The 118,721-nt window shown below is 38.0% G+C and overlaps 2 protein-coding genes across 2 annotated transcripts; both read left to right on the top strand.

Annotated features, from left to right (window-relative positions):
* The first annotated feature begins 8,307 nt into the window (after positions 1–8,307).
* On the top strand, positions 8,308–70,497 carry LOC114648223 (uncharacterized). Its single transcript, XM_028797121.2, has 19 exons — positions 8,308–8,437; positions 11,700–11,850; positions 21,785–21,902; positions 22,292–22,410; positions 29,197–29,396; positions 32,443–32,559; positions 36,299–36,443; positions 37,520–37,618; positions 39,229–39,356; positions 41,726–41,856; positions 59,304–59,421; positions 61,026–61,179; positions 61,275–61,396; positions 61,783–61,918; positions 62,992–63,191; positions 66,643–66,759; positions 67,349–67,493; positions 67,859–67,957; positions 69,999–70,497. The coding sequence occupies exons 1-19, from the start codon at positions 8,382–8,384 to the stop codon at positions 70,131–70,133; spliced, it is 2,490 nt and encodes an 829-aa protein (XP_028652954.2). The 5' UTR covers positions 8,308–8,381; the 3' UTR covers positions 70,134–70,497.
* A 15,103-nt stretch (positions 70,498–85,600) lies between these two features.
* LOC114648224 (pepsin A-like) lies at positions 85,601–96,380 on the top strand. Its single transcript, XM_028797122.2, has 9 exons — positions 85,601–85,755; positions 88,953–89,106; positions 89,201–89,318; positions 92,070–92,188; positions 92,597–92,796; positions 94,155–94,271; positions 94,848–94,992; positions 95,299–95,397; positions 95,815–96,380. Exons 1-9 carry the CDS (start codon positions 85,700–85,702, stop codon positions 95,947–95,949), a joined length of 1,143 nt encoding a protein of 380 aa, XP_028652955.1. The 5' UTR covers positions 85,601–85,699; the 3' UTR covers positions 95,950–96,380.
* The last annotated feature ends 22,341 nt before the right edge of the window (positions 96,381–118,721 follow it).

Consider the following 118,721-nt stretch of genomic DNA (forward strand, 5'->3'; position numbering starts at 1 on the left):
CAGGTTCATACTACCCTCATGATTAAGATTCCGCTTACAAAACTCATTTGCCACACGGCGGGCTACAGAGTAGGAGTATTCATCCATTTCATAAAATGACTGCATTACAGTATCATGAATAGAGCTGGTATTATCAAACTCACCCACAGTCTTTTCAACCACAGCGTGTATTTTGTGTATCGGCAGTAGAATATTAAAATAACCTAGAATTTTCACCGCCAGTCCTTTCAGCCAAGACTTGCGAAAAATCTTCAGAATCCTCTGAAAGCGTCCTTGACGGTAGGTGGTTTCAGGTTCAAAGACTCAGGTATGTCTTCTCTGGCTGGGATGGTCTATCTCGCAGCCTTGACATTCTTTTTTCTGGCCGTAGTAGACAATAATATCCAGCAGACACATCTTCAGCCCTTTAACAATTTGCTGAGCCTTTTTCCAGGTTTCAGGCAGCACTCCATCCGGGCAATCCATATCTGTCTCAGACGGTTCGATCGACATCGATTCCTGCGGACCTTGTCTGATCACCCACGGCTGTCCTGGAGCTAGGTAAGAGATGCCCGTCTGAGTAGCTTCATCTGAGACAGTGCTATCCGTCTGAGCACCATCAGCGGAGACGGGTGAACCCCACCCCGACCCTGGGGAATGAAATCCGCTGTCCGGCTCAAGGTCTCTTGACCAGAGACTGTAATCGGGTCATATACTAAAATACCGGAGGTCAGATTATTGGGGATCTTGAAGACCGTCCGTCCGGACCGAGTTATAGAACTGGTAAGATTCAGGCTTTGGAGCTTCAGCGGGATCCCCGAGGGTGTTATGCCGATCCCCGCCATTTCAGAGTCTGTAGCGATCGACGTGCTGCGGAGCTTTAAATGGTCATCTGACTAACAAGCCGAGTATTTATGATGAAAGGGTTGGGGCGTGGTGTAAGATAAGGGAGGGTTTTCCATGGCGTCATCACTCGAATCGAGTTACGTTTCAATTTGCAGAATTCAGTCCTTCAATACTAAAACCAGCGGACAGTTTTCCTTGTTGTCCTCCGAGGCCTCCCCTGTTTCGCACAACTTAGACCGAGCTTCAGCTTCAAGAAACTCAGGCACCAAACATTTTTTAACCCTTCTCAAACGATCCTTCAAATAGATTCTGCAGAACGGACGCTTCACCAGTTTATCGGGCATAGATTCCATTTTTCTTCACAGACTCTTTACATCCGAAGATGTGGCGCGTTTTATACAACACTTTCATGGGGAAAGGAGGGGTGCAAACAGATGGTGGGTGGCAAACAGATGGTTGGGCGGAGGTTCAAGGAAGGGTCACGCATCCATCACTCGGTTCTTGACAGTTTCCGGAGAAAACAGATGGTTGGGGGCGATGGCAAACAGGTGATTGTTTGCCTTGGAGTAGGGGGAAACAGATGGTTGGGCGGAGGTTCAAGGAAGGGTCACGCATCCATCACTTGGTTCTTGACAGTTTCCGGAGAAAACAGATGGTTGAGGGCGATGGCAAACAGGTGATTGTTTTCCTGGGAGGAGGGGGCAAACAGATGGTTGGGCGGAGGTTCAAGGAGGGGGCACCCATCCATCACTGGTTCTTGACAGTTTCCGGAGAAAACAGATAGTTGGGCGGAGTTTTGGAAGTGCTTTATGATAGCAAATGTTTGACAATCATTTTAACCGGATACGCTTAATGTCCATTGCCCCGTGTCTTTGGAATGTCTCATCTGTTTTACAACAGACATTCCGCAAGGTAAGGTCAATTTTCACTTCGGACGCAATCTGTTGCCTAGGAGCTGTGCATTGCTCCCCCCAACGCCTGGGTTGGAGGAGGTGTGGTTTAGGCACAGCTGTTTACGCACAGGGGCTGTCAGTTTGGATCTAACAGGTGTGCTCAGTCAGTCTCTGTACAGACAAAGAGCCGGCAACTCCTATTTCGAGCTTGCTGGCGTGTACGCTTGGAGCTTCGACCTCACACAGAAGCAAGCAAGACTCAGACTCGTGCCTGCTAACAGCGTGGATGGTTTCTCTATGCTTGACTTAGATCAAATAAAAAACGGTTTACATGTATTAAAGCAAAGGATAGATTACTTTAAATCATAGATACAGGAGATCTTACCCAAAACAATAGAGACCGGCGGCTCTGCCCCTTGAAACGCTCGTGTGTGTGTCTTCGAGAGCAGTGAGCCACCAACAGGTCTGTAATAGGCTCAGGGTCTGGGAGAAGGGGGGGCTGCTCTTGACAGTTTCCGGGGGCATACAGGTGGATGGGGTGGGTTCAAGGAGGGGGGACATCCGTCAAATCCACCAATCAGGTGGTTAAGGGGGGGGGGTTCAAGGAGGGGGTAAACAGGTGGTTGGGGGTGTGGTGCAAACAGGTGTAGGGGCGGGACACATCCTTCAAATCCTCCAATCAGAGTAAAGGGGCGCATCCTTCAAATCCACCAATAAGAGGAAAAGGGCGGGACTTCCGGTCTAACTGTCCAAAGGGGCAGGGCTTAAAGGTCATAAATCATTTTGACAGATGCCGCATGCATATAACTACTCTCATCAATTTATTTATTTTTACTAGCTTTAAGTTTTACTCCGTTGGCTATGCTCTCTTTTTCAGGGGTGGGGGTTGATTTGTTTTCAATCCCATTTTTGTAAAAATCAATCTATTTGTATGGAATGATTACAATAAATTCAATAAAATTTAAAAAAATTTAAAAAAGCTCTCTTAACTTAATTCTGAGGTCATCTGTCAAATTCAGTTGTTTGATTTTAGTCCTCCACTGATGTACATGCTGACCTCCACTTCACTTACCCTGTGAAAGTAATTCAGTTCCTAAATTTAGGGCTTTACAGAATAAACATCAATTAATGTGTGAAACAGCAAAAAAAAGTACTCTCTTAAAAATAATTGATCTTTAATGGCACGATATGGTTCTTTACTGGGTTATTTAGTTCCTCATAGAGCCATTGCTTGAGCAAGCACCATTTTATTCTTGAAAGGGTTCATTGCATATAAAGTTGGTTAAAGTTGTTTTTTTGTGCGTTGTGCCTAATATGTAAAAAAAAGCAAAAAAAAAAAAAAAAAACAGAAATCTTTAATGTAGGACACTAACAGATTAATCTTGGATTCAGCCTGTGTTACTATACATATGCAACAAGAGTCCTTTCAAAATCTGGAACCCATTGGTATTTCACAAATCTGTTACCATCTATTTGTGGTTTTTCACTGTTCAGAGCCTGTTATGTATCTAAATAAATTAAAGTTCTTTCCAGAACCTTCATGTGGATGGATCTTTTGGGATTAAACAAAAAACCTTTATATCAAACTAGTTGCAATTGTATAAAGACACAAACTACAGAAAAGCCACGAAATCTATCAAAAATCTTTAGCAAAAATGTTTTTGTTCACATTACGTACTGCAGGCTCACAAATCTCCACTTTAAACAATGCTTTCTTTCTTCCTCTTCTTCTTTTGGCTGCTCCCGTTAGGGGTCGCCATAGTGGATCATCTTTTTCCATATCTTTTTGTCCTCTGAATCTTGCTCTGTTACACCCATCACCTGCATGTCTTCTCTCACCACATCCACAAACCTACTATTAGGCCTTCCTCTTTTTCTCTTGCCTGGCAGCTCTATCCTTAGCATCTTTCTCCCAAAATACTCAGCATCTCTCCTTTGCACATGTCCAAACCAACACAATCTCGTCTCTCTGGCTTTGTCTTCCAACCGTCCAACCTGAGCCGACCCTCTAATATGTTTTCTTTACTTAAGTACAAAAGCTTTCAACATTATTACTTGAGCACAAAGACTTTCGACATGCTAGACACTTTTCAAAAAATATAGTCAGGGTAGGGAAACAACCCTTAATTACATAAAGTAGTGTAAGTCCATAGTGTCAATATAGTCATAGCATCCAGGATTTCATCTTCTGTCAATGAACATTCACACCGCGTTTCGGGACTCTACCCCTTCATCAGGATCAAATAAACTGGAAATTAAAAATAAATACATTTCACATTAAGACATTACATAAGCCACATGAATACTTATTACAAAAGTGGTATTCACAATAAATTCTTACCCCTAGTCCCCTGTTTTATTGCTCTGAAGAGCCAATCTGGAACCTTTATTTTTACAAGTGTAGCGCGGTGTTAGTGTGCACTTTGAGGATTACAGTTTTAGGATTATATTTGGTCACTGAGACTATGCTTACTGTATATGATAGGAAACTGTTTAATGTGCTAAAACGGTACATCTCAGTCCTTGAAGCTATACCAGGGGTGGGCAAAGTCAAAGTCAGGAGGGCCGCAGTGGCCGCGGGTTTTTGTTCCAACCCAGTTGCTTAATTAGAAAACAATCCTTGCCAATAATTACAATTTATGGCTTGTTAGTGCTTTAACTCTGCTATGTCAAGTCATTCTCATATCCTAGATTTTTTTTCCATTCTAAGGATATCTTCCAAATACTTTGAAGTGTAAAACGGATGGCTAATTCTCAATCCTTCACTTTTTTCTCTTCTCTTTCCTCCCAAGTATTTAATTAAACCAAATAGTGCACGATAAATATACACAGGTGTAAAGGGTAACAAGCAAAATGGATAACTGCTGGTTTCTTTTGTCATTTGCATCTTATTATTAATAAGGAGCAATTAAAAACCGAGAATGCAGCTGTTTAAGACTTAAATAAGCAATAAGGGTTCAAAATCTTAATGAGGGCGATAACTAAAATGAAGCAGAAGTGTTTCTACAGCAATACATGCTTCTTATTAAGCAACTGGGTTGGAACAAAAACCTACAGCCACTGCGGCCCTCCAGGAATGACTATGCCCACCCCTGAGCTATACAGAAAAATATAGCTAAGTGTATCGCTGGACGTAGGAAATATTTCACTTTTACAGGCAATGGAAACTGAACCTCTTTACTTTGGGGCCTAAAATTCAAAATTCTTATGAAACATTTTCTCTAACAGCACAGTAAATATTTAAATCTTGGGGAAGGTCGATTCAATCTAACAGATAGACATTATAAGCAAGTTACTTTGGGCCAAACAACATACTCTTGGATAGTTTACTTCAATTTAAAAATGTGCAGATATGCCACATTTTGTGATAAGGTGTTTGTCTTTGCTTTTGTTATGAATGAATATTTGTCTTCTATGTTACTCGCACACAGAAGCCCAAGGACATCTAATCTCTAGTTTTCCAAGTACAAATACAGTATTACTGAGGAATGAACAGAAATGCTGTTAGTCCTAGTCTTGAATACATACTGTGAAATCATGAGCCACATTGAAATAAACAGAATAATTTTCATAGGTCACATTGTTGTCACAGTGTCAGCCCATTACCCAGACTTGAAAAGAGGACGTAAAAATATAAACATCTGCCCACTAAAAGGCAAGATGCTCAATTTCAAGTGAGTATGTAGGAGATTAATGGGTTGGAGAATGGATGGCACTAAGAAGTAGGGAGGAGGCCTTCAAAACACTAATGTGGATAATGAAGAGCAGACAGTCTTTAAAGATTATTTAAAGATCATGGACTGCATATTCTTCCCTTTAAATACAGGCATCATGCTCTACAAAAAGATGCCACCACAATCTGGGGAATTTATAGTAGTAGTCTTAACGCCTAATTAATTGAAAGCTGTATATTTCCAAAAGAGTTAATTTCAAAAGGGATGCTAGAAACAGCAAATTGTAAGAAAGAGGCCAGAGAAGCAGAACACATTTTTTGCTCATTATGGAAGCTAACAAGTTATCTATATAGACATATTCTGCATTTTACATTCTAGGCCTCTCAGCTAGTATGATTCATCTATGACATTGCATGATTGCTAATTACCTTCTTTTTCACACAGCTAGAGCTGTTTTAACGTTTGTTCCACTGTGACTTACTAAGTAATATGTTACAAATTATATACTCATGTGAATAAATAAGTACAACCCATTTCTTTATTACCATACTTGAACATATCAAGATTTTATATTTCTTTAAACAGTATCTACAGATAAAGATGCTATAATAAAACAAACATCATACCACATTTAGTCCATTGTATAATTTACATAAACATAAATGCAATTTTCACATGTGGAAAAAGTAAGGACACCCCTTCATTTATCATATACGTCACTGTCCTGCTCCACTGACAGACTGAGGAGATTGTTCCTCCCCCAAACTATGCGACTCTTCAATTCCACCCATTGGGGGGTAAACGTTAACATTATTCAAAGTTATTGTCTGTTTTTACTTGCATTTTTATTACTCTTTAATGTAATATTGTTTTTGTATCAGTATGCTGCTGCTGGAGTTGTGAATTTCCCCTTGGGATTAATAAAGTATCTATCTATCTATCTATCTATCTATCTATCTATCTATCTATCTATCTATCTATCTATCTATCTATCTATCTATCTATCTATCTATCTATCTATCTATCTATCTATCTATCTATCTATCAACTCTGATACTTAAAATTAGAATTAAGTGCACCAGATCAGGTGGAAATGTTTAAAAAGCATCACTGTAGAGAATGTCTAGAGATTTGTCTTATTTAAACATTAGACATTTAGTATGGTTTGCTATCACCATGCCTAGAAACAAAGAGTTCCCTGAAGAAAGAAGTTTATAGATGCTTATGTGTCTGTAGGAAAACATTTAAAAAGATCTCCAAACAATTGGAAATCAACCATTCCACAGTCTGGAAGATCACGTACAAGTGGAGAAAATTTCAAACATCTGCCAACTTGTCCAAGCTCAAGCAAATTTACCCAAGGGCAGAATGCTGGAAGCTGAAAGAAGTCTCTAGGAACCCCAGATTTCCATTATGGCACCTAAAAGTTGTTCTTGTCACTGTTGATGTCAAAGTGCACAAATCTACAATTAGAAGTGCACAAATTAGATCTACATGGGAGGTGTGCCAGGAGAAACTTTTTGCTGTCCAGAAGGAACATCACGTCAAGGCTAATGTTTTCCCATGAACACACAGGCAAAGACCAGGATTTCTGTAACATTGTTCTCTTTACAGACAAAGCAAAGAGCCACAGTATCAGAAGAAATGTTTGGCAAAAACCAAACATAGCATTTGACCAAAAGAACATGGTACCAACTATAAAGCATGGAGGTGCAAATGTTATGTTTGGGGCATTTTGCTGCATTGGGGCCTGAGCAGTTTACCAACATACAATCCACTATAAATTCTTCATTGTACCAGAGAGTGCTTGAGGATAATGTGAGACCATCTGTCAGAAGATTGAACTTTAAGGGATTGTGACAATGACCCTAAACATGCAGGTAAAAGCACCAAGCAATGGATGAAAAGGAAGAAATGGAGGCTTCTGAAATGGGCAAGCCAAAGCCCAGGTCTGAATCCCACTGAGACACTGTGAGGGGATTTGAAATGGGCTACGCATGAAAGACATCTCACCCACAGCTAAAACAATTCTAAAACGGCTAAACAAGGAGTGGGAAAAACCTTCTCCTAGTTGATGTCAAACAGTTATAGGAAACATCTACTTATAGTAGCTTCTGTCAAATGTGGCAAAACTGGTTATCAGAGCCAAGGGTGTTCTTACTTTTACCACAGATGGAAATGCCATTTCTTTTAATTTTTTATTGCATACATTTTTGCAAATTCAAACTTTCTTGTTTTAATTAAATCACGTTTAAGGTATCTATTGATAGTGTTTAAAGAAAAATCAAATTTTAATATGTCCACATATGTTAAAAAAAGGAAAAAAAAAATCATTTCATGGGGTTTACTTCTTTTTCCATGACTGTAAATCTGATGTAATTAAATTTAAAGCTGAAATATGTATTTGCTTGTACTCTGTAAGTACAATATGTGCCCATATTGTGACAATCAATTAACCATCATTTTTTTTAAGTTAAAATTTCTAGCTGTTTTTGGATCATTCTATTTAGTGCTAGCCTCTTTTGAAGTACAGCAAAGTCCATGCCTGACCTTCTCTTTGTCTTACTTTCAAGGTTGATCATTCAAGGATTCCAGTTTACAAAGCAAACTTGTGGAGTCCTTCAGTGACTTGTGTGCTCAGCACAGCAGATCAAACATACAGGTAAGTGTTGCTATGCCTGGGTGAAACCTTCCACTGTGGTTGTACTGCTAATGAAACTCAATCTGATACAAAATCCGAGGAGAATACTGACATCAACCAGGGAGGCAATTCACCTGCCTGCCTAAAACGTGCTTCATGCTGTGTACATTTTACTAAATGCTGGCCTAAAGCCACAGAGTTTTATTCACTGACATATCCGAGGTTGAAATTGGAATTAATTTTTATGTAATCTTATCAGTTAGAGAGAGAGAGACAAAGAGTTAGACTAAAGTGGGTTATAAAAGGCACAAGCTACACTTGTACAGCCTATTGTGTAAAGCAAACAAAATGAAGTGGCTCATTGCTCTCTGTCTACTAATCGCCCTTGCAGAGTGCCTTCACAAGTAAGTACTTTGTCTATTAATCTTTAAGACGTAGTATTCAATGGTATTGATTTTAGTTCCTCCTCCTTCTCTTGCATAGTAGGGGATAGCTATTCTGCCAAATGTTTACAGCAAGTTCATAAAATAAATCAGAAAATTTGAGTGTGAACAGCTTTACTTTATTTTTACCTGGTTTAGAGTTCCCTTTGCCCAGATTAGCCTTCTACCCACAATTGGTTTAACTGTTACTTCAAATATTAATGTTAATCTACTCTCAGAATACTTCAAAATTATACATTATATAGCTCATGGGTGTTCAAGTCCAATCCTGGAGAGCCATAGTGGCTTCAGGTTTTTCTTCCTGCCACTTCTTACATCAGCGACTAGTTTTTGCTGTTAATAAATTTATTTTTCCTTCATTTTAATTGATTTCTTTCTTAAGATTCAGTCCTCTCAGTTGCTTCTTTTTTTTCCTTAAATGGCAGTCAAACAAAAATGAGATGTGAAGTAAATGAACAAATGATCAGCTTAGTCGAGGTCTCAAACGCCAACCAATTTCACTGCATCCCCAACTTCTTAATGAGAAGCCGATTCTTGCAGTTAATTAAACCCATTATATAATTCCGAGCCTTGTTGGTGCAGCAGACATTTACAAAACAGCTGAATTTCTTTTTTCTAAGAACCCTGTCAAAATGTATTTTAGACCTAAGCAGATCAACATTACTGAGACCTTCATCTTTCTCTGTTTTCAGATATTATACGATGGACAACGATTAGCTGGTCATGTGTTGGCTATCTTATTATTGTTTATTTGCTAATCAAGGAAGAAAAAACAATTAAGAGGTCTGAATTATCTAGTCAATTATAATTAAGGCAAAAAATGTAAATTAATTAGCAGCAAAAAATAGTCACTAATTAAGAGGAGTTAAAACAAAAACCTGAAACCACTGAGTCCATCAAAGGACAGAGCTGGACATCCCCAATATAGTTATATACTATATGTTTTGAATTTATATATAATATGTAGAGTTAAACCCACAGAGGGCAAGGAAAGAGCAATGGTATGCCAGTATGGGAAGGCAAAGCCATCTAAAAGGTTATTGGTCCTGTTAGGTACAGTGCCATCAACTGGCAATAGACAGGGGTACAAGTTCATGCGATAGAGAGAGATAGAAAGATAGAAAGCGATAAACCAGAGTAAAAACATACAATGCATTCTACAACATTAGGGGACAGCAAAGCTCGAAGATGCCAATGATACCTCACCCTTTTTTGAGACAAACAGCCTGGACGAGACGTGGCAGCATATTGTCAATGGTTGTCGGATCTGGGAACAGTTTGTTCATTCAATGACAACATCAAACAGGACTGTTGGGGTGCCAGTAACTAATACAGTGCAGCACAGGTTTCTTTTCACAGCTCCCTATAGGAGCTTTGGATATTTGTGCATTCCTGAGCCTTCATTAGCTCTTATGTCCTTTAGAAACAATATGTGCACAATGAAAATGCAGACCTCATCTCCACCCATCACTACTAATATATTAATTACCTCAAGAAACTGTGACATACAGAAATGTCGATGTTTTCGGTATCAGGGACCCCTAAAACGTTGAGATCTGTCAAAAACCGGAGATTGAAATTTTTGATAAATCTAAAGCTTTTGCTCCTCCCACACAGATGATAGGTTATGGTGGGGGAGAATACAAAGAAAAAAGAAAGAAATATAATAGTGTAAAGTGTGTATGGCCTAAATTAAATAAATTAATACATTTCTTATTTAATCTTAAGGACTGAGTGTAATTTGTAGTTGTGTATATTTTTATATATATATTTTTGAAATAACCAGCCCGGACACAAACCAAACGGACACCGGCAGATCTAAAACACACACGTTTATTGTAATCAAGGTCCCAAAACCCAAGTCCCGCACACACACAGTGCTTCCAGCACCACAACACCCTCCTACGGGCCTTCAATGTCCATGGGCCGCCTCTCTTCCTCCTGTTTCTGGAGCTTCGTGCAGATCCAGCTCCCAACTCTGGCTCCTCGACTGTAGGAAGGTGGCCCCCTTTATAGTCACCCGGACGTGCTCCACGTGCTCGCTGACGTTCTTCTGGCGGCATTTCCTTGTGTGTTGAAGTGCCGCATGAGCACTCGGAAGAACTCCCGGCATCCCTGGAAGGTCCTCCATCAAACCTCCCAGGTGTGGCGGAAGTGCAGATATCCCAGGCTCGATGAGGCTCGGGGCGCCCCCAGCGGTGGCCACGGGTCCCAATGTGCTTGAGCCTCCATGCTCCGTCCCCAAGGTCCCCACACTATCCAGAGTGGTTGCCCCCTCGTGGCCTGGGGGACATATAGTCTGCCTCTGAATCCTTCCAGGCGTCCTGGCTGGGAGAGAGAGAGAGAGAGAGAGAGAGAGAATTTTATCCATCCATCCATCCATTATCCAACCCATTATATCCTAATTACAGGGACACGGGGCCAATCCCAGCCAACACAGGGCGCAAGGCAGGAAACAAACCCCAAGCAGGGCGCCAGCCCACCACAGGGCGGGGAGAATTTTATATAATGTATAATTTTTTCGTACTTTTAAATGAAATCAGTGGTTGAGAAATTAACAAAATGATTAGTATAAAGTATGTCTTTTAAAATGTCTTACAAGTTGCATCCAATCCCTTTAAAAATGTAATTATCTGTCATTGTCAGGGTCCATATTGTAACAAAAGAGTATGTCTTTTAATAAAAATATTTAACACTGGTTTTGTTTTCTGAAGTGACAGGCATTATAATTATAATTGCTATAATAATAAATAGAAGCAAAAAGACAATGATTGGACATACTTCCAATAAGGGACAAAACAAGAGTCAAATTTTGAGATGTAATTGATGGGAAATAGAAACAAATATGTTTATTTTTAATTTTTTTGTAAGGCTGAATCATTTCCTTTATTTAAACATAAAGTTAACAATGGTTTAACAAAGTTGATAACCCTTTGTAATGTAAGAACAAACTACCCCCCAATGTTGGTGCACGCACAGTGGTATAGCCGCTACAGAGAAAAGTGTGAATCTGGCATCATCATCAAAAAATGCAAGAAGATAATTTAAACAACAAAAAATTATTACTAAAACTTTCAAACATAAAAAAACATAGGCAGAACCTGACAAATATAATGAGACATACACAAAGAAACCTCGGAAAATGAGAACAAGAGCAGGTTCTTTTTTTGATTTTCCACTGATGAGGAGTGGCCTTATAAATGCACTGGAATTCATTTCACAGGGTGCCTCTGATTAAAGACAAATCAATCCGCGATGTCCTAGAAGAACGAGGGCTACTAGAAGATTATGTAAGCAAATATCCGGTCAGCCCAAGTGACGAAGATGCTGAGCTGGCGACCACATCTAACGAGCCCCTGAAGAACTACTTTGATGTAAGTTTCTCAAGCCTGACTTCTTTAAAATATGAAATGGTTGAGAGGTGTGATGAAGAAACAGCAAAGAAAAAAGAGTACAGTTCAGTTGCGTTTCTTATGCCAAAATACAGATAGGAACGTGGTTAATTTTGATACATTCTAAGTGAAGGGATAAAAAGAAAGGAAAGCAGAGGTCATATCCACTGATGACAACATTTTCTGCTGAAATGTCGATATATGCAAATTGGAAAATGTATGCTGGGCATAACATTCAGTTGCGTTCAGGGACTTAATTACAGTAATTCATTTTCAAGTTGGAACACTTGAATTTTTTCAGTTACTTCATCAATGAGTTAGTTATTGCATTTTTGTTTTTTAAAAGCTTTTGTAGAAGTGAGCTATATTCAAAAAGAACAGTGATAAAAGAAAGAAATTACATTTGTTTATAGACTACATTAAATCCATGCTTTTAACAGTACTTTAAAATATCATAGTTAGAAATATAACCCGAATAGGTTTGCTGTGGCTCAATAGCTTTCAGGCACAGTTGCTGCTAATTCAGGTGATGTCAAAATGTCATCTACTGATGTCCTGCTTTTAGTTGTTGGATGTGGTGGTTCCATGACTAATTGTAGTTCAAATTACTTAAATATAACATTTTTGAAAGATCTCTGCTTCAGACCACAATGGAAAGCAGCTCTAGTGTCAGATAAATAATGTGCAGGTAAAGCAGTTGTGAGGTTGTTTTAAATGTAAAGGAAATACTGAGTACATATTTATTTGTTCACTAGTGATGAGTGAACTTTGCAGTGCTGGAGAAATCATGGAAGTGTTCGCTAGTATCGACTAACTCAGCGAAATGTATTGAAGTTAATAGAGACATTCTAACTGAACTAGAGTTGACTGGATTGGCTAGGGAAACGTCTACCAACTGTTCTGGACCAATTAATGTGGCCAAAAAGGCAAACAGTGCCAACCACTGTACCACCATGCCTCCGTGAGATCAAAGAAGAACACAGTCAAAGACAAGCAAACGTACATTTCATCAAAACAAAACGGAAATGTTGAAATCGTAGTCAATAGTCAGAAAAAATATGTATGTCGTTTTGTGTTGATTTATGTGAGAAACTATTGCTTTGTGTGCTTTTCAGAAAACAGCCCTTCAGCACCTTACCGCCCCCGCCTGCCAGGACTGCGGCTGCCATGGTTACACACAGGGCAAGGCCTTCAGCAACAGGCATTTTATGTTGATTTATATGAGAAACTATTCAGTGGCGTAGCTAGCTTGCTGTGCAGCACCCTGAGGTGGGCCCATCCTGTCTAGCATAACTGTTAGTAATTTATTCGCAACTAGATCCTAGGGGCCGGCTGGGAAGCAGCATCTGCAACCGCATCACTACCAGATCATACGCTGGTGACAAACAAACCGGCTCTCTAAATGGAATTTGTAATAACTTTTTAAATTGCTTTATTACAGCAATTGTAATTTAGAAAAAATAAAATACATTGTGGGAATGGAATGTAGGTGGTGTGGGTAGTAGTAGTAGTAAGTAACTAAATGTAAGATGTGGACCCGCTTACTTTTCCAAGACAACTTTGCGAAGGAAGATGATTAAAATGTGATGTAAGATAGAAAGTAGAAACTGTTCTGTGCTATAAAATGAAGCAATTTCAATTTGCAAGAAATCAAAATGACAACACTGGCTGACAGGATACCACTACACAATCGACCTGTTTTACACAAGTTCTGAGAATATGGACATCAGGTGTCAATGGTTCCAAGAAATTTGCCATGTCAGTAGGAAATTTCTTTGTCATTTATATTGCTTGTTTATCTTTAGCAGTTTCTCCATTTTTAACGGTTTCAGCAGATAGCACCTGATCTGAAGCCGTTGTATCACTACTTCTAGACTCAGTAGTTGTAACCATTTCACTCACTGCACTGTCTGGATAAACTGCTTGTGGCCATTGCGCCGATTCACCAGCATCAGCATTCTTAGTTACTACAGCTGGCCCTTGTTCAGTTTTGAGTAAGGTAGAAATCATGATAAGTTTAGCGTTTTTCAATTCCTGTTGCAGGCGTGCCTTACGTTTAGCAGTATCACTTTTATAACGTTTTGCCGAATCCGCTGCTAATGGCCAACATGGCGTTGAAAGACTATAAAAAGCGTCATATTGTTCAAATATTTGCCATTTGTCGACTAACAAGGACCATAACTTAACAGCAAAATCATTATGATTTACCGTTTACAAGTTCAAACTTCGAAAACGGTTGACATCGAATCAAAGTACAAAAGTAACAATTATGATAGTAATGTATATTTACGTTATTCATGTAACGTCCTTCAAAACTTCTTCTTTTCACGTCCGCTATGGCATGCTGAAGGTCTCTAAATTTGGGAATGTGCTACTTCTTTGTAAGGCGGACTAGGACGTGTTGTGCCTCCGATTAGGTTCCAAACCTCCGAACTCCCTAAGTCTAATTTCATGTAAACTGTAGGCCTGCCAAATACGTAATATCATTATGGATTGGATTTGACTTGCCTGGTGATGGTGCAAACATGCCACTGAAACTGTGAATTATTAACACAATGAACTGTACAAGTGATTTAAGTTATTAAAATTTTTTTTTAAATCTATACGGCCCCGAGTGGGCCCCTCAAGCTCATAGGCTCTTGTGTTTTGTGCAATTTGTACTATCCATTGCTACATTTTTTGGAAAAGTATTCTGACCTGGAAGAAAAGGAAAAAAAAATCAGCACTAAAAGAGTTAAAGGCAGAAAATTCAAAGTGGCCTGTCATGATCGAAGCTGCTGGCTTGTTCTATTTTTTGAAGTCAGGCTGAAGGCTCTCCAAACTGTCTGTGTTGATGCTTTGCACTTTTTCTTCTAACAAAAAGATAGAAACGTTTTGTACATAGTAATAAATCGTTTGTTATTATTATTTTATATTGTTTGGGGGGGTGTCAGTCTCCTTCAAGGTTTGTTTTTTTATCTCCACATGGCTAATTATGCATGCATAGGGCGATGCCCTCCTTCTCTTATACTGACATGGAACTCGAAGATTGACGTGCACATTTGGCAACAAGCAGAGATAATTCTTTATTTATGCTGTATATGTTTCATAAAAAATAAAATTTGAGAACCTGCATTATTTACTTATCTCTTCAGCTTCTTATGTTGTGTTCACCTATTATACATAGCATTAATGTGCCTTTATGGCTTTACATTTTATAGCATTTGTTTTTATGGAAAATGTAAAAAACTGGTATGAATACTGATGCTGTAGTAGTTCACCAGATGCCTTAGCATCTTTGGTTTCCATGAAGTCTGCATATTCTGCTTATATCTGCCTGTTTTCACTGCTAACCCAGAGTTTCTCCCAGTGTTCAAATCTGCAGTGTGTTAGTCAGTAGACTAGTGATACTAACTAGGAGCGTGATCGTGTGCTCTGAAGTCAAAGAAGAAAGAACATAGTGAGAGATGAGCAAATTCCATAACCAGTCTGTAATGCAAATAATCAGCATGTGTTTTGTTGTCAGGATCAGCTGTTGCATAAATAAAATAGGAAATATACAAAATAAACAAGAAGAAGTGACATCTCTCAAGGTATATCTGAAACAGTAAATTAATCCAAGTTCACACACAGAATGTTTCCCTTTGTTAAGGCAGACTATTGCTTGAATATCAATATTCAAGTGAAACTGAAATGAATACTCTGTCCAATGCACAAATTCAAATTATTTAAAAACAGTATAAAAATATTCAAAAATATTTTTATTAATTTAAAATAATTAGTGGGCTCCAAATGTACAGTGCTGGGCCTACAATTTGGCCCAAAGTACAAGTCCATGGCTTCTCCACTGGCTTACTCCAAATTCCTCAATATTCTTCCATACCTTCTGACAGTGTGTGTCTCCCACAGATCTGTGTGGCCCCACCAGAATTTTCATTCCAAAGCACAACTGCACATTTTAAAGCTGGCTTCTTTAAACACCTGAACTGTTATCTTTTCTTGAGGAAGAAGTAGTACTAGGGTGTTGTACCGTGTTAGCCATTATGAATGTAGAGAAAAGCCAAGCAAAATGACACCTTTTATTGGCTAACTAGAAAGATTACAATATGCAAGCAAGAAGGGGCCTGAGTTGCCTCGAAAGCTTGCATATTGTAATCTTTCTAGTTAGCCAATAAAAGGTGTCATTTTGCTTGGCTTTTCTCTACATTGAGGAAGAAGGATAGTTTAGTTATTTAGCTATAAACTCTACACATAAATTCTGGGTATGCTTTAATTACAACAACAACAACAACATTTATTTATATAGCACATTTTCATACAAAAAGTAGCTCAAAGTGCTTTACATAATGAAGAAAAGAAGAATAAAAGACAAAAAAGAAATTAAAATAAGACAACCTTAGTTAACATAATAAGGAGTAAGGTCCGATGGCCAGGGTGGACAGAAAAAACAAAAAAAAAACTCCAGAAAGCTGGAGAAAAAAATAAAATCTGTAGGGGTTCCAGGCCACGAGACCGCCCAGCCCCCTTTGGGCATTCTACCTAACATAAATGAAATAGTCCTCTTTGTAGTTAGGGTTCTCACGGAGTCACTTGATGCTGATGGTTATACAGACTTCTGGCTTTTAATCCATCCATCATTGTTGGAACATCATGGTGCTTTGGGTAGATACCACCAATAGGACACCGGAAAAGGAAACAGAAGAGAGAGTAGGGGTTAGTACAAATTTTGAATGAATAGTTATTATAATGAATTGGATATACAGAGTGTCAGGATTAAATTACAGTGAAGTTATGAGAAGGCCATGTTAAAGTAATGTGTTTTCAGTAGTTTTTTAAAGTGCTCCACTGTATTAGCCTGGCGAATTCCTACTGGCAGGCTATTCCAGATTTTAGGTGCATAACAGCAGAAGGCCGCCTCACCACTTCTTTTAAGTTTTGCTCTTGGAATTCTAAGGAGACACTCAGTTGAGGATCTGAGGTTGCGATTTGGAATATAAGGTGTCAGACATTCCGATATATAAGACGGAGCGAGATTATTTAAAGCTTTATAAACCATAAGCAGAATTTTAAAGTCAATTCTGAATGACACAGGTAACCAGTGTAGTGACATCAAAACTGGAGAAATGTGTTCGGATTTTCTTTTCCTGGTAAGGATTCTAGCAGCTGCATTCTGCACTAACTGCAAACGATTGATGTCTTTTTTGGGGAGTCCTGAGAGGAGTGCATTACAGTAATCTAGCCGACTAAAGACAAACGCATGAACTAATTTCTCTGCATCTTTCGATGATATAAGAGGTCTAACTTTTGCTATGTTCCTTAGGTGAAAAAATGCTGTCCTAGTGATTTTATTAATATGCGATTTAAAATTCAGATTACAATCAACGGTTACCCCTAAGCTTTTTACCTCCGATTTGACTTTTAATCCTAATGCATCCAGTTTATTTCTAATAGCCTCATTGTATCCATTATTGCCAATCACTAAGATTTCGGTTTTTTCTTTATTTAATTTGAGAAAGTTACTATTCATCCATTCTGAGATACAGGTTAGACATTGTGTTAGCGAATCAAGAGATTTGGGGTCATCAGGTGCTATTGATAAATACAGCTGTGTGTCATCAGCATAGCTGTGGTAGCTCACGTTATGTCCCGAGATAATCTGACCTAATGGAAGCATGTAGATTGAGAAGAGCAGCGGACCCAGGATAGAGCCTTGTGGAACACCATATAGAATATCATGTGTCTTTGAGTTATAATTACCACAACTAACAAAGAATTTTCTCCCTGCCAGGTAGGATTCAAACCAGTTTAAGACACTGCCAGAGAGGCCCACCCATTGACTAAGGCGATTCTTAAGAATATTATGATCAATAGTGTCAAATGCGGCACTCAAATCTAAGAGGATGAGAACAGATAAATGGCCTCTGTCTGCATTTACCCGCAAGTTATTTACTACTTTAACGAGTGCAGTTTCTGTGCTGTGATTTGTTCTAAAACCTGACTGAAATTTATCAAGAATAGCATGTTTATTGAGGTGCTCATTTAACTGCATAATGACTGCCTTCTCTAGAATTTTACTTAAGAAAGGCAGGTTAGAGATGGGTCTATAATTTTCAAGAGCAGAGGGGTCGAGATTATTTTTCTTAAGTAGGGGTTTAACTACCGCAGTCTTAAGACAGTCTGGGAAGACCCCCGTATCTAATGACGAATTTACTATGTCAAGAACATTATCAATAAGCACACCCGATACTTCTTTGAAAAAATTTGTTGGTATTGGGTCAAGGGCACAGGTGGATGGTTTCATTTGAGAAATTATTTTATGTAAATCAGGTAAATCTATCCTAGTGAAAGACTCTAATTTATTTATTATGGAGTACTGGGGTTTTGGGGGATCCTTAGTGTTGGGGAGATATACTATGTTATTTCTAATATCATTAATTTTTTGATTGAAAAATACAGCGATAGCCTCACAGGTTTTACTGGAAGTACTTAGGAGGCATTCCTTTGAGTTACCTGGGTTTAACAGATGATCAATTGTCGAAAATAAGACTCTGGGATTACTAGCATTGTTATTTATAATCTTAGAGAAATAGCAGCGCCTCTCAAGACGGACTGTGTTATTGTATTCTGTTATTTTAACTTTTAATATCTCATAGTCAATAGTTAGTTTAGTCTTCCTCCATTTACGCTCAGCTCTACGGCATGTTCTCTTTAAATCAGACACTCTTTGGGTCTTCCAAGGTATAACAATGCTAGAAGATTTTTTAACTGTCTTTTCAGGTGCAACTATGTCAACAGCAGCCCTCACTTTAGTATTAAATCTTTCCACCTTACTATTTACATTCTCCTCGCTATTATAGTTGGCACTATAAACGGACTGATTGGTTAGAATGTTTGTAAGTTTTAAAGTTGCTGATGAGTCAAAGAAGCGTTTTTTAACAATATGCTTCTCATGAGTGTTTTCTATCATTATTTCTATATTAAAAAGTAGAAGAAAATGGTCTGAAAGACCCGTATCAATGACCTGCTTTATATCAACTTTTAGTCCTTTAGTAATTACTAAGTCTAACGTATGACCTGCTTTATGTGTAGGCTGATTAACGAGCTGTCTCAAATCAAAAGAGTCCAGGAGGTTCATAAATTCTTTTACTTTTTGGTCACATTGATTATCTACATGAAAATTAAAGTCGCCGACTATTAAAAGTGCGTCATAGTTCGTAATTAAGATTGACATCAAGTCAGAGAATTCCTCAAAAAAAGACGCGTTGAATTTTGGAGGTCTATACACGGATAATACTAGAACGTGAGAATCTCCCTGAATAATAATGGCGAGATACTCAAAAGACTTGAATTTACCAAAACTGATATTTTTACATTTTAACCTGCTAGAGTAAATGTTTGCTAGCCCTCCACCTCTCTTTCCTTGGCGATCAGCACGAGTAAAACTGTAATCCGGAGGCGCAGATTCGATTAAAACAGCTGCGCCGTCTGAGCTAAGCCACGTTTCACTTAGTGCAATAAAATCTATTTTTTTTTCACTAATAATGTCGTTGATAAAAAACGTCTTGTTAGTTAAAGCTCTAATATTTAATAGTGCCATATTCAATGTTTCGGAGGAGCAGAGATGAATACTATGTGCGTTATTGATATAGGGAACAGGAATTAAGTTATTTTTATTAGCGCCGCTCTGTGTGTATTTTTTGTTTAATCTATGATCTGTTTTTACAGTATTAATACATTGTTCATCTAAAGTAGTAACTTTAATTAAATTATTGGCGTTTATGCCGTATTGCCTAGATTTTCTATGTGCATTAAGATTGGTTATTACAGTATTTATGTTGCGCACTTTTATGGAAGATTTTTTTAAACAATTATCATGACCAAACACAGGAGTGGCATTTCGGAAGGGGTTAAAAGCAGAGATAGATAGTCAAGATAAACGAATTACCTTGGATATGTTTTCGGAGAGGACCCGGGCGCCGAAGCTGTTCGGATGCAGGCCATCTCGCTTGAAAAAACGCGGTCTTTCCCAAAAGAGGTCCCAGTTGTTAATGAACCCGATGTCTTGATTCTTGCAGAAGCCCTGCAGCCAGTTGTTTAAATCAAGCAGACGACTGTAATACTCGTTTGATCGTCTGACGAGAGGGAGTGGACCCGAGATGAATATCTTTGCCGATGGGGTCCTCTCCTTTGTGTCTTTAATTAATGCAGTGAAGTCTGCCTTGAGGATCTCCGACTGTCGGTGCCTTATGTCGTTTACGCCAGCATGTATAACAATGGCTCCAACTGCCCTGTTCTTGTAGATCGCCGGTGCACGTCTCGTCACATCTCGGACACGAGCACCGGGAAAACAAGAAACAAAAGATTTTCTATTAGGGCAAGTGATATTGAGGTTCCTAACAATAGAATCACCTACCACAATTACATCACCAGGAGCTGAAGGCGAACTGGGGACGCTTAGAGGGTCAAACCGGTTCTGGGTTACGATGCTTGCCTGTGCCGATGGAGGTGTTCTGGCCTTGAACCCCCGCCTGCATAGCTGAAATACACCGAGGTCATCATCGGTGTCACTCCTACGAGGCGCGGGGGTGAAGGTGACTTGCGCGGCACAACGCGGGGTTGATGTTACGCCGATAACAGATGGCAAGGACGGTTTATCCAACAGCCGAGCCTTCAGATCTCTGAGGTATCTTCGTCTGGACAGAAGATTCTGAATCTGTTCATCGAGTGCCTGGAGTTCCTCGACTACAGTTGCAATGCGATTCACCTCACTGTCGGCCATTGTCCGCTTCTGCTTTGCTTCCGCTTCGTGCCCTAGGAAAAATGAGAGAGAGAGAGAAGGTGAGACCCCCTTTAAAAACATAACTCTGGTAATATCAGCCAAAATTAACACAAATATTTTCTGGCCACCAAATTGTATTATGTTATTTTAGTGATACACACTAGGTTAAGTATCCTGATGATTATCAAACTAACAGTAAAATTTCCAAAGTGGAGTCAAACAGAAGAAAAATGTGAAAATAGAAAGGGTACCAGTTTGTGGACTAGGGATACACCAAGGTCACAACCAAAGAAAAAACATTTAAATTTCTGCAAGCATTAGAGTAATGTTCTCCATTGGTCAGTTGCACAGTGATTGTTCATTTGCTCAACTTAATCCACAAGAGTCTTCTCAATCAAAAGCAAAATCTGCTACCTTCCTATATGCAAAATGGCACATTGTGATGTTACAAAGTGACATGTATGGTTCTGAAGTACCCAGCATATCAAAAGATGGTGTCATTAGCATATACTGTATCCCCAAAAACACTGAAACATGAAACAAAACCAAGAAAAGGGAAATCAAATATACCAAAAATATCATAAATACTTATGTACAAGTAAATAATTATGCACACGTGACTATGATCTTTAAGAAAGGGTGTCTCACTTTTAAAGAGTACATTGTCCTCTGATGCCTAGACTATTTAGTACTTCTCTCACACAAATAGAGAGGGGGATGTCTATTATATGTTACAGGTCTTACAAAATTGAATATTACTTTGGTGATGTTTTTGGTTATGCCTCAGCCATCTGTTAGCAACTGTACTACCAGCCCTGCTGCATCCAAAAAGGGCAGTATTTGTCTAATGGTCTTGTGAATAGTGTAATTGATCCTGCAACCATAAACTAAGGAATAACTCTGAGGGTCTGTTTTATATTGAGTCTCCAAAGCTCCTTAACAATTTCTCAGAAGCTTTTCTGCACCCATAAGAGAGATGACATGTACCAAGTCATCGTTCACCGTGTCTCATATTTCTATAGGTAAGTTTCCTATTTTTTTTATCCCATTTCATCTCACAGTTTCTGGAAGGGACACATATTTGGAAACTACTGGTCATGATAACTACATCAATTTTTTGACGAAGAAAGCAGCCATTTTCTTTCTTTTGTCCCACAGATATCCTACTTTGGAGTCATATCAATTGGAACTCCACCACAGTCTTTCAAAGTTGTCTTTGACACTGGATCTGCAAATCTCTGGGTGCCTTCTACATACTGTAACACTAATGCCTGCAGTAAGTAATCTAAAACTCATTTCATGAAAGTGCAGCTAATGTTGGCAAATTATAAGCAATTGTACTGTATATAGAATGGCCTAGACCAATGGAAATTCTTCTATTTATTATATGAGGAGGCAGGTTTATTGTCATTATATTGTCTTTTTGTGTCCTCCCCCAGACAGTGTAAATTAGTTTCATATGTCACATCTGTACACGAGGCCTTGCTTACAAAAGACACACACTAGCCTGTTTTAGAGTGCATTTGAACAGCTCCACTGCCTTTACTTCTAGGACATTAAAAATGGCCCAAAGTAGACACTGAAAAAACAGCAACTGTATTGTCTTTCGACAAGACAATGGCAAGGAAGAGGCTAACACTCTTTAAAATGTTTGTTTTTAAACAGCCAACCACAAAAGGTTTAACCCAAACCTGTCATCAACCTTCCGGGCCAGCTCTACTGGCATTTCTATCTTATATGGAACTGGCAGTATGACAGGACTTCTCGGATATGATACAGTATCTGTAAGTATGTCTTGGGAAGGGGAAAATATTTGGGGCATTACATACAATCATATTTACAACATCCATCCATCCATTATCCAACCCGCTGAATCCGAACACAGGGTCACGGGGGTCTGCTGGAGCCAATCCCAGCCAACACAGGGCACAAGGCAGGGAATCAATCCCGGGCAGGGTGGCAACCCACCGCAGTATTTACAACATGAAGAACCAAAAAAATGTGAAAAAAAAAATGAAAACACTAGATTTTTTTTATATAGGGCAATGAATAGAAGAAGGAAAAAACATGTTGAAAATATACAAAAGCACAATCTAAATTCTGTCCAAAGCTCTATGTCCTGCAAAGTAGCTGATACAATAGGTCTACTAGTCCACTTTTCACCTCCATCGACTTCATAATTTCTCTTCACTAATCATATTTTCTAGTGGGATCCAAGGGAAACATCAAAGTCACTTTCTAAGTCAGAGACAATCTCATAAATTCCTCTATACCCGCTGGTGGGGCCTGGTTTATTTTCATCCTTGGCTTTTATCTAACGTTTACATAATTAGGAACTTGGACCCTCATATATAAAACATGCTTATAGTCAAAAATAAATACCCGGAACCCCATCGCTATCCTGAGATTAAGGCTACTGAAAATAATATATTTGCACTACCTACACCATAACTAAATTAATAAAGTAAAGTAACAAAACATTCATGCATTCATGTTGAATTATTTTACTACACCGTATGTATATATTTGTATAAGCCAAGGTTACAAAGTGCATACTGACCAATTCAGGCATTACACAGAACTCCAACATTGGAGGTTTTTGTTTTGCTCCTTATCTGATGTAGTTAAATATTATCAGGTTTCATAATGGGCACAATAACAGTTCTCCTAAAACCGCAAGTAATGGCAGTGCACTGGCTTGTAAAATAAAGGAAGCAACTGGAAAGAAAAAACATGTATGAATCCAAAATCTGTATCATCTCAATTTTGAATTAAGAATTGAAAATAAGATAAAAACCAAACTTGCTGAAAGGGAAACAGTGCAGAAATGAAAGTAAGACTACATACCCAGACAATAATAAACTAAATCCAGTGCAAAATCATGAAGAAGTGAGAGACACAATTTATTACTGTCATGATATTTCTAAATGTAAAAACAGGTAAGAAAGGGAAGACAGTCAGTCAGTCAGTGTCCAACCCGTTATATCCTAACACAGGGGTCTGCTGGTGCCAATCCCAGCCAGCACAGGGCGCAAGGCAGGAACAAATCCCAGGCAGGGCACCAGCCCACTGCAGGACACACACACACACACACCAACACACACTAGGGACAATTTAGGATCGCCAATGCACCTAACCTGCATGTCTTTGGACTGTGGGAGGAAACCCACGCAGACATGGGGAAAACATGCAAATTCCACACAGGGAGGATCTGGGAAGCGAACCCGGGTCTCCTTACTGCAAGGCAGCAGCGCTACCACTGCACCACCATGCTGCTCATTTAGCATTAACTAAACAGAATTAAAAAAAAAAATTCATTTTAAGATTCTATACCACACTAAACTTCTATCTATCTATCTATCTATCTATCTATCTATCTATCTATCTATCTATCTATCTATCTATCTATCTATCTATCTATCTATCTATCTATCCATCCATCCATCCATCCATCCATCCATCCATCCATCCATCCATCCATCCATCCATCTATCTATCTATCTATCTATCTATCTATCTATCTATCTATCTATCTATCTATCTATCTATCTAGGCAACACAAAAAAGCATTTGTTAAGGTCTTGTTAAATAGCAGTACTGACTAGCAGAGGCACTAAACAAGCTCTCTTCTATAAATAACAGTTAGCCATTCACTCTGACATTTTTAGGTGATGGTGAAGTGGTTCCTGTTTACAAGGTACTACCTCCGAATTCCTGACAATCTAACTCAATTCCCAGAAACTGAAATTTTAACATTGTTTACTGTCAAAAACACACAACAAGATTAGCTACTCTAAACTGGCCAAGAATGAGCAAGTGTGAGTGTATGTTGTGCTGTGGATGCTTTCCTTCTTAGCAGACTTTTATTGGAATAATAATGGGTGCAAGGAATGGGAGGACAACTTAAGATAATCTCATGTAAAAGCAAATAAAAGTAAAGGTACATAATATCGAGGTCTAGTGGTCTAAAAACAATTATCCACATGCAAAGTAAAATTAGCATCTTTAAAAAGGTATTAAAAACAAATTAGTAAACATTAAGGACCCACCTATTCTAGGCCTTTTAGTAACAATTGAAAATTTACTTCCAATTCAAGTCATTTTGTGCCATCTAGTGGTAAATCTTCAAGCCAAATTCACACTTTGCCAATCTATTTACTTAACTTTTATAGCACATTTGTATGTGTAATATAGGAGGAAGAATTGTAATAGGATAATATTTTCTGAAATCCTGTATGTCTTTGTATTATTTGACTCTGCGATGTAATAACTTATGAACAGATCAAATAATCACAAACTGATTTGTCAACCCTACATATTCTTGAAGCACCAGAACATAGTTTATTTTAAACAAAAATTAGTAATGGAAACTTCTGTAATACAGAACATAGTTTAATTTTTTAAAGGAAATGACCCTACAAATTCTCTTTAAAGTTATTTCAAATTAGAGTTGTGAAAAATTGAAAAGTCAGCAAATATTGTCGGGATTATTTAAGTGAGCTGGCTTCCCCGTGCCTTTACTTTACATTTGCCACAAAGGAAGGCATTCAAGCTTTATTTTTCACAAAAAATGTATCAATTGAATGCAGATGAAAATTAAAATGTTAAACCATTTATTTGATTTTTTTTTTGTAATTCTGAAAAATTTTTCAGCAATGCAAGAAATCATCAGATCACCTGTGAGAAGACCTGACCTGTCCATTCGGCAACAGCACACTCACTTAAACTTAAAGGACATTCATATCATGCCAGCTTCTGTCACATGGGCACTACCTTTATATCATGTTTGTTCTGTCTTGTTGGATGCTTACATTCATAAACACAGACCACGAAATGTAGATGATAATAATCAGTGCATGAAGAAACATGTATGACTGCTTTTCCACATACCGTATATACTCACGTTTAAGTTTTTCCGTGGAGAAGTTGGGGCTTGGTTTTACCGTATAATTTCTGGTATTTTATAATGTCGGTCGTATAAGTTGAATGCGGAAAACTCACTCTATTGGTCCAAGAGATTATGATATGCTAACGCTCACCTGAGAGAGTAACCACGGAGCACACTGCCTTTTTTTTCTATGTATTGTGCCTACATGACCACACGTTAATACCCAAACTATTCCGAAGTGACGTTTGCACTGTTTTGTGTTTTTTGTATCTCACACCCTCATACACCTTTATCGTAAGTGCATCCTTTATCTATGATGGAGCGTTCGATCAGAACAAAATATGAAGCTGGTTTTAAATTAAAAGTCATTGAAGTGGCGAAAGAAATTGGTAACTGTGCTGCTGCAACAAAATTCGATGTGTCTGAGAAACTGGTGCGAGATTGGAGGAAACAAGATGTTAAAAAAAATGTAAATGTCAAAAAAAATAATTTTTGAACGGACGTTATCAGTCGGGGTCTGATTTTATGATCGATTTTTTGGGTTTTAAGACTCCGAGTATATACGGTATTTACAGGTCAGGTCGTCTTACTCACGGTGATATTGGATCCAAGAATCCCTGCAGATGTGCAAAAGCTCAGGACTTATATAAAAACATAAAAACAGTTACAAGCATGAAGCAAACACAAGGGTTGATACAGTGGGACTGAGGGTTGGCTGGGCTTGGGTACGCTGTGACTAAGCAGCATCACCCTGTGCATGTTATTTTTTGTATGTATTTAGCTGGCAATGCTACATGTGAGAATTTCAAATGTTTTTTTTTAGAATATTTTGGATTTTTTTTTAAATATTTTCGAACTGTAGTATATGAATTTTTTACAAATGGTGCACATCAACCCACTTATCTATTTCATTATGGAAACGTTTATAAAGTTGACATCTCTATATATAATCTTCATTTGGATCTTGATCTTTGTTTGTCCGCGAATGAATTAGAAGAAGAAGCACTAGATGGCAGTAGAGAGACAGCTAAAACATAGGCATTGCATTAAGAATCTCCTCCAGGCTTATACTACTGAAGAATGTAGTACTCCAGTCACACCTCAAAACACAGACATTCAAACTAAACAAATTGTTGTGCTTTAAATTAACTAATCTTTATATATAATCTTCATTTGGATCTTGATCTTTGTTTGTCCGCGAATTCCATGCATGCATAGACCACCTTCCAGTTTAGTACGTTGTTGTTACTCACGGATGTCAACAATGTGCCGGAATAATGAAAGGGGTGATGGACAGTGTTACGCTGGTTAGCTCCTGAGGCCTGGTTAGAGAATGAGATTGCCGAAGATAAAAGGTACGTGCCTACGTAACATATGAATGAAAGAAAGACAGTGGGTAAAATGAATGACAACGTAACAGCACGTTCCGGAAATTATTATTGCTGTACTGTGGCTTGCTCACATATCAGTGAAGTAATCCCTAATTATGCTTTAAAGAGCCTGGATACCTATGTGTCCCCCTTTTATAACCATTGTTCCGTGTATATTGCCTTACTCTTTGGATTGCCACAAAGCAACCTGCGAGATTGGAGAAAGGTTGAGAAGAGATCATGAGAGGAAACGACAGTGTCGTGAAAACGAGACAGACTGTGAACGGTGAGAAGCAGAAATGCTCCTACACCACCACATAATTACCATTCAGACAGTGATTCCGAATAGGCCGTTCCTATCGAATCAATGTCCAAGGGTTTTGTTTTGTAATTTTGTTTCCCTTATAAAAAATCATAATGCTGTGTGACGAAGGGCCCAGTTCACGACTGTCAGCCGTGTTTAAACAGGGAGCCCTTCACAGACAACTTTAACACACTCAACGTAGTTGGGCGCACATGGCTAGTCTATATATAATTCACTAAGTCCATAGCAAGCAAGACCGAGCCCCACCAACCAACAATTCACTAAGCAGCTGACCATGGCACACTCACTACAGAGCCAACAATTCGTGTGAGAGCGAAAGCATTTGCCAAGAATGTTTTCATTAATCAAGAACGAAAGTTGGAGGTTCGAAGAAGATCACATACCGTCGTAGTTCTGACCATAAACGATGCCGACTGGCGATCCGGCGGCGTTATTCCCATGACCCGCCGGGCAGTCATTACTCCCACTGGCATGCCTCCACATAAAGTCATACTTAAAATTGGTTCAGTCGTCATGCTTCTCAGAAACCTCATGCCAGCAAGAAGTCTCTGTAAAGGCACTAGACTGACTGTTCTCAGCATTCACCACAATGTACTAGAGTGTAAAACAATCGCAGCTGCTACCTCACAAATTGTCCTTATTCCCCAGATTTGCCTGACCCCATCAGATTCAAATTTGCCTTTTACTTTTACACACAGACAATTTCCTGTTAGATTGGCCTTTGCAATGACAATACGGTGCAGGGACAAACTTTCAAAAAGATATGCCTGTATCTGCCAAAACCAGTTTTCAGTCACGGACAATTGTATGTTGCTCTCTCCAGAGTTCCATCTTTTCATTCACTTACAGCACACAGGCGCGCGCGCGAGAGAGAGACAGAGAGACACACACACAGGCGCGCGCGAGAGAGAGAGACAGAGAGAGACACACACATAGGCACGCGCGAGAGAGACACACACACACAGGCGTGCGTGAGAGAGAGACACACACAGAGGCGCACGCGAGAGACAGAGACAGAGAGACACACACACAGGCGCGCGCGAGAGAGAGAGACAGAGAGAGACACACACACAGGCACGCGCGAGAGAGACACACACACACACACACAGGCGTGCGCAAGAGAGAGACACACACAAACACACAGGCATGCGCGAGAGAGAAACACACACACACACAGGCACAAGAGAGAGAATCCCTGACCCCATCAGATTCAAATTTGCCTTTTACTTTTACACGCAGACAATTTCCTGTTAGATTGGCTTTTGCAATGACAATTAATAAGGCACAGGGACACACTTTCAAAACGATATGCCTGTATCTGCCAAATCCTTTTTTCAGTCACGGACAATTGTATGTTGCTGTCTCCAAAGTTCCATCTTTTCATTCACTTACAGTCGTATCCTCAAACCTACCCCATTTGGGCAATTGTGTCTTTCAGGAAGTGTTCACCCATCAATACATAATTATGCAGCGTATGCTACGCCACGGGTTGGCTAGTAGATATTTAAAATTGTATAATTTAATTGGTACTTCCTTAGTGAAGGGCATTGGAAAGCACTTAACACATACACTTGTACATGTTAACATGTAATTTACATAGGTATCTGGATATTCTGAGAATAAGGATAGCAATCATCCATCTCCCTGCATATCCGGCTCCAGCTCACCAGCTGCTTGGCCACAATGCTTAAAAACAGCCATAATAATAATTCCTTACATTTATATAGCGCTTTTCTCACTATTCAAGGTGTTCTCCGTGCAGGAAGGACCCGGGAAGCAAACCCACAACCACCTTACTGCATCCTTACTGCCCATTAAAATTCTACACCCTGTAATTATTAAGCCAAAGGCCAGAAATGAAAAGAGAATTTATTTATTTTTTTGTGCAGTTATTGGGTATGACAGTTGGGGCAAAACACTACTTATATTGAAGCTTATACAGCATATGCTTTCAGTCTGAATGTGACAAATGGTTATCTATTGTCAGGTTGCTGAAATTGAAGTTACCAACCAGATGTTTGCCATGAGTGAGACTGAACCTGGTATCTTCCTCTACTATGCATCCTTTGATGGAATCCTTGGCCTATCGTATCCTTCTCTGGCGATTGGTGGAGCAACTCCGGTGTTTGACAACATGATGTCGGAGAATTTGGTGACAGAGGATGTCTTCTCTTTCTACCTCAGCTCGTATGTTTTCAAAAGTCTTATAAGAAAATTTTCTGTTATTTAAGGTAAAACAAAACTAAGGACAAGGTAGCACAATTAAGCAAAACTTTTATGAAGTAAAATAAGGACAAGGTAGGCTGTAGAATGTCAGAAGATGATTAGATGAAAGGATGAATGAATGAACAGATGATCAGCACCACTGACAATGAACAGATATAAAAGCAAATAACAATGTGGCAATAGACATACTGGTGGCCGAAGGCGGGGACCTTGGCGGTCCAATCCTCGGCCACAGAAGCTGGCTCTTGGGACGTGGAATGTCACCTCTCTGATACCCTAGGCCTCAGTTTGATGATCGACTTTGTGGTCGTGTCGTCGGACCTGCGGCCACATGTCTTGGACACTCGGGTGAAGAGAGGGGCGAAGCTGTCAACTGATCACCACCTGGTGGTGAGTTGGCTTCGATGGTGGGGGAGGATGCCGGTCAGGCCTGGTAGGCCCAAACGTGTTGTGAGGGTCTGCTAGGAACGTCTGGCAGAGCCCCCTGTCAGAAGTAGCTTCAACTCCCACCTCCGGCAGAACTTCAACCACGTTCCGAGGGAGGTGGGAGGCATTGAGTCCGAATGGGCCATGTTCCGTACCTCTATTGTTGAAGCGGCTGACCAGAGCTGTGGCCGTAAGGTGGTCGGTGCCTGTCGTGGCGGCAATCCCCGAACCCGTTGGTGGACACCGGCGGTGAGGGATGCTGTCAAGCTGAAGAAGGAGTCCTACCGGTCCCTTTTGTCCTGTGGGACACTGGAGGCAGCTAATAGGTACCGGCAGGCCAAGCGGAATGCGGCTTTGGTGGTTGCTGAGGCAAAAACTCGGGCATGGGAGGAGTTTGGGGAGGCCATGGAGAACGACTTTCGGACGGCTTCGAGGAGATTCTGGTCCACCGTCCAGCATCTCAGGAGGGGGAAGCAGTGCAGTGTCAACACTGTATATGGTGGGGATGGTGCACTGCTGACCTCGACTCGGGACGTTGTGGGTCGGTGGGGGGAGTACTTCGAAGACCTCCTCAATCCCACTAACATGCCTTCCAACGAGGAAGCAGAGCCTGGGGACTCGGAGGTGGGCTCCCCCATCTCTGGGACTGAAGTCACCGAGGTGGTCAAAAAACTCCTTGGTGGCAGTGCCCCGGGGGTGGATGAGATACGCCTGGAGTTCCTCAAGGCTCTGGATGTTGTAGGGCTGTCTTGGTTGACACGTCTCTGCAACATTGCATGGACATCAGGGACAGTGCCTCTGAATTGGCATACCGGGGTGGTGGTCCCCCTCTTTAAGAAGGGGGACCGGAGGGTGTGTTCCAACTACAGAGGGATCACACTCCTCAGCCACCCTGGAAAAGTCTATTCGGGAGTTCTGGAGAGGAGGGTCCGTCGGATAGTCGAACCTTGGATTCAGGAGGAACAGTGTGGTCTTCGTCCTGGTCGCGGAACAGTGGACCAACTCTACAACCTTAGCAGAGTCCTGGAGGGTGCATGGGAGTTCGCCCAACCAGTCTACATGTGTTTTGTGGACTTGGAAAAGGCATTTGACCGTGTCCCTCAGGGAATCCTGTGGGGGGTGTTCCGGGAGTATGGGGTACCGGCCCCCCTGATAAGGGCTGTTCGGTCCCTGTACAACCAGTGTCAGAGCTTGGTCCACATTGCCGGCAGTAAGCCAAACCCGTTTTCAGTGAGAGTTGGACTCCGCCAGGGCTGCCCTTTGTCACCGATTCTGTTCATAACTTTTATGGACAGAATTTCTAGGCGCAGCCAGGGTGTTGAGGGAGTCTGGTTTGGTTGACTCAGGATTGGGTCACTGCTTTTTGCAGATGATGTTGTCCTGTTTGCTTCATCAGGCCATGATCTTCAGCTCTCTATGGATCGGATCACAGCTGAGTGTGAAGCGGCTGGGATGGGAATCAGCACCTCCAAATCCGAGACCATGGTCCTCAGCCGGAAAAGGGTGGAGTGCCCTCTCAGGGTTGGGAGCGAGATCCTGCCTCAAGTGGAGGAGTTCAAGTATCTCGCGGGTCTTGTTCACGAGTGAGGGAAGAATGGAGCGTGAGATCAACAGGCGCATCGGTGTGGCGTCCGCAGTGATGCGGGCTCTGCATCGGTCTGTCTTGGTGAAAAAGGAGCTGAGCCGTAAGGCAAAGCTCTCAATTTACCAGTCGATTTATGTTCCTACCCTCACCTATGGTCATGAGCTATGGGTAGTGACCGAAAGAACGAGATCGCGAATACAAGCGGCTGAAATGAGTTTCCTCCGCAGGGTGTCTGGACTCTCCCTTAAAGATAGGGTGAGAAGCTCAGTCATCCGGGAGGGGCTCAGAGTAGAGCTGCTGCTCCTCCACATCGAGAGGAGTCAGATGAGGTGGCTCGGGCATGTGATCAGGATGCCTCCTGGACGCCTCCCTGGTGAGGTGTTTCGGGCACGTCCAACCGGGAGGTGGCCCCGGGGAAGACCCAGGACACGCTGGAGGGACTATGTCTCCCGGCTGGCCTGGGAACGCCTCGGGAATCTCCCGGAAGAGCTAGAAGAAGTGGCCGGGGAGAGGGAAGTCTGGGCATCTCTGCTCAAGCTGCTGCCCCTGCGACCCGACCTCGGATAAGCGGAAGAGGATGGATGGATGGATGGATGGATGGATGGATGGATGGATGGATGGATGGATGGATGGATGGATGGCAATAGACATACTGCTTGAGCAGCATGCAACACAGTTAATGTATGCATAACTGCAGTAAAAGGGGACACTTTCAAAAATATATAGTTAGCACAAACAATGAAATGTTTAAACAATAAAGCCTTTCAAAACAACTACCGTGTTCTGTCTGCTCTATTTTCTGAACAGTAAAATGTTATTTTGTCTATAGAAGTGAAATTATGCATTTAAACTAGTTTAATAAATTAGTTGAAGTGGTAAGATGCAGAACTTGCTAGACTTTTAAAAATGATAATTTAGTAGAACGGCCATGTTTCAAATTGAGTACCTTTAATCATCTGTCCTTTATTTCTCAGTTCTTGTAATTCCTTTTTCCAGTAACGGTCAGACTGGCAGCGTTGTAACTTTTGGAGGAACTGATCCATCTTACTACACTGGCCAAATCAACTGGGTTCCTGTAACATCTCAGACATACTGGGAAATCACCATGACAAAGTAAGGACATACTTATTATCTGCTTTAAATGTACACTAAAGTCAATTATCCAATTTTTTTCAATGAGAACATGTCTTGCATTATCTTAGATTTGTATTGCTACTTTTAAAAAAGGTAGTATTTCAACCATCTCAAGTGGATCATAAACTCCAGACTTAAATCATCCTTGAATTAAAACAACCTGTACACACACACACACATATATTTGCTTATTTTTCTAAACAATTTACATGATATAAGAAGTCTATCTCTTTTATACAAACACAAGATGTGTGCATCTGCTACAAAGTTTTCTGTGGTTAGGATTGCTGATGTCCATAGCCCAGCAATTCTTAGGATCTGTTCCTGAAGACTGTGTACCTTGAAAAAACTTTGAAAAAAAATACTGATTATTTAATGATACTTTATGGTTCTTTACGGTGTTGTGTGGTTCCTCGTAGAACTGTTGTTTGACAAGGCATCATTTCATTCTAGGAAGGGTTCTTTGCATATGAAGTTGGTTCTTTGTACTTTAAAAAAACCTCCTTATATGCAGAAAAAAAGTGAACACTTTAATGTATGATAGGCTGCCTACAGAGTAAGAAAACCTGGACTTAGCCTGTGTTATTGTATGCAGCAAGCGTTTATCTACAATCCTGACCTATTGGTATTTCACAAATCTGTTACGACCTATTCATTGTTATTTACTGTAAGAAGCCTGTTACAGATCTAAATAAATAAAGGTTCTTTCTTGAATCATCATGTGGGTACGTCTTTTCAGAACCAAGAGTGGTTACCCTATTGTATTGCCCTGAAGAACCAATCTGAAATGTTTATTTTTAAGAATGTAGCAGACACTGAAATGCTAACAAAGAGGTACAGTGCTAAACATTAGAACTGGTAACTAATTAGATAAAAGAAAAAATATTTAAGTAAAAGCTAAGGTTAATTTTCTGAATTATATGTTTGGTGGAAGAGAGTGGAAGGTCCATGCAACAAACATATTTTATGAATGGCAGAAATTGCAAACGTCTCTCATTTGAGAGTCAGGGATGTTAGCAGAATTGGTATACAGAATTCATTATATACATTTTTTTTACACTTCTTAAGACCAAACCAGAATCAAAGTCACAATACTAGTCAAAATAAAACTCAGAAATTAAATACTAATGTGTTCCTGATCATGTTATTGCAGCAACAAAGGAAATAATAACAAAACAATAAATGAACATCACATAGAAGTATATAGCTTAAAATGAATCAACCATGCATCCCTGACATGGTGTTAGGATCTCAGAATTGAAGTCCCCAATGTGACTTCTGTAATACTGTGAGCTGATTGTTACTTACGACAAAACCATTTATTTCTAAAACACATTTTCATACGCAGACTGTAGCTCAAAGTGATTTACAAGATGTCAAAGGAATAGTTGCACGAAAAGAAAAAAACAAATTAAATTAGATAAGTAGTAATAAATAAGTAATTAATGAGTAATAAAAAATACATCAATATGGGTTTACCTAACATAGATATATAATTAGTAGAAAAGTATCATTTTTACATACAGTATTGTATTCTAAGTCTCTAAAGATGAGACTTAGAACAACAACCAAAAAAAAAAACAACATACAGTTAAGTCTGAAGGAAAAAACTAAATCTGCAGGGGATCAGAAAATAAAAGGCCTCTCAGCCCCCACTGGGCATTCTACCTAATCTGCAAATAAGTATAATACAATCAAGTATTAGTTCAGTAACACTTTAGTTTAGGTACTGCAAAAATGCATTTATTATTCATTTTCTCTTATGTAACAAGACTTTAACACACACTTCTTTGGGTCTTCATAACACTTACAAAGCATCAGTGAAGTGTTCATATTTATCTTTGCAATGTGACCTATATAAAGAAGAAACAAAACAACGTCAAAAGGTTTGGGACACCAGCCTGCTGACACTGTATAATTGCAAAAGCTGTAAGCACAACAATACACACAAATTACGGATGCGTCTTTTCAGACGCGCCTATGGGTCCCAGGCAGGAAGGGGCGGGTCAAGGAGAGCAGATAATGGAAGTTATGTCAGTGCTGGAACAGCTGTCAATCTCACATTCAGCAGAGGAATGAAGAAAGAAAGCATTAGAATACAACACCAACCCCTAGTTCTGTGGGTAATTACTATCACCATAGCCCTTAAGCTGCCTCCAATGCATACGTGCATGATATCTAACAAAACTTCACTTTGGAGTGGTCTGAGGTGGCTTAACTAATACGCTTTTCTCTTGATATTACATATTTAGTATAAAACCCATGAAATCTTCATATTAACAAGGAATTTTACCATCATGTCTATATGCCACACTGACCAGAGTTGAATGACCCATCTACTGATGTTTTGTAAGCCTTTTGAAGACCAAAAGAAGCCTTTAAAGTCTTGTTACATAAAAGTAAATGTGTAATAAATAAATTTTTGCTGTGTCTAAACTAAAGTGTTACTATTAGTTCCATTATCCTATTTTCATATTTTCATATTGCCATGTCTTGAGTTCTGTTAGGTTTAAAAAGAAAATTATGCTATTACAGTATCTGCTTTCACAACTGATAAAGATAAGCAGAACAAAGCAAAGCAAAGCAAGAGACTAAGCATAACCCCAAAGCAGACAGTGCAAAGTGGGGGCTGTCATAGAAAAGAATGCCAGCTGTTCACAGGTACGTACAGTTACTTGAAATAAGCAACCTTCAGATAGCATTTCATCTGCTCAAATTTCAAACTCACACAAAGCAATAGTCCATTAAATGCATTTTGTCTTGAAAGACACACACTAGTCTTAGTCTCTATGCATAGCTCTTAACATGCTGGTAGTCTATAAAGTACTAACGTACATTAAATTTTGTACTGAAAAACAAAACATATTATATTAAAACATCCTATATACACATCTTAGTTTTGCAAACAGGTCTCGCAAATATAATTGCAGGTAATAAAGTAACAGTTAATTATATATGGTAATTATACTGTTTATGCTTTGTGCAGAGACATACATTTCATGTTCTGTGTATGTTTATCACCCTTTAGGAGCTGCTCCAGTAACTTTCAAAGTTGACACTCCTGCTGTTACACTTATTGGTACCTCTAAACTGCTTTCAGTGTGTTTCTCTCTACCATAAGACAATGAATCTGTTCGATAAGAATATTAGAAGATAGTCATCTTTGTATATGTTACGTAATTTATGTTTGGATATACTAGGGATTGGAGTGTTTTCTTCTGACCTAATTCATATATTTGACTATATATTACAAAGCCTTAATCTGGTTATGTCTAGAGGCCATTGAGAAAACTATTTTCCAGAACACACACAGATTTAGAAATGGAGGTATCCAGTCCAAGTAATTCATTCCTATGTCTATCAATAAAAGTCAAAAATAAATAAATAAATAAATTTATTTTAAAAAAAGAATATAAAACATTTTGACTTGAAGGATGAACATTGGGTCAAGACTGACAAGGCCTCCCAGGGTCAGGTGGTTTACACAGTGAGGCAGAGGCGGGGCTACTGTTATCCCAGGTGGAAGTGACATCATTGGTCCTCTAGATAGTTCTCCTGTATTCAAAAGCTTATGGAAAATGTGTTAGTGTTGGTGTTACAGTAAATTCTTCTCTTTAATTTTCCCCATGCCCCATACCTGCGAGATACGCCCTGAACTTGCCCTAAGCTACATATACAGTATAATTGTTGTGTCCATCTGTGTGTTTTTGCATTACAGCATTAAAATTAATGGCTCTCCAGTTGCTTGCACCTCTGGATGCAAGGCTATTGTGGATACAGGCACGTCTAATATTGTGGGACCCAACACAGACATCAACAGCATTAACGCAGCAATCGGAACCAGTCCAGGCAACTTTGGGCAGGTATGTCAGCTAGTTAAACTTCTATGCAAACATTTTGTTTTAGTTTCAATTATAATTCTCATATAAAGTTCATCAATAAGCTCAATTGCATGTTTTTCAATAAAGAAAAAGCCATACAGACAAAATACTGGACCAAATAACAGTTTCAGATCCTATTTATAAGTAGTATGTTTGCATGGTCAATAGTAGCGTTCAGTTACAGTATACTCCAATTACCTGGAACCTTGTGGAAAAAACCTTGAGAAAAATGTACCTTGAAGGAGAGCATATGACTGATTTTTAAAAACATTTTATTGGGATGCCAGTCTTAGTTCAAGTGTGCAGTATAAGTCTAATAATGTATTACTCAATTCAGCACTAGCTACTTAGTTATTTAATATTAACCTGTTTTCTTATTTTCATATGTCTCCATCTGTCAATCCATTTTCTGAAACTAGCTATTCCATTTATTGTTCCGAAGGGGGTAAGCTTAACCAACCAGCAATAAGAACTTTCCTGGAAAAGTTGCCAGTTCTTCACAGGCACATAAAGTTACATGGAAAGATCAACTTGGAGATATAATCTGAGCTGACCACATGTCTTCAGTATGGTTGGAAAACCATACAAAATCAGGAATTACAAACAAACTTCCTAAAATAGGGAAACCAATTAAGGATATAATGTGGGGTCATGTACTGAGATGCGGGGTTTACTTGCTGCATCTCTGTGTTTTCCTGATGTTTGCTTTATTCTTTAATAGCTTAAGACAGATTACAAATGGCATTTATGCACATTACCAAGCAAAACCTGTGCTTGAAATTGTTAACTCTAGATTTTAAATCAATACATGCTCTATCAGGTGGTCTTACCTGTTATAACTATTATAGAACAGCTTTTAAAGATAATTCAACAATTAGGTTAATGTATTTTAAACCCCTAGGAGGACCACAAAATAATATGTGGTTATTTCTTCTTAGTTTCTGGATAGACTTAGGTTCCATGAAAGTCTGAATTGTATTATGAAAGTGTGGGACTGGATGAGTAGCTATGCATTTCAACTTCACCACTCTAAAAGCTTTTTCTATTTAATTTTACAGGCTATGGTGAATTGCAACAATATACAAAGCCTGCCCAATGTTGTCATCACCCTCAATGGATATGAGTTTTCTCTGCCACCATCTGCCTACATTTCCCAGGTAACCTAACAGCAGTCATTTTAAAAGCATTTGGTTAAAACATGATATCCACAAAAATACATGACTCCACCTAATGAAGTATATTATTATGTTTATCCCAATTATGTAAAAGTGTATGGTCAAAAAATACTTAGTTACATTAATGGATTACATGAGGAGTGTGAGTGACTAGGCAAGTGTGTTTTCCAACATTTAAAATGTAAATTTAAGCAATACATTGTTGATTAGGTTAAATTGCAATTCATTTATTAAATAAATTAAAATATTAAAACAAACAAATAATTACACTAAAAACAGGAGAAACTAAATTTAATTACACACAAAACCAAATCATTTTAATCATAAATCAGAACATAAAATCCAAATGGAAATGGTCAAAGACCTGCCAGCTTACAAAACAAGGAAGCAGGAAAGGGAAAGCAAACAACAAGAACAAGAAAGCTAATGCCTCAGCAACATCCAGAGACATCTCAGACCTTAATGGAGACCAGAGGAAGCCACAACAACGTCAGGAGGCAATAGCTACTTGGGATCTACATGCTAAAAACAAGAAAGATAAATTTTACTAACATTTTTAAAAGATAAAAAGAAACTGATAAATGATTATAAAGCAAAAACACTTAAAAAACTATTAAATACAAAAAGAAAAAAGTTAACAAAATATTCTCATTAAAAAATAACAAAATTATTCACAGAAAGGCAAAAAAAAAAAAACAAACAAGAATTAAAGACACTAAAGCCAAGGATGAAGCCCATGTAAAATAATAACAATCACGAGTTTTGATTTGCCTTTGAATTAGTTTGCCAAACTCTGATCTTTGTGCATCAATCAATACCTATACTGACACATGAGAGAAAGTAAAAAGGAAATAAAAATGACATGGACAATTGAAAGTCAATAAATGGGCCAAAGGTCAAAACCAGCAGACGGGAAGATCTTTTGTCAAAGCCATAGTGCAATCTAAAAATTCCCAGTCAAAAACAATAGTGGGGAATCATAAAACCAGGATGGACTAAACAAAGATCTTTTGATGCAGCAAAACAAGGTTTACCCATCAAGCTCAGATACTCCTGAAATAGCCAGGGTGATCTTTGCATCATCACAAATTTGACATCACAAACAAGTGTGCCTCAGGGAATTCTGTGAAGATCTCCACAGAGATGGCAGAAACAGAACCCCAACACACCGTTGGCCAAACTTAAAGCAATACTGCATTGCGATAGAACGTGATTCAATAATAAACTTAGATTGTAGACTAAATGATATCCCAAATTTGAACTCTTTGACTCTCCAAACCTTATAATCCATATATATATTGATAGGAACTACATAGGAATTTGCATAAAACAAAAATGCTAAAAGTTGGACATTATAACAACACCTAAGTCACCATCACCGAAATTGCCCCTTAAAGTATCCTCCACCACTTTGTTCTTAATTTCATCAAATGTATGAATCAGACACTACATAAAGTGATAAAGGTTCAGGTGAAATGTAAATTTTATAACATCTTTAGATTTAACAACTTTAAAGATTTTCAGAGGACATGGGTATCACACTAGCTCCTGGTATCTAATTATACATTTTAAAAATGTTCTTTATTTAACAGAAGAGTTCTGGCTGTTCTACTGGTTTTGGACTGAATGGAAAGGACCAGTTGTGGATTTTGGGGGATGTGTTCATCAGAGAATGGTACTCTATCTTCGACAGAGCTAACAACAGAGTTGGTTTTGCAAAGTCTGTTTAAAATACATGTTTATGCATCTGTTTGTTTTAATTTGATTCTATATTTGAAGACTTATGTTTTTCCTGCACTTTAAAAGTGGAAATATATTCTCATCTATAGAATTTGAATAAAAATTGTTATCAACATTCACAAATGTAATTGGCCTTCAGTAAGATGGTAAGTTTCCAGGTAATAAGATGGCTAGAATGAGAAGAAGACTGCATAGATAAATTAAATGTTTTCTTATGTTTCTTCAAAATGTAATTTGAACCATCATTTAAAAATTCTAATTTGTCTATGTGGAAAAATTGAGTCAATGAATGTATTTCATTTTGTTACTGCTTTTACACTCATATGAACACACACTAATTAAGGAGACAATATGGTTCCAAGAAAAATAAATTTGTTATGAAAAAATGTTTAGGAGCTTTTTTCTTTCATGGGCATTTTTTGCTTTAAAATTAAATGATGAGCAACATGGTTTGGCTGCTGTGATGGGGTTGCATCCTGTTCAGGTGCTGTTCCTGCCTTGCACCTAATGCTTGCTGGGATAGGCTCCAACTGCCCCACAACCCTGCTCTTGATAAGCTTGTTAGGAAAACTGATGAATGGTTGGTAATTTTAAATGATTAGGTTGCTTCACCCCCTGCTTGCTTTCTTATTTTTTTTTGTGAGTATACTTTTTTGCATTGTTCATGGTTAATCTTTTTTTTTTTATTTGGTGAAGTCAATTTTCATATTCAACTTGTACTGAATAATGTTGAAGTTCATTCACATCTTCACGCAATCCAATGATTGTTTTTTATCAGAACTACCATTCAGTGTTCTTTTTTTACACACTGCTATGGCTTATTTACCCAGGGACAACTGGGATTGTGCACCATGTGGTGTCATCAAAGCAACTGTATAAAGGTCAGCATCATTCACTTCCTGGTTTTTCAAGAATATGGATAGATGTTGGTATTTGTTATTCATAATTAACATTCTCACAGAAGACTTGACTTTGGTTTAGATTTGGGCACTGAGAAAAGGAAGGATAGACTTTCTGGTAGAAACTCTACTTGTCTTACAGCTCATGTCTCATCTTCTGGTCCCTTACTTATTAAAATTTAGACTGCTTTCCACTGTGGCAGTACACTAAGACCTAAAATTTCAATAAGGAACAGCAGAACTGCCAATCCTCATTTTCCAAAGTTTAAAAATTATTGCAGAAATTTTAAAAATGTCAAAATTACAAAAAGGCAAATACTAATTAGCAAAATAAAAAGTACTGTATAATAAATATTATTTAATTATTTTCAAATCCAAAATAAATACTATAAAACACGAATCAGAATCAAAAAGCCAAGGATCCAAAATAAAGTTGTAAAAATATCAGTAAACTAACAAGAGAAATGGAAACACAAACTGTGAGCCAAACAACAAGAGGAGAGTCAGCTAATGTCTCAGCAAATGCCTGCTAAGCTCTTAAATCAGGATTCCAATAAATACAGATATATTGGTGGGTGGCACTGCTCTCCTGGGCTTAATTAAAAAAAAAGGAAAAGGAGAATGTAAACAACAACATTGAAGAAGTTAACAAAGATGTCTCTACTTTATTTCAGTCTTTACTTATGTTTATTTGCAGAAGAAAGGGCATGAATATTAGATACTGTATGAAAAAATACAACCTGAACAATTCAAATCAGGGTCGCACAGTAAGCATCATATAAGTTAGTTATATGTTTAGTTGTTATAGTCTTTGTCTTCATAAGCAATGTGTGATGGTGTATATAGAACAGTAGATGGCAAATCTGGCCAAGATGTCACCACTTTCTGGTAAAATCGTTTCCTTTATAGGGTGCATTTGATGGCTGTTTTATGTAAGATCTTTAATTAGCTGAAATCGGAAAACTGATAAATTCCCAATGCCTGGTTAGTTGTCAGTGAGGTTACATTTAGCTACTATTAGAAAGACGTTGATATTCAAAGTCCTAACTTCTATTTCACATTTTCTTACAATCATATACACACTAGTTAGGTTTGCTGAGCTTAAACACATACTGTATATTACATAGATAAGACAGCAATAGTCTTAATATTTATTTTTACGCTTATCTTTGCAGAATTCATTAATCTGTTTGCATTCATTACAAAGTCTTATCCATTTTCTGGCAAACACCTGATGCCCTACATATCAGCCATTATTTCTGTAGTTGTTCTGTAGTTCCTTTGTAATCTATGAGCTAATTCTACCTTTCCTGTATGATCTTTGGGTGCACAGGTTATTCACTTTAAAGCTACATCTAAATAATCCTAAAGAAAAACACTAATATAAAACACACAAATTAAATATTATCAGTCATATTTATCAAACTGTTAGTTTTTATCCTTTTCACAGGTACCTACAATATGTGGTTTTACCCTCCAGGACAACCTATTATGTGGTTGAGCGCATTTTCAGCAGCATAAAAAGCTTGGAAATACAGGATGACCTTGGAATAGAACCGCTGCTGCTCCACACTGATAGCAGCTAGTGTGGGTAGTTTGGGCATGCAGTTTTCTCCCATGTGAGGTGCATTAAGTACAAGCCACTTGGAAAGAACTAAAGGGTAGACCCCAGCTTATATTTGTTGGCTGGAGTATTAACATCTGGATATTTCCTAGTGTTATGATATGATAAAAAGTTAATACATCTTTTCCGACGTTTGTATGGTTCTTTACATTTGAACCGCAATGATTTCAAATTTATTATTAGTTTTGTATCTTTTTATTTGAACATATTTTATTTTTTATTTTTGTTTTATTTGATATCCTTCCATGATCAACACCATTTTGTGGCTTTGTTGCTTCAATGCCTCAAGCCCTTCCTAGCTTGGTCAGAGAAGTCACATTTCATGATGTCATCAATGTGACAGCTTTAAAACAAGTGCTGTGTTGCAACTGGTATTAAGATTGTGGATACCTACAACCACACTCTCTATCATTTTGTCTGATACTCTCATATTTTTGGCTTTGACTTTGTACTCTCTGTCTTTGACTTTAGAATTTTGAGTAACGTTTCGGATTCAGTGCCTAGTACTTTTTTCAACCTCATGGCTTTTTGAACCCACTGCTTTCGACTGATATTTTTTTCTTCAGGCCTTTACTGCTAGCTTCCTGGGTTTCTGCTTTTCAGCTTTGCACAACATCAAGTAGGAGCTCGAGGAAGTGTTTGGAAATGTCCTCCTCAATCTTTGTTTGTTAGAGATGCATCCCTCACTGGTAAAAGCGGATTGGAAATAATGTTGATGATGATGATGAGGATTATTATAATACTGATTTTTGTACAAAATGAACATATCAAAACAAATATGACCACAAAATAAACAATACTGAAAGTATGTTATGGAGTTTGGTGTATAAAAATGATGTCTATGTTGGCACAGAGATGGACTAAGCCCAACAATAAACATCAAATGAAATGAAAAAGCACAACGCCCAAGGGAAATAAAGGACTCATCAGCACACCTGAAAGTTTTCTGACACTGTTCAGTATTTATGATGGTAGGCTTAAACGGAATTTTTTCTATGTGACTAGAACTGAAGGAATATACACACTGCTCCTTCAACACCCTGTATATGTACACAATTCTTATGAAAAATGTAATTTTGATACAAGTAATTGCACTAAATAACCAAACACAGACAAACCGCAAATTTCGGTCTCTCACCTTCCTCAATGTCCAAGGCTGTTCTTTTATGTTGCAAACTTTTGTTAAATAAAAATTTAAATGATTTTAAAGCAAGCCCTGCAATAGGATGGCCCAAATGTCTAGGGTTGGTTCCTGCTTTTCATCCAGAGCTGCTTGGATTGGCTTTGGACACTGTAGCAGTGAACTTCACTAATGTGTACGAGAATGTTCTATTGTGATTATAAAACAAAATACATTTATGCAGACATTTTATCATGTTATGTTCAAAAAAGAAGCTTTTGCAGAACATTTTAAGTAAGTATGCATTTAGTACAGTTAGAAGAAAATTTGTTACAATTAGTTTATTAGGTTTTATTGTTATGTGTACAGAGTACAGTGAAATTCTCACTTTTTTATGTTAATCAACATGGAACACATCAGCACTCTGGTGCCAGGATTAGCGAGTATAAATAACCTTGAAACATCTGCAAATCTGTAAGCACTATTGACTTTCAAATGCTGGTAACGGCTGAAGACACCATTGTTTCATTTGAATATATTTTAGATCAATACAAGTTAAATACTGAATTTTTTTGTGCATGTGTGTCAGTATATGGCCCATTTATATGTATCTTGATTCTAATTAAAGCTAAATCCACTGTCTTTGAATGTGTTCAGATTGCTAGCTCTTCTGATAAATGCATATCAATCAATACAAATTCTTCACAGATAGGAAATCTGTGAAATGGAGGGTGTAGTGGGGTGAATGATGAGGCAGGGCAAAAGCCAAATGCTTGGGGTGGGAACTGGGAAAAACCCTGTCTAATTTCAACAAAAATGTTAAACAAAATACATACTCAATGATGCTGTCTGTCTACAGCAATTACCTTGGAATAGTTCTCTTTTTAAAGGACACACTCTTTATTTTTCTTTCTCTCTCTCTTTCCCTCTTTATGGCAGTCAAATTAAGACGCCACCTTCCGAGATTGTGTTCCTTTTACATTGTGTGGAACAGAAGGGGCCTGGGATTTCTTGGTTTTGTTGCCTTCAAGGGGCAGTTCATTTATGCGGTGAGGAACACAGGAGACAAGACTGTTAGTGACCCCTCTCATGTCAGGGTTATACCACATAACTTAAGTGAGCCTGGAAGGCAACACTCTGGCATGCATGAATGCCAATGGTTAAGATGAAAGTCAGAGAAAAATCAAAATAATTATGAAAATATTACAGACATCCTTGGCAGTGGAAATGCAAGCTGCTCTTGGTTGATGCCCTTGGAAATGGGCATTAGAAAGGTCCAAAATTAAGCTTTCCTCAGAAAGATTAAGGAAAGGTTTGATGCTGCAAAGGAGAAACCATTGCTCCTCATACATTGCTGAGCCTAAAGCAGGGAAAAAATTCTAGGCCAGAAATTATATTAATCCATTCAGCCATCCTGTATGAATGCCGCTAAATCCAGTTCATAGTCCTTGTGCTAGATTTAATAACAGATTTTAAAGCACATGCTTCTGATACCAGTTTGAAAAAAAATTATCATGTTTGTTTTAAGATGTAGGTTGTCAGGTTAATTTAAAAAGTATATTGGCAAATCATGGCATTAAAGTTGATTTGGTGAGGTAATTAATTTACAAGTTCTCTCAACTTTTATTGAAAGAAAGAAAGAAATGTATTTAGGCGAACTGCAAATAATGGGTCAGACAAATTGAGCGAGAAATAATTGAGAGAGTAATAATATTCAAACTAAGCAACAGGCAAACGGAAACACTTATCTGGGTAATAACTGAAATTGATACCCATAAATCTATAAACATAAGTTGGCATTATCACTTTAATTATAGTACTAGCTGTACCCATCTAAGACGGGTTAAAATCAAAGTAATCAACATAGACGTCGGTGTTAACATTTGCACTACACCATGCAAGGTGTCTGTCTCTGTTATGTGCCATTTGGTATGGGATTTGTTAAAGCAGTGTTAATGTTTGTGATGTGCCATCTACTGGAATGACAGGGACATAGCAACTGGATGTACACACAGACACTTATCCTTTAGTCAAGATGGAAAAATCAAAAATACCAAGCTTTAATTAATTCTGAACTAGCTTGTAGGATATTAGATTTGTAGGGTAATGCTTTTGCCCTTGCATGTAATACAAAATGTAATGACAAGTATAATTGGCAGAGAGGTCTTGAATGGATTTGTAAATCATTTAAGCTATATATCGAGGCAATGCATAAAGGGGTCGTTTTTACTGAATATACAGTAATAGAATGATCAGGTCAGTCTTTGACTGGTAGTTTGCAGTCGTGGATATGGATATTATAAAATGAAATGTCCATTTAAATTGAATGCATAAACATAATGAAAAGTTTATTTTGGCTCATTGTAGACAGTTGAAATAAACTGAAAATAAATACAGTATGTTAATTTTACTGACATTGACCCTGTAGGAGTGACTGTGCCCGGTGAGTTCCTCATCCAGGTTTCGTTCCTACCTTGTGCTCAATGCTGTAAGGGGCTCACTGTGGCCTCATACTGAAATGAGGTGGCTCAAAAAATGACAGTATGCGGTATTGTCATATGCCTCTGTTTCTAAAGCACAGGTGTCGAACTCCGGTCCTCGAGGGCTGCAGTGGCTGCATGTTTTCATTCTAACCATCTTCTTCATTAGTGAGCCATTTTTACTGCTAATTAACTTCTTTTGCTTTAGTTTTAATTCACTTGACTCAGGCCCCTTGTCTCTTTTTCCTTAATTAGTAACCAAACAATAATGAGACATCAAACAAGCCACCATATGACCAGCTCACCTGTGCCCACACAATATCTGAAAATAAATAAAGGTGAAGGTCTCAGTAAGGTTGGCCTCTCAGGTCATCAAAACATTTTGTTGGTGTTCTTAGAAAAAACAGAAAAATCAACAGATTTGGAAATGTCTGCTGTGGCAGAATGAGAGCAGCAACAACCCATTGAATTAAACAACGGGCTTAATTAACTGCAAGAATCAGCTTCTCATTAAGAGACTGTTTGGAGTGAAATTGGTTGGAGTTTAAAATGTATAAACGGTGCATACACACAGAAATGTTGCATACGAACATTTCCACGCTCAAATCGCGATGTATAAAACCTAAACTTGGCGTAAAGCCACGCACATTTCCACGGTACCTCATACCCTGGTGTATGCAATTTCTCTGCTCGGTTTTGCAGACTGGCGGCACCCAGCATCAAAGCAGTGCTACTGTTCCTGTGTGGTCACCCTTTCTTTCTTAGATCTACATTTATAAATACACTGAAACTAACTGCATATTGTTTATTAGTGTAATGCATCTGATTATAATTAACCTGCAGCAATATAATGGCCCAGGGACTAGCCATAGTATTCCAAATACCATAACTGCTTTAGCGTTGTAACTCTCACTGCATCTTCTTCTTCTTTCAGCTGCTCCTGTTAAGGGTTGCCACAGCAGATCATCTTTTTCCATATTACTCTCACTGCACCACTCGAAGTATTTATATCACTGTATCTGAGTGGGGAATCACAGCAGCAGCTGATTGGAAAGAGAATTATCGGTATACAACATGAAACAGACGCTGCTTCAGCAACGCTTCAGAGACTTCCGTGTACGGACTTCGCAATTTAGAAAAAGTTTCATCCCAAGAATAATTCTTTGCATTTATATAGCGCTTTTCTCACTACCCAAAGTGCTCAGCAATTGCAGGTTAAGGGCATTGCTGAAGGGCCCAACAGAGCAGAGTCCCTTTTGGCATTTACGGGATTTGAACCGGCAACCTTCCGATTGCCAGTGCAGATCCCTAGCCTCAGAGCCACCACTCCATCCTAACTATAAATGCACTCAATCAGTCCATCAAGTGCTCCTTGTAGAACTGTTTACTTATAAGTACAATTACTTCATGGGCGGCACGGTGGCGCAGTGGTAGCGCTGCTGCCTCGCTGTTAGGAGACCCGGGTTCGCTTCCCGGGTCCTCCCTGCGTGGAGTTTGCATGTTCTTCCCGTGTCTGCGTGGGTTTCCTCCCTCAGTCCAAAGACATGCAGGTTAGGTGGTTTGGCGATTCTAAATTGGCCCTAGTGTGTGTTTGGTGTGTGGATGTGTTTGTGTGTGTCCTGCGGTGGGTTGGCACCCTGCCCGGGATTGGTTCCTGCCATGTGCCCTGTGTTGGCTGGGATTGGCTCCAGCAGACCCCCGTGACCCTGTGTTCAGATTCAGTGGGTTGGTAAATGGATGGATGGACAATTACTTCATTGTAAACTTGCACTACAGTTATAATATTGTACAACCTGCGCCACTTTATAAAGCGCGTATTTACATATGATGACGATATCATTTTTAAGATGAAATGCAGCAAAATATGTTGATTATATTATACAGATAAAACTTTAACTTCATTTAAATAATCTGTATTGTTAATAATTAAACATGTGAGGACATGGTGCCACAGCGCTAGCAGATTCCTCCCACAGTCCAAAGACATGCAGGTTAGGTGGATTGGCGATTCTAAAAATTGGCCCTAGTGTGGGTTGGCACCCTGCCCGGGATTGGTTCCTGCCCTGTGTTGGCTGGGATTGGCTCCAGCAGACCCCCGTGACCCTGTGTTCGGATTCAGCGGGTTGGAAGATGGATGGATTAAAGTGGAAATTTCGAGATTAAAGTTGACATTTCGTGCTTTTTTCCCCACTGTGTGCCTATTTTTTTTTGTCTGTACCCTAATAAGCTTTCATATGACACTCTGACAGTGGGCTACGACTCGCCTTTTCACGGCGACTTTGATATGTGATTTCTTTTTTATTTCGGGCACTGTGCAACTTTGTGAACTTGAGCTTTCGAGTTTCTCTGACACTCTGTCACTCGATCAACTTCCTTTTGTTGATTATACCACTGTTTAAACCAACAAATAGTACATTTTTCCTTTGCCTCCACTTGGTATTCGCTGAAATTCTTATATTTTTATATATATTCTTATATTTTCCCCTGTGCTTTTCCCATTGTCTTTTCACAGAAGGCTATTTATATTGATTTGCATATTCAAAGAGGCGTAATTCTGGGAGGAGTAGGGGCGGGACAGAAGGCGCGTGCACGTGCGTTACTTTCATGCTGATTGGGATTTATGTAGCGGAAGAACATGGAAGTTTGCGTACGTACAGATTCCTGCATCTGGATTTTTCTGTGCGTACGCACATTCCCACTTTTGTGCTTACACCATGTTATAGTGTGAGTTCTACGCATGGCGTTATACATGAGGCCCCAGGACTGGAGTTCGACACCCGTGTAAAGGATGTCACTTATTATTTTCTAATCCTTAAATCCAAGCAATGGTAAACATATTCAAGAATTATTTAAGAATGGAATATGACTTACTTCTTGTACCTGAATTTTTCATTCATGTGATAATGAAAATACCTAATATTGAGGACAACGAAAACAATAACCATGTTATTGTCACTATTATGTGGAAGTTTAAAAATCAGTAATAAATATGACAAGCTTCTAAAGAATTCATAGAAGTCAGCATAAAAAAGAAGCCCACACAAAGCATTGTGCCTTCACTTTTGTCAGCACAAACCACCATTTCAGACTTTAAGCTTCTTTGCTTGTAAAAGTGTCATGTTTACTTCCCAACTGATGATTTATAACATAATGGGTAATACAAAAGATAATGGCCCAAAATAGCTTAACATAGGTTCACTTAGCATCTAAATATTATGTATTTAGTTGGCAATTGAAAATGAATGTGAAGAATATGAATTTTTATACTATATTATGAAGGTTTAAGTAATGATTTTTTATGTAATTGTTTCAACTACCTTGAAGGTGTAATCTATAAAACAAAGCAGAATAAAAAATAAATAAATAAAACCACTAAAGAAGAACAGAGTACATTACAAAAAAAATGAAATTTAAGCAAGTGAAAAGTATTTATATCATCAGATTAAATCTTGTTTTCTTTATTGTAAGAATTATTGACATCAAAACATTTGTATTAATGGTTATTTAGCTTATTTTAAGAAATCTTGACAAGTAAATTTTGCTTACCTCATCGACAGATTTTTTTGCTAAATAAAAGCAAAACAACTCTCATTTCCTGTATAGTTCCCTAACAGTAGATGGGACAATTAGTTGAGAAACATCCATTTACTTTTAGAGCCAATTAAACCAATTCTGAACTGGGAGTTCTTAGTCTGTCCTAGTAGAAAAGGACACAAGCTGAACAGTTCCATACTGGGTAGTAGTGTAATCATGCAATATACAGTAATATACTGTATCACCATAAAATATATAGGATAGCAAATATTTTAAAGAAGGGACTGTACAGAAAGCAAAAAGAACAGCATTCCACATTGATGTTTTAAAAACGATGAAAGTTAGTTGATAATGGTATCCTTATGGCAATATAACCATTTCTGTATCTGTGTGATTTAATAGTGAGTCCCCAGAGTAAAGAAGATGTGAGGCATTGTGGTTACAATGAAATTATTTACAGGATGATCTTTAAATGGCTTATCTTTCCCTACGCACAACCTATCTATCTATCTATCTATCTATCTATCTATTGTGGAAAGATCAGCCTAGCTACAGAGAGAGAGGCAGACCCACAATGTCCAGAACACACACTATTTATTTTTATTTTCTTCTACACACAGCACAGTGCACAAATCATTCCTAATTAGGTTCAGTCCCATCTTTCTTTCTCTTCTCCTCTTTTTTTAGCCTTTACTCCCCCACACACAAGCTTCATCCTCTTCCACCCAACTCTGGCTCAACTAATAGAGTGAGGCGGCCCCTTTTATAACACCCAGGATATGCTCCAGGTGCTTCGCGATGATCTTCCGGCAGCACTTCCGAGTGTGGCATGAAGTGCTGCAATCCAGGGCTCCACAATCCCCTGGGTGCCCCCTGGCAGTGGCCACGGGCCCCAACAAGGTTGAGCTTTTAAGCTCTGATTCCATGGCCCCCATACAGACCAGTGCGGCTGCCCTCTCGTGTTCCAGGGGAGGTATTGTCCCTCTCCAAGTCCTTCCAGGCGTCCCTGCTGGGCAAGTTCCCCAACCATCTGCCAGACTATCTATCTATCTATCTATCTATCTATCTATCTATCTATCTATCTATCTATCTATCGCTACCTAAAAAGATTACAGATTACAATATGCACAGGCCCCTTCTTCAGGCAAGATATAATACAGAAACTAGAATTCCCTGTTTATATAGGACAGATACAGCATTAGAAAACCTTTAAGTGAAACATCTGGGATGTAAAAAAATAATAGACCTCTCTAGGCTAAGATTCAATTAGCGAGAGAGGAGAACATGGTACAACACCCTAGTACTTATGCATGTTTTTGTTTGGTGCCCCCTGACTCAGTGGAATGGGAAAATCCCCACATACAGTATGATAAACCTTTTGACTCATATTGATGTCTAGGTACACAAACGTTTTGGATTTCCCCCAAGTTACGACCCTCTAGTCCCTAAAAGCTCTCATTTTAGGCCATTTTTGGACCATATTTTGTGTAGGAAATAACAACCTTATGATAAAGAGTAAAACAATAGGTTTATTCAGCAAAACTGATCAAAAGGACTTGAAATTGTACATGAAACATGAAATGACTCCAGGGGTTCACCTCCTAACAGGATACAAGGGGACAAAGTTACTCCGTTTCACAAAACAAAAACATGGAGACTGGTATTAAAGGTATGGGGAGTGTTATTTTATGCTATTTTGAGGTTACTGATCGCAAATTCTTAGCCCTAGCACACTAACAGCCACTATGAGAAGGCTATCAGTAACAAAATTCACATGTAAGCACATAGGGAATCATTTTGCACTATTTCAAGGTCAGTAATTATGAATTTGATGCCATTTTTTATTTTGTTCTTTTGCAATCAATAATTTTTAGATTATAAACATTTCAATTGAATAACACATTTTGATATTTCAAATATTTGGTTCAGGTATACTTGTTTATTAGGAACTTCTACCTCTTGAAGTAAATTATTACATATCTTATCCATCCATCCATCCATTTTCCAACCCGCTGAATCCAAACAGGGTCACGGGGGTCTGCTGGAGCCAATCCCAGCCAACACAGGGCACAAGGCAGGGAACCAATCCCAGGCAGGGTGCCAACCCACCGCAGACATATCTTATCAACACCCCTAATTAGGTTGGCTTACGGTAATTCAGATTTTCTTTTTGAAGGACATTTCTCAAAGTTTGAATAATTGGCAACAGTTCAAACGAAACTCTTCGTAGAGTATTAGCACTATCACAGAAGTCTGGAAAAGTCCATTTATAATAGCAAATGTTCAACCAAAAGACTTCTTTCTGTTTGCATAAGATTGTCATTCTAAGAGCCACACGTTTTCAATCATAGAATAAGTGTGACTTAAGAGCAGGTGTCAAACAATGGGATATGTGCTGAGCAAACTGTCCTAAGGTGATAGGTCAAGTCCTCACATGGAGGGTATGCATTAGACAAGGAAATGCTAAAGACAGAGTCAAGAATGAAATGCTGTGCTGTTACAAAAAATAAAAAGTTATTTAATTCACAACATATGTTTTTTTTCTATGCATTTAACACATTAACGTTTTAGTTGCCTTCACTTACTTTGTTAAAATATGAGTTATTATAATGTATATACTGTATAATATATAGAATGCATAAAATGATCAAGACGGTTTTGAATGAATTGCCAAAGCAGAAAGCCCATAATCTGTTACCTTATAAGACCAATTCATTGGTAGCACAATTTCAAACAGCTGAGATGCTGGCAGACTTAATTATTTACTCGTGGTAGGATTGTAGAAAGCTGTAATTGTGCATTTTCAAGTTGAGTATCAAAGTTGGTAGACCAGACTATCTACTAAAGAAAGACAATGTGAGAAATGCAAGACAAAGGACAAGGCTTGTCATGTAGTTTTGACTAAGTAATTTCTCATTCTCACACTACAAGGCCACAAGAGAAGAGAGATATCTTGATTGCTGCAGAATACACAAAGACGTTTGTTGATGCCAAGTCAGTTGGGATCAAGTTGCTATTTAGGTTTTTGGTTGTTCATTGCTTCATTCACTCACACTCCTCACAGCAGGCTGAAAACACATGCTCTTTCTCATTAGAACTGATAAGTCTTCCAAGCACGTATGGCAATTAGAGTTAGGACTACAGGATGGGCACTTGCTTCCATAACTATTTTCGTAGATCAGGAGATGGCCACAATTCATCTTGTGCAAAACATTACTATGAATGACATTCCATCCGACATTGACTACCATAAATTAAAATGATTTACAACTGCTCTTTTACTAGGGAACTTGTAGTAACATCACACAATTGAAATTCCCTCATCCCATTCAGTACATTGTTTTTTACGTAAATGATTTCCACTTTGAGTTTTTTGACATTTTTTGATATATGTCAGCAACCAGAGTTGAGACCTGTGAGGTCTTTAAGGAATCAGGTGTAAACTTGTACACAGTAAATCAACAAAGAGCATCTCATTAACAGCCTCCCAGAATCAGATTATGAGACTAGAATAAGGTATTTCACTATATACAGGAAGATGACAAGTACAGTAAACTACTAAGGATTCATGGATTCAAGCACATGCTGATGGCACCTTGAGAAGCACTGCCCTAGACATTGCAATGTTAACACCATATTAAGGTGAGGCTAGCAAATATAGTTCTAGTAGGAGATCATCTCAAGTTTTAATAATTCAAGAATTGGAGTAGGAATTATTAATATACAGATTGTCCTGTTTTCAGTTTGGTGTTAACAGACAGATAGTTTCAGACTAAAACTTTAGTCTTAGGCCTGCTGAAGAAGACAGGACAATAGAGAAAATTTCCAAAATATTGGAATGCTGTTACCGTCTTCACAACATTCAGATGACCCTTCCTCACCAGTTATGTCACTCAATTCATTACTCAATGTGATGTTCTCTCTCACATGGACTACTACTACAAATCTTTCTTAGTGGGCTTCCAATAGCCTCTACCCAAAATCTCCACATCCTCCAAAGTTCAGCTTTCCAACTAAGGTGTTCTGTACCTTAGTTCACCAAAATGTCTCCAGTTGTCACTAAGATCCAGTAGAAAACACTTGTCTTGACTTACAGGTTCTTATCCATACATGTCTTATCCATACATCAATGTCTAGAGTTTTGTTTCTGATTCAACCTGTTTACTTGCTATCTCTTCACTCACCATATGTGCTATTTCTCTGTTTTCATTCCCAACCCGTAAAATAGGCTTTCTATTACAATATGAATGGCAAACTCTTTGCAAAGTATCTTTGGACTGCTTTCTACCTGCTCTGTTCTCCTGGGTATCCTCAACTGTACTGGCCCAATCAACTGTCTGACAACTTTGTTTTTGACTGAATTCTTGCTTCCATCAACACATAAGTCTAACTGTAGTATTATGCTTTTTGTGCTCTACATCAAATTTTTTGTTGCTGTGTATTAATTTTGTATTGTTATATTAATTTAAATTGAAAAAAGGCTAAAAGTTATTTCAATGTGGAAAAGGAAAGAATGTTAAAAGCAAAGCGTTTTGGCTATATAGCCTATGTCAGATGTGCAGCTGAAAAGCAAAAAACAGGTAACATATATAGAAGGGGAAAGAGGGAACAAAACCAGGGAAGGTTGGGAGCATGAAAGATGAAAGGAGAAAAGGTGAGAAAAAACTGCCATTAGAGAGAACGAATGAAGAGATCACAAATTTAGTTGAAAGTTTAGTTGATTAGTAAGGCCAACAATGAGCTTAGCTTCTTTTGTTTTTCTTTGAAAAGTGTCTTTGAAGCCCTGTGAAAGAACACAAACAGAGAGATCAGTGTGGGTATGATTAAGAGATGTGAAGTGTCCCACAATAGACTTTGTAAGGTTTTTGGCCATAATAGCTTGAACATGTTCCCTGAAATGGTCTGCTAATCACTTTCCTTCTTCACCTATGTAGATGGTCAGACACTTTCTACATGTAATACAGTAAATAAGATTTTTAGACTGTCAAGAGGTCCATTGTTTAATATTCAATTTTACCAGAGTGACCAGATACAAGGGTATTGTTGGTGACATATTTTCAACTGACACAGTGGCTCCTGTAACAACTAAGAGTGCCTGGTGAGGAATATGGCTCTCCTCTGTGAAGTGAGCTGCAGATGAGAAGTTTGCATATGTTAGGTGGTCAATGAAAGGAGATCAACATTGATTCCAATGTTGTGTATTTGATATTTTTTCTGCCTTTTCTGTTTGGTTCATTTTGAAATTCTGTGAAGCGCTCTGAGAAATAGAAAAGGCACGATAAAAATAAAATATATTATTATTAATATTATTCTTATTAGTTTAGTTGAATTGAAAAAAACAAAACAAAATAGAACTACCCACTGTTTACCTATGCAATTATGCCAATAATATGCACATACTGTAGATAGATAGATAGATAGATAGATAGATAGATAGATAGATAGATAGATAGATAGATAGATAGATAGATAGATAGATAGATAGATAGATCCTTAAAATGATAAAAAAAATACTGTCAACCTATATGTTAAATATTATTTTCAATTATAAAGTAGAGAGATGTAGGGGGAAAGTAGGAAGATCTTCAACCAATTATCTCATAGGACTATTGAAGAAAGCTGAAATATGATTAATGGGACAGTTGCATTAAGAAACAATAGGGTGTCCAGGATTTTCCAGCTTCTGGATTTCGAAGAGAAGGTTAAACTAACATATCTGTAGTTTATCAACAATGAGCAGCTTAGCATTAGGAGGCACTTCCTCTTTGCTGATGAAAAAACTAATGGTAGAACTTGCCCCTGCTGGTAATCATCTGTTGAATCTTGTGTGAAGGGAAGATACGTAGCTGTATTAGAGAGCATCTACAATATAAAGGTCCTTTTGCCAGACTACCACGGCACCACATTTGTCTGCAGATTTGAAGACAATATCATCTTGATGGCCTGAATTTCACCTTTGGTATGATTGGATATGTGTTTCTAAGAGATTTAAAGTACTAGGGTGTTGTACCGTGTTAGCCATTATGAATGTAGAGAAAAGCCAAGCAAAATGACACCTTTTATTGGCTAACTAGAAAGATTACAATATGCAAGCTTTCGAGGCAACTCAGGCCCCTTCTTCAGGCAAGATGTCTTGCCTGAAGAAGGGGCCTGAGTTGCCTCGAAAGCTTGCATATTGTAATCTTTCTAGTTAGCCAATAAAAGGTGTCATTTTGCTTGGCTTTTCTCTAAGAGATTTAAAGAAATGTTTTGTGTTTAATTTTTATTGCCTGCAAAGGTTGTGTTAACTTTGAATCAGCATGGATGGCAAAATCAAATACTGTGATATAAATGGATTTCTTACTATTTTAGAGATTCATTTTTGCACAGTCAATGTGTCAATTTGTTAGTCTCCTTCATATGATACATATACAGTATATATATATAAATATGAACACATGTATATGTAGTCAAGGTTTAAATGTTCTGACATATATTAGAATGGGCAAGATGTACGATTTAAGTCATTTCATTTGGCATCTCTGCATAAGTTTATTTGTTGTCAGAATTGGCTCAGCATTTGTATTATTTTTTCAAACTATGTTTTAGAGAGAACTGAACTGAACTGCGTGATATTTAAAATTTATTATATACATACTACAGATAAATTTTAAAATTAATTTTAATTAGGTTTGACCAGTTGAACTTCTTTTTTTATGGAATGAAAGGAATAGGTTCTTTTAGTAGAAAACATTTGTGCCATTTCCTTTACAGCTATATATACCGCTACCTGTGCTACCCGTCTAAGACGGGTTGGAATCTAAGTAATAGATGTTGACCTCAGTGTTAACATTTGCAGTACACTATGCAATGCATATTTCTCTGTTAAATGACATTTGGTTAATGATTCATAAAAGCAGTGTTAATGTATGTCATGCAATGCATTTTATTACTAAAAATGTAATAGACTTTTGCCTTGAGATTTTTTCAAGTCACTCCCTCTTCTCAACCATATACAAGCACACACACGGTACACTCGCCTCATTTGTGTGAATGCTTTTGACAGACACAGTTCCTGCTCTCTCAGCTCTTATAAATTTTAATGTTTTCCTCACTTTAAGTTCCCAATTAAAGAAGACGTATTATGTCCAAATCTTATTGAAGAATTTCATCAACATAAAAAATGAGTACACTGGAAATCCTAGCACAGAGAAACGATGAAGTCAAACGAATTAACCCCAAAAATGTTGATTGGTTACACGGCAGATTGTTTAAATGCATGTCAATAGACTATGCTGAAACAGTTGGTGGTGATCGTGCAGAAGATGAAAACATCAACTTACAATATCCCGAAGAATATCTACAACCATTAACACAGTCCGGTGTTCCAGTGCACTAATTACTATAAAAAGAAGGATGTATCCAAGAAAGGTTAATGTAGTACATCTTCTGTGGATAACATTAGACAACAAAGGAAATAAAAGACAAAGAGTAGAAAACATTGCATAATGTTGTAAAGAGGTTCAAAAACGTTGGCGTGATACATATGCAGAGCTTAGAGATTATGAAAGTAGTAAAAATCGAAAGTCTCAAAAAAACTGATAGTAAAGATCGCATTAGCGCTAACAAACGGAAATTATTACTTGGTGAAATAACAGAACAGCGAAAAGAGATCAAACATATGGACATACTGTAGGTGATATGTCAGAAGTATGTAGATATTATTCAGCTTTAAAGTTTAAGTCGGAGACTTGTAGATCGTCTAATTCATGTTGCCATCAGGGAAAAGTAGTGTTTCTTCCCAATGAGGAAGCGTATCCGCGAGAATTAAAAGATTTGTTGTTTGGTGAAAGTGAAATCCACAAACACTACAGGTTAAATATCCGAATCTACAATAATCTGTTCGCATGTGCATCATTTAATGCTCAAAATGTAGATTTACACGATTCTAGACCATACACTGTGAGAATCTGTGGTCCCACAACATTTAAAGCTACTACAAGTTTAATTTAGAAAAAAACATAATTTGGTCAGGTTTGTATTTATGATCACGGAGAAGCGATGCAAAATAGAATTGAAAGAGTTAAATGATCGGACATATTAGAAATTCTACAGCCAATAATGGATACAAATCCATACGTCTAAAAGTATCGCACTTTACACAAAATATATCTGCAAATCCCTCACATGCATTTATTGGTTACTTTGCAAAATGAATTATTACCTTCTGATAATGTAAACCGTTTTGTCTGTGCTGAAATTCAGTCATTAAACACATGTCCCACGGACCTCATTTAAAAGATTCAGTATGTTGCGACTCAAAAGAAAAAAAGTGTTTAAAGAAATTTCTGAAAGCTTTTGTTAATTCAACAGATATGACTAAGGCTGGCTTTTCTGATTATCGATGCAGAGATAATTCTCATGAACAACACACTTATCACGGAAAGAAAGTTGTTAAAATTGTGATGATTGATAATTCAATGATTGTATCGTATAACCCGTATTTGCTCAAACGATTCGATGGTCATATTAATGTTGAGTATTGTGCATTGGTTATGAGTATTAAGTACATCTACAAGTACATTCATAAAGGGCACGACAGAGTATGCGTGAATGTATCCAAAGAACAGTCTCAAGATGAAACATATTTAGATACTCGGTACGTCAGTGCAATGGAAAGCGAGTGGCATTGCCAATGCATGGTCGAAGTCATTTTGTTGAATTATTACCAATTAATTTACCCGGTCAGAATGTGATTCAATTTAAAGAGGGCAAAGAATTACAAGCTTTACAGGTAGCAAAAAAAATAATAATAATAATTGGCTTATTTTGAACTTAATAAAAATGACATAAATGCAAAAGCATGTACGTTTTCTTTCAGTTTATTATGTTTGACTATAATTTACTATGGTTAATTACTCGCTGTAATGTAAAATAGTTAGTTCTATTATGCATATGTAACATTTTACCATGAAAATAACAATCTGTTTAAGTTGTACTTTCCCTTACACATACGTGACCGGCAGAGCCGTGAAGTGGCAGGGCCGGGGGTTGGCGAGCAGGGGCAGAGCCCACTAGTATTTTATATATTAAGGTATTGTGATGGACGGCCGGCATTTCAGTCTGGCCGGGACATCCCTCAACAAAGAAAAGGAGGAAAAGCAGCCTTTTCAGGGCACTGCATCCCCCAGGACGCTAGATGGCAGCTCCCCTGGACGGAAATGGTTCCCCGGATTCCCTCAGGGCAACATGGGACATGGAGTCCGTTTCTTCAGCCCTGTTGGATGCCGTGGGTACCGTCAGGGGGAGCTCACCAAGAACCTGGGGACTATTATTGTTACAATAACCCAGAAGTACTTCGGAGTCACGAGGATGGAAGCCCACGGTACTTCCGGGATACTTGAGGAGGATGATGTGGTGTTTGACCCGGAAGAAGAGGAGTAACATTTCCGGGTTATGGAATATATAAAGGACTGTTGGAGACCCAGCAGAGGGAGTCGGAGTTGGGAGGTTGGGTGACTAAGCTGCTGGGAGTGGAGGATTGTTTATTATATTATTGATTATTGATTTATTATTGGAAGAATTGTGGAGTGTGCGGTGCTTTGTGCACTTTACAGAAGAATTATTATTAAAGAATCTTCTTGCTGTTTTTAATGTGTGTCCTGGACGTCTGTGTGGTGGGTTTAATGGGGCAACCGCGCCTCTAGCGTCCACAGTATATATATTTTACCTATTATGTAACCCAAGTACATATCTGTGCTGAATGAAGAAGTATTGTTTTGGTATATTAAAAAAATTAAATTGGGTTTTATACTGTTTATACCTCTTTAAATTGAAGGTTTTGATATTCAGGAACTTTTCATTTCATTATTTTTGAAAGCATCTTCATTTTGCAGAATTTTTATATGTGTCCAAGACTTTTGCTCAACATTGTATTTATACATTTGAATGCTACTTTTTGCATTACAGTCTACTAACTTTACCCTCAATGACTGTGCCCTTGGTTTAAAATGTTCAACATAATCTACATCACTAAAGAAAAGGTTAACACTCTATACCCTTCAGCCTTGAAAGACATATTTTGTACCAACCTTACCCCATACATTGCTTGTCATAATATCTTTATCTTGAGGATAAGGATTAGTTTGCCATTGATTTGAGTAAACATACAACCACAATGGAAGTTATCATGTTTATCATATTTTTTGCATCCTACAGAATCTTTGATATCATAATCTGAAGGGAAACGTGTACAAGATGTCATAGTGGAGTATATAAAGGATACATACAGGCTACTGGTCACTAACCAGCTTGGAGTTCAGTGGAAGAGGTTCGCCTAGCTCTGGGACCAAAATGAAGTGGACTATTGTTCTGTTGGCCATCTTTGGGCTTTCAGAATGCTTGCACAAGTAAGTGAAATCATCAACTATATTGTCATTTTACTGCCTTTTTGTTTTTTTAGATATGTATAGTTATATAAGAAGCATAATATGTAAATCATGTTTTCACTAACCTTCATGTTATACTGTCTCTGTAAGATGTATGTCCACATGTAAATTTAATGCTAAGTTTTGATTAGGTTGGGAATCTTGTGGGTTATCTAGCAAGACAACCTCCAGTGTTTAGCTAAGGATGTCATGTAGAAGAGGTCATAGACAAAGTGACAGAGAGATCAGCTCAGGATGAAAAGGAGAACTCACTGAGTCCAATCACAGAAGATGATGTTAATCCTTTTTTGTTTAAGCATAATTACAGAGAGCAAGAGACATTCAGCAACATAGTATAAGGCAGCTTAATTGTAGTAAATTTTCCTACCTTCAGTTGTGCACTGCTTAACAATACGCACTTGTGTCAAAGATAATTAATATAAATACAAAATATACCACCATGAGAACATGATCAAAAGAAATGGAAACTAGATTGGGTTTAGCAGATGCTCAAAGGCCATGAGACATTGTCCTTGTACTTACCATGTATACTCTTCAGGTAATGGAATATCAGTTTCTTTAAAAAGATTATTAATAAAGCTTTAGAGGCTGATTACTGTCATGTTTAAAGCACACAGTTAAATTCTTATTTTCATATGCTAATCAACATTCAACATATCACCACAACCTTGCACCATGATTAGCTAGTATAACAACCTTACCTCAATATTTCTGTTTTTGGTTTTAATTCTACAGATACACTTACAGTATGTTTGGATTAACTGCATTATAACTGAAACCAAATCAGCATAAAAATTAAAAGACATAAAGCACAGATGAAGAAAAATAATTAACCTGTTAGAATTTCTTGACTTCACCAACTGCCCTACTGTCTGGTAAAGCTTTGCCACTTGTAGCCTCTCTGTTGCCTGCAACTAACTGATTTGATATCCAGGATTGGACATGGAATGACAATCTGTAATGTTTTTTTAATATTATAGTTTTAAAATGTATTAATATTAGGTAACAGAGATAGAGAACTATTTAGAAGATAGATAAACAGACCTAGGTAACACACACAAGTCTTTCTTTTATTAAAACCAAAAGGACAAAATAAAATCCCGAATCAAAACACAGAATAAAATGTGAATAAATCCCAAAGAGTAAAACCCAAGTTACACATTTCTTTTCACACTTTTTCCTAGGGTTCGCTAATATAAAAAAGATGATATGGTGGCGCATTAGTTAGTACCTTGGCCCCAACAGCTCCAATCTTGGCCCAGTCACTGCTTCAGTGTCTTTAAAGTGCCCAGCCAATTTCACAAATGTTAACATACACCATAATGACTTGGTTATGTTGGGATTTCCTATAGGTACTATATTGTCAACTTCTTTAGGTCTCCTAATACATTAGTATCTCCTGTAGGAGCCAACAACAACCCAGACATACATTAATGGCTATCAGCACTCACCATAGGTTTAGACAAAGACCTACATGCTTCCTAAAACATCACGACCCTTCAAATGTATTAATTACAACAAAGAGGAACCTCTCTCAAAAATGGAATCTTATCTTTGTTTTTCAGGATCCCCTTGTACAAGGGCAAATCTGCCAGAGAGGCTCTCAAAGAGAAAGGCTTACTTGAAGAGTTCATGGAGATGCATCCTTACAACCCCTCCATCAAATTCAACTCTGCATTGGCCCAGATTGCTAACGAGCCTCTCACCAATGACTATGATGTCAGTCTATGTTTTATAGTTTGGAAAGTATATGTTTTACTCTAGAAAATGTATCTATTCAGGTTTCATTGAAAAACTCCCTTCTTTCTCCATAGCTCTCCTACTATGGGATCATCTCAATTGGAACTCCACCCCAGTCCTTCAAGGTCATCTTTGATACTGGCTCCTCCAACCTCTGGGTGCCTTCAATCTATTGCAGCAGCTATGCCTGCAGTAAGTCACCATCCAGCATGTCACCAAATCCTAGATTTTAAAAAAAGTGCATACAGTTCAGTAATTTTACATGACGTTCTAGGTGAACCTGGTGCATTCAAAAATCCTCTATATTTTGGAATCAATATTTAATTTAGTATAAAATAATATGTTTTAATATAATAATAATATGCGGGAGTGAGTGACTGGGATTAAGTGGGTTGGAGAATGTTATTTTTTAATGGAAACATTCATGCATTGTTGTACAGAACTTTGTGAACTTCCCAATGCTGTGTTTGGCTTGATCACCTCAGAAATTAGCTGTCTTTAACATTTACCTGTATGAACTAAATACATTTGATCTGAGTATACACCGTTTTAGTCAAAATAATGTCAGACTGAGCTCTGCAGTAAACCCTTAAATCATTCCCTTTGTCTTAAATTTAACCCGACTAAGTCATCCACATACAGGGCCTCCTCCCAGACCATCTCTGTTCAGTATGGCACCGGTGCAATGAGTGGAATCCTTGGATACGACACAGTCACTGTGAGTAATTAATCAATTAATTATATAGTGCCTTTCTAACCTGCTCAAAACTCTTTGCATAGAATGTATTGGAACCACTTCAACTACGACTAATGCAGAGCACCCTCCTGGATGATGTAATGGCAGCCATTTTGCACCAGTTCACTGCCCACACTTTAGCTTTTAGGTGGTGAAGGAGTGAGAGAGATAGTTAGCCAATAAGAGACAGGGGATTGCTAGGGGGGACAGAATAATCAGGCTGTGGTGGGCAATTGGGCAGGACATTTGGAAACACTCTACTTTTTTCGAACAATGTCCAGGGATGTTTTATGACCAAAGAGAGTCAGGACATCAGCTTTACATCTCATCCACACAATGGCACAAATTTGTACAGCACAGTGTCTCCATCACTGCACTGGGGCATTGAGATCCTCACGTAGTGCACAGGGTAAGTGCCCCCTGATGCACTCTGTCCACTGAGATTAAGACAAAGGCCACAGGTTAAGCACCCACTGATGCACCGGGGCAATTAGATTCACACACAGGCCATACAGTAAATGAAGCCCTGATATCCTTACCATCATCTCTTCCAGCATCAAGCCATCTTTTTTTAGATGGTCTCCCAAATACCTGCCAGGCTCAAACATGCTTAGCTTCAGATGGATTACCTAAACTGGGGTATAAGACAGCCTTTTGATAATCTCTGACTGCTACCATCTTTTCCTGCATAGTGACCTCACTACAAGTGTTTGAAAGCTACACAACCTACTGCAAGCATTCCATGTCTTTGAAGTTGAATGATGTGAGTGTGTGGGTCATGCCTTACATTACGTTTTGTCAAGATGGACTCCAGCTTCCTATGACTTTGTAAAAGAGTAGTAAGGATCAGAAACTTGATGGAGAGATTGCTGAATGCAACTGCCTCTTGATGTATAATTGATCATGCTTTTACTTATGTTAGATATCTGTCCATTTAAATTGACACTGTGAGTATGAATTTCCAGACATAGATTTCCAGATTTGTTAATGTCACTTTAGTGTTTTTTTTTTGTGTGAGCAAATTTCTAAGGTGTCTATTTTTAATATTCATTTAGGTGGGTAGCATTGTGGACACCAACCAAATCTTTGGCCTTAGTAAGAATGAACCTGGAAGCTTCCTCTATTATGTGGAATTTGATGGGATCCTTGGGCTTGCCTACCCCTCAATCTCTGCTTCTGGTGCAACTCCAGTCTTTGACAACATGATGAGTGAGGGTCTTGTCAGTCAGGACCTTTTCTCTTTCTACTTGAGCAGGTAAAGGATTCAATGAAAATGGAGGTGGACAGAAAGGATGAATCATGAAGTGGTAGTTTTGAATATATTTTAAAAATTGTATATGTAACTCATGACGTACTAATATCTACCATGGCCTTGTGACTGATACAAAACAGTGTACCTAAGTGACTCAGGTGTAATAATGCAAATTTTAAGTGTGCACATTCAAATCTCAGTAAAGCCTTGTAGGTGACCCAAGGAATTCTCACAACCTACCTGCACAAAAACTGAACAAATACTTTAAAGAACAGAGCTTGTCTCTACCAAAGAAATTAAAATCTCTTACGTATGACATAGTATTGTCTCATTTCTTACTAAATGATATGACTTACTATCATAAAATAATGATATGTTTACAATTATTTATTGGCAGAAACTGGCTTCCAAAATAGATAGATTATAGTTATCAAATTTTATATCCAATTAAAGAGTTAGGAGTTGTCTTGGTTTTGTAAGATTTATTGACTCAATGTCAGAAACAAGAATTAATTTTCACCATTCAGACGAATATAAGAGGAACAATCAGCAATTAATGCCACAGTAGGAGCTCTTTACTTATACTTTAATCAGCGGGGGCCTAACTTTTGGGGGGGGGGGGGGGGGGGGGGGGGGGTAAACTGAAGCAGCCCTTCATAGATCAGGAGAAAAGAAAAGAAAAAAAAACATATATAAACTGTAATGTTCCCTACACACAAAGCAGTTTGAGTAGTGAGAAAAGCTCTATATAAATATTAAGAATTAGTATTATTAGTAGTAGTAGTAGTAGTAGCAGTTAGTAGTAGTGTAGCCAGAAATTTGTTGTTGGGTGGACATATATGAAACTAGGTGGCAGAGTAAAATTTCACCCAGGTAAGACAGTTTATAGAACTTGACCATCAGGACCCAAGTGAAGGAGATCCTCTAATAAAACTCTGCTCAGTAATGCACACAACGTTGGAAGATGCACACACGCAAATTCAAAGACCCAACTATTAAAAATCTAAATCTATTCTTTGTGGCTATTATAAGAAGAAAACAAAAATATGGAATTACAATGATGCACAAAATAAAACACATTTAACTAGCATGACAGCACACAAACTATAGACATCAATAATAGCCTACAGTGAACAACACTGTCAAGTGAATGTTTTTCCCTCTCTCAAGCTTTTGCTCAGTTCGACCTTCATGACCTTAACAAACAGTAGACCTATTACTAAAGCACATTAAGGTAATAAAACATGTTGCATGTTTTGTAATTATAAAGGACTCTGTTTAGTACTATAATATATTATGATTTATGTAACATGTACAGTCACTACATCATCTGATCATCTATAAATATAATAACGTCAGTATCATGATATACAGGATTTCAGAAATTCCATTTATAGCCAAAATTATGACAAACAAAACACAATATTTTGGACATGCCCAAAACATTCCTCAAGGCCACTGTCATCATTATTTTTTCTTCTTAACATTTAATTTGTTGCTAAGGCTCACAAGTTTGTTCACATTTTCACATATCAGAGTAGATCTCTTTTTGGTCACAATATGAAAAAAAGACAGCTACACAATGGAAGAAGAGCATCAAAGGTATTAAAAACTCAGGAATTTAAAAATCTCAGGAACTGATCTCCTTGCAAATAATATACACACAAAGACCTGCCCTATCTATATTCATAGTTAACTTAATAGTGTGGCACTTTATCATCACTTCAGTAATTACAAAAACAACAACGCTATAATCCATAAACAGACGATTCAAAGTTCATAACTCAACTGTAAAGTTCCTGTAATTTCTACAGCCAGGTTAGTTTATGGAACTCTGCAGATGTTAACATGACCAGCTACTCACTGCAGTGTGTGCATACTACTTTGTTTTTACACAGAGACCTGTCTGAAAGGTTTGTTTTAAAATGAAAGTTTCTGTTGTCACTGGTGTCTCTGCCATTGCTACACCCAGTTGCATTTGTTCATCTGTAGTTACGTAATGTTAAAGGCAGGTGTGAACTGTGAACCACTGACATCAAAATGATATAGTGCATCGACGATTGTCCAATCACATTAGATTAAAAAAACCTAAGACAATACTAATTTTCTGCCAATAAATGTGGGCATGTTTGGAGCACAGAGAATTGCGTTCCTGGAAAAATCTGAAAGGAACCAATTAAAGGGCAGCCTCAGGTCACCTGCTTGCCAAAAGATCAAGGATTTACATACACTCTCATTTGGCCAGCGTCCTTCAATCCGCATATATAGGTATTCACAAAGAACCAATTTAAATAGGTGTTGACATGTGCTGACACCAGGTAACTTCACATTACCTAATTAATTTAAATACAGATTTTAAAATATTTACGGAGTGGCATCCCAGCACCCCACATTACAAACCCCACTGTCCTTAAATTAAAAATTAGTTAGATTAATTTATTTTTCATACCTGACACAATCTATTAACTTATTGCCTAATATGCCATAATTTCCAGGACATCAAATTATAGGGATTACAAATACATTTTCTTTAAGTTTTTTTTTTAATGAACATCCTTGTACTACCTCAATTAGTGCTGATGTTTTCCTCTACCAAAGATCTGGTTACTATGTATGTGTGTGTGTGTGCATGTGTGTGTGTGTGAGTGTGTGCTTGTTCTTCCTAATGGTTTCCACTAAAACTGACATTCCGTGGAACACTTTATGTCTGCACATAAGAGTTTTCTGCAGTAGACTTCACCTTCCTACAGCTAAATATTAGTATAAGACTATTAAGATAACACATAGCCGAAGGAACTGAATACATCTCTTTTACCATTGTATCTGTAATACAAGCTTCCTTTAAAAATAGAGAGTTTCTATATGCTTGATATTGATTAAGGGTTAGTGTTATTTTATAGGAAGACTGTTTAATAATATGACAAGCATTTTGAATGCTTACAAATGCCGATATCAGTTACTGCTTCCTTCTACCCTACCTCCTTGATGCTAATTCTAATACAGATAACAAAAAACAAAAACAGGTACAAGTAACTTTTCAAGCGCACCTCCAAACACCCAGCTACTTTTGCTCTTGTGCAGGCGAAAAAAAAAGCAAAAAAAAACCCCTTCTAAAGGGAAAAAAGCTTTAAAAACTCCCACACGGTTCCTTAGCGGCAACCAAAACCCAAGTTTTAAGAGCAAAATGTATTTTTTTATTTAAATCTCACACCACAGAACAGACCAAAAACTCTCAACAGCCTCTAGCGTTTGCAAAGCACACGTCAGCACAAAGCACACGTCAGCCATGTGATCAGCCTCCTCAGCCACGAATGTGCAGATGTTTGCTTTCATGGAGAGTAATGATCCATATTATTGGTCCCTAGCAGCAGCATCAAATGATGAAAATATATTTTAACTTAAAGCTTGAAAATGTATGACTGAAATAAAATATTATGTGATCCCCACATCCTAGGAATGGTCAGGAAGGCAGTGTGGTGACCTTTGGTGGAGTTGATCCTGCCTACTACACTGGCAGCATCCACTGGATTCCTCTGAGTTCAGAGACCTACTGGCAAATCACTGTGCAGAAGTAAGTTCTTAATTTCATTTACTGGAATATCTATCTAAACAATCTCAAAGCAGCTAATGAAACTATTGTAGTTTAGAAACATACAAGGCCACATTTTTGTCTCAGAAACTGAGTAACTATCTTTCATTTTTATTTTAAATGAAAATGATGTGTAGGCTATCATTGTTATAGCCAACCCCTGACACCTTACCTTCAATTCTGGATGTTATTTGTATAGCCCTCAGTATTAGTGTGTTTAACTAATGCCAGCTCCATTCCATTTATATATATTGGTGGCACTAAACTGGTGCTGATGGTTTATCATCCTACATAAGAAACACATTATTTAATTCTTGAGTATACACAGCTTGACACTGGATTTCTGAAGAAGTGGAAACGAAAATGCAGTTCAGGGTAATTGACAGAAGAAACCAATAACACTATTTAGATTATAATAATATTTCAGATAGACATGCCATTGTTTAAGGTGCTGTATTTCGGACAGCTAATATACTGTGAAGAGCATGTAGCTTCATTTTGAAATTCTCACAAAAACAGAGATTCTCTTTATAAGCCTACTATATATTTCCATATTTTTATTTTTTTCTAGTGTCAAGGTCAAAGGGCAGGTTGTTGCCTGTGTGTACGGCTGTGAGGCTATTGTGGACACTGGCACCTCACTGCTTGTTGGAGATTCCAACAATATTAACAACATTCTGGCTTGGGTTGGAATCTACAAGGATCAGAATGGGCAGGTAATGTTCAGAAACCTTTGTTCTATCAATTGCTGTTTTTCAGTACATAAAGTCATTCTCATGCTTCTGTTCTCAAACTGAATGCAAGAAATGTAGGTAAATGAAGGTCAATTGAATTAATAATAATATTTAAATTAATGTCAGTCAGCCTCAAATGAACAATCACCCATATGGCATTAACTGAGTATTCTGTGTCCTTTCAATAGGGTTTAAAATCTGTTTTATTTATATTATATTATATTATATTTAATTATTTTTTTATTATTATATTTAATTATATTATATTATATTATATTATATTATATTATATTATATTATATTATATTATATTATATATTTGTTTTCTCATGTCTCTATTTTTTTAGTACTCTGTGAACTGCAACAACATTGGCTCAATGCCTGATGTGACCTTCGTCATCAATGGAGTTGAATTCGCCCTCCCTGCTTCTGCCTATGTAATGCAGGTAACGACAGATTGCATTAAAATAATAAATCATAATCTTAGTTTTCAGAAACTTTCTGTAGTGTTGAATACTCTCTTCAGCATGTCTTGCATAGGATCTTTTTAAATAAACTGCTCAAAAAATTAAAGGAACACTTTGAAAACACATCAGATCTCAATAGGAAAAAAAATCCTGCTGGATATCTCTACTGATATGGACTGGGTAATATGTTAGGAACAAAAGGATGCCACATCGTTTGATGGAAATGAAAATTATCATCCTACAGAGGGCTGAATTCAAAGACACCCTGAAAATCAAAGTGAAAAAATGATGCAGCAGGCTAGTCCATTTTGCCGAAATTTCATTGCAGCAACCCAAAATCATACTCTAGTTTGTATGGCCCACACGCGCTTGTATGCATGCCTGACAACTTCAGGGGGAATGGAAGCATGCTCCTAAAGAAATGAAGGATGGTGTCCTGAGGAATCTCCTCCCAGATCTGGACCAGGGCATCACTGAGCTCCTGGACAGTCTGTGGTGCAACCCGGCCGCGTCGGATGGACCGAAACATAATGTCCCAGAGGTATTCTATTGGATTTAGGTCAGGCAAGTGTGGGGGCCAGTCGGTGGTATCAGTTCCTTTCTCCTCCAGGAACTGCCTGCATACTCTCGCCACATGAGGCCGGGTGTTGTCATGCACCAGGAGGAACCCAGGACCCACTGTACCAGCATAGGGTCTGACAATGGGTCCAAGGATTTCATTCCGATACCTAATAGCAGTCAAGGTGCTGTTGTCTAGCTAGAGGTCTGTGCGTCCCTCCATGGATATGCCTCCCCAAACAATCACTGACCCACCACCAAACTGGTCATGCTGAACGATGTTACAGGCAGCATAACATTCTCCACAGCTTCTTCAGACCCTTTGACGTCTGTCACTTGTGCTCAGGGTGAACCTGCTCTCATGTGTGAAAAGCACAGGGTGCCAGTGGTGGACCTGCCAATTCTGGTATTCTATGGCAAATGCCAGTCAAGCTCCATGGTGGCTGGGCAGTGAGTACAGGGCCCACCAGAGGATGTCGGGCCCTCAGGCCACCCTCATGAAGTCTGTTTTTGATTGTTTGGTCAGAGACATTCACAGCAGTGGCCTGCTGGAGGTCATTTTGTAGGGCTCTGGCATCCTGTTCTTTGCCCAAATGAGCAGATACCAGTCCTCCTAATGACTTAAGGAGCTTCTACGGCCTTGTTCAGCTTTCCTAGAGTAACTACGTGTCTCCTGGAATCTCCTCTATGCCCTCGAGACTGTGCTGGGAGACACAGCAAACCTTCTGGCAATGACATGTATTGATGTGCCATACTGAAGACATTGGACTTACTTCTGCAACCTCTGTAAGGTCCAGGTATCGCTTCATGCTACCAGTATTTACACTGGTCATAGCCAAATGCAAAACTAGTGAAAAAACACTCAGAAAAGGTGAGGAGGGAAAAATGTCAGTGCCCTCCACCTGTTAAACCATTCCTGTTTTGGGGGTCGTCTCATTGTTGCCCCTCTAGTGCACCTGTTGTTAAGTTCATTAACACCAAAGCAGCTGAAACTGATTAGCAATCCCCTCTGCTACTTAACTGACCAGATCAATAGCCCTCTATCAGAAATTTCATTGACTTGATGCTATACGCAGATTAAAAAATGTTCCTTTAATTTGTTTGAGCAGTATATATGAATGCTGGAGTAATATTTAAACTGCAACTTTTTGAGCAATACAAATATATATATATATATATATATATATATATATATATATATATATATATATATATATATATATATATATATATATATATATATATATATATATATATATATATATATATATATATATATTTGGAGATGGAACAAGCAATTTTATTTACTTTGTTTCATTTTATATAACATATTTTCATCCATGTTGTGAATATACTGTGCATACATTTTTTCTTCAGGCATTAGCTTTGTTTTGTAATGTTGGACATGGATATTTAAAATGACCTTTTCTAAAAAAAATTGCTCTTTATTATCCTTTTTCAGACCAGCTATTGTTGCTCATCTGGCTTCAGTCCCAGCAATGACCAGCTCTGGATCCTGGGTGATGTCTTCATCCGGGAATGGTACTCCATCTTCGATAGAGCCAACAACATGGTTGGTCTGGCCAAAGCTGTTTAAGCCAATCATCCTCATAGCATAACATCAAAAATATATGACCATTGATGGCTTCACAAATTAGACAAATATTTTATCTTTGGATTATTCTTTCAGAATATCAGTGAACATCAAAGGGACTGCATCCTATACCCAGTTTAAACAGTGTTAACATTACTTTCCTCATGAGATCAGTCATGTGCTACTGTAGGTGTTCCTTTAGTCAGTAGCTAGTTCTAGTTTTTGTTTCTTAATAAAAATGATTATCTACATTTTTAAGACAAAAGAAGCTTGTAGATTAGTAACACACACATTAGAGTAGGTTATCTCTTAATTTGAAGGCTGGTTGATAAAAATCAACAACTTATTGTAACTTAAGGTGATCACTACATCAAAATAAAAAAAGACAATGTCGGTCATTAATAAATTTGTATTTGTAAAAAAAAAAATAAAGCATTTCAAAAGATGTTTCCTGTTCCTTTCACTCTGATGTTTAAGCAACTGTGATTTACTAAGGTTCTCAGTAAAACCTTGTTTACCATTACTGTCAAATTTTAATATATTTTTATATAAGATATAATTTACATATATGCATATCGATCCATCCATTGTTGATCCTATTTAATCCAGCCCAGGAGACTGGAGCTCATCCCAGTAGAATAACAGAAGGCAAAGCAGGAATTATTCCTGGATGGGCTACCAGTCCATCACACACAAACACTTTCACTCCAGATTACTTTATAGTCAGCAATCAACCCAATGCACAGATCTTTGACCAGAAATCAGTTTTTATTTTGTCCACCATGCCTTTCAGTCTGTTTCTCTTGTATGAGAAATTCCTCCCTCTGACTTACCAGTAGATCCATCCATCCATTATCCAACCCGCTATATCCTAACTACAGGGTCACGGGGGTCTGCTGGAGCCAATCCCAGCCAACACAGGGCGCAAGTCAAGAAACAAACCCCGGGCAGGGCGCCAGCCCACCGCAGCTTACCAGTAGATGATTTTATAATTAAGTCAACCTCTTCACGTGTATCAGCAGTGTTAATCAAATGTAATCAATAATAAATATGTCTCAGTGGTTTATGCTTTAAATCAGGAGTGTCTAACTGTGATCCTGGGGGGGCTGTAGTGGCTGCAGGCATTCATTCTAACCCTTTCTTTATTGTGATCAGTTTTTGCTGCTAATTATCTTATTTTTAAGTTGTTATTTAAGACGCAGACCCCTTATTTCTCTTCTTTTTAATTATCAGCCAAACAATAATGAAAATCAAAACAAGCCAGTATCCAGTGTCAATCATACATCTCCTAAAATAAAGAAAGCTGATGGTCTCAGTAATGTTGATCTGCTCAAATCTACAAAACATTTTGACGGCATTCTTAGAAATAAAACAAAATGAACAGTTTTGGAAATTTCTGCTACGGCAGAATGGGAGCGCCAACAAGCCATGGAATTAAATAATGGATTTAATTAACGAGAAGAATCGACGTCTAATTAAGAAAGTGATTGGAGTGAAATTAGTTGGAATTTGAGGCCCCAACTTAAGTAGTCATCTATTCACTTGATAGCTCAGTTTTGTTTGGCTGCTGTATCGCATTTATCACGTGTTAAAAATTACTCAGGGACACGTTGTTTGGGAAAGAGTTACTCTTTACATGAACCATTGGAGACACACCGTGTACAAGAATTCTTACAAACACTCTAATTCCTACTACTGCTTCCTATCTGTAAATTAATTCAGACTATTAGCTCAGAGCGGCACGGTGGCGCAGTGTTAGCGCTGCTGCCTCGCAGTTAGGAGACCTGGGTTTGCCTCCCAGGTCCTCCCTGCATGGAGTTTGCATGTTCTCCCCGTGTCTGCGTGGGTTTCCTCCCACAGTCCAAAGACATGCAGGTTAGGTGCATTGGCAATTCTAAATTGTCCCTAGTGTGTGCTTGGTGTGTGCATGTGCCCTGCAGTGGGCTGGCACCCTGCCCAGGGATTTGTTCCGGCCTTGTGCTCTGTGCTGGCTGGGATTGGCTCCAGCAGACCCCTGTGTTAGGATATAGTGGGTTGGAAAATGACTGACTGACTATTAGCTCTCAAGTTCACAGATCAACAGTTTTCTTTTAACATGACTCGATCAGTCTTTCAAGACATTTCCTGTGACAAGCAGATTTTCTGAGTGGCACATGTTGCTGTTCCTTTAATCTTTCTTCAACAACATTTTCTTGTGCGTTATTAGAATGTTTCTCTTGATTAAAAATTGTTTCCTTCAGGAGCTGCTGTTGATTCCTCCATTTTACTGTACCTGCTACTGTTTGTATTTGGTATAATCTAAAAAATGAAAAATTAACAGCAGAAATCGGTCACTGATTAAGAAAGTGGCAGGAACGAAAACGTGAAGCCATTCTGGTCCTACAGGATTGGAGTTGGACACTTCTACTTTAAATGTTTATGCAGACATTCAAGCAGTGATCAAAGCTTTTGGAGACTGGCCTTATTAAGAGAAACACCAGTGAAACAAGCTGTATTTTTCAGCATAATCCCTATGAACGTTAATTCACTTGTTATATAATGTTTAAATGTTTTTCTATGCCACTCATATAAAATATTACTCTTGTTTGTGCAAACCTCCTTCTGTAACCAACTTCATCACTTGAATGTTCCGTAAAGGTAATCCTTCAGATTGGGAACAGTTGACAGACATACCATGCCAAGATTGAGCAACAGGGTGATTGTGGCATCTTTATGAATTTACATTTTTGCAGATCACTCTATGCATGTGTATTATTGTAAAGTAGGTGAAGGATGGTCAACAGCTGTCTTCCAAATAGTAAAGCAAATCAGTGTCATATTACATAGTTTCACCTGTATTACAGCCTCAGAAAAAAAAAATCAGATATCTTGCAGGCATTGGCTTACACCTTGAATTTCTTAGGTATTAGAAAATTTCAATGTTTTGAGTCTTTGGATCGTTTTTTGGCCATAGTGATGCATTCAAGTTTCATCCCCAAATATGTAATGCTTCTTAAAATTCTTCCAATCTCAATTCATTAGCTTGAGATTCTCTTAGAAACGTTGGATTGGTCTCGTCCATTGTGGGAGACGGACATCTAAAGCTGAGCTCCGTTAGCAGCGGTGTTATTATTTCCTATTTTCCCGAGGTATCCTGTATTTATCCAACCCGAGAGTTCTATTACAGTATATGCAAGCATATATAAACATGGCCGGCAAGAAAGGGGGTCAGAAAGAATCGGAAAAGAAACTTAAAGTTACATCCAAGCCTAGACAGACTAGTCCAAGTTCAAGTTCAAGGTACGTCCTATCAGAGACTGACCTGGAACAGACAGGCGAAAGCCCGGACTCTTCTGGACAACGGTCCGCAGCATCGTCTCCAGTTGAGAGCGAAAATGGGAGCGAATGTGCAAGTGATGCAAGTCACGAAAGCTCACCGATTGGAGAAGATCACTTGAAAGTGGAAAAGGCCTTGCAGTCCGCGCTTTCACCTACTCCTCGCGAGCCGGGAACATTGGCTGTAATAGAGCCTGCCGCTTCACTTATGGTGCACGAAAGCAGAAATGATCTGTCCAAACTGAAGGTGACGATCGCTGAGCTCAAGCAAGAGATAAAGAATGATATAAAGAAAGAAATAAATAGTATGCTCAAGAGAAACAAGACGATAAGTGAGAAGACAAGCGAGAAGACAAGTGAGAAGCTGCGGCGGGAGCTGCAAGAGCTGAAGCAGGATAATAAAGACTCGGAGAAATGCATAAATAATCGCTTTGAGGCGGCCTTTAATTGTATGTTGGAAAAAACTGAGGAGCACATTCAGGAAAATGTGTCATTTGCTGATCAGGTGAAGGATGTTAAGCAGACATTCACGACTTGAATTGAAACAGCCGAAAATCTAGCATCCACCACTGATGGAAAAGCAACAGCCGCAAATTCCAAATGCAAAATACTTGGAGATAGACTTGCTGCTCTGGAAGATGGATGCATGAAGGAATAATATTAGAATTGAAGTCTACCTGAGAATTGCGAAAGTCCAAACCCAGTGAAATTCGTAGCTGAACTATTCTCCAAAATAATTGGAGAAGACTTTAAATCAGACACCGAGATAGCTACAGCTTATCACATACAGGGATCGAACAACTCTAAACATAGGACTTTTATTGTGTGCTTCGAGAAGTTAGAATCAAAGTTAAATGTAATATCACTTCTCAAACAGAAACAAGAGATTATGTTTGAAAATAACCTAATTCGTATTTTTCCTGATTTCTCAACCTCAACAGCTACTAAGCATGCATCCTTTTATAATATTAAACAGCGCTTACAAAAAGCCGATATTAGATACAGCCTCTTGTATCCTGCCAAACTGAAAGTGGAGATTCAAGGCGAACATTACATATTTACCAGTAGAGAGGAAGCAGATAAAAAGTTAAGAAAGCTGATCCTGACACTCTCCTGAAATACAGTAAGACCGTGAGTTGCACCCTGTCATGGCATCGTAAAGAAGATATCACAGGCTGTCTGATCCGCTTGCAATGACACTGGTACTGTAATTATACATCCTTTTCCCTTCTCGGTCACTATTTGTTTTTATTATACTTACAGTTATACATGTTTATGTATATATGTGTGGAAGAAGTTAAATTAGTAACCCTTTTCTTTCTTTTTTTTTACTATTCTAAAGGAAACTGTTTAACACCATTCACTGGGTTTGCTATCTTAACATTTCAAGAATACTGAAGGTTTTCTTTTTTTTATATTTTATGCTTATAGTAGATATCTCTATTTCATTTCACATACACCGCTGCTGGGGGCTTGTTTTGTTTTGGACGTGCTCTGTCTCTAGGTATGTCAGAGGACTGGGACTTTGTGAAGTGTGGTTCAGCCTCACGTGGGGAGGCAAGGAGAGAAAGAGAGCAAGCTATCTCTAATCTATTGTTTTAATCCTTATAATTATAATTACCAATGTAAGAACAGACTGCATGGCAATAACCCCTGGGAAAATTTGAAATTAAGGTCAAAGCAGTCTCACTTTTGGTTAAGACTACAAAATGACATCAAAAATTCAGAATCAATGTCTCTAAGACGGGACAGTTAATTTTGTGAGCTGGAATGTTAAAGGCCTGAACCACGAATTAAAAAGAAAGAAAGTATTCTCTCACCTAACAGGTCTAAATGCTAAAATAGTATTTTTACAGGAGACCCACTTATTAAGCAAGGATCAGTTCCGGCTGCAAAACGACTGGACAGGCCAAATGTTCCATTCCAGCTTTACAAAAAAAACTAGAATTGTGGGAATTCTCATACATAGAACAGTCTCATTTGTAGTATCAGATGTTGTATCTGATCCTGAAGGGAGATACATCATTGTTACAGGTAATTTATTTAATTGTAAAGTGATTTTGATAAATGTTTATGCACCCAATGTGGACGATAGGGAATTCCTCCAAAATGTATTTGCATCCATTCCCAATGTGAACACTCATAAAAATTATAATGGCTGGGGATGTTAATTGTGTTTTAAATCCAGACCTAGATAGGTCTCCTGACACAGGGGCAATGACATCTAACACTGCAAAGACAATTACACAGTTTGTAACTGACCACAACTTATCAAACCCCTGGATATTTCTAAACCCAAATTCAAGAACATATTCCTTCTACTCACCAGTGCATCATTGCTACTCAAGAATTGATTATTCTTTTGTGGATAACCATTTCTTGCCTACGATTAAATCCTGCAAGTACAACGCTATTGTTATTTCCGACCATGCCCCTCTGATCCTGGAGATAAAATCATTATGCTCCACATACTCATCTTGCAGATGGCATCTTAATCCACTTTTATTAGCAGATGAGAACTTTACAGAATTTATATCAAAACAAATTAGTTTGTTTCTAGTGACAAATATATCCTCAGAGGTCTCTGCAGGGACACTCTGGGAAACCCTGAAGGCCTTCTTAAGAGGACAGATTATCTCATATCTTTCCCATAGAAATAAACTGGAAAGCAAGCAGGTATCAAATCTAACCAACGAAATTACTAGAATAGATGAAGAACACACCAGGTGTCCAAGTGAGGCTCTTCATAGGAAAAGGCAGGCTCTGCATTCAGAGCTCAACCTCTTAACAACTAAAGAAACTGAACAACTATTTTTTAAATCAAGACATCATTACTATGAACATGGAGAGAAAGCTAATAAGCTTTTAGCTCAACAAATCCACAAGCAAGAAGTTTGCAAGGCAATCCCAGCAATTACCAACACAAACGAAGACATAATCATTGACCATAAAAATATAATGCACACATTATATTTTATAAGAAGTTCTCCACTCAGCTAGCTCCCCTCCTATTAGCAACATTACCAGAAGCTAGAGACAATAAAATTCTACCTCAAACTTTTCATCAAGCATCAATCACCATCTTTCCTAAACAAAATAAGGATGTATTACAATGTGCATCATACAGACCAGTTTCACTTCTGAATAATGATGTTAAAATACTCTCCAAAGTCATAGCAAGAAGGATGGAGAAAGCGCTGCCTTCAGTAATTTCACAAGATCAAACTGGATTTATTAAAGGCCGACATTTAGCATCCAATCTCCGACGCCTGTTTAATGTAATATACTCACCCACAAAGTCAAATATCCCAGAGATTTTATTATCCTTGGATGCAGAAAAAGCATTTGATATAATTGAATGGAACTACCTTTTCACTACATTGGAGAGATTTGGGTTTGGCCCGAACATTTGTGCATGGATTAAACTACTGTATACCAATCCAGAAGCTTCAGTTTGTACTAACAACATTAATTCAGACTACTTTAAACTAGAACGTGTTACCAGACACGGATGCCCCTTGTCACCACTACTTTTTGCAATCGCCATTGAGCCACTGGCAGTTCACTTTCGAAATGTTTATGAGATAAAGGGGATTATCAGAGAAGGACTTGAACAGAAAATTTCTTTATATGCAGATAATATGGTACTGTATATATCAGACCCACAAAATACTGTGCCTACAGTCCTAACAGCACTAACAGAATCCCAAAAGATTTCTCGTCTCAGAATTAATTTGACTAAAAGTGTGCTCTTTCCAGTGAATTCTCAAGCACACAATATTAGATTGGACACCTTCCCTTTTACCATCGCAAATCAGTTCAAATATCTAGGGGTAAACATCACAAGTAAACATAAAGCTCTTTATCAACAAAATTTTGCTGTCTCTTTGGAAAAAATCAAGCAAGACTTGCATAGATGGTCAACCCTTCATCTCACTTTAGCTGGAAGAATTAACATTGTTAAGATGAATATCTTCCCTAAGCTTCTCTTTTTATTTCTAAATATTCCAATATACATCAATAAATCGTTCTTTAAGAAATTAGATTCAACCATAACCACATTTATTTGGAATTCAAAACATCCACGTATCCAAAGAGTGACCCTACAAAGGCCAAAGGCAGAAAGTGGCATGGCTCTGCCTAACTTTCAAATTTACTACTGGGCAGCAAATATACAAGCTATAAAAACCTGGACAGGAACACAAATAGATGAACATATGCAGGCTTGGTCTGTAATAGAAATAGAATCCTGTAGTTTCTCTTTATATTCCTTGCTTTGTGCCCCAATAAATGCAAATTATCGCCAATATACTAATAACCCAATAGTGCTTCATTCACTAAGAATATGGAACCAATGTAGGAAACATTTTAAGATAGAGAATCTTTTATCGGTGGCACCACTGCACGAGAACCACCTTTTCAACCATCACAAAAATATGCAGTTTTTAATGTCTGGAAAACATTTGGGATTAAATTACTTAGAGATCTGTACATAGACAACGTCTTTGCATCCTATGAACAGTTACATTCAAAATTTAACTTTCCAGCAACACATTTCTTTCACTATCTTCAAATTAGAAACTTTGTTAAGCAGAACCTGCCCAATTTCCCTCATCTCCCACCTCCCTCTATGCTGGAAAATATATTCATCAGTTTCAAGGACTTAGACAGCATCTCTGCAATATATAAAACAATTTTACAGTCCCTCCCTTTCAAAGATCCAAGAGGACAATGGGAAAAGGATCTCTCCCTCAACATATCAGAAAAGGAGTGGAAGGTAGCAATGCAGAGAATTCACTCGAGCTCCATATGTGCAAAGCATACAATTATTCAACTAAAAATTATATATCGAGCACATCTGTCTCGCTTAAAATTGTCCAAAATGTTTCCAGGGCAAGATCCAAATGCTGCAATCAAGTTCCACACTCACTGGGCCACATGTTTTGGGCCTGCACCAAACTAACATCATTTTGGACCAAGATTTTTAAATGCCTTTCAGACAGCCTTGGTGTCACAATCCCTCCTAATCCACTAACAGCTGTGTTTGGTGTACTTCCAGATGGGCTTAAAGTGGAGAAGGACAAACAAACTGTGATTGCCTTCACTACACTATTGGCACGTAGACTTATCTTGCTCAACTGGAAGAATCCTAACTCTCCCCTTTTAAGTCAATGGGTAACTGATGTTATATATTATTTGAAACTGGAAAAAATAAAATTCTCACTTAGAGGATCTGTGCAGGAATTTTTCTAAACCTGGCGGGATCCAATTAATAACATTTTAGAATAAGCTTTTAAAGCACTGAGGAGGCAGAATCTCTCCCTGTTCTTTTTTTTTTTGGTTTTCTCCATTTATCTATATTCACTTATTACTCTATCTGTTTGCCTATATTTACTATGTTTAAGTTTTATTCTGCTGGTCATGCTCTCTTTCTCAGGGGTGGGGGTTGATTTATTTTCAATCCTATTCTTGTAAAATTGATGTATTTGTGTGATTTCAATAAAATCAATAAATAATTTTAAAAAAGAAACATTGAATGTGGTGATGCCTCATTTCAGAAGTCAACATCCTGGCATCCAATGTGCATAGTAATTTTTCATATAATCTTGTCAATGGAGGATGGATTCAATTGTCAATAAGTAATCCCTGTACCACAGGCATAGTGACAGAATAGGCAAAACAGGCAATTGCCTGGATCCCCAAAGTGGGAGGGAGCCCCTGAGGGTGTCTGTTTACATAGGTATTGCAAAAACAGATCTGCAGGAGAAACAGAACATTGATACACTTTAATTGGACAGTCGGAAACCTCCCAAAGGGGGGCCCCCCATGTGAGTGTTTGTAATGAACTTTACTTTTTTAAAGTTAAATGTAATCAGTGCCTTTTTCATAAAGATAATTTACATGTCAAGAAGCAAAAAAGTGGAAAAACATGATTAGAAGGAAAAGAAGAAGCAGGACAGTGGTAAGTCACAGAGAACCTGTAATGTTGAGTCAATTATGTATGACCATGTGGGAACGCCTCATGTATTCTGAACAAATGGACAGAGTGTTTTATAGCGGTAGAGGAGAATAGCTGATAACTTATCTCAAGCGATAAAGTAATCAAATCCATCAGTAAAACAAACATTACAGTTAGAATGAAAGCCAACTTCTGACTAGGAAAAGAAACCAACAGCCTGAAGTTGCTCATCCACTTGGCAATGAAAACCTGAACGCCAGTTTATCAAAGAAGTGAAAGTCACAGAAGCAACCACAAACACCCAGAAAATGATGAACTCAGCACTAAAGTTCAGTTTGTTCTCTGCCTGTCAAGGGCACGTATATTTTTTGTGCGTCCTGCAACATATATGGCTTACGTTTTATGATCGGGAGTACAGATGGCCGCACCTGCCAAAAAATGCGGTTAACTTAGAGTTGGTCAGGAAAATATATGCTTAAGAGGGCTGTGTTACGAATTTATAGAGTCCATTAAGTGACATTGGTGAGAAAAAAAAAATTACATGGGAGAAAAAAATATATAAAAATATATATAAAAATATAATTGATGAAAACAAATTTTGAGAGGAAAAAAAAAGTTTGATGAAAGAAAAGGCTGGGTGCTGGCTCTGTGTCTACACCTGACTCGTCCTGTCACTGTTGCCTCTGGTGAGAGAAGTCTTTCATTTTTAAAGCTGAATAAATCTTACTTGATATCAACCATGTGCCAGGAGAGGCTTTCAGCCCCAGTTGTAATTTCAACAGAATACTGCGCTCAGAGATTTTTGGTCTTGGAAGACGTAGTGGCTGCATTAGCTATAGCCAAATTTTGTAAACAGTGATACAGTAAATACAGTAATATTTCAGGAGCCATTTTTATGTACCCTTATTTATTTTTTTAATATTATGCTCAGCAATTTTTATTTATTTTTATCACCAAATGCACCTTATATTTATTTTGCATTGTATTTACTTTTTTAATTATTTAGCATTTTAAAATGTATTTTATTCTATTATTATCAATTTTCTATTTTCTCAACAAATGTTGCATTCGTTCTGTTTTTATGTATACATTTTTTTTTCACAAAATTAAAATACTTTGTGTTTATTAAATTCTTATTCATTTAGATATTGTCCATATGCCAATTTAAAATATAATGATAATGTTCATTTTCATGTTGTTGACAACTATCTGTATTTACAATTTAAACTAAGTAATAATTTATTTTTATTTCATTTATGAAAGAGTGGATGAGTGAAACTATTTGACTAGAAATTCAAAACTCAATTCAATACCCCTAACTCAAAATAATGATTATAAAATATACCATGTTGGGACTCAGGACAGGGTAAATTGGAAGATCCCATGGAGTGTTTTGCCTGCAGTCACCAGAATCCCTAAAATCACCACTGCTAAATAGTCTACTATCTCACCAACTGCTACGAAAAAGAAACAGCAGCGCTAGGGAAAGTCCAGAGAAGAACGGCGATTCTAGAATTGAGATTTAGGAGTTATAAAGATATGTCTTCAGTCAGTCACCTTTAAAATTATGCTATACCATCATACAGTAAGGCATCTTTTAATAATGGTGTAAATACATCAGTTTAAATAGAAAATGCGAATTATGAAAGATTTTGCACTCTTTGAATGAATTGTGAAAGAAAGTTTTTCTTCTGATAGGTGATTTCATGTCCCTTTTCTTGCAAGCAAACTGGTTCACTATATGCTATTAAATGATTTGTAATTTAGCATATAATAGTAATGTTAATTTTCATGTTGTTGACAACTATCTGTATTTACCATTTAAACTAAGTAATAATTTATTTTTATTTAACTTATGAAAGAGTGGATGAGTAAAACTATTTGACTATAAATTCAAAACTCAATTCAATACCCCTAAATCAAAAGTCTTTTAGTTTGCTTCATCAATGAGTAATTTACTTGTCACATTTCTATGTGTTCTAAAATGTGTTCTATCAGGCTTAGAAATATTTCCTATATTATTACATAGGTAATAATATCACATGCCAAGGAAGAAACCAGATAAGGCACTCATGGTACACTCATTATTCCATCCTAAGAAAGAAGTTTATTTACAAGTTTCTCTGACTTACTGTACTTCAAGTCTGTCTTGCAAACTCTCTCACTCTTTGTCCCCCTACCATATGGGACGTAAGTTCAGCTGATGCAAATGGAGTGCCCACTGCAGGGATGAGTTCCCTATCTTCCCCGTGTTAATCTGGGGCTTACTTTTCTTCTCCTGGTTACTGGTCCTCACCTGGAAAATAAAAGAGGACATGCTGGGAGCCTTCCAGAGTACCTTGTTCTTCTCCCTGTGCATTCCCTGTATACATATCCCTTATAAAGGGTGAGCCAAAATGAAGTACCACATTTCTCAAGGTCATTGCACGAGGTAGTTGCAGCCGTATGGATTGGGGTGGGGGTCCTTTGATAGGCGATCTCTTGTTGTTTTCAGTTGGTAACATGCCTTGCTCCGGTGTGCACCGTGCTTTTGCTGTCGAAAAGTTCTTCAAAAACAATGAATCCATCATCATTATGCAACGCGCCTTCTGAACACACTTCAGCATTCTTCCTAACAGTGACATCCAAAATCGGAAAACAGTTCTTTAGTGGGTGGCTAAATTTAGACAGACGGGTACAACATTGAACACTAAATCTCCAGGCTGCGCTTGGACTGTACGAATGCCTGAAAACATCCAAGTTGTAAGGGCATGAATTTTGCAGTCTCCTACATGTTCAGTGTGCAAACATGCTTCTGCCTTAGGCATTTCCAACACGTCTTTGAGGAGGATTTTGCATGAGGACCTTAATTTCCATCTATACAAAATGATGGTAGTGCAGGAAATCACTGAGAGAGACTGGGAGAGCTGTAGAGAGTTGTGTGTGAGCATTCTGCAAACCGTTCATCAAGATGCCATCGTCATGTGCAGCGACGAGGCACGTTTCCATTTGAATGGGTGCGTAAATAAGCAAACCTTTCGCTATTGGGCTGAAGCCAACCCTCGTGAACTTCATCAGAGGCCGCTGCACAGTGAGTTTGTTATAGTTTGGTGCGTCGTTGCAGAATTTGGCATTGTAGGCCCTTACTTTTTTTAGGAGGGGAGAGCAACAGTCACCGTCACTTCAGAACATTACATTGAAATGCTAGAGAACTGGAAAAAATGAATGTGGTGGATGCCTAGTTTCAGCAGGATGGAGCAACAGCTCATATGGCATGGAGTTCCATGCAAGTTTTGTGGGAGATGTTTCTGGAAAAGCTGATCTCCCTGTGCGGTAATGTCGGGTGGCCTTCACGTTTGCCTGATCTCACTCCATGTGATTTCTTCTTGTGGGACTATCTCAAGTCAAAGGTATACATACACCGACCGCAAAACCTTGAAGCCCTCAAGGGTGCTATTCGTCACAAAATCACTGATATTTCCCCTTGAAATGGCCGAACAAGTCATGCGAGCATTCAGAAATTGTCTCGAAGAGTGTATTGCTAAAGATGCCCACTACCTTGAAGACAACATTTTCAAAATACAGTGAAAAAAATTATTTGGTATACCCTTTCTTGTGTCATAATGAAATTTATTTTATCTTGTAGCGTTTTTGTAGAAAAAACATTTGAAATATGCTACTTCACCCTGTATTATTAGGAGAAGGAGGTGTAAGCTGTGGGAATACTTACAGTATAAATTAAACATTCCTAGTATCAATTCCCTTCATATGCCACAGTCAGGACCTTTCAAAGACCCAGTGATATGGCTACAACTCAGTATGTAAAGCTTGCTGACATGCTCAGACGGTTTAAATCTAAACTAAGTAACTGTGACCATTACATTTTTTGGGCCAGATGTTGTTGTCTGCGGTGGGTTGGCACCCTGCCCGGGATTGGTTCCTGCCTTGTGCCCTGTGTTGGCTGGGATTGGCTCCAGCAGACCCCCGTGACCCTGTGTTCGGATTCAGCGGGTTGGAAAATGGATGGATGGATGGATGTTGTTGTTCCAGCACCTCAGATATCATTGCCCTCCTGTCATTTTCATTACAATCTGTAGAGTTTGCAGATGATGGTGTGATAAATAAAATTCTTAATTTAAGTAGTATTAAGTATTTGAGTGAAAACATCTTATTAATGAAAAAAGTCAGAGAAAAATGGCCAAACTTATTCAAGCGAACACAAAGGTCGTGAACACTCCAATACCAGCTTTTAACAACAGTGATGTGTAGGGGAGCATCTTTAAATTCACTAAACTCCAAAACAGTTGTGCTATTGCACTCAACAGCTAGGCCAGGTTCCATTATTGTCAACTAAGAAGAGGAAGATGAGGCTACAGAGGGCTGAAAAAATATTACCTGGTCTGACAGATCTTTATGTCTTCTGAGACATTCACGTGGTTAGAATTTGGTTTAAAGCATGAGTCTACAAATCCATTCTTTTATGTATTAAGAATACACATACTGATGATTATAATGTAATGGTCTAGGGCATGGTGGTAAGCATTTTTTATCGTGACCAAGTTTAGCCTTTTTTGTGTCTTCCCAACCCACAATCACCATGCAGTGTCATCTATAGGATCTATCACCCCTGGAGAATTGACGCTGGTCATCATCCTGGGGTGGGTTGTCCCCTCTGAGACATCCCAGGTGTGTGTCGAGATCCCCTTGCCTGTGGCAACCCATCTCAAGGCATTCCGTAAACCATATGTGACCCATTCCCTTTCAGTACTCAGCACGACCCAAGTTCAGACATCATGCATCCCAAAATGGGTGGAGACTAATAGTTTAAGAAACACTGGTCTAGAGAATATTTTCTAGGGCTCTTAAAACCTACTTAACTTCATTTCAGTGCCACAGCATACATAAGCGTTAATGCTGACCATGTGCATCCAGTAAGGGCTACAGGCTAGTCTATTTTAAGAATATATATATTTTATTGTGTTTTATGTTGCTGCTTCAAAGTGTTTTGTATTTCAGTTACATGTCATTTGAGCTATGTTTCTAATTATACATATTCAATGAAACTGAATAATATTTGTGGTTTATCACATGTGCAATAGAGCAATGCATTGTGAAATTATACTTTAATTAATGTTTAACGTGGGCAGCATGGTGACGCAGTGGTAGCATTGCTCCTAGCAGTGGGGAGACCTGGATTCGATTCCCGGTCCTCCCTGCATTGGGTTTCCTCCAGGTGCTCCGGTTTCCTCCCATAGTCCAAAGACATGCAGGTTAGGTGCAATGGTGATCCAAAATTGTCCGTAGTGTGTATTTGGTGTGTGTGAGTGTGCAAAATGTTCCTGCCTTGCGGCCTGTGCTGGCTGGGATTGGCTCCAGCAGACCCCTGTGACCCTGTGTTAGGATATAGCCGATAGGAATTGACTGACTGACTAATGTTTAACGTGCTGAATCTTTTTTCTTCTTTCTTCTTATTATGGAGTGCATGAACCAGTAATTATTTTAGTCACAAATTATGTATAAACATTTATGGCATGTCCTTTACAGTGCATGTGCTGTCCAAGCTAGTCTGAAGAAGCACAATAACAGGCAAGGCTGAGGAATAGTAGCACACTGGTTGGCCATAGAAGTTGAGTGCAGCAGAAGAGAGACACATCAAACTGATTTTCCTTCAAAATCAGGAGTCCAGCACTGTGCTCAGCTTGATCAAACCAGTAGAACTCAAGTACTAATTTCTACAGTCTCGAGAAGTATTGATTTTATATGTAAAACACTAAATTTACCCCTCATTATTGAAATTTTTTTTTGTTTATTTTTGAAAGCGTCTTCATTTTACAGATTTTTTTACATGTGTCCAAGAACTGTTTATGTATTTCAGTGCTACCATTCTCAATATAATCTAATAACTTCACCCTCAATGGCTGTGCCCTTGGTGAAAAATGCTTATCTGAAATGTTCAATATAATCTGCATCGTAATCTGCAAAAAAAAAAAAAAAAGGTTATCTGTTAACAATGTGTGTACCAGGCAACCTTGAAAAAAATTAAAATTTGTTCCAGGCTTAACTCCACACATTACTTGCCTGAATAGTTTTATCTTGAGGATAAGGGCTAATGAGCCATTAATTTGAACAAACACACCCACTATGAAAGTTATAATGTTGCTATAATTATTTTACATCCTGTAGAATCTTTGATATAATCTGAAGGGAAATGTGTACAAGATGTTATCGCAGAGTATATAAAGGGGTACATAATGTCTACTAGTTACTAACCAGCTTGGAGTTCAGTGGAAGAGGTTTGTCAAGCTAAGGGTGCAAAATGAAGTGGGCTGTCGTCCTGTTGGCCATCTTTGGACTTTCAGAATGCTTGCACAAGTAAGTGAAATCATCAACTATACTTTTATTTTACTGCCTTTTTGTTTTTTAGATATTTATAGTTATACTAGGGGGTTTGCCCCCTGCTCACTTTGCTCGCCAACCCCCCTGGCATCTCTGCCGCTCGCATTGTGAAGAGGGGGGTGGAACGCACCCCAAGGAGACACTGTCGCTCCTCTGAAACCCCCTCTTAAACGGTGAAACAATGGGAAACAAATAGTTTTTTTTTACCACCTCTTTGCTCAATCAGCTGCTGGCTTGCTGCTGCTGCCGTGCCGCATGATCTGCATCTTGTGCAGCACTTTGAACATTTAAAAGCCTGTACAGCAGCTGTTCTGCTCTTTGTCTTTTATTTCCAGCCCCGGGAGTAGTTAAATCTCTTGGCACAAAGTCTCGTCTCACGCGACATGAGTTCTTGATATTTTTTAGTGTATAATTTAAAAACGGAATAAGAATCTGAAAATCTAAAAACATCTCATTAACGTTTAATGAATTCTGAAAAGAATGATACCATACATATACAGGTGCTGGTCATAAAATTAGAATATCATGACAAAGTTGATTTATTTCAGTAATTACATTCAAAAAGTGAAACTTGTATATTAGATTCATTCATTACACACAGACATATGTATTTCAAATGTTTATTTCTTTTAATATTGATGATTATAACTGACAACTAATGAAAGTCCCAAATTCAGTATCTCGGAAAATTAGAATACTGTGAAAAGGTTCAATATTGAAGAGACCTGGTGCCACACTCTAATCAGCTAATTAACTCAAAACACCTGCAAAAGCCTTTAAATGGTCTCTCAGTCTAGTTCTGTAGGCTACACAATCATGGGGAAGATTGCTGACTTGACAGTTGTCCAAAAGACGACCATTGACACCTTGCACAAGGAGGGCAAGACACAAAAGGTCATTGCTAAAGAGGCTGGCTGTTCACAGAGCTCTGTGTCCAAGCACATTAATAGAGAGGCGAAGGGAAGGACAAGATGTGGTAGAAAAAAGTGTACAAGCAATAGGTATAACCGCACCCTGGAGAGGATTGTGAAACAAAACCCATTCAAAAATGTGGGGGAGATTCACAAAGAGTGGACTGCAGCTGGAGTCAGTGCTTCAAGAACCACCACGCACAGACGTATGCAAGACATGGGTTTCAGCTGTCGCATTCCTTGTGTCAAGCCTCTCTTGAACAAGAGACAGCATCAGAAGCGTCTCGCCTTTGGACTGCTGCTGAGTGGTCCAAAGTTATGTTCTCTGATGAAAGTAAATTTTGCATTTCCTTTGGAAATCAAGGTCCCAGAGTCTGGAGGAAGAGAGGAGAGGCACAGAATCCACGTTGCGTGAGGTCCAGTGTAAAGTTTCCACAGTCAGTGATGGTTTGGGGTGCCATGTCATCTGCTGGTGTGGGTCCATTGTGTTTTCTGAGGTCCAAGGTCAACGCAGCCATCTACCAGGAAGTTTTAGAGCACTTCATGCTTCCTGCTGCTGATGAACTTTATGGAGATGCAGATTTCATTTTCCAACAGGACCTGGCACCTGCACACAGTGCCAAAGCTACCAGTACCTGGTTTAAGGACCATGGTATCCCTGTTGTTGATTGTCCAGCAAACTCGCCTGACCTTGACCCCATAGAAAATCTATGGGGTATTGTGAAGAGGAAGATGCAATACGCCAGACCCAACAATTCAGAAGAGCTGAAAGGCCACTATCAGAGCAACATGGGCTCTCATAACACCTGAGCAGTGCCACAGACTGATCGACTCCATGCCACGCCGCATTGCTGCAGTAATCCAGGCCAAAGGAGCCCCAACTAAATATTGAGTGCTGTACATGCTCATACTTTTCATGTTCATACCTTTCAGTTGGCCAACATTTCTAAAAATCCTTTTTTTGCATTGGTCTTAACTGATATTCTAATTTTCCGAGATACTGAATTTGGGACTTTCATTAGTTGTCAGTTATAATCATCAACATTAAAAGAAATAAACATTTGAAATACATCAGTCTGTGTGTAATGAATGAATCTAATATACAAATTTCACTTTTTGAATGGAATTACTGAAATAAATCAACTTTGTCATGATATTCTAATTTTATGACCAGCTCCTATATATGTAGGTTTTAAAATAAGCCTGATTTAAAGCGTGACAAAAAACGTTACATAAAATTGTTGCACTTTTAGGTTTAGGATTTTATATAGAGAGAGTAGATAAGAAGCACATTTTCTGCCTGTAAATATGTAAACCATGTTTTCACTAACCTTTATGTTTTTACTTTTTTATTTTACTAAGTTTAAATTTTTTTATACATGTATGCTTATCTAAGTGGATTTTCTATCTTTTGATATGACAGACTTGTTTTCATTAATGTTTGTATTATAATTTCTCTTCAGAGTCTATTTCCATCTTTAAATTTACTGCTAAGGTTCGATTAGAACAAATGCCTTGTGGGCTGTCCAGCAAGACAACCTCTAGTATCTGATGAAAGGGATCATGTAAAAGGAGTGATTGCAAACATAGATAAAAAAAAGTGAAAGTACTTTTGAATAAGGAGGGTTAGTGTTTTGGAGTCTGGTTAGTTATATTTTATGAAAATAAGAAACATTTAGTGAGATACATGTTATCATCATTTAACACTTTCCAGCCAGTGTGTTACCTATTTTCACACTGCTTGACCCTTATTAATACTCACCTATTCCCATTTTAATTAGAATATAACACACACTATTTTGAGAATATTAACAATAGAAACAGACAATGAAGTGCTTTTTGTAGATGCCCCAAGGCATCTTTGAATCTTTGAGTCTTTGGCCCTTAATGAACTTGGTTTTTCGGTACTTTTTCTGTTGGGTTCCTATATTAAACTGCTTACTTTTGCTATCATACTGTATATGAATCTCCTGAATGTCTTTAATACATTTTCTTTCATAATAATCCTTCACCAATTTCACACATATATTAAAATCAAACATTTTGTATTGACTATGACAGAATTCCCTATGCTGTATTTCCTTTTAAAACTACACTGATTATTCTAAAAGTTTCCTAGTATCTGTATCAACAACCCAGACAAACATTATTGACTATCAGCATGCACTATGGACACTTTCTTCAAAAGCATTAAGTACAAGAAAACGAAACAAAAAGAAAGAGAGCCAATTCACAAAAATAAAAACTTTCTTTGTTTTCTAGGATTCCCTTGTACAAGGGCAAATCAGCCAGGGAGGCTCTCAAAGAAAAAGGCCTTCTGGAAAAGTTCATGAAGAATCATCCCTACAACCCATCCATCAAATTCAACTCTGCTTTGGCCCAGATTGCTAACGAACCTCTCACCAATGACTATGATGTTAGTCCATGTTTTATAATTTAGAAAGCATAGGTTTATACCCAGAAAACTCCCTGATTTATGTTGCATTAAAAATGTCTTTCTTTCTCCACAGCTCTCCTACTATGGGATCATCTCCATTGGGACTCCACCCCAGTCTTTTAAGGTCATCTTTGACACTGGCTCCTCAAACCTCTGGGTTCCTTCTGTCTACTGTAACAGCTATGCCTGCAGTAAGTCGCGGTACAATACACCAACACCAATTATTACATTTGAAACAAATCAGATAGTTTTGTAAGTCTCCATTAGGTTCCAGGTCAACTGAATTTGCATTTAAAAATCTTGCTATATTTTAGGTTAACATTTTAATATAAAAATACTACATATTTTGTAAGTTTGGAATATTTTTCCACTTACAGTCATATGAAAAAGTTTTGGAAATTTGATGGTTGCCAAGCATGGACAGCCTGCTTCAAATCATCCCATAGATTCTCGATGAAATTCAAGTCAGGAGACTGTGACGGCCATTCCAGAACATTGTACTTCTCCCTTTGCAAGAATGCCTTTGTAGATTTCGAACTGTGTTTTGGATCGTCTTGTTGGAATATTCAACCCCTGTGTAACTTCAACTTTGTGACTGAGGCTTGAACATTATCCTGAAGAATTTGTTGAAATTGGGTTGAATTCATCCGACCCTCGACTTTAACAAGGGCCCCAGTCCCTGTACTAGCCACACAGCCCCACAGCATGATGGAACCTCCACCAAATTTGCCAGTAGGTAGCAGATGTTTTTCTTGGAATGCAGTATTCTTCTTCCGCCATGCAAAGCACTTTTTGTTATGACCAAATAACTCAATTTTTGTCTCATCAGTCCAAAGCACTTTGTTCCTAAATTAATCTGGCTTGTCTAAATAAGGATTTGCATATAACAAGCGACTTTGTTTGTGGCGAGAGTGCAGAAAGGGCTTCTTTCTCATCACCTTGCCATACAGATGTTCTTTGTGCAAATTGTGCTGAATTGTAGAACAACATAGATACACCATCTGCAGCAAGATGTTCTTGCAAGTCTTTGGAGGTGATCTGTGGGTTGTTTGTAACCATTCTCACAATCCTGCACATATTCCGCTCCTGTATTTTTCTTGGCCTGCTGGACCTGGGTTTAACAGCAACTGTGCCTGTGGCCTTCCATTTCCTGATTACATTCCTTACAGTTGAAACTGACAGTTTAAACCTCTGAGATAGCTTTTTGTAGCCTTCCCCTAAACCATGATACTGAATAATCATTGTTTTCATATCTTTTGAGAGTTGCTTTGAGGATCCCATGCTGTCACACTTCAGAGGAGAGTCAAAGAGAAGCACAACTTGCAATCGACCACCTTAAATACCTTTTCTCATGATTGGACACACCTGTCTATGAAGTTCAAGGCTTAGCGAGCTAATCCAACCAATTTGGTGTTGCAAGTAATCAGTATTGAGCAGTTACATGCATTCAAATCAGCAAAATTACAAGGGGACCCAAATTTTTGCACAGCCAGTTTTTCACATTTGATTTAATTTCATACAACTAAATACGGCTTCACTAAAAATCTTTGTTCAGAAAACACCCCAGTACTCAGATGTTCCTAGGAAATGAAAGACATGCCACTGTTATTTTTTTTGTTGAATGTAGAGTAAATTATTATGCAGGCTGAGAGGGGTTCCCAAACTTTCTCATATGACTGTAGAACTTGATATTTGTTGCAGTAATTTAGTGAAAGATAAAACCAGCATGATCTATTTGGAATATATTTGCACTTAGGAGGTCTTAGTTGTGATGGAAATGTTGTGTTTCCTGTATAATTAAAGCAAACACCTGAGCTGTATATGAGAAGTTTTAGCAAAACTATGTTTTTTTCTTTATTTCATTATTATTTTCAATCTACAGTGAAAACCAAGCATGAAGATTAGTGTATGTCATAGTAAAGCACAGAGATCTGAAGTCATTTCACCTTTAGCTTTATTTTTACACATTCTGTTTAGCTCTTTCAATATATATTACTAAGAGACTTTGATCTTATTTTAATCAATTTGCTATAATTTGGCAAGAGCCTTTTCTTGCTAATTAATAAAATATAAATATTTATCCTCATATACCTCATCATGACATAGCTCAGTCATTCCTTGCCTAATAAAGCAGTTCTGTTTTTTAAATTTAGCGAGGCACTGAGCACTGCTGTCTGTCAAATCCAGTCAGCTCACTGTTTGCTTGTATTTTCTATATTCTGCTCATAATTACAAAGTTTTTGTTTAGGTACACTGACATTCTTCCATATTTTAAAGACAAGCAAGCTAAGCTGATAATAGTTCTAATTTGGTCTTGAATGAGTATTAACATGCTCTATGAAGAACTGGCATCCAAATCCTAAACACACCATTGATGCTTCCAGAACGAACTTCAACTCTTCAAGACTTTTTTGGGTTAAGAATTTGGATGTTGTGATTAGTGTTGCCTTATACACTAAAATAACAATTTAACTATATTGTAAAATAAACATTACAAATTCTTCCCATGTCTGAGTGGGCTCTCTTCAATTACTCTAAATTCTTAATGATGTGTGTTAGATCAATTGGCAATTCTTAGTTGGTTCTTATTGAGTGTGAGTGTGGGCACATAAGTAAAGGACTGGTTACCATCTTGCTCTTGATGCTTCCATGATAGGCCTTGGTCCCTGGAGTGGTGATCCCTGGGATCTGTGTTGCTATGTTATGTTATGTTATGTCATATTATGTTATGTTGACACATTATAGTACATAACACTAAGACATCTAGCAACACCTTCCCCCAGTCCCTATCTTAACAACCTTAGAAATTAAAAGTCTAAAATTATAGTAGTATGAGATGTGAAATCTGAATAAAAGTAAGCTGAGTATTCACAGTTCCAATCCAAAAAATATTACACTAACTACTCCTTGAAATGTTTAAATGTTTATTTTTTTCTTTCCAGCTAACCACAATAAATTTAACCCCGCTCAATCATCCACCTACCGGGCCACCTCCCAGACCATCTCTGTTCAGTATGGCACTGGTGCAATGACTGGAATCCTTGGATATGACACAGTCACCGTAAGTATAAGCCATCATCCTGAAAAACTCTGACTGCTAAGATTTTTATACTATAGTAATCTCAAATGCAACACAAATTACCACAGCCATTCTGTATCTTATCAGTGGAAAGATGTGAAAGTGTGTGACTGCCCCACACTGGGTCATTCAGTTCTGTCAGACAGGTTCCCTCACTGTAAAGGAATAGCAAGGATCAAAAAGTTGATAGATACATGGATGAATGTAGCTGCCTCTTTGATATTTAATTAATTATGCTCCTTGTAATTTTAGTGATATATAATTATTTACATGGACAGTCTCAACTCTACTTTGCAGAGATTCATCTTCAGAGCTGAGTTATTAATATCATCTCAGTGTTGCTGTTATGAATGCAAATTACTAACATTTGTAATGTGAATCTTTACCTAGGTGGGCAGCCTTGTGGACACCAACCAAATCTTTGGACTTAGTGAGAATGAACCTGGAAGCTTCCTCTACTATGTGGAATTTGATGGAATCCTTGGACTTGCCTACCCCTCAATCTCTTCTTCTAGCGCAACCCCAGTATTTGATAACATGATGAGCGAGGGGCTTGTAGCTCAGGACCTTTTTTCTTTCTATTTGAGCAGGTAAAGAATTAATTGAAAAGAGTAGATGAATTATGATGCAATAATCCAAGAAATGAGGAACTGTTAGCCTTGAGTTTTCATATATTTTGAAAATTGTGTGAGTAAATAATAGCAATAGTAGAAGTATCCACCATGATACAGTACCTAAGTGAGTCACGAGTAATACTGCAAAGTATAAATGTGCAGGTTCAAATCTCACTCTTGACTTACTAGGTGATCCCTACAAATTCTTTGCAGCTCTCCTGCCTACCAACTGAACATATTCTTTAATGTATGAAGCATGATTCTGCCAAAAAAAAACATGAATAGAAAAGTTATTGGTTTGTAGGGTCATTATTGTCTCATGTAATATGCAACATGCCCTCATTCTCTGGCACCTTGATTTGCATGTATATAACTTAGAATCATTATTATGTCTTGATTTAACATTCATATTAATTATAATACATATAAAAGATTTTTTTTTATTTGACAGAAACAAAAAAGTAGTAAAGAACAGTAAAGCAATGTCGAAGGTGTGAATTAACACTTCCTTATTACATGAAAACTACTTTTCTGTGAAACACTTTTAAGTCCAGATTTTTAGTTATCCAATTAATGACCCAGGTGAAAAGTCACGAGTCGCACTGGTTTTATGAGATTTATTGCCTCCATATCAGAAACGGGCAATGATTTTCAACAATCAGAATTCTTTTGGAAGAAGCAGCACTTAAGGCAACAGTAGAAGTTTTATTCTTCAGTGACCAAATATAAGTACCCAAATTAAAATGTAGTTAGTTAAAAATACTGCATAATATACTGTAATATTCTCAAACCTCTTTAATTCAATTCATTTCTGAAGGGATTAATAAATGGTTTGTTTAAGAATTATTATTAATGCACATCCCTGTACTGCCTCAATTAGTGATGCTGCCTCATATTCCCAAAGATCAAGGTTCAAATTCTAGTCACTGTCTGTTTTTGCGTTTGTTTCTTTTTCCCATTAGTTTTTTCCAAAGCTGGTCTGCTGTGAATAATGTTGCTTCTGTAAGTTAGAGCGCTCTATGATGGGCTTCAATTCTTCATGCAACAAGCATGTTAAGACAACATTTAGGTGGATCAACTGATTGTACTACTTTCCCATGTGTGTGTAATGCCTGCTACCCTATAAAAATGGAGAGATCCCAACAAGCTAAATATTGAACAAGGGTTGGTGTTCATTTTTGGCAGCATTTTGAATTATATAATAAATTTTCTGAATTTGCAGCCATATTAATGGGAGTCTAGTAGCAGCCTATAACAATATCATGAATGTGTACATTTTGTCAAATTATATTTGAATGCAACTAAAAAATTAATGTAATCTACATGCACACTAGGAACAGCCAGGCAGGCAGTGTGGTGACCTTTGGTGGATTTGATTCTGCCTACTACACTGGCAGCATCCAGTGGATTCCTTTGAGTTCAGAGACCTACTGGCAAATCACTGTGCAGAAGTAAGTTTTTTTTTTAAACACCCTCTAAACAGCTGGGGAATACACATTTAGCAACTCAGAAACATACAAGTCTATCTGTATATTTTTCTTCAGAAACTGAATGAATGTCATCTATTTTTATATTAAATGAAAGCGATGTGCAGGCTACCGCTGTTACAGCCATGCCTTAACGACTTATCTTTCCTACTGTACAGCATTTGTATGATCTTAACTATTAGTGTGGACAGTTACTGACAGCTCTGTGTTATTTATTTTAATCTGTGGTGCTAAATTGATACTCATGGTTTATCATTCCATCTAAGATTCAAATTATTTCATACGTGGGTTTACAAGACTTGGAAACTGGTTTACTGAAGGCATTGTCTGGACAGATTGGCTCAAGATAACTAATAGACCAAAGTAATATAACTATTTAAAATATATCATATTTCAAAAAACCAGAAACCATTCAATTATTTAAATTGTATCAGTTAGCTAATCTGCTGCAAATAGTTTTTTGCAAGTTATCTTTTAAAATCTTACAGAAACTGAATAATCTGGTTTCACTCTGAATATTTTCCGTGTTTTCTTTACCAGTGTAATGGTCAATGGACAGGTAGTTGCTTGTGCGTCTGGCTGTCAGGCCATTGTGGATACTGGCACGTCAATGCTTGTTGGAGATTCTAGCAATATTAACAACATTCTGTCTTGGGTTGGAATCTCCAAGGACCAGAATGGACAGGTAATGTTCACAAACCTCTATTCTTACCTCTGTACTAACAATTGCTGCTTTTCAAAACCCCAAGTCATTCTCATTCTTCTGTTCTCAAACTGAGTGTAAAAAAATTAAGGTAAGCGGAGATCAACTAGATTAAAAATCTTTATTGTTTAAGTTAAAGTCAGTCAGACTCAAATGAACAGTCTCTTATATGGTGTTAACTGAACTGTCTTTGTTTAATTGATAGGGTGCTAAAATTAGCTTCAGTTGTTTTTTTATATTATATTAGCCTATATTATATACTTGTTTTCTCAAATTGTTATTTTTTAGTACTCTGTGAACTGCAACAACATTGGCTCAATGCCTGATGTCACCTTCGTCATCAATGGAGCTCAATTTGCCCTCCCTGCTTCTGCTTATGTAATGCAGGTAAGGCCAAATTTGATTAACATAATAAATCTTAAATGGAATCCCAGTTTTCAGAAACTATCTGTAGAGTAGAGTGCTGTCAAATCTTCGGCAGATTAACCTTTAAAATACCTAAATCCTGGAATAATAAAAAAAACTGAAAACTTATTTACTTTGCTTCATTTTATATAATACATTTTCCTCTGCGCTGTGAATATGCTGTATTGTGCATATGTTTTTTCCTATACCTATGTGTAGCTCATGAATGACACTTTAGATTTCACAAATTTTAGTGTAAATGCTGTGCACACATCCAATATTACAGCCTTCTTTACAGAGATGGCAGAATGTTCAGTTATGGCTACTATAATGTCAGACACACAGGTTTAAAATAATACATATTCTAAAATAAATTTGTTCTTTATTATCCTTTTGCAGACCAGCTCTGGTTGCTCATCTGGCTTCAGTCCCAGCAGTGACCAGCTCTGGATCCTGGGTGATGTCTTTATCCGGGAATGGTACTCCATCTTCGATAGAGGCAACAACATGGTTGGTCTGGCCAAGGCTGTTTAAGCCAATCACCTTAAAAAAATTTGATGTCAAAAATATATCATCATGAATGGTTTCCCAAATTAAAAAAAGGAGTTTATCCTTGGATAATTGTGCCTGAAATTCAAGAAACTACATGTTAAACTTACCTGTAACAGTGTTAACATTGCTTTCTTAATGATTTCAATCTTTGCGTAAATAGTTCCTCCAAGTTTTATTTAATGAGTATCTATATGTTAAACACTAAAAGAGTTTGTGGATTCTGAGAACAACAGATATGAGAATGGAAAAGAGAAGCTTGTGTGGTTAAGACTGGTTGGTAAAGATATACAACTGAAAGAAATCACTACATCAAAATGTATATATCATGAACAAGACAAAAGACAATGTTCAAGATGATCATTGAACAATTTATGTATCTGTAAAAAAAAAATGAATAAAGCATTTAAAAAGAACTTTCCTGCTCCTTTCATTGTGGTGAAGACATGTAATCTTGGATCTATGAAATCAGTCTTACTTATCAATCTGTGTATGCCATTACTAGCATATTTAACACCTATTTCTATCAGATATTAATTACATATATACATATTCATCCACTGGGTGTTGGTCTCACTTAATCCTGGATGGGTCACCAGTAATTTCGAGGTGCGCCCTTACACATAAACCCGCACTCACTCCCTACAGGCCAGTTTAAAGCCATCATTTGGTCCCCCCACCCACACACACACACATGTTTGGGAGGAAATCAGTTATATTTGGAATGCACTGCATTTCACTCTGTGTACAGTATATTCTTTTGACTCTTCAATTGGTAGGGATTTCCCAGTGAGCATGTCTCTTATAAAAACTGTAGCTGCGTTTATGGTATATGTCTATATATTTTACGCATATGTATGTCATTATTTATGCCTTAAATGGTTATGCATTAACACAATGGTAGATCAAAACCTTTAGAGACAAATCTAATAAAATGTGTTTCTTAACCCAAACTCAAGAACATATTTGTTCTCGTCGTTCGTCCGTCGAAATCGACAAGGACCATCAAGTCATCTGGTTAAGGGTGGGGTGGGTCTGGGTGGGTGCGTAGGTGACTTACTAGTCTGATGCGTGCTCGGAATAGTCTCTGGCAATGCGGACATGGAATGGTTGCGGCAGTCAATGGTCTAATGCTGTTTTTTCTGACTTGTCTGCATTGTTCAGCTGCCGCAGTCCTGCTAGTTTCATAAGATTGAGCCCCCTTCTTGACAGCTGATCTCCATTTGGTTTTGTCCTGAGCTGTCTGTTCCCATTTAGTAGGATTGATGTTGAAGGCTTTCAGGGCTGCTTTGAGTGTGTCTTTATAGCGCTTACGTTGACCTCCTTGGGAGCGCTTCTCTTGCGTGAGTTCACCGAAGAACAGCTTTTTAGGAAGCCGATTGTCACCCATACGGGCTACGTGTCCTGCCCATCGGAGTTGAGACATCATCAAGGTTGTAAAGATGCTGGGTAGGTCCGCTCTGGCAAGAACCTCTGTGTCAGGCACTTTGTCTTGCCACTTGATGCCAAGAAGTTTTCTGAGGCAGGTTGTGTGAAAGTGGTTTAATTTCTTGGCGTGACGCTGGTATACTGTCCACGTTTCACATCCGTAGAGCAATGTAGAGAGGACTGCTGCGCGATACACCTTGATCTTGGTTTCTTGTCTGATACCTCTCCTGTCCCACACGGTGCTGCGGAGTCTGCCAAATGTTGCACTTGCTTTTGCCAGTCTGGCATTCATTTCGTCGTCCATGACAACAGTTCTGGAAAGGGTGCTGCCCAAGTAGGTGAATTTGTCCACCACGTTTAGACGCTGCCCACTGATGGTAATGGTGGGTTCTACATAGGGCTTCCTGGGAGCTGGTTGATACATCACTTCAGTTTTCTTTGTGTTGATTGTGAGACCAAAGTTGTTACAGGCCTCGGCAAAGATATCAATGCTGTGCTGCATGTCAGCTTCTGAGGCAGCGTTGAGGGCGCAGTCATCCGCGAACAGAAGCTCGTTGATGGTGTTACATTTGACCTTGGTTTTTGCTTGAAGCCTCTTAAGGTTAAAGACTGATCCATCGGTACGGAAACGAATTGACAAGCCCGTAGTGGAGTCCTTGAATGCGTCAGCCAGCATTGCAGAATACATGATACTGAAGAGCGTGGGGGCCAGGACACAGCCCTGCTTCCATTGTCCTGGATTCGGGCGAGCATGCCATCATGCAACTGTCGAATGATGGTAGTGAACTTGTCTGGGCATCCGTACTTCTTCATAATTTTCCACAGGCCATCTCTGCTGACCTTGTCGAAAGCCTTGGTCAGGTCAATAAATGTAGAATATAGGTCCGTATTTTGTTCCTGGCATTTCTCTTGGAGCTGCCTGGCAGCAAACACCATGTTGGTAGTCCCACGTTCTTTGCGGAAACCGCACTGACTCTCGGGTAGGAGACCTTGTTCAAGATGTACATTCAGGCGGTTCAGTAGGACACGGGCCAATATCTTGCCTGCGATGGACAGTAGTGAGATTCCACGGTGGTTGTCGCAGGCCTGACGGTTTCCTTTGCGTTTATACAGGTGGATAATGGAAGCGTCTTTGAGGTCCTGTGGTACAGTTTCAGTCTGCCAGATGATCTGGATTAAACACAACAGCTTATCTGTCAGCGCTGGTCCACCCGCTTTGTAGATTTCGACAGGAATCATATCAGAGCCAGGTGCTTTACCACTGGACAGCTGGCGGATGGCTGTCTGTATCTCATCCAATGTTGGAACAGCGTCCAGTGCCTTGTTCGCTGGAACCTGGGGCAGTCTTTCAATGGATTCATTGTTGATGACGGAAGGCGTATTCAACACACTGGCAAAGTGTTCCGCCCATCTTTCTAAAATTTTTTCCTTGTCTGTGATGAGTGTAGAGCCGTCTGCACTGAGGACAGGGGAAGATCCTGAGGTGGTAGGGCCATATATTTCTCTCAGGCTTCTGTAGAAGTTCTTCATGTCTTTCCTGTCTGCAAAGCCCTGAATCTCATCAGCTTTCGCACTCAGCCAGGAGTCTTGCATCAGGCGTAGTTGCAGCTGGACGTTGCTGCGGATGCTTCTCAGTGCGACTTTCTTTGCTGTTGACGTTGGATCGTCATGTAGCGCCTTGTATGCCCGGCGTTTTTGCTGAAGTAGCAGTTGGATCGCTGCATTGTTTTCATCAAACCAGTCCTTGTGTTTCCTGGTAGAGGGTCCGAGGCGCTCAGCGGTTGTGCTATACACCGTCTCACGAAGTGTGGTCCACGCCATCTCCGCGTCCTGGTTGTCCAGTGTGATGGAAGCAAGGCGTTCATCCAGGGTGTCAACAAAGGTCTGTCTGACATCGGGGATCTTCAGCATGCTGATGTTAAGGCGTTTCGGAGCTTTAGTGGCTTGAGGTCTTCTCTTAGGTTGGATGTGGATTTTCATCTTTGAGACGATGAGGCGGTGATCCGTCCAGCATTCTGCTCCGCACATGGCCTTAGTCACCTTCACGTCCTGTCGGTCCTTGTTTCTGACGATAGCGTAGTCGATTAGATGCCAGTGTTTTGAGCGGGGGTGCATCCAGGATGTCTTGTTGCGTGTGGGGAGGTTGAAGACTGTGTTTGTTATTAAAAGGCCATGTTTAACACAGGTTTGGAGGAGCAGCAGGCCGTTGCTGTTGCACTTTCCAACCCCATGCTTCCCCATCACACCTTCCCAGGGGATGTTATCACTGCCGACACGTGCGTTAAAGTCTCCAAGAATGATAAGTTTGTCAGCAGTAGGAATGGAGGAGATGATGGTGTTCAGGTCCTCATAAAACTTGTCTATGGTCTCTTCTGGGTTTGTCATGGTGGGTGCATACGCGCTGACAATAGTGGCAGCCTTCGTTCCATGGATGAGGGGGAGTTTCATTGTCATAAGACGATCATTGATTCCTTTTGGGGAACTGGAGAGTTTGCTCGCAAGAGAGGTTTTGATAGCAAAGCCAACTCCAGCTTCTCGCCTTGAGTCGGGGTCATGTCCGCTCCAGTAGAATGAGTAGCCAGCAAGCCTTTCTGTAAGTTCTCCTTCACCGGAGAGTCTGGTTTCACTGAGGGTGGCGATGTCTATGTTGTATCTGGCAAGTTCGTGGGCAATGAGTGCCGTACGTCGTTGGGGTCGGTCTGTGTTAACCCTGTCAAGCAGGGTGCGGATGTTCCATGTGGCAAGTTTTAGTGAAATACATTTTGTTTTTAAATTTCGACCGCATAGTTGGGTCCCCGCCGACCGCGGCTAGCCGGCCAGGGTGGAAAGGAGCAGGCAATGTTTGGGGCACCTTTTCTAGCCCCTTCCTCATGCATGGAGGTGAGCAGTGCTGTCCTGAATAGGGCTGCTCAGACACTCAGGTGGCTGCCGAACTCCACTTCTGCTCCAGTAAGTGAAGAGCGACCCTATGGCCTGAGTCGCCTGTGTGCAGGCTTGCGGCTACGACTCCCAGTGCACCACACCTGTCGCTTTGTCGCTAACCTGTCGCCACAGGGCTTGAAAGATGATGTGAGATTGATGACTGATGACTTGCGCAGCTGACTTTGTTTATAGTGAGGAAGAGTTGCGCAGCGTCGACCTCACTCTCTCGTCCGGGACCACCTGTGTCCAGTGGCAAGACCAAGTCCTGACGACTGGAGATGGGTACGGATGCAGTGGATGACCAAGATGTTCTACGTGCCTCATCTTGCTCTGTGCACTCCACGGTGCATTGCTGTAATCACCTTCACCTCCATTGGACCTAGATGGTCTCTTCCGCAGGTTCCGCCAACGTCCAGACTTCGCATGCATAGGTAGGCAGGCCTAGTTCACCGAGGGTTTGGGCCGAGGGTTTGGGCACATCGGCTACCCTCACCTGGTTTAGCCGGCCAGTGGAAGCCGTTGTCCGGGGTATGGCCACTGTTGCATGCTAACAGCTACAAGGAGCCACAGGAGAGAGCTGAGTGACAGGTGAGGACCAAAGCAGACAAACTGCTCCTGGGAGCACCACGTGTTCCCCCATCTGAGGTACTACCTCTTCCTGTACACTCCATTATACCCCACCATCATAGCTACTCAAGAATTGATTATTTTTTTATAGATAATAATTTCCTGACTACAATTAAATCGTGCAAATACGACACAATTGTTATCTCCGACCATGCCCCTCTAGTCTTGGAGCTGAAATCATTAAGCCCCTCACACTCATCTCGTAGATGGCGTCTTAACCCTCTTCTATTAGCAGACGAGAACTACATGGAATTTATATCCAAACAAATCAGCTTCTTCCTAGAAACAAACACGCCCACAGAGGTTTCTGCAGGAACACTCTGGGAAACTCTAAAGGTCTTCTTAAGAGGACAGATTATTTCATAACTCTCCCACAGAAATAAATTAGAAAAAGAAAGTATCAGAGCTAAGAAGCGAAATTACTAGAATAGATGAAGAACAAGCGAAGCGTCCAAGTGAAGCTCTTCACAGGAAAAGGCAGGCCCTGCATACAGAACTCAACATCTTGACAACTAAAGAAACTGAACAACTTATTTATAAGTCAAGACATCATTACTATGAACACGGATAAGAAGCTAATAAGCTTTTAGCTCAACAAATTCATAAACACGAAGTTCGCAATGCAATACCAGTAATTACCAACACGAATGGAGAAGAAATCATTGACCATAAAAATATAATGCAGACATTTAGAGACTATTATAAATCCTTATATTCTACTGAGTTCAAAGAAGACAACACACAATCTAATGCATTTCTGTATACATTACAGACACCACAAATAGATGCTTTAAGCACTGAGGAACTGGATAAACCTCTGACGCTAACAGAATTACTAGATGCTATAAAATCACTGCAAAGCAGCAGGCCCTGATGGTTACCCTGTAGAATTTTATAAGAAATTCTCCACTCAGCTAGCTCCCCTCTTATTGGCAACATTTACAGAAGCTAGAGACAACCACATACTACCTCAAACATTTCATCAAGCATTAATCACCGTCTTTCCTAAACAAAATAAGAACTTGTTACAATGTGCATCATATAGATCAATTTCACTCCTGAATAATGATGTTAAGATACTCTCAAAAATTCTAGCTAGAAGGATGGAGAAAGTGCTGCCCTCTGTAATATCACAGGATCAAACTGGATTTATTAAAGGCCGACACCTATCTTCCAATCTCCGATGCCTGTTTAATGTAATATATTCACCAGCAAAATCAAACACCCCAGAGATATTACTATCATTAAACGCAGAAAAAGCATTTGATATGATTGAATGGAACTACCTTTTCACTGCATTGGAGAAATTTGGGTTTGGCCCGAATATTTGTGCATGGATCAAACTACTGTATACCAATCCAGAAGCTTCAGTTTGTATTAACAACATTTGTTCAGACTACTTTAAGCTAGAACGTGGCACCAGACAAGGATGTCCCTTGTCTCCACTGCTGTTTGCAATCGCCATTGAACCACTGGCGGTTCACTGTCGAAATTCTTATCAGATAAAGGGGATTATCAGAGAATGACTGGAACAGAAAATCTCTCTATATGCACATGATATGGTTTTATACAGTGTATATATCAGACCCAGAAAACACTGTGCCTGCAGTTTTAACAGCACTCACAGAATTTCAAAAGATATCTGGTCTCAGAATTAATCTGAATAAAAGTTTACTCTTTCCAGTGAATTCACAAGCATATAATATTAGATTGGACATCCTACCATAGCAGATCAGTTTAAATACTTAGGGGTAAATATCACAAGTATACATAAAGCTCTTAATCAACAAAATTTTGCCGTCTGTATGGAAAAAATTAACCAAGACTTGCATAGATGGTCAACACTTCATCACACTCTAGCAGGAAGAATTAACATTGTTAAGATGAATATCCTTCCTAAACTTCTTTTTTTATTTCAAAACATTCCAATATATTTCAATAAATCGTTTTTTAAACAATTAGATTCAACAATAACCTCATTCATTTGAAACTCAAAACACCCACGTTTCCAAAGAGCGACCCTACAATGACCTCAGGCAGAAGGTGGCATGGCTTTACCTAATTTTCAGTTTTATTACTGGGCAGCAAACATACAAGCCATAAAAATCTGGACACAAAAAAATGAACATACACAGGCTTGGTCCACATTAGAAGTAAAATCCTGTATTACCTCTTTATACTCCCTGCTCTGCGCTCTAATAAATACAAGTTATCGCAAATATACTAATAACCCAATTGTGCTTTACTCACTCAGAATATGGAACCAACTTAGAAAGCATTTTAAGATGGAAAATCTTTTATCCGTGGCACCTCTGCAAGAGAACCACCTCTTTCAACCCTCACAAAACATATCCAGTTTTTAATACCTGGAAAAGATTTGGGATTAAAATGCTCAGAGATCTTTATATAGACAACATATTTGCATCTTTTGAACAATTACGTTCCAAATTCAACCTCCCAACTACACATTTCTTTCACTATCTTCAAATTAGAAACTTTGTCAAACAGAAACTGCCCGATTTTCCTCACCTCGTACCCTCCACCATGCTGGAAAAAATACTGCTTAATTTCGAGGAATTAAACACCATTTCCGCATTATATAAAATCTTATTAGAGTCCCTACCTTTCAAAGACCCAAGAGGACATTGGGAAAAAGATCTCTTAATCAATATATCAGAAAAGGAGTGGAAGGTAGCAATGCAGAGAATTCACTCGAGCTCCATATGTGCAAAGCATAGAATTATTCAACTAAAAATTATATATCGCGCTCATCTCTCTCGCTCAAAACTGTCCAAAATGTTTCCAGGGCAAGATCTAACCTGCGAACGCTGCAACCAAGCTCCTGCCTCACTGGCTCACATGTTTTGGGCCTGCACCAAACTAACATCATTTTGGACCAAAATTTTTAAGTGCCTTTCAGACAGCCTTGGGGTCACAGTCCCTCCTAACCCATTAACAGCTGTGTTCGGTGTTCTTCCAGATGGACTTGAAGTGGATAAGGACAAGCAAACGGTGATTGCATTCACTACACTTTTGGTACGCAGACTTATTTTGTTAAATTGGAAGAATCCTAATTCTCCTCTAATAAGTCAGTGGGAAACCGATGTTTTATATTATTTGAAATTGGAAAAAATCAAATTCTCAGTTAGAGGATCTGTACAGAATTGTTTCAAAACCTGGCAGGATCTAATCAATAATATTTTAGAATTAGAGAAATAATTATTACCGTTTTATTTCCCTTCTACATTTTTTTTTATTTTTATTTTTTTTATTTGCCTATATATATTTCTTCCTTTCTTTTGTTTATTTTTGCCCTATTAAAAAGACCTAAGTAATTCTCCTTTGGCTAAGCTCTCCTTCTCAAGGGTGGGGTTTGATTTGTCTTTAATTCTTTTTTGTTATGAATTAATCTATATATATGGAATGATCACAATAAAATTAATAAAAAATAAATAAATAAAAATAGTAAGATGTGCAAAATCAACATCAAAAAATATGACCTTGTGACAGACACTCTGGACCTTTTTCTTCTAATTATTTTTGCATGATTATTAACAAAGTGAGGAGAATCGTAAGGCTGATGTTTTATCTTGGCAATCTGGACTCTACAAACAAGACGATGAATCAGAAATATTCTGATGGGAACTTTTTTGGCAGTTATGAATGGGAAGGACTTAATGACATTATAGGATTTGTTTTGAAACTTCAAAATTCCACCACATAGGAATAAATTCTAGAAGTATTAATAACTGTTCATGAGTTGGATGGTCAGGATGTCCTCATTTCTGTGCATCCAGGCATTTCTTAAATTAAGTAATTTATCGGTAGACATTTTTGGTGGTCTGCTATAAACAAACATGCCACACATTGCATAAAACAATATAAAAAGTGTAATCAGTCAATTCTCTAAAGGATATGGGGTCTCAAGGAACAATATTCTCTATAAAAACAGAAGCAGGTCCTTAATGGAGTACTGAAAAGGATAATAAAGCCATTTTCAAGTTTTTCCTTAATGTATTCTTTGACTGCCTGGCTTTTACGATGACACAATTTACACATCATTCTTTTGGGTGATAACTGTGGTGTGATGAGAATTGCTGGGCACTCTATTTGCTCAAAATGTAAAAGAGACCTCGTATCTAGAAGGTAAAACTTTCATAGAAGGACAAATAGTCATCAACGACAAGTAGGTGTTATACGTTAGTGAAGGCAAGCAGACCATTAAGAAACCAATTAAATATTTTCCAAAAAAATATTTAAATTATGCTTGTGTAGCTGAGAAACTTTAGAGATAGTCTTGGAAAAGTGCAATAAATAAAAAAGGACATTTCTTCAGAATGATGTAATCCATCATGCATTGATAATTAAGGTGAAATTCTGTCAACATATTTACCAATCAGAATCATAACTGCAGAATGAATTTTCTGTACCTTATGCATTGGCTTCCTAGGATTTTGTATTTGCCACAATAAATATGAACTGATGAAATTACCAGCTGTTATGATCAGAGATTTAAAAAAATGATGTGATGAAATAGTGCACTGTGTCACATATGGGTGTCAGAGGATCATCTTCAGGACTCGTCTCAGGTATATAATACCTCTCTAAGGGCAAAAGGGGTGCCAACGCAAATCACAACCTCTCCCTTTTCCTCTATACTGCTAAGAAGATTCCCAGTGAGGGTAACAGGCTCCATCTCTTCCATTTTCCAGCCCCTAAATTCTGAGCTGACTGAAAAGGGGTATCTTTTGATGACCAAGCAGCCCATGACATGGAGTTCCTTAGTCAGAGCAACAGTCAAACAGTAAAAGCAAACTGGAGTGCCCCGGGGAAGCTACCTTTATTTTTTTGTTTATTAATTGCACCATCAAGCGCTCTTTTTGTTGTTTGTGTACCATATCGGCATCCCAACTTTTCACCTGGGTTGATTGTCATTCCTTGCACAACCACAAATGATACTCTCTTTTAATGCACTAAATAAAATATAAATTATTTATTACTGCAGAGAATTTTATGATAATGTTTACAATCAGTGTAGCAAACAAGAGGTTGCAAAACACAGTGCTGAACAGATAATTTATGATGGCTGAATCCATAAAGCCTTTTGTTGTAATTATATAAGACACAAACTGTTTCATCGACACTGATAATGATGACTGCTTTTAATAATAATTACAATGAAAGACACATTGAAATGAATCAATGCATTAATATTAATTCACCCATCCAATTCTTCCTGAATTCAGGGTCACAGGAAACCAATACCAGTTATGGTAGCACTGGAGTCAATGCTGTAACCAATCCTGAGAGCAGTGCCAGTCCATCGTGTTACACTCTAAATCATATTGGGCATATGTAGAGGAGCAGCAAGCCTAACACACACATCTTAGGAATATGCAGCATCTAGAGAACAGCCTTTATGGATACAGGGGAACACAAAAGATCCACACTGCGAGTGAGTAGGTCTGAATCTGAACCCAAGAATCTGGAAATCTGAGACAGCAACTCTACAATGTTGTCCCTTTATTGATAGTGAAACAGTTTATTGCTTTGTGCTTGCGATGAAGAGGCACTTTGAAAGACAAAGACCAATTGATTGACAGAGATAATGCTACTTTGTTTTGCAAATAAAGACTGAGCCAGACTACTAATATCAGAGTGCAATAGTGTTATGTTGATTAAATGATTAGCCTGAAAAGTTGCCATAAAAATCAAATCTCAATTTTCTTTACAATTCTTCCATTTTTTTCACAAATGAAATACTACCACAGTGGGGAATGACCAGTACACGTTATAAATAGAAATACTCTGCCATGCTTTCATTGCATCTTGTTAAATTAGTGCTTTTGTCTTTTCAATGGTTATCTTGAAGATTTAACAGGCTTCAGTTTAAATATTTTGGTTTCAAAATTAATCAGTGACACTAAACATAATAATGGCATCCAACAAAAGTTGAGTCAAGCATCCTAGCTTCTTGAGTTCTTTCCCCCTAAATTTACATTGCTGACTTCTAAACTATAAACTGAACCACATCTGCTTACAACAATTCTGTGCAAATCTGATGCCAGGAAAAGTTCAGTAAGAGCACCATGTACTACTTTGTAAAATGCCACTTTTCATTCATCTCTCTTCCTCTCTTACCCTCAGCAGAGAAAAAAATCAAAGTAAAAATGTTCCTACAACATCATCTACTGTAGCTAAACGCAACACATCTGGAATTCTTTCCCTAGTATGGAAGAGAAATAAGCCACAATATTTTAATTTAACACATGGAGGTCTTTATTAGCATTAAAGACATTAACATTTAACATTAAAGTCCTGAAAACCCAATTAAAACAGTACACACTTTTTATAGCTTGAAATTCATCCTGCCTTGTTTTGGCTATGTCATAAATCAATCCCAAACTGCTTAGTTTTTCCAAACAAAAATTACATCATATTTCATGACTTATTTTTACTTATTAGCTTTATTGTTTACAGAGATCACTAATTGTCTTATCAGTAACAGCCTATCAATAAACTCCAAGATACTCCTTTAACAAAATCAGGTCATGAGTCACTTCACCTTCACATTAACACTAATAACTGCCTCTGGAAAAATTTTATGAGTATAATACACTTAAAGAGTATGTATAAAGATACAGATTTGGTTAAAACTGACAAGAAAATAAATTAGAATGAAACTATTTAATATACACAAAACCTTGTTCATTACTTATTGGTAAAAAGCAAACTATATTTTGCTAAGAGTAGAATACAAACCATGAATAGAGATATACACTGTATATCCACAGAAACACAATACAAATTGAGCTTATATTCTTCCACACTAGCTCTATCCACAAGGCAAAAACTTATATCCATCGAGCAAAACTTACATCACATCAAATACAGTGAAAAACACACTCTAAAGCAGAAATCTTAATGGAAATGAGAGGATCATGCAAACTCACACAGGAGGTTTGTGATGGGCCAGGTCGGCTCCACACTACCTGTTCCATCCAGGAACTTCTTGAACCCAGATTGTCAATAGTCATGACCTGAGATGAGCCAGGCACTTACATAGCAAGGGGATGGTGCAAACAGTGCTCAGTGCTTTTATTAAAATCAATCGAGAAAAACAGCATTCAAAAACTGCAGTGCAAATGTCTTCCCATAAATAAATAATAAATAATACAATAAAACAAAGTGCTTGTGGATGTTAAACATCCATCAAATAAATAATACATAAGATTGAACTTAAAAAGTTGTCATGAAACTGTCCTCTTTAAAAACTCACAAGTCCAGGTGCAGCCCTTTAAAACTGATATTTCCCCAACTTACCCTACTCAAGTGTCACAGCATGAAGAGACATCATCCAACAGGCTGAGAAAACCCTCAATCCTGTCCATGTCCCCGCTGCCAATCCCATGGTGTTCCACAAGACGCTGCTGAGCCTTCACTCCTTCGACTTCCGCAACCATATCTGGCCTTGTGGGGGAGTCCTCCGGAGTATTTGGTGGTTGCTCCTGCTCCCTGGGTGCTCAGATTGACTCTTCTGCATAGGATATAATCTACCTGTGTGCATCTTTCTCCACTCTTGTACGTCACCCTATGTTCTTCCCTCTTCTTAAAATATGTATTCACCACAACCATGTCCATCCTTTTCGCAAAATCCACTATCATCTGACCTTCTTCATTCCTCTCCTTGACACCATACCTACCCATCACCTCCTCATCTCCTCTGTTCCCTTCACCAACATGTCAATTGAAAACTGCTCCAATCACCACTTTCTGTCCCTTGGGTACATGTGCATTTCTTCAACCAACTCACTCCAGAAATCTTCTTTCTCATCCTTCACATCAACTTGCGAGGCATATGCACTAACAATGTTCATCATCACACCTCCAATTTCTAGCTTCATAATCATCACTCCATCCGGCACTCTTTTCACCTCCAAAACGCTCTTGACATACTGTTCCTTCTGAATGACGCCTACCCCATTTCTTCTCCCATCCACACCATGATAGAACAATTTGAATCCACCTACGATCTACCTGGCCTTACCCTTCTTCCATTTAGTCTCTTGCATGCAAAACATATCATCCTTCCTTCTCTCCATCATATCGGCTAACTCTCTCCCCTTACCAGTCATACTGCCAACATTCATTCAAAGTTCCTACCCTCAGTTCCACTCTCTTTATCTTCCTCCTCACCTTCTACCTCTGGACACATCTCCCACCTCTTCTTCTCCTTCTTTGGCCTACAGTAGCCCAATTTCCACCAGCACCCTATTGGCTAGCAATACAGGTGGTGGACGTTGTTAACCCAGGCCTTGACCTATCCAGTATGGAAATTTGTATTGTTGTTCACAAAATTTTACACCGTATGCACTTCCTGACATAACCCTCCCCATTTATCTGGGCTTGGACTGGCACAAAAAAAACACGCTGCATTGTACATCCCCTGTGGCTGGATTTGCATTAATTTTTCTAGTATGAGAAATTGTCATAGTGTTGTGTGATGCAAGCTTGTTTTCTGGATAAGTGGCTCGACCAATTGACCCTGCAGTGTTCTTTATATCCAACCTGAACTAAAGTTTAGCGATGGGGATAGAAGGTTATTGCCTATATAAAAATGTTGTTGTTTAACTTTTCACAATTAAAGCCATGCAGCACACACCAGTGAAGATGTGTGAAATATCTAGTACCATTTGCTCCCTTAATGGTAGCCACAGTAATTTGGAGAAAAGGAATCATATCGGTACCAGGAGAGCACTGTTCATAAGACATTAACCTGCACTGAAATTTTCACCGACTAATAAAGAAAGAAAACCAGTTTAACTTGTAAAAGCTATCATGGAAGCCTATTAGTACTCCTCTCACTTCGTGGAAAAGAAGTCAACAGTATGAGGGTCCAGTTTCAAAAAGGGCAGAATCCTGGTGTGGAAAGAGCAGGTATTAATGTAAAAAAATGTTTGTTTTTTTTTTGTTTTTTTTTTACTGAGCATACCATGTGCTGTTCATGTTGTGCAGATTGAGTAATATATACTTGCTATGCTCTTTAAACCCCCCCTTTTTCATCTCAGAGTCTTTTGATTCTATACTTGAGGTATTGCTGTTTCAGTTTAGCCTTTTCATTGCCCAAATATTTTCATGAGCAGTGTTAATGACTGTGAAGCAGATGGTATATGAGAGTCACCAGGAGAACAATGTATAAATAGTGAAATGGGGTCAACACGGGAAAAATGAAAGAGATCAGTTGATAAACCAAAATGAAGGACTAACTCAGAGTCAAAAAGCAATAGAAAATATTGATACACAAGAGATCTGACTCACAAGCATTTTCTGAGACACAATTCACAAAAAGTTTTATCTGCAGGATAACTTCCCCAGGAGACCTTCTGTTCCATCACAATGAAATAAGGATCGGGACCTTCAAGGACATGCCTATGACAACTCTGCATGCCCAAAATGACAACAAACACACATGACCCTAAATGACAGTCAATATGGCCCAAAAATAATAAATGATTAAAAAAATTGATACAAAATATCTAATAAAATTACCAGAAGTAAGATAACTCCATAACAAGCAGCAGGCAGTTGCAAGGCTCTCAACATTACTTGGTTTTAAATCTATAAGGCAGTTTTTTGTCAGACGATCGCTGTTAGTGCCACAATGATCTAATGGCAATCGAGACAGACCAGGCACCAGCATCCAATTGTTTGATTTATTTGTTATGATCTAAAAGATGCCTCAACTTGCATGGTTTTCTAGGCATTAGCAAAAGAGGGCCATATATTGTTAATTAGGTAAGTTAAAGTTTACTTTAGGGAAGTCTGCATACATTTTTTAGAATTTAGGTATGGCTCCATCAGAATTCTCATGCCAAAAATTACTGTAACTAAAATACTCCAATCAACTGAAATCTTTTGAATACTTTTTATTCTACTAGAGGGACCAGTAATCTGTTTAGTCACATATTATGCCGTTGAAATCATTTGTGATATGTCCTTCACAATTCTACATTTTCAGTCTGTGGGAGAAGACTAAACCAGTTGAACGTTTTCTGCTTACACACAAAGACTGAGGAATGACATGAGAAGTGCTTTTTGTTATTTTTTTTGTTTTTTTAAATTATATGGGGAATTAATATGGTACTGCGGTGGGCTGGCACCCTGCCCGGGGTTTGTTTCCTGCCTTGCACCCTGTGTTGGCTGGGATTGGCTCCAGCAGACCCTCATGACCCTGTAGTTGGATTGGGTTGGATAATGGATGGATTAATATGGTAGATGTCATTTTAAAAATCAGTTCTGTAACAAAAACAGAAAGATGTTGATTGAGGGTAAAAAACGTTTGAAAGTAATTCAGAGCAATAAATACATGAAATGAATTATGAAGCAGGATATTGAGGAATTCTGATTTATTGACTCAGTAATATTCTGAAATGAACATACAAGCTGACTTCTGGTGAATGTTCTTATGTTATCTTTTCCTTCAATAATTGTGTCCTTAATTATCTTATCACAAACATTCAATATAATCTGTCTTAATACATAATTTTTGTAACACTTGCAACTGTGCATGCATTAGTGTTCCCAAAAGCCCACCAAAATTAAATGAAGGGAAACAACAATTGGAATGTATAAAATGGTCAAAACGTATTTTGATGAATTGTCAAATTAGAAATCTTAGAAGCTGTTACTTTATAAGACATGTTACATTGCAAAATCCATTTCAAACAGCTGGGTCACTGGCAGAATTAGTTATTCACTTGTGGTAGCATTACAGGAAGTCTACTATAATAGTTGGTACACCACACTATCTACTAAAGAAAACAATGTGAGAAATGCATGATAAAGAACATTGCTTTTCACTCAGTTTCAGTTAAGCAATTTCCTGATCTCCATACATTACAAAGCCTCAAGAGTTGAGGGATATCTTGGTTGCTACAGAAAACACAAAGAAGTGTATTGATGCCAAATCAGTTGTGATCAAGCAGCCATTCAGGCTTTTTGTTGCTCATTACTTCATTCATCCACACTCCTCAATGCAAACTGAACACATGAAGTCCTTTTCATCACCACTGATGAGGTTTCCAAGCACCTTTGGCAATGTTATCTTTACCTTCAAGTCATGTGTCCTTAACTATCTTAACTACTTAATTATCTTATCACAAACATTCAGTGTAATCTGTCTTAATAAATAAATGTCGTAACAAACTGTACTTTACATGCATTAGTGTTACCAAAAGCCACTATATAGAATAGAATATAGAATGAAGGGAAATAACAATTGGAATGCATAAAATGGTCAAAACATATTTCAAAGAATTGTCAAAGCAGAAAACCTACACATTGCTACTTGATTATGCACATTTCATTGTATATACTATTACAAACAGCTGGGACTCTGATAGATTCAGTTATTCACTCAAGAAAGCATTGTAGAAAGCTATAATGCTGCATTTTATGTGTACTATAATAGCTAGTAGTCAACACTATCTACTAAAGAAAACAATATGAGAAATGCATGACAAAGGACATTGCTTTTCACTCAATTTCGTTTCCGTGATTTCCTGATCTTCATACACTACAAACCAACAAGAGTTAAGGGATACCTTGGTCGCTACAGAAAGCACAGCGAAATATGTAGATGCCAAATCAGTTGTGATCAAGCTGCCATTCAGGTTTTTTGTTGCTCATTACTTCATTCATTCACACTCCTCATTGGAAACTGAACACATGCAGTCCTTCTCATCACAACTGATGAGGTTTCCAAGCACCTTTGGCAATGTTATCTTTACCTTCAACTAATGTGTCTTTAATTATCTTATTGCAAACATTCATTGTAACCTGTTTTAATAAATAAATGTTGTAACAAACTATATTATACATGCATTAGTGTTACCAAAAGCCACCAAAATACAGAATGACGGGAAATAAAAATTGGAATGCATAAAATGGTCAAAACATATTTGAATGATCTGTCAAAGCAGAAATTCTAGAAAGTGTTACTTTATTATGCACATTTCATTGCATATGCCATTTCAAACAACTGGGAAGCTAGCAGATTTAGTTATTCACTCATGGTAGCATTGTAGGAAGCTGCAATGCTGCATTTTAAGTGTACTATAATAGCTGGTAGACCACACTATATTAAAGAAAACAATGTGAGAAATGCATGACAAAGGACATTGCTTTTCACTCAATTTCGGTTATGTGATTTTCTGATCTCCACACACTACAAAGCATCCAGAGTTATATCTTAGTTGCTACAGAAAACACAAAGAAGTTTGTAGATGCCAAATCAGTTGTGATCAAGCTGTCATTCAGCTTTTTGGTTCATTCACCCACACTCCTCACAGCAAACTGAACAAATGCAGTCCTCATCACAACTGATGCATCTTCTAAGCCCCTTTGGCAGTTAAATTTAGGACTACAGGATGGGTGCTTGCTGGAAATGGCCATGATTCATGCAAAACATTAGTATGAATGACATTCTATATAAACATTAACTACCCTAAAGTTAAATGACTTACTACTGCACTTGTACTAGTGAACATGTAGTACAACACATAATTGAAATTTCCTCATCCATTTTAGTACATTGTATTTTCATGTAAACTTTATCCATTTTTACTTTTTGACATTTTTTGATATGTGTCAGCAACCACAGTTGAGACCTGTAAGGTCCTTAAGAAACCAGATTTTTAAAAAAGTTATACACTGTTGTAGATCAACAAACAACATCTCATTAACAGCCTTCCAGCATCAGACAATGAGACCAGAAGAAGACAATAACAAGCAAACTACCAAGGATTTACAGTATGTATTCAAACACATGCTAGTGGCTGGTGGGCTCTGTCCACAATATGAGAGGTTATCCTCTTTCAGTGAAAAATATCTAAATGCTTCATAACAGAAGTCAACCTCATCACTGCAGAAGTGGCGGAGTCTAAGAAACTGTGAAAGCAGAGAATTTTTAGAATGCCAGGAAGGAGCTGTAGGGAAGGTAACCTTGTGAGTCAGATAGCTTATAACTGACAGAGGTATTAGGTCTTGGAAAGATGACAGAAAGACTGATATTTAGAAATGGTAGAGCTGTGATGCAAATATCGACTGTAAACCAGAGAGATGAATGGAAACTAGTAAAATTATTAATGAATTCCTGTAGCTGGAGCAAGATGCAGCACCAACACAATCATTAATACATCTTTTGTACAGATCTGGTGCAAAGCCTAGGTAGTAAGAAAACAAAAATGCTCTTCTACCCCAAAGACATTTAACTTATTCTGACATTATGACCCTTTCTTTCAGTTTACCCTCTCTGTCCAGGTACTCAGGATGATTTACACTTGTATCTTAAACAATGTTATTTGTTCAGGGATTTCTTGTGGTATTTTATATTTGTGTATGTTAATCCGGTTCATTGCCTGTTATTGTAATTAGAAGCTTTGTGTTTCTGTATCATTATATACAATACGCTACCGTGGCTGTCCGTTTGTCTGTCCAGGATTTTAAATCACCTGTAGCTCGCAAACCATTTGAACTATTGACCTGAAATTTGGTACACATATACTATGTGACATCTACTATCCACTTTTGGGATAATGATTGACCTCCAAGGTTATTCCTCTTTTTATTTTTATTTTATTTTATTGTAGAATCAACTCTGGGCAGTGGCCAGCAGGACGGCCGTGCAGGGCATGCATACAGGCGCCGTTCTCATCCCCTACCTCTTCATATCTTAAATCATTGTTGAGGCAGATTGAAGACTTAAGTGCCAGCTTAAGTGAAAAATTAAACTAAAATGTATTAAGTAATTGGAACACAAAAACTGACTTAATCAGTTTTCATGCAAAAAGATGCCAACAAAAGAAGAGAAGAAGTGGGCTGCTAGGGTGGAGAAAAGAAGAGCTGTTCAGGAAGCAGCAAGTGCATCAACCTCTGAGCAAACGAATGTTAAACATTCAGAGAAAGAGGATGAATACTATGAATGCTCAAGTCAAGAGTATTCACTGCACGTTATCTTGCAATGCACCGTTACTGGTTTATGTATATTTAGTGTTTTATGTAGATATTATTTTGTATCCAGTGTTGTGTATTTGATCCCTTTTCTGCTTTTTCCCTGTTGTTCATTTTGAAATTCTGTGAAGCACTTGAGAGCATGGGAAAGGCACTAAATAAATAAAATGTATTATTATTATTATTACTGTTAAGTTGATTAAAATGGTACTTATGAAAAGTCATCACACTAGAACTACCCACTGTTAAGCTATGGAATTATGCCAACAATATGCATCTAGAGAAAAGATAGATAGATAGATAGATAGATAGATAGATAGATAGATAGATAGATAGATAGATAGATAGATAGATAGATAGATAGATAGATAGATAGATAGATAGATAGATAGATCTTTATTAATATACCATAATATATACTATAGTTATAATTTTAATTATATCATAACATAAATTTTGACCACACCACCCAAACCTTAAATAATAAAAAAATGTTATCAACCTATATGCTAGATATCATTTTCAGTTACGAATTATGAAGGGAGACATTCAACCAGTGCACTGCCAAGGAAAGCTGAAATATGAGTAATTGGACAGTTGCAGACAGAAACAATAGGGTGTCCGGGATTTTCCAGTTTTTGGATTTTGGAGAGAGGGTCAAACTGACATATCTGTAGTTTATTAATAATAAGCAGGTTAGCATTAGGAGGCAATTCTTTTTTTGATGATGAAAACAAAAATGGTAGAACTTGCCCCTGTTGGTATTCATCTGTCAGATCCTGTGTGAGGGGAAGATATACAGCTGTATTAGAGAATTTTTCTGAATTTTCTACAATATAAAGGTCCTTCTGCCCAACTACCTGCACAGCTCACTTGTCTGGAGATTTGATGACAATAACATTTTGATGACACAGAATACATAGTGCCTGAAATTCACCTTTGGTAAGGCTGGATCTGTATTTGTCAGGAATTTACAGAAATATGTTGAGTTTAACTTTATTACCTGTTATCCCTGTATGGTCCACTGTTGTGAAATTGCAACATTACCTTTAGTTTTCCTAAAAATGTTTTTTTTTTCAAGACCACATTTACATAGTCACTGGATCCTAGCATCAGTTTAGCCTTAGGGTTTCACCTTGTAATGCTATTGGATAGTAAATGTGTATATATACACCTTCCCATCTGGCCATGAAATCATTCTACCTGCAAACCTTCCTTGAAGTTCATCTCCTTGGTTTATATGACTGGAAATAACAAGACTGAAGTAAGTAAAATGTGTTTATTGCAATGTCTAGAGCCTGTAGATACCTAGCTACTGTGGAATATATTCGTCATATTAGATTTCGAACTTGTTATGTCTGTGTTGTAATTCTACAACATTGTGTGAGGTTGGGAGTCACAACAGTATGCGCACCTTACACAGTACATGGGGACGGGACATTGCGCTTGATGTTCAACTATGGAAATAAAATACTAGAATATTATAATATAAATGTAACGTTTATGGTGATTAAAAAGCTCAAAAATGTATTTTCTTTTTACAATTTGGAGTTTTGACCAGAATTAAATAAAGTAAAAAATATTTCTGTTTGCAGTGTTAGAACCTCTTTCTGTAGCAGTATTTAAAACGCTATCTGTATCTAACTTAAAATAATACTTTATCCTGGGATTGTTTCTGGACTATTTTTTTCCACTGATACTTGCCTACAGAGTAGGTCAGCACCTGTGCATATGGAGACACTGGTGAGGTGCTATGCTTCTTCTCGTATTTAAAAAGCAATTGAAAACCCATCTGTTCTGAAAAACTGAAAAAAAGAAAAAACTTTGCTCTGTGATCTTTTATATTGTTAGTTGATTTGTTGTTGCATTAAGTTTAATTGTTTTATTGATTGTTAATCTATGATTGTAAATTTATTAAGTTATTACATCTTTTCACTTGTGGCAAACAACTTTTGTTACCTGTCATACTACACTTGCTGAACAAACAGGCCCAAGCCTAATGTTACTCGATGATGTTTACCTCTTTTGTAAGTAGCTTTGGATAAAAGTGTCTGCCGAGCAAATTAATGTAAATGTAACATTTTATATTGGCCCAAACAGTTGCTTGTTGCATTAGGTAGAAACAAGTTCTGAATGTTCAAGAAATTTTAGAGGGAAATAGTTGTTGCATTGATCAGGGACAGGTGATAATGTTCTTGAATGCAGGTCTGGGGTGGTTGTATGTTAGTCCTTTTAGTATGGTAAGTAGAGAGCATAATAGGGCAGCCAGAAAGTATTGTGTCTCTTATTGTTGAATGCAACTGTCAACAAAACAAATCGAGGGCAACCACTTTCAGGCAATAACAGCCCAGTAACACAGGCATCAAGGAGCCCTTCGACATTAAGGAGCCCTTTGAATGCTCAGAAGAGACCATCTTCAGATGATGCGAGTCCACCAAATGGAATCTCAGTCAAGAGGTCATCTATGAATCCCCTACTGGATGTGTGCAAGGACATGATTGCACGTTTCCCCGTGAATACAAAGCGATGATGCTGCAGACACTGTGATAATGGATACACCAATACACTATGCAGCAAGTGCAATGTCTGTCTCTGTGTCTCAGATGAAAAGAACTGTCTTTGGGACTATTATTGTAAATGAACAGTTAAACAGTGAGTCTATGACAGTTTTCATTAAGGTGATTTAATTTCTAAATACAATTTTATTCTTTTTTTTAACTATTATTACTAACAAATTGTGACTCATAAAAAAATTTTGTGCAGTTATTATTCATAATATATAGTCTTTAACTGGACAAGAATAATTCTGTAAAGATGTAAGAAATCCATGGTTACCGCAGTATTTGATTTTGCCATCCATGTTGATTCAAAGTTAAAGATGATAGAGGATCTGGTCGGCTTTCAACATCAAAAACAGAACTGCCACTGTGAATCTAATTATAGTGAAAAATACAAATGTTAATAGTGTGCAAGATAGCAGACAGGATTTGTTATGGGTGAGTAGAGACTACTACCCGTTTCTATATTCTGAAGGACAACTTCCATGGGATAGGCTATGGAAATGATAAACTCATCATGCAAGATAAAATGTTTCACTTGAGTGGGATAAAGCAGCTTGGTGAAAATTATAACAAGTGTAGTAGTGTTTACTGGGATTATGCTGAAAACTGTGGATTAAGTTAAAAAATAAGATGTTTCTCTTAATAGCCCAGATGTCAAAGTTTTTGATCATCCCTCCTATATACCCATTCATTGACCACTTTATTGGGTACCCTTGCTTGCTAACTCTAAATTCTGACAGACATTAGACAGATATTAGAATAGACAAGATGTGCAATTTAAGGTGACTTCATTCAGCAACTCAGCATTGGTTTATTTGGTTTTAGCATTGGCTCAGCGTTTGTATTATTTTTTTCAAACTATGCTTTAGAGTGAACTAAACTGAACTGCATATCTATAGTATATACATACTAGAGACAAATGTTAAAATTCATTTTAATTAGGTTTGTCTGGCTGAATTTCTTTCTAATGGAATGAAAAGACAAGTAATTTTAGTACAATGTTATGCTTTTGATAACATTTATGCCATTTGTTTCACAGTTATGTATACTGCTAGCTGTGCTACACATCTAAGAGGGATTGAAATCTAAGTAATAGATTTAGACTTCTGCATTAACGTTTTCAGTGCACCATGCAATGCATATGTCTCTGTTATATTTTAGTTGGTTTGGTATTCATAAAGCAGTGTTAATATTTGTAATACGTATATC

Source organism: Erpetoichthys calabaricus, chromosome 3 (genome assembly GCF_900747795.2).
Source record: "Erpetoichthys calabaricus chromosome 3, fErpCal1.3, whole genome shotgun sequence".
Classification (NCBI taxonomy): Eukaryota; Metazoa; Chordata; class Cladistia; order Polypteriformes; family Polypteridae; genus Erpetoichthys; species Erpetoichthys calabaricus.

Excerpts from the sequence above, each read along its gene's own strand:
- LOC114648223 (XM_028797121.2), top strand. The coding sequence starts at position 8,382 with ATGAAGTGGCTCATTGCTCTCTGTCTACTAATCGCCCTTGCAGAGTGC. Across the intron at positions 36,444-37,519 it reads GTCCAGGCAACTTTGGGCAG|GCTATGGTGAATTGCAACAA; the intron begins GTATGTCAGCTA and ends TTAATTTTACAG. Across the intron at positions 67,494-67,858 it reads ACAAGGATCAGAATGGGCAG|TACTCTGTGAACTGCAACAA; the intron begins GTAATGTTCAGA and ends CTATTTTTTTAG.
- LOC114648224 (XM_028797122.2), top strand. The coding sequence starts at position 85,700 with ATGAAGTGGGCTGTCGTCCTGTTGGCCATCTTTGGACTTTCAGAATGC. Across the intron at positions 92,189-92,596 it reads TTGGATATGACACAGTCACC|GTGGGCAGCCTTGTGGACAC; the intron begins GTAAGTATAAGC and ends ATCTTTACCTAG. Across the intron at positions 95,398-95,814 it reads CTTCTGCTTATGTAATGCAG|ACCAGCTCTGGTTGCTCATC; the intron begins GTAAGGCCAAAT and ends ATCCTTTTGCAG.